Below are 144,179 nucleotides of genomic sequence, written 5' to 3' on the forward strand. Positions count from 1 at the left end.
AATTCTGTAACATAAGAAAGACTCACTAAAAAATTCTACAGTTGCTTCACTTTTGATGAGATTATTATAAATACAGCATTTGTTTTCCTGAAGTGTTCCCTTTTCATGAATTGCCATTCTTCCTAAAGATTTCAAGGTATGCTAAAACTGTGTTTTATTCATTAAGATACTTTTACCAAGCCTCTGAAGTTTACATTATATGTAGGTTTTCGCTTTTGTGAAGGATTCAATTTAGCTTTTTAAAATAAATGTTCATTATTTGAACACCTTTATAAAAACTTAGGCCCGATAAGCCACTACTCTTCTTAAAACAACAGCCACATATACTCTGTGGTCTTTGAGTCTTCACCTATAACAGAAATAATTTTTCTACAGTTATTAAAATAATAATAAAAAATTTAAATTCTACTTTACAGTTTAGAATTGACTTCATATCAATTATTTATTTTGACCCTTATAAATAAGTCTCTGATATTGTACTATTTTTTTTCACTTACCCTAGGTCTTGAATTTTTTTTTATATAGTTCTAAAATCTTCCTGTGTGTCACTTTGATATTCACACAATATTCCATCAAACGTATTCCAAAATTTACTTAACTATTTACCCAACTTAACTATGTCTCCAGAATCCTAACTAAAATGATTGAATGATGGACAGTTAACTTTTAGGTTTATTGTACTTCTATAAAGTCTTATTTTACAATACCTGGCTGTTTTCCAGTTTGATAGGTGGACCAAAATCCTAATTTCCTTCTAGAATACTCCCTTCTCATATTCCTTTTTGGACACTAATTTATTTGAAGACCCTTCTCACATTTATACCATTTTAAGTCACTCTAGGGCTTTAGATTTTTTTAGTGCCAATAGTGTAATACTGCTGAGCGGGACAGGGAAAGCCACAGCCTTCTGTCTGGGTGTCGTCTCCCTTCAGCAGCCCTCCAAAGAATCCACAGGGTGTCGCAGGCATCTAAATCTCTCTCTTTGCAGGACTGTCTTCTTTCTGCACTTTCTGTTTTCCTTTGTATTTCTCATGTTCTATTTATGACACAAATGGCATCTCATAAATACTAATCCAGAAATCCAAGATTAAATTTCCATCCCAATAACCTGAATTTAGCCTCCAGTTCTTTTCTTTGGCCTTTGAACTACCGCAGTTATTGATTCCCCCCACCACTTTCATCCTGTATTTTCTGCGTGCAGAGCAAACCTCCGCCAGTTCTCACTGTCAGCGCAGAATACATCAAGTGTTAAAAACGTTTCCCACTGCCACTGCCTACCTCCATTCACCCGGGGTTACCCTTCCTCAGAGACATTTCTGGGGCAGATGCACTTGGATTTTCTTCTCCTGTAGGCCTGGGACTGGAGGTTCAGATTCTAGTCCCCAGCTCTATCACTATCTAAGAGAAAGACTTTGGTCATGTCACATTCCTTCTCCGAACCTTTTTTTCCTCATTTGTAGAAGGGGGATTGAACTCTGTACTCTTTAAGAACCATCTCAGTTCTTGTGTTTTATAATTTTTAAAGTTTGATCCATACCATTTCCAAGACTGATCTATTGAAAATAGGCCCACAGCCTCATCTACAGAGACTCTGACTTTGTCCCAGCTTTTCCAGCTCAGCTATCTTTGCTCTACGAGAACAAGTTACTGTCTCAGGTCCCAGGGCCCCGTGTTGTGGGTGCACATGGTGGAATCAGAATCCAGAAGTAGATAACAGATATTACAGAAATAATTCCTGAATTTTACTGGCTTACGTTCATGCTGACTAAAGGACATTTGTGCTTTAACCCTAGCAATTTTCTTTCTAATGAGTTTTTTAAATGAGTGGTAATCAGACAGCACAGTTGTCTATTTGGACAAAAGACCCTTTGCTCCCTTTTGGAAAATCCCTGTATCAGGCTAAGAAAGACCGGTGCTTTCTGCAGGTTGTCAACAGAGGATTATATGTAACCCCAGGACTTCCATAACATCTAACAAACATCAATGTTCTTAGTTAACGAACGGAATAACTAGACAGCAAGCAAATTAGTGTTGATTGTTGTTTCTTTCTTCTTCCAAATTCTCTTTCTGGTCTTTTTTTTAGGAAATTCATGTAAGTTAACTAATGACAGAGTAATACATATAAATGAAATATTAACCTCACCAAATACTCATTAGACCATGTGGCCAGTAGCATCATCCTTTTTAAGTATTAGAATGACAGCAGGAAGAGTTGGAATAGACATTTAGAAGTAATATGAGTCGGGGGTTTCTGAACATCATGCATATGTGAAGATACAGATTCCTGTGCCACAGCCCAAAGGAGTCCAAGTAACTTTGAAGCTCCAGGTGATGGATATAGAACTTTTGTTTTTAGTGATCTCCCAGGTGATCATTTTGATGTAGGCAGCTTGGAACCAATATTTGAACAACTTTCGAAGGTCACTGAAGGCCTTCTAACTTCTGCAAGTCTCTCCATGTTAGAATGATCCCCAAATGGCTTTACTAGGTCCCTTCTGGTTAGAAATGTGCTAAGACATTCTCTCCTTACTTGTTTTGGCATTGAGACAAAATTTCCCTACCTGCTCTTTTCATCCACTGGCCTCACTGAGTCCTGCCATTTGAGAACGACCCAGAATAAATCCAGTGCTGCTTCACATATTGGATACCAGCTGTGTCTTTCTCTTCTGAAGGCCAGTTATTTTACTTCTTTCATCAGTTATACTGGATTTAAGTCTTCGTACCATTGTATTTATTCAATGTTTGATAAAACCCAGGTTGCTTATGCTTCTTCTAAAATACGTGGGGCAAAGCTGACCTCAACATCGTGCAGTGTGATCAGCGGAGAAGGAATGAGACCATCCTGTTCCTTTCCCTGAATACTATACTTCTGCTAACGTGTTTCAAGATAACAAGAAATGATTTAGACTATTCTGTCACCTGACTGGCTAATATTGAGTTAATTAAATCCTGAAGTTGTTTTCACATGTGTTGCTCTTAAGCCATTCGTAGTTCCCATATGAACTTATGCATTTGAATATTTGAAGATTCAAAAAAAATTAACTACCAGTGTTTACAGTTTTATATTTGCAATATTTCTTCATGTTAGATTTAACTTGACATTTTTCTAGGTCGATATTATTTTGGATGCTCATATTTCAACCAGCTCTAGCTATTGATTCCTACTTCATATCAATCACAAATTTTGTACACATGCCATCAGTAATTCTTCCAAGGCACCGAGACTTGGCTTCTAATAGAAGTCAGGCTTCTATTTAGGGCAAACTGTCAGTTGCAAGGAACAGCAATTTTGTGAGGAATAAAGTAAAACATGAGTTTTACTTAAGCACAAACTCATAGATCATGCTCATACTTCACAGTAGTGTTTCATAGTTGTTGAACTATATTCTAAACATGTGAACTTTAGGTTTCATTTCCTCTACCTGGAGTTAGTGAGTCTTATTATTTTATTCTAGCTATCATTCTCTGGTTGATGTGCCTTACATAATTAAATTCACTTCCTTCCTTCCCCGGGGGTTTTATCTTAAACTCTTGTAAGAGTTCCCATAGGAAATAGGAAGCAAGGTACACTGCACTTGTTTTTCAATTCTTCTTTTTTCTGGTTCTTCTTAGGTTAAAGAGTCTTTGTGACAATAGCACCTTTGAAAGTTGGTTTTAAGTCTCTGATGTTTTTGGTTATAGAATAATGTAATATGAGGAATGACAACATAATTTGAAATCAGCCTAAATATACAGTCTTTAAGCCAAAATAAAAAAGCTTTCTCTTTGGGACACTTCAAGATATAACTCTTACAAAGTGAGCTGCAGAACTTCGAAATTTGATGACGCCATCCCTAGTCCCAAGTTGTTGCTATCCTATCACATAAACCACTTTCGATATTTCCTCTCCTTTGGAATCCTTGTGAAATACTTCTAGTTTCCACCGTCATCATCTCTGACATATCTTCTATAATGACTTCCCAAGTTACCTCTCTTTCTTCAGTCTCCAAAAATCAGACATGGAGAAGAATATAAGAAATAGGAAAACTTTCAAGTCATTATCACAAATAATTATACCATTTTAAAGTAAATCCTATCATGTAATGATTATATAATAATGTTACAATAAAATTACCTCCAGAGTATTACTCTTATAATAGAGAGATTGTGAAATAGCCCCTTCTCCCTTTTTTAAGATGAGAAGGTAAAATAATGGAATATTTTTAAACTATTCAAAATCCACAAAGTAGCTCCCTGAAATATAAACTTTGCCTCCATTTGTTTAGAGTTTGTGGTCCTTTCTTCCAGTACTCCAGCTGGTTCCTTGCAGATGTCTGGTTCCAGAAATTTGTATGGAGTTGTTGAAAAGTCGGAGGTGGAGTACTTCCGTCTTGTAAGGCAGTGGTTGCCATCCCCGGCCAACTGTCAAAATTCCTTGCGAAGCTTGTTTTCGATACAGATTCCCATGCCCCACCTGAGAAATGCTGAATCTGGTTAACTGTGGGCAACCTGGGAATTTATGAATTTAAAAAGCTCCCCAGCTGATTCTGATGGTCAGCCAAGGTTATGAAACCACAGCCTTAGGAAACTCTGGTAAATGGGTAAGAGAAATTTGAATGCCATCGAGAGGAAGTATGCACCCTAAATATAAAATTTTACGGTTGCTACAGGTTGAAGACATGTAAATGAATTTTATGAGAATGGATTCAGAGGTTGAGCATGCCAGCCTATTCTTAGTGGATTTATTTTCTTAAAAAAGTGTATAAGTCTCAATATCAGGGTTGAAAATGATAAATGTCATTATACCGACTTTGAAGAGTGAGGTTATAATGTAGCAGGCTTTCAAGTAGATAATTCCAACAAACGACATTCTTGGTTGCAACCTAGACCTTATTATGCTCCAAAATCACGAATTAAACATCCTGATTTCTGTCTGTAACCTCCTTTATTTTCAGCCTACTTACTCAAACACTCAGTCTCGACTTGTGCTTCACCACATAAGAACCGTCTGTTGCCCTTCCCCGCCCTTCCTAATTCACCTGCCCACCCTTTCTTCAGTTCCTTAATCAGTCCAGAGACTATAAACCACAAAGTAAATAGCACTACCGCCTCTCCGTTTACTTATTAGGGGTTTAGCCAGACCCAAACCTGGCTTGGCCTTATTTTCTGCTTTTTCTGCACCTTCGTCTTCTTCAGCTGAAGGTTACACTGGTGGATAAATTCAGGATAATCAGTTTCAAGTGAGTCTTCCACCTGGCCTGGCAACCTTACAATTTTTTCTTCCTATTAATTCACTTTCTCAGTGGTCACTTGGTACCTTCTTTATACTCGGCAGGCTTCCAACCAGACCTCCATCTGCACTCATCTGCTCTTGACCTTCTTGCCCACTGTCTCTTCTCCTATTTAAGGTCAATCTTTTCCCTGCGGTCTTGACTCCTCCTCTTTCCTGATTTTTCATAAACATTATGCTACCAAGTAATTCCTCTCTCTTCCCTGCATTCAGCTGCTTCCTAACTTTGGGTCGTTCTCAGTGGCATTTAAACATCATAAAAAATGTTTTAAAGGCTTTTGCTCAACCCATTATATTCAGACCCTATCTAGCCAACACCCCACTTCCTACCTTTCTCCTCACTTTCATAGCCAAATGTTTTAACCTCTTAAAAGAGTTTTTGATTCCCTGTTCTTCCCAATGCCTTTTACTGAGGTTCAGGCCGTTTGAATTCGGCCTCTACATCTTTCACTTACATTAACCATCACCTTCTATTGCCAAACCCAGTGGACTTTTTCAGTTCTTGGTAGAATTTGACATTGTTAACCACACTTTCCTCCTTGAGGCAGTTTGTTCTGCTGGCTTCTATGAATACTATTATCTACTGGTTTTCTACCTAGCTCTCTGGGCACTTCCTTTTTATAATAAAAAAAAAAAATTTGCATGCAGATTTACCTTCCTTTACTTGTTAATTAAATGTTGGAGTTTCCTCAAGACTCAAAGCGGGCCTCTCTTCACATTTTATTATATCTCCACAGGAAAATACATCTACAAGTATATGTACATGACTTCAAAGATTCTAAAACTAGCTCATACCTCTCTTCTAAGCGTAAGACCTTATATAGCTTGTATTACCTACACATGGGGGCTTCAGTCCTGAATGTCAAATACAAAACTCCCTCTAATATTTGTTCTTGCTAATGTTTTTAATCTTATTGGATAATAACACCATACATCTAGTAGCAGAACTTAAAAACTGAGATTCACCCATGATGCCACACTCTTCCCGCAGTCCAGTATTCAATCCATCTTCAAGATCCATCTATTCTTTATTCTAACTATCTCTTCTTTCACTTTCATAGTATAACTGCTATATGAGTTCTATATGAGAACTATTCTCACACTTTCATATCTTCTGCCATCATAATCAAACCAGCATCACCTCTAACCTGAAATAATGTATAGTCTTTTAATGGATTTCCCTTCAATTCCTGTGCCTCACCCATTCTAATCCATTTTTAGCCACATACTGAATGATCTCCTAAAAATGCAATTCTTATTTTGTTCTTTCCGGCTGGAGTAGTTTCCTTCACTGTTACTGAAATAATAAGAACAATTTAAAAAGAATGTTTCCATCCCTGTCACTTTTACCAATCCCTTAAACTTTAAAATCTTTAAAGACTTCCCATTGTTTTTAAACTAAAGACCAAAATTGTTAACATCCTTGAAATCCCTAGTATACAAGAAGCTGAACTGTCTGGCACTTGCCGATCTTTCTCACCTCACCTTCACTGCTATCCTGTAGATTTCTCTCTGTCCCGAAGTCATGCCACCAGATGTGATAATTCTTGGAATGGAAGGGTGATCAAGGTCACTAGAGACAAAATTAAGACAGAAGGAAAGAGCACTAATGTAATAATAAGTAGAACAGAAAAGGTGTGTTGGTGGCTCTGCCAGATGAAAACAATCTACTTTTGGTGGTTTTTACCAACAGGAAAAGAGAAAAATATTTTCTGGATCAACAGTTACATAGCAGGTAGGAGGGGCTGTGTTGATAAGCCCAATTTCATGACCATTTCTCTTTCTGCAGAGGCCAAACAGCTGAGTTGAATATTATTCAACAGAGGCTAGATAGTTATTGTAACTAACATCAATGCCAAAGCAATAATAAGAATGCGCAGCCTACAGATGTTCTTGGCATTGGCTAATTCATTCATGTCCCTTTGACTGATACAGCTTAATGATGAGTGGAGTCTGAAGATACAGACATCGTGAGCTCTGAATCCTTTGGGTCTTTGATGGTTGCACTAATTTCTGCAATTTCTCCAGGAAAGTGACATTGCTTTTGGTTTACTTTTTTAATAAGTAGTGGCAGTTCTAGGGTTCTCTACCAGCCAGTTTCTCTGGCTTTCCTACCAAAATAGCTTGCAATACATCAATTAGGGAAAAAGTATTTGGATTCTGTTTGTCGTTGAGTATGCGTATTCCAACTATGCCATTCAAGAATTAGAAAATACCTATGCAGTATGTTCAGGGACCACAAGGGCCCATTTTGATGCAGACCTGAGTAAAAACTCCACTCATCATTAAGCTGTATTAGTAAAAGGGACATGAATCAATTAGCCAATGCCAAGGACATCTGTAGGCCATGCATTCTTATTATTGCTTTGGCATTGATGTTAGTTACAATAACTATCTAGCTTCTGTTGAATAAGTGCTACCACTTGGCCCTTGACACTTCAGGATTTAATCATCCCCCATGAATTCAAGGAGACCTTTCCAATGGCAAAGTTTTTCACTGTCATTTTGGCCTGCAAAGAAAATATAGTACAAATGACTTAAGGCATTCTGGAATTCCTCTGGATTCTCCCATGAGACATGATTGTATGGCACGTGAATAGCTTGTACACAATCCTTTTCAAAATTCCAATACCCCTTACTATTTGAATAATAAGAAAAAATGTATGTATTTACCCATGTACTTACTATTTTGGTGCTCTTTATTTTGTATATTGTATTGCCACTTGGTATTTTCCTTCTGCCTGAAAAATTTCCTTGAATGTTTCTTACAGTGTAAGTCTGCTGATAATGAATTCTTTCAGCATTTATATCTCTGAAAAAGTCTTTGTTTTGCCTTTGTTTTCCCAGTGATATTTTCACTGGGTAAAGAATTCCAGAGAGTGTCTTTCAGTACTTTAAAGATGCGGCTGCACTGCCTTCTTGCTTGCATTGTCTCTGACAATCAATCTGCCGTCATCCTTACCATGGCTTCTGTGCATATGGTGGTTGTTTCTGACTACTTTTAAGATTTTTCTCTTCATAACCTGTTTTGAGCAATTTGATTATGATGCGCCTTGGTGTAGGTTTTTTTTCTTCACTTTTCTCATGCTGGGATTCATTTAGCTTCTCGTATCTGTGCATTATGGTTTTCATCGAATTAGTAAAATTTTTAGCCATTATTTCTTCAAATATTTTTCCTGTCCTTTCTTTCCTCTTTGAGGATAAAATTACATGTATGTTAGGTCACTTGAAGTTATCTCACAGCTCAGAGATTCTCTGCCCTTTTTTCCCCCTCTTTCTGTGTTTCATTTGGATAGCTTTCATTGCCGTCTTCATGTTTCCTAATCTTTTCTTCTGAAATATCTAACCTGCTGTTAATCTTATCCACTGTAGTTTTCATTTCAGATGTTGCAATTATTACCTCCAGAAGTTCAACTTGGCATCTTTTTTTATACCTTCTATCTGTTAATTATCTTTTCGAACATATGAAATATGGCTATAATAATTGTTTCACTGTTCTTGTCTCCTCATTTGAACCTCTCAGTACTGGGTAGGTTTCAACTGATTGATTTCCTCATTATAGAATGTATTATTATAGTCTATTTTTAAAATTATCTTTTTGCATAGCTGGTATTTTTTATTAGATGCTAGACATCATGAATTCTACTTTGTTGGGTGCTGGATATTTTTGTACTTTTATAAATATTCTTAAGCCTTTTCCTTGAGTGTAGTTAACCTCTTGAAAACTGTTTAGTGTCTTATTTGTTAAGGATTTTTTAGATGGAACCAGAGCAGTGCTCAATCTAGAGCTAATTATTCTCACTATAGAGTCACAAATGTCTGCTACTCAAGATAATGCCCAAGAATCTTGTTCGAGCTGAGTACAAGCACTGTTCTGCCTTTTGGTGAGCAGCAGCCACTGCTATATAAGCTAATCCCTTTGTGTGGCTTTTTCCTTGGCCATAAGTATTTTTCTCACATGGACGTATTAATTGATACTCAGCTGAATACTAAAGGGGACCCTCTACAGATCTCCAGAGTTCTATTTTTGTGCATTTCTTTATTCTTTGTATCTCTGTCCTGTGAACTCTAACTTTCTAGGTCCTTTGGGCTCCCCAGACTCAATATTATCTCCTCATGATGTTTACTACACTCTTCTCACAGGGGTCACTGTCCTTTGTCCTCTGATATCCAGTATCTTTTAAATCATTATTTTATATATATTTACCTCCCTCCCCATTTTTATTCTTACAGATGGGAAGGTAAATCCAGTTCTTGTTGTTCTATCTTTGCTGGAAGTAGAAATGTCCTTAATGTTTAGATACCTACCTCTACAGTAGACCAAGGAGTTCTCATATCTCAATTTTTTTTCAGCATAGGCACCTTTGAGTATAGCTTTAAGTCAGCCAATGGAGCAAATTGTTACAGCCACTCTCAGCTGCCTAAGTGAACACACCAAATTCGGAATCTCTTGCTAGTACACCCATGCTAAATCTGGAAAAATATTACATTATATTTATTCACCCTGTTCCACACTGTTAGGATCCACTTGTATTAATATTTCCCAGGTTTCTGTGAATATAAGTTGGAAAAAACGTGAAATTCTTGAAATTCACGCATATAATATCTCCTCCAGCTCACACATATACCCTGGAAACTGACAAAATATGAAAATGTTCATAATTCTAGAAGAAGTGAGAACTGGTGAAAGTGGGTTTTGATGAGGAAAAGCATTCATAGTTTCTTTGGGATTTTCATTAAAACTTCTTCAAAATAAATGTTTTCTCATTGAAGTATAACTTGGCTACCCTTAAAATTTGATGTTAGGTTTGTTTTTAAGAAATTCTGACTCTGGCTGTAGGAGACAGTTTTATCTTGGCATTTGCAACTTTTTTCTTGTTCCTTACACTAACCGTGAAATAAGAATTTGAAGCCTTAAGCTTATATATTTTTTTCTTCCAAATATTCTGTGCATTTAGAATCAATCGATGGACCATGAAATCCTTAGAATCTCATCATTCCCATTAAAATCAGCTCCATAGGCTGATGCAAAAGTGAGAAATACATTATTTATACCACAGTTGCCTAAGGCACATGTTGTTTGTTCACAGATCTCCAAAGCTGGAAGTTGTTCAGCTTTGTCCACTGTATGCTAAGTGCCTAGAGTCGTGGCATAATTACCCAGGTTTGCTCTTATGGACAGTTACTATTATGCTCGAATGGTAAAACCATTTAAGAATTTACATTGGAAAATCATCACAGTGACTCTTGCCTGGGACTGAAAGGCTAAGTTCCACAAGATTCTGACACTACAAAGTTAATCCCTTCAATTGTAATATTTTCATCCAGTTTAGTTTAGGTAAGGTAGTTTAGCTTTTGGTCTCCTTTGTGTAATTAAAAGTTCTTTGGTCATGGTAAAGGTTTTGTCTTTTGAGTTTTCTAGAAACAGAATCCTAAGTTCCAGCTAGAATGCCAGACTCAAGAGCATTTTGAAAACCTTGACACTGAACATGAAACTCATTAGGAAAGCTGCATTACTTGGTAACACTATGATGATGCTGTGTAACTACCTATTCTAAAAGTCACTGCCGTATTAGCCAGTGTTTTTTCTCATGCTTCCGCTTCTGCAGGTTGGCTGGTCTAGGATGGGCTCAGCAGGGCACCTCTGCTTTAGGAGGCAGCTGGGCTCCAGTCTATGGGTTGGATTCAAGCCTCCTCCTCATGTTTTTATTCCTGGTCCCTGTCTGAAGGTCAGTGGCTACACAGGGTGTGGTCTTTCTGTGACAGATCGTCAGAGTGCAAGAGGGCAAATTCAACTGCAGAAGCGCACTTAAGGCTTTTGCTTTGTGTCAAATGTGCTAGAGTTTCATTGGCCAAAGCAAGCCATTCAGCCAGGCTCACCGTTAATGGGGAGTGTAGGGAGGTAAGCTCATCTACAGTGGGAGGGTAGTGAATATCTGCCATATTATTCTGGATCAAATAATTCCACATCTATGAATACATCCTGGAGGTAATCAGAAGTATGTGCAAAAGTTACTAATCCCTGCACGGGTCGTAAATTAAAACAAACCAATAAAACACCTAAATATCCAACAATACGGAATAGTTAAGTAAAGTAGGATATATCCAGGAAATATTACAGGCATCCACAAAAATAATTATGAAAATACTTATGAAATATTGAGAGGTGAAAAATGCAGCATGAAGCAGAGAGAAACAATTGTCGGTTATAAAACCAAATTTCCCAGTGGCTGTTTCAGCATTTTAAAAGAATGACAAAATTCTTCTCAGGGAAAAACTGCTCTTTTGTTCAGGGAAGGTTGATGAAAGGGCTCTCTGTCTCTGAAAAACGATGGCCATTCCAGACAGGGAAAAGTTTAGAAAAATCAGGAGCCCATTTGCTTAGCATAAAAATGAAACATGAGTATTCAGTTGTGAAACTGGCAACTTAAAAGATAGAATGTTAGACCACTTGGTCAAGAAAGAGAAGAAGGAAAAAGAAGGTAACACTAAAGAAGCACTTTCAGGGACTAAGGAAAACTGCTTTTGTAATCAAAATGAACATCTAATTCCATAAAAATACTTCATCATAATTTTTAACTTTATATTGTATATATTCTCATTGCATATTGTTTCTCATTAGAAGAGAAGAGCATGATAAATATCCAAAATCAACATTTAGATAAAAAAAAGAATGATCATCATTTGCAGAAGCCCACACCTGCAGAACGGAGGCTGAATTGGTTAACTTGATGGTGGAATTTAGGCGCTGGGCCTGCAAGTTAGAGAACTTGAGCAAGGGTGACACCTGCTATTTGTTTTTAAGTCATTTTCCTGTTCTTGTAATAATATCCCTCTGCTATTAGTAAAACTTTATAGAATGCTTTTTTTCTCTCTAGTAGCAATGTGGTTTTGGTATTTTGGAAAATACAGGCGTGGGAGTTAGGAGTAAGAGGAAATGACAGCAGGTGCAAGGGAGGCGTCAGATGAATTTAGGTGGTCCAGAGATGAGCCACTCAAGAGAACTTTCTGCAGTGATGAAATGCTCTACACCTGTGCTGTCCAGTATGACAGCCACTAGCCACACGTGCCTGTTGAATATTTACCGCGTGACTGGTGTGGCTGGGCAACTGAATTTTCAAAATGTCATTTACATTTATTTAATTAAATTAATCAAATTAATTGTCAATTAAACTTGAATAACAGCATGTAGATTAGTGGCTATCACATTGAACAGCCCAGAGCATCTAAATAAAACCTGAACTTAGTGGAAAACGATCAGGAGAATGTAAGCAGTTTCTCTGTCATTCAGAAATCTCAGAACTAGTACAGAGGACACTAGATTTCTGGAAATCATATGAAATAGAAGCTTAAAATACCTTAGTTATCTAAGAAAGTGGAAAATGATCAGGAGAATGTAAGCAGGTTCTCTGTCATTCAGAAATCTCAGAACTAGTACAGAGGACACTAGATTTCTGGAAATCATATGAAATAGAAGCTTAAAATACCTTAGTTATCTAAGAAAGGTGACTCTCGAATGCTGAGAGGTTATGTACATATTGTTTGAACTTAGAGTTGTGAAGTACATTTCTGAATTCACAGAAAAGTTTAAGAGAATATGTTTCAAAATGTTAAGTTTAGGTGGTGTGATTATAAATAATATCTATTTTTTTTTACTTTTTGGATTTCTCAAAATGTCTCCATAAGCATGTATAAGGTTTTTTATGGTTGTTTTAAATCTAACTGTTTATTTATCTGGATGATATTTTGAAATATTAATGACACCTCATCTTCTGAATTTCCCCATTTCCTTCCCTCATTCAATTGATCAGGTAACTGACTCTGACTGGTTTTCATTGCTTCTGGGAACGTGCATGGTTAGCAAAAAAGCAGAAGTTATCTGTAAGATTTCCGGTTTTTGTTTGAGGGCATGAAGGTTTGCAACATTTTTAAGAGAAATTGGGGGTTTAGAAGAAACAGGAGAGGGGAATCAAACTTGCCCCAATGAACAAATGATTTCTATGGATTGAGAGAGGGGTCTGTGCATTCCAGGATACAGGGGACAGGGATGGACTTTCTGGTAGTGAGTGGGGTCATGTATGACCTCAGAGGCAAATGGTTGCATGCTCTGTGTAGAGAGAGGAACTTACAGATCCTGGGTTACCCTGCTTTACGAGACTGTCTCATGTCTTAAGGGTGATGTGGAAGCAAGGGAAAGCTGCCAATCCTGAACGTGTCAAACAGCAGGAAAGAACATTTCAGTGATAACTTTTGCAGACCAAAGGGCCCAACCCTCAACAACTTGTCCCTTGTACTTCAATACAGCCCTGGGGTAGGTGTGCAAGGCACAGGAAGGAACAAAGAGAAAATTTCCACCAGCTGGGCAGGAAGGATTTGAAAAGTAAAATTAAATCGACTTTCGTTTTTAAAAAAAACACGAAGAAAATGGAACGCTTGAGACCAAGGACTCCAACAGATGCTTGTATACCTAAGTGTATTGCAGCATTATTCACAATAGCCAAGATGTGGAAACAACCGAAATGTCTATCAACAGAAAACGAGTTAAATGGGTTTTTAAAAGTTGTATACACCGCAGAATATTATTCAGCCCTAAAAAGGAATGGAATTCTGATACATGTTACAACAGGGATGAACCTTGCAGGCATTATGCTGGGTGAAATAAACAAATACTGTGTGATTCCACATATAAGAGGTACCTACAGTGGGCAACTTCCCAGAGACAGAAAGCAGATTAGAGGTTACCCAGGGCTGGGTGGAGGGGAGAATGAAGAGGTATTGTTGAATGGCAAGAGTTTCAATTTGGGATGATGAAAAAGTTATAAAAATACATGGTGGCGATGGTTGCACAATATGGTGAAGGTACTTAACGCCGCTGAATTGTACACTTAAAAGTAGCTAAAACAGTAACATTTATATTATGTATATTTTACCACAAATTAAAAAGTCCTAAAAAGAAGCATTGCATATTTTTTTTCCTGTTCTTAAGTGTTATCAAATGGGTTCAGAACAGTCCTTACTCTGGAGTTAATCTAGCCTCAGTGGTTAGACAATACCGTGTTAGATTGCCCCCTGGATGCCTCTGTGAAGTCTTTCTACTCTTGCCAGTGAGAAGACAAATCTTTCTTAACCTTGTTGAGCTTCAAGAATTCTCTGCCTAGGTTTCCTGGTGCCTGTTTCTCTGGCCTCAAGTAATGTGTACATGTGTAGCTGTACGCAGCTGTAGGGGTATTAAAGAGTACCCCTCTGGAGATTTCCGTGTAAGCATCTTCTCTCTGATACTCAGCCTTGCAAATTCTGACCACCTTGCCCACACCAAACTCCAATCTCTGCCTGTCAACCCAGAGAAACTCCTGGCTTTAGAAGCTGTTCTCCTGGAGCCTAGTCCCTGAACTCCCTCCCGGAAGCAGGCTGTTCCTGCACTAAAGCACACCTTATCTGTTCAGGGGTCACAGTCGTGTGCCACTTCCCGTCCTGTAAAATGTGTGCTGCAGGTGACCCTTAGGAGGATCTCTGGAGCTCTCTCTCTATGTACTTCTTTCCACTCTCGTATGCCCCCAGAACCTCCTGCCACTTCAGACTCCCTGCGCCCCGATCTCTGTCTCATCAAGTCTTTGAGCTCACTGTGCTCTGTTTGGGCTTTTTGTCCCCGTATTGTGATCCCAAGTATGTCTCCCTGTGGAAGCCAGAGCGATCGTAGGGGTCATCTAGCATGTTTCCCTTCTCCCAGGCTGTTGTTTAATGTCTGAAAACAATTTGCTCTCTATATTTTATCCAGTTTACTTATGATTTATGGTATCAGGGCAAGTGTGGTACTAGTTACACTCTCTGGCCAGATATGGAAGTGTGAATTACTCTGTTTTTAGAATCTCTGTGTTGTTCTTTTTAAACTGTCTTGTCCTTTCCATTGTACCTGGTTCTTGCATTACGGTTTCTATTCACGTCTCTTTGAATACCGTACGTATCTTTAATTGAAGGTATGTTCAGATTTTTCTATTTTCTGTATTTCTTTGGATGTGATTTCAACCATTCATTGCTTCCTCTTTCCTAGTTCTTTGTCTTGTGGATTATACGGTTTTACTAGGATATATACATATGTAGAATATATTAGACATTTTTCTTTTTCCATGGGAGTTATTTGCTCAGGAATCAAGTGCACTGGTTTGTGGAGGTTCCCAGTGGGACAGATAAGCACATTTGACTCTGCCAGGGCCCCAAGAGTTTCAATTTTCATAAAGTGTATCAGTTGGGGTTTTCCACATAGACAGGTCAATGCAAATTCATACAACACACTGAGCAAGGTTGAGAGACAGGCTTCCTATTTCTTTTTTTTTTTTTCCCTCCCTTTTGCTTATTTGTTGTCTCAGTGGCTTAATCGGCAGGGTGTTCTAGTTTCCATTTTATGACGGGCTCTCAGATTTACCAAAGGGCCCGTTTCCAGGTGCTGACGTTGCCTGGGGCTTTGGACTCCAGTCCAGAACTCTGGTATGTGTTAAAACCATGGTCCTCGTGGGGATTTGCTTCCGTCTCTCTGCTCCATAGGTCACTGGGTTTAGCTCTTACTCACAACGTTGAGTTTGAATACTCCATTCATTTCTTCTACCTAGGTATTTTCCGTTCTTAATTTCAAGCTTAGCTGTGTATTTAAAACATTGATTTGGTCTTATTGTATCCAGTTCTTCTAATTATCCTGTGTGGATAGGGAGCTTCAGAAGTCCGTCTAGTCCACCATATTGCATTGACTCGATGTACGTGTAGGCAGTAAGAAGTGCTTCCTACTGCCCCTCAAACCATACATCTCCTGAGTCACAGATAATCTTTACCTTTTAATGAATGTATTATTCATGTCATCCTTTGTTCTAAAAAGTTTTTCTATGTTGGTAGGTGACTTTATTGTCTCCTTATTTGACTGCAAAGTACTTAAATGCCATGGAACACGTTATTTTAATTGATACACTCCTGAACCCCTAATTGGACACTAGCCTAATACAGTGCTACGTAAGTGTCTATGGAAAGAATACCAGGGAGATGCGTAAATTTTTATTAAGAACTTGTATTCATTAAACTCCATTTCTTTAAAATGAAATTTAAGACAAAAATTTCACCTTTTTCATTTGACTCAAGATAACTGTTAAATATTTATGTGTATGAATGATCCCTCAACCAGCAGCTATACTTTCTCTGTTAATCCAGTAAGAAAATACGGCCTCAGAAAAAGCTCTGTAAGAAATAGTACCTCCTCAAAGAAGCAATGATTCCATTAGCTGAAGTGGGAAGGGCCAAAGTAAAGCCAAGCATTTTAAAGTTAACTGGTTATCATTAAGTAATTCTGATACGCGTATAGAGTGATATGATAAATGTTGAGCCAACAGTATAAGAAATAAAACGTTACAAATGGGGGTGGGGCATCAGGGAGGAGGGAGTGGCGGTGCTGTCCGGAGTTTGTTCCTGGACACCCAGGCGCACAGCTTGGGGAATTGAAACTGCAGCAATGAGATGCAGGGGCAGCTCCTCTGTGAGGAGGAAGCCAGTAGGAGCTGCAGCAGCTCTGAGGCCTTCTCCCACTCACTGCTTGGGCCTCCAGCAGGGGCGGGGTCTCCCAGTGGGCTGGTGTCATGCCCCGGACAGGGCCTCTGGTTGACCTTCCAGTCACACACTCCGTAGTTGGGGGCAGTTTCTTCGTCACTTTCAGAAAATCTCTAGAGACCCTTAGCTGGACATGCATGCAACTGGATTGCCCCAGACTTCCCTGAAGGAGGAGGAATTTTTTTGTTGCATTCTGGAAAGGAATGAGTCATTTGGAAATCTCGGGACCCTGGATAGTCTTTTAGAAGACTTTTCTAAGGAGGGGGGCACAGAGAGAACAGGGGGATGACACGAGAAATCTGAGGAGCACAGCAGGGGAATAATTTATTAAGTATCTGATTCTTACATCAGGGTGATAGGGAACCACTCTGAAGAAGGATTTTTTTCAGTAATTTTTACAGTAGATTTCTCTGCAAGGATTGCTCATAAAATCAACTCATTCTAGTATCAGGGACTTTTGAAGCAAAGGTCAGGAATTCATTTCTAGAGCTTGATGAAACTGTAGAATCAGCTTACTATTGCTCGCAGAAACAATTGAGATTCTTCAGGTTAATCCTTTCAGTTTGCAGGAGGGGCATCAAGGTCCTGAAAGGTAGATGGTCATTCAAGTTGGCGACAGCGGGAACCTGAATTGGATTTCCTGACACCCAGCCTCATGCCCTTTCCAGATACAACTTGAAAGCTGTTCTCGGCTGGAGAACATGCTCAGAGTTGGCCTATCTGTGAAAGAGAATTAAGGTAATATTGACCTCAGGGTGGGAAGTCAAACGTCCAGACGTAATGGAAACCTTTTCAGGTGCAGAAAAAGATGCGGACTAGCCTCTACTTACTTATCATCTGTGACAGGAAGGAACAAAGTCTAGGCTGCCAAGTTCAATTTTAAGCCCCAATTTATCCTAAAGAAAAATCTGTGGTTAGTTTTGAATGTGCCTAATTGCTTAGAAGGGCCACAGAGAATTCTTGGCCTCTTCTGTTTGGTAATGGCTGAGAAGGAAGACAGTTTAAGATTAGGCCTTTGAACTTTGCATCTCATTATTTTTCAAAGGACTGCAGGGGATGGGGTGGGAGGGCAGGAGGCAGAGCTCAAGAGAAATCGAGGTTACAATTCTGTCAGTTTCCTACACTGAGTGTATGCTCAGAATCTGCTTTCTACAAATGCATACAGCCAGTTCCTAAGGCGCCATGCAGGCATTGATCTCCAAGGGGCTTGCAGGCCACTCTTTCAGCTCTTACAGAACTTTAGCAAGAACAGAAAAGGTGCTACTCAACGTTGTTTCTCTCCTCTGTTCCTGCTGCCTCACAGTTTTATACAAGTCACAATCCCTTTGATAGGAATAGAGTGAAATGGGAGAGCAAAGTGCAGGAAGAGGGAGAACAAGCACTTAAGAGAAGGAACCCAATCTTACTCTTCTTACAAACTAGCCTTTAGCCGCCACATGCACACCTCTTACACACAGTGGCTTGTATATACCAGCAGCAAATACGGACACTTAGCTTGTGTCTTCTTTTTTTTTTTTTTTTACTTTTATAAACAAATGTTTGTTCAACTACATAGCATCTTGTTCTAGTCACTCTTGTAGTTTATGGCAGAAATCTGAACTTAGCAATAATTCACCCAATAGTGTTTTAAGAAGATGGTCATAGAAAAAGTGGGGAAAAGTGGAAAAATATATCTTGGTATAGATTGTATGTAAAGCCTCTCAAATTCCTGAGGATCTTTTTTTTGATGGTCTGCTTAATTTAGCTTAATGCATATACATTTATGAAGTATTTTTCTATCTTATCTCACCATAAAAATCTCACAATCAGGGACCTCATTGTTCTCTTTATTATGTAATCACAAAATAACTGAGTATTCTTATGGGAATTAAGCATTTATACAAATATTAGCTCACTTAATCATCATAATTGCAAGAAGGGAGAGATCTTAGGAAAAGTACTGAATTTGGAATCAGGAAATCTATTGTAAATTTTCATTTCCCTTACCTCTTTATTGAAATTGGATAGGTTATAAGATCTCTTTGTATCACATTTCTTTTATCATAGACACATAAAGACCTTTCTTATCCTACTTGCAAAGTTGCGGGAAGGGTTGTGAGACCATGTGTGTAGATACAGGAAGTATTTTAGGTTTCTCAAGTGTTTACTGACAGATGTTGCAGATAAAGAAATGAAGGCTCAGAAAGATTCAATTAATAAATAAAGGAGAATTATCACAAAGGTGGTTATACCTGGGATCTTTTAAAGAAAGTTTGAGAGCTATATGTAAGTGCGAAAACAAATCTCAGCTCTAAAATTTAGGTCAAGGCAGACCCCCAAAAATGGCCATATAGCTAATTGACTCCATCACATAAATAAAAACCACCAGCATCTTTTTCTTAATTGAAGTATAGTTGACACACTATTATATTGGTTTCAGGTATAAAACATAGTGAGTCAACATTTTTATACACTACAAAATGCTCACCATGCTAAGTGTTGGTAGCATCTGTAACCCTACCAAGTTACTATAATATTATTGACTATATTCCCTATGCTGTACTTTTTATCCCATGACTTATTTGAAGTTAGTACTTATTGCCCATTTTCACCTATTTTGCCTATTCCCCAACCTTCTTTGGTCTGGCAAACCACCAGTTTGTTTTCTATATTTATGAGTCTGTTTCTGGGTTTTTGTTTATTTATTTGTTAGTTCATTTGTTTTGTTGTTTAGATTCCACAAATAAGCAAAATCATATGGCATTTGTCTTTCTGTGAATTATTTCGCTTAGCATAACAACCCTCTAGGTCCATACTGCAAATGGCAACATTTTCATTCTTTTTTATGGCTGACAAATACTCCATTGTAGGCATATACCACATCTTCTTTAGCCATTCATCTATTGATGGACATTTAGGTTGGCTATTGTCAATAATGACCTGCATCTTTAATATTTGTTTATAAATTAGAATTTTAGATTTTGTAGAAGAAGATATTGTTACTATTTTAAAAATTGATGCTATTAATTTGAGTAGAGTAAAATTTAATAAAATTACCATGCAGCAGAAAATATTTCCTTCATGTATAATTACAAGATAAATCACGGAGACCCTGATGACATGTACCCAGTAACAACCACAATAATTCCTGTCAATTCAGCACTTAGATGTTTCACACTGTGGCGGAGACTTTACTTACACAAACACTTGAAATATGTTTCTACCACTAGATGGAGACATAATCATAACTGATCAAAGTTTACTCACCTGTCTAAAAGAAGGGGGATTTCTACAAAATCTAAATAAATTTACATAGAAAGGGACATACACATTAGCAATACAATATGAAAAGTTTCTTTGATATTTTAACATACTTATTTAAATTTTTAGTATTTCGTTAATATGAAAGATTGACATGTGTGAAGGTTCCAGGTACTTTCTTGATGCCATATTACTATCTCAAATCCCTGAGACTGGACAACAGAAGATGGTCAATAATATAAACAAAATAAAGTAAAGCTGTATACATAACGTTACTAGAACAGTGTCTGGAATCTAGTTTTCTCTCTATTTAAGGATGATTAAAGATCTGAGCACAAAGATCTAAAAACTTTTATGTAGTACTTTTTTCTGTCTTGGAATTTAAAGATTTTCTTTCAGAACAAGCCTGGATAAGCACGTATACTCCATTAATTCTGTCTCAAATTCTGTGACTCTTTTCATCCTATAGTTTTGAGATCTGTAAACAAGGGACACTTTCCTTTATTATTTTTATAGTTTTAATCTACAATGGAGGTGTTTTAATATACATTATGTTCTTATAATATATGTAATGTTTTTATAGATTAACATACATATATCTTTTTATAGGCTATCTATCATAACAGTGATATATCTGGGTCAAAGATATTATGGGTTTAAATGTTATCATATATTGCAGATTACTTTCTAATTATTAAAACTGACACTCCACTGATGTATAAGTTTGCTTTGCCAAAATCTTTTCAACACTTAATGCTTAAAATTTTACCAATCTGATGAATGAAAATTAAATTATATTTTTTATATTGCATGTCTTTGAATATCTATGATATTGAACTTTTTAGATTGGTCATTTGCAATTTTCCTCTGTAATTGCCTATTTGTGTGGTTTAGCCAATTTCTTATTTATCTTTTTCTTTTCCATATGTAGAATTAGCTTTATATATTAACTTGTCTGCTATATTGGTTGCAAATTTTCTCTCCGGCTCACATTTACAATGACTTTTTCATATATAATTTTAATGTAATCAAATATATATATATTTTATGGTTCTCTGGTGTTGTTCAAGTCAATTCAATTGTTAGTCCCAATTTTTATTATATATATACTTGCATAAAATAGATAATAATATATGTATATTTAAATTTCAGATACTTTATCTACCTGGATTTTATTTACATAAATGCGTGATGCAGTGATCTTTTTTTGTTCCAGAACAATATGCATCTATGCTGGTCTTCTTTTTAAAATACACCATTCTTATTCCACTGAATTGGGATGTCAAGTTCATCCTAAATTAAGTCTCCATATAGTGTTGAATCTGTTTCTATACTTACGCATTTGACTCCATTGATTTATCTATTATGAAAGACATTTTAGTATCCTTTATGATTAATTTAGTTTTACAATTTGACAAATCTTGTCTTAATTAGGTAAAGATATAAAGCAATGACTCTTGTGAAAATTACAGTAACACAGATTCAATGTCACTCCTGCACTCCTGATAAGAAAAATAAACAATTTCACTTGTTCCTCTTTCTTAGGTATCAAGACATTAAGAATCTAGACGATTTCTAATTTTCCTGAAAGTAATTATAACACAGTGTTTTCTTTTTGTTTTAATAATCTTTCTGCAATGAATAGCTCTATTGTCTTGATTTGAATTTTTTCCCTACAGTAAATAATTCTGTTTTTTTGGGAGCAGTGTGACATATCATTCAATTATAAATTACCTAAACTTAGTGAAAATGTTTTCTCTGAGTGGGACTTAGGGGAAAGCCTTGTGTGGCTGCTTTATTGTATGCTAGCCTGGTTAAACTCTTCTCCAAATCTCTCCTGCAGAGATTCTCAGAGCCATGTGCAAAATTCATCCTATGGTTTGTAACACATCCCCTGAAGAGTATGGGCTTCTGACTGGTTGTTTTAGTGACATTAGCCCATTATAATATTTAAATTCATATATCTGTTTTATTGAAGATATACTTGTGAATATTATTTTTAAGGAAGACCTTTGAAATTTTCTCCCCCCATTATTCAAAAAATAAAGTAAAATCCATAGTTTTGTTGGATTCCTTATTCAAACAGAATTAAGAGCCTCCTGTCTCTTTTAAATTAACTGGGGATTGAATGATGAAACTGAAGAGGGGTGGACACTGACATACAGATAAGGTTACCCTCCATCTGGGGCTTAGGGGTGAGGCTGTCCGCTGCCATCTGTCCCTGTTGTTGGTTGTTACTGAGGTTGATTTGAATCCATAGGATCCAGGTTTCTTTTTTTAAATGGCATAAGGAAGTCTGCAAGCTTTTGAACTTAAGGAAGATTAAACTCCTAAACTCCTAAATTTGATAGTCTATCAAACTAGTTGGAAACCTAGTTTGATTCCAAGCAAGCGTGGGTTTCTTTCTTTGGGTGAATTGAAGGTCCAGCAGGGGCAGGTTTCGTTTTTGTAGTGTGAGGGGAGCAGCTGCGGAGCTCTGGAGTACCCCAGACAAACCTGCGACCCCCTGCGTTTTCTCAGTAACAGTGCACTGCTACCCCCTAGTGGACAAACGCACAATGGGACGTTCTGGTTCCCGGAAGCTCACTCAGCGCCCTTGGGTAAAAACCTCTGCAACGCCAGGCTCGCCTTCAACTGGTTCAGAGTCAGCTACTTCCTTTCTTTTGTTTACTTTGGACAAAAAGGGTGGCCGCAACCTCTACTTGACCCAAGCATTTGATAAAATTCTACCCCTGAAGACGATCGTTTTTTTTCTTCCCTGAATGAAAGCCATGAAGTAAAAGACAGGGAATGGATAACAGGGGCTCCAGCCTGTTAAAAACAGTTTGGTTTAAGGATCTGCATATTTCCTGAAACATACTGAAGATAATCCTGATACATTCTGAATATAACTGAGTTTCCATGGAGGGAAAGTTAATCGAGATCAGTCTCTGCACCTCAATCTTTAATGGAAGGGCAATACTGTTTGTCAAATGCAATGGAATTACCATAGTGTTATTATAAAAAGGCCACTCAATGCATACATGTCTCAAAGAATCCAAAAGAATTAAGAAATCAAGATAAGATTCCAAATTTTTAAATGTGCTATTTCTGAAACGAAGACAAAAACAGTAACAGCAAAAACCTCAAGGTTAGGAAAAAATGGAAGTACATGTCTTGGAGTCATGGCACTGGCGAACACAATCATTACTTATATAGGGTAAGGAAATCATATTCAGAGGACCAAGTCTTAAAATGTTTTGACCACTTGAAAATACTACCCTCCAAATAAAAATACTGACTTGTTAAATTGTGTTATAACAGTATACTGATGAGAGGAAAAATAAAATACATATATATTAGCTGTGTAGAAAAATCTAAATTATCAATGAATATGGTTTTCTGTCCTGGTATAAATGCTTTCTATTCCTTAAGTTTTGAGTAAGGAAAAGGGAAATTAATGGTCTAAGGGCCTCCATGTCCCTGCTGAATTACAAGATAGAGAAAAATAATACATTAATTAGCCACAGTCTAATAATTAAAGGAGAAAAACACACATGGGAGATACTAGGCCAAAACTGTATGTGTAATGAAAAGTAACACTAAACATATAATATACATATAAGTAACTTTAGAAATGTGCTTTATTTTTATTTATATATTTAATTTGATAAACACATAGTATGCTTTGTCCTGGGCACTATTCAAAGCACGCTACACATATTAACAGATTTAATTCTCATAAATATTTGAGGTTCTACTTTAAGATGAGGGAACAGAATGGGCATCTATAGGAAATCAGCTTTAAAGCTGGAGGATGATTTACCAATAAAAGATGAGAGTGTTTGAGATAAAACCTCCACAGAAGCTACAAATGGGTTTTGGACATTCCTATGATGTTGTGTTCCTTTAAATATAATTTATAATGGTTAAACACATCTTAGTGATATTTTTAATGAGACCTATCACATCTTTTAAAGTGAAGTATTTCTGGAAGTTGGGAAGAAAAATTTCTTCCTTAATAGCTCTTATGAGAACCTTATTTGAATCTTGATCAGTAGTTCCATGGATTTTTATCTTTGAGATTAACGCTTCACACCAGCAGGGGAAGAGAGAACGTCTGAGGGATGTAGAATGCAGAATGTCGAAGAGGCATGAATACACAAAAAATAAAGTAAGAAACCAACGGTAGAATTCAGAATCTCATACAAAAATAGAGTAACAACTAAAAACCTACTCATAACTCATGAAACTAGCTTATAAAACAATGAGTTATTCTTACCACTATAAGAATTTAACAGACCATCTAACAATTTCAGCCATAAAATTTTTGTGAACAAACAGGATAAGTATAAAATTTATATTTATGACATATTTTATATTTTTATATTGATTTTTATATATTTTAAAAATATATATATTCATTTTGTGTTTATTTGCTTATTTTTTTCAATGAATATATAGTAAGCACCCATAATGAGACAGTACACTGAAAGAGGTAGAAATACATTGCTGAGTAGGATGAATATGATTCCTGCTTTTATGGAGTTTACAGTTGAGTGATAAGGCATTAAACTATGCCAAACATACAATTATAACAAGGAGCGATATGTGATGAGTTGTATAAAAGGTGGTGCATATGTGGTGTGAAAGTGTGCTTTTGATGCAGCATAAATTAGGGGAGGAGAGAAGTGAAAGGTGTAGGCCGAATGAGGGTCAGAGGGTCAGATTAAAGGTCTTTAAGACTGAAACCTACAAAATGAAATTCATATTTTGTGTAAAGGTTCTTAGAAGGGAAAGAACTGAGAGAAAATGTCACTCAGAAGTTCTACCTTTAAAAGTTGATATTCTCATATATTTCATCAAAATAGGGCTAAAATGTTCTGTTAAACTCATGCTCAGAGAGAAAAGTTCTAATTGTCTAGGAGAAAAAAGTACACATTAAGTAAACTCCACATTAAAATACTTGAAGGAAAATTTTTGAAAAATATTTTATCAATGTGCTAATAAATGAAAGAAATTAGAATAAACTTTCATAACTTTAACATTATGATTAAATAAGTAAAATTGTTGAGGCATTTTCAGGTAAAATAATTAATGTAGCTTCAAAAGCATACTACTGAAATGAGTTATCATTGGTACCCAGGCTATGGACCACTTATCACAGCACATATTGTACTATAATGAAAAAATAACTTTCATGAAAAATTACAAAGCAAAATACTGTTTCAATCAATTGACAATTACTACAGCACAATTAAATAAACCACATTTCCCATGCCATGATATATACCTTAATCATATTTTAAGATCCCTCGTAGAACTGAGTCTATTCCTAAATTTTATTTGACATAAATGTATTTCATATTTTACTTACTTGTTTTAAATGTACAATTCCTTATAATTTGGTGCTTTTGGTAGACTAGAATTTACATCTGCATTAACATCAAATTTCATATTTATTTCTGATAAAAATGGCTTCCATTAGAAACACTTACTTGAACACTTCACTGTATTCTGTACAGATAGTACCAGTGTAATGCTAGTAGTGAAACTTTGGCCAAAATGTCCAGATGTTTTAATTTGGCACTAAGAGTCAATAGATCTAATCATCTCAGAATAATTCAATACAAGCTTTACATCAAGCAAGTCCCTTCCAATCATTTCTCAATAAACTTGTCTTCAATTCCACACATCAAATAGACATTAGATAAAAGTAAATACAATAAAGAGGTGGGCATCTAAATAAAGAAAATTAAAAGTTTATTGGATATTAGTGAGCAAGCTGTAGTGTTAGAGCTGTGAAAGCAGTTTGGAAGTCATTGAAGATTCACTTCAGTACAAATTTACAATGAGGATAAACATCTGGAAATTAATTCGTAAGACACATTTCTTTAATACATGAGGCATTCAAAGCAATGCCAAGAATTTCTGTCTCTTTATGAGAAAAATATAGTTATTAAAATGAAAGATTCTATAAAAGTACACATGAAACAAAATAAAATTATGAGAAATTAAAGCTATTGTTGAAATAGTCATGATATACTCTACAACAGAACAAAAAGTAATCACTTTTAAGAGAAAAACTGTTAAAAAGTCAAATTTTATTAAAATACATTTGTTCATGACTGAAATAAAAAACAGAATTCTTTTAAATTATTGAATCATGGAACATGGTCAAATGAAACTCAGGGATTAAAGATGAGCAACACTTAAGTAAAAGTTAAGTCAACTAATAAGGGGCTAACATCTAAAATATATAAAGAACTCATATGACTCAACATCAAAAAAAAAACAAGTAACCTAATTAAAAATATATAAAGAACATCCAAATATATAAAATATATAAAGAACTCATATGACTCAACTTCAAAAAAAAAACAAGTAACCTAATTAAAAATATATAAAGAATATATAAAGAACATCCAAATATGTAAAATATATAAAGAACTCATATGACTCAACATCAAAAAAAAAACAAGTAACCTAATTAAAAATGGGCAGAGGACCTGAACAGACACTTCTCCAAAGAAGAACTACAGATGGCCAACATGCACATGAAAAGTTACTCCTCATCTCTAATCATCAGGGAAATGCAAATCAAAACCACAGTGAGATATCACCTCACATGTTAGATGGCCACCATCCAGAAGACAAGAAATAGCAAGTGTTGGTGAGGATGTGGAGAAAAGGCAACCCTCCTGCACTGTTGGCGGGAATGTCATTTGGTAAAAGCATTGTGGAAAGCAGTATGGAGGTTCCTCAAAAACAAAGTAGAAATACCATATGACCCAGTAACTCCACTTCTAGGAACTGACCTGAAGAAAACAAAATCCCTGATTTGAAAAGATATATGCACCCCTATGTTTATTGCTGCATTATTTACTAGGCAAGATATGGAAGACACCAAAGTGTCCATCAATAGATGAATGGATAAAGATGAGGTGGTACATATATACAATGAAATACTATTCAGCTGTAAAAAAGAAAGACATTCTGCCATTTGTGGCAACATGGATGAATCTGGAGGATATTATGCTAAGTGAAATAAACCAGGCAGGGAAAGGCAAACACTAGGTGATTTCATTTATTCATGGAATCTAAAACCAAAATGAACAAAACAGTAGTAGACTGATAGACACTGAGAAATGAGTGATGGTAACCATGGAGGAGGGGTTAAGATGGGTGGGTGGGGTGGGGGAGGGGGATAAAGAGGCACAAAATCACAATCATAATTGGTCACAGGGATGGAAGGACAGCATGGAGAATATAGTCAACGATTCTGTAATATCTTCCTACGTTGATAGATAGCAACTACACTAGTTGGGGTGAGGATTTAATAATGTGTATACCAGTTGAATCATTGTGTCATATACTTGAAACAAACAATATTGTATATCAACTAGACTGCAATAAACAAAAAATTACATAAAACTTAAAAAAATAAGCCAGATAACTAAATATGACATCTCAAAATATGTATGTAACTAGTTGATAATAGAGATAATGAATATATAAATTTTACATGCAGTGTTATGAGGGCTAAAATAACTTTCAATGTAATGATTCTTTAAAAGACTCTGAAAGAAGATTTAGTATCATGACAAGATGAGTATCTTAATTTTGTTGTACACACCAGAGTAAAAAAGAAAATACTGAGAACTAAAATAAAAATTTCAGTGATATCATACAAACAGTACTCCAAAGGTTGTGGTGAAGTCAGGGGAAGGGGTTATTACTTAATGATTCTTCTCTCTCTTTTTATCTCTGTTCCTTCTCCTGTTCCAGTGAGAACTAACAAGATTGTAGGGGTATAAGCCACAGATATGATCTAATGTTATATTTCTGCTTTATTGTATCAGATAATCTTGTTTGCTTCTTAAAATAAATTCATCTATTTTAGGGGAGCAGGCAGATGGTATAGGAGGCAAAGAAATATAATTTCAAAACTTCCATTAGAAAATAAATACATGTTTAGAACTTGGTAGAGTAAATGTTTAAAATGTGTGCATAATAACTTATAGACTGTAAGGTCTGTCGTTTTAAAAACAGTACATAATTCTCAAGTGTACTAAACTATAAAGATCTGGAATGAAGCAAAATGATACATAAGTGGATTGTAGTTTTGCTAATTTATTTCAGTCCTAATTAATAAGATGACATTATTGGACTAGAACTAATAAAACAAGGCAATGACTACCCATGCCAATATTTGAAGAATAATTATTGTTTTCTTTCTCCTTTTTTAAATCAATATAAAATCTTGGTAGTGGCCACAAATTCTGTAGAAATAAAAGGGTAGACATCAGATGTTACTTTTAGAGGTGGCAGAGCATGCTGGTGAATAGCACCCCTACAGAGTATTTTCCCTCTCATCTGTGGAACCACAGGTAAGCTCTCGCGTATTCTGTGCTTTGGTTTAATCATCTGGAAAAAGGAAATAATGGTGGCAAGATGGAAGAGGGCTGCACACTTTATGTTAAAATTCCTTTCTCCCCTTTTCCTTTTCTACTCTGACATTTTTAAACTTCAAAGGCCTTCTTTTATTTACCAGTTCTAAAAAATGAAATTCTAGTCCTTACTTCTGGAAATAGGCTTGTGAAACAAATCCCAGGAAAATAAGGCAATAAGAAATCAATTCTGATAGACCGGTGAGTTGAGATCAAACCGCAATATCAATTTAACGCTCCTGTTCACTATGGAGGGTTGTGTGAAATGGGATAATCTTGTTGCTTTTTGTTTGGCAAACATTCCTTTAAAAACATCCATGCTTCAAACAGTATTGCTTTCCCTTTTGAGCTTTTACTTAAATAATCTCAGATTAGCTGTTTTAATGATTTGTTGACTTGATGTTTAAACTGACACATCTGTTTTTTAAAGGTATAAATAATTTGTGAGAGGAGGAATTTAGCAAGTTCATTTTTTTCCCTTCATGCATAAATGTGTAATAGAACCATTACTCTCTTGGATTTCTTATTCAAACACAGATTAAAAATCGTTCTTTTTTAAATTAACAACAAACCATTAGTATTATGAAAAACAGGACAAAATGTAGTGACTGTGCCAATAAATGAGCCCACCAACCTCTGCCTTCTCTCCCAGCCTCTGAACCACCTCAAATGAGGCGTCTGTTGAGAGAACTGCAATGCTGTGGAAAAGCAAAAGCATTCATGCCTTGTCTGAGGGTTTCAGCCCTGGGCAAGTCCACTGTGACTTTGGTAAGACTGAGAAATGACAGTGGAATGTTCTTGGTGTCAAAGGGTTTATGCCCAGCTTTGTTCTCATGCCACTAGGTTGAACACTAGAATCCCATCTGCACCCAGTAGTCTGCAGGTCCCTAAATCCACCTCCCTCTCTGCCTCCACCCAGAGCCCTGGGCAGAGCTCTGACACAGTGACTGAGTCAATAATAGCTCATTGCTAAGGGGTGTGCGAGCAGTAGCCCAGCAGACCAATTACAGCATCAGGCAGCTTAGGGTCAGGTGAGGATCCCAGCCATAGGAGCTTCCATTTTCCTCACAACTGAGTTACTTGCATTGTTGTACTCTCTGCCCATGTTACTTGCAGGGAGTCACAACATAGAGTCAGCATGTAATTTTTAACTAATTTATTAATTTATTTAAGGAAGTGAAGTAGATCTGCTAGCAGCAGGGTAGGAGAAAGAGTGTTTAGTTTCTGCCTGTTAGGAAATGATGTCTGTGTTTGCGAGCTGATTAGGTTAGAATTATAATGTATTTTGAGGCAAGATGTTTGTTCCTTTGTGAGAACTATAGCTTCAGAAGAGGAAGCTTTCTAGCACCTTAGGTAGCTGAGGAGTGGGGAGGCTGTGGCCATCTCCTCACCTAGTAGAAGGCTGTCCCTCATAATGAGAAAACGCCACTCTCTAGAGGATGAGAATGAAACATAATAACTAAGCATCAGTCTCAAGAGTAAAAGCGATACAATCTTTGCAACAAAGTTAATCTCCTGCTTACCTTGGGACTATGCAACTTCATGAAAACAGGGTTGTCTTGCCAATGAGTTTCAGCCCCGGACAAGTTCACTACGGGATTCAATGAGATTGAAAAAGGACAATGGAATGTTCTTGGGGTGAAAGGGTTTACACCCAACTTTATTCCCACAGTGGCAGGTCAGTCACTAGAATCAGTCCGCTCAGAGCGAGTCTGCGTGCAGCAAGCCCGTCTCTGCCCCTGGGCCTCTTTGTCCCCACAGCCGTCTCAGTTTCTGTCCTGGGCGGTACCACCACTCCAACCTCTGCTCTCCTGCAGCCGAGCAGCCCAGAGCACTGGGCAGAGCTCTTCATGCAGAGTCAATAACAATGTATTGCCCACATGTGTGTAGTGAGCAAGCCGACCAGGGCCAGGTGAGAATCCTGGCCACAGGAACCTTCACTTTCTCCACAAGAAGACAAAGTAATTATAAATCCTACCAGAATATCTTGTTTTCTCAAACATGCCTACTGTCTTGCCAATGGGTTTCAGCCCCCAGCAGGTTCACTCTGGATTCTGCGACCAAGGAAAATGACAGTAAAATGTTCTTGGGGTGAAAGGGTTATACCCAACTTTATTTTCACGGTGTCAGGTCCATTATTAAAATCCTGTTCACTCAGAGCGAGTCTGCATGCAGCAAGCCGGTCTCTGCCTCTGGGCCCCTCTGCCCGCACAGCCGTCCTCTGGGCCTCCGTCCTTGGCACTGCCACCATTCCAGCCTCTGCTCTGCTACAGCCTTGCAGCCGTGCCACCATGTCTCCCAGAGCACTGGGTAGAGCTCCTTATATAGAGTCAATAGCAATGTATTGCCCACAGATGTGCAGTGAGCTAGTCAACCAGGGCCAGGTGAGAATCCTGGCCACAGGAACTCTCATTTTATCCACACCTACTATTTATATTATTTTCTTCATAACTGATTTTTTAATTTTTTTTAGCTTTTACCCTTATCTAAATAATGATATCAAGTCTAACTCAAGGAATTATATTGTCAAAGTATTTCCCAATATCTAAAATTCAAGCTATTAAAAACCTGTTTCCATTGATTCCAACTTTTAATTAAATCAAGACAGACTAAAACACTAGGCATTTATAATTTTTACTTCTATGCTAAACGCATGACACACCATAGTCCTCTTGTTGGGCAGAAAGGGAAACATAAGTGGGTGGAGGGAGAATAAAGCCAGTAAAGCTCACAAAAAGGGACTCACAAAATTAACCAGATGAAGCCAGGAAAGACTCACTGTGTTCACTAGTTGAAGTTTCAAGGACTAGGAGCTACTTGGAATGTCTACACTCTCCCCAGACAAAAACACAACACATCCCAATGAGAAGTTTCCAAGCACTGACTCTCCCCAGAGAAGAGAAAATAAAACATCCAGACAGGCACAGAAGTCATCAGAGCAGCCCCCGTCTTCTTTTTGCCAATTAGACCAGGCCTCCAAGGCCAAAGACCTTCAGTCAAGGACTTCTCTGCCCTGCTAAGACCCCATCAGCGAAGCTTTAGAGTAAGCTGCTTGTGCCTGTCTAACCCTCGGCCAGCCTGCCCTGCTGTCCAGGGCTAAATTAAATTTACTCTGCCTTCCTAACTTTGGTTTCTTGTCTCACTCTATTTGACTTCCCTGCATCTCCAAACCGACTTTCTCCCCCGCACTCTCTCCAAGCTTTCCTCGTTTCGAGCTCACTGCCCCATTTGCAGTTTCCAGTCCTGCCCTGTGACTCTTACCTATCTGTCCTTTCTCAATTCACTTCCTGGTTTGAAGGCCTTCCTGCCCACCACTCATCCACCCAGCAAAGGCACCCCGTGTTCTGACCGGGTGATGACTCTCTTACAACTCTATGTTCTTTCTTCAACAAGTGTATAGTTGTGGTCTTCCTGTGGCAGAACATAAAAACCTGGAGCGCAGGCACTGAGGTGCCCATCTGGTGTTGTAGGGTCTCAGCACCCAGCACAGGGTGACGGGCAGGTAGGAGGCTCTCAGCACAGGGTGACGGGCAGGTAGGAGGCTCTCAGGTGTTTTCTGAGGACCTGAGTCAGTGTTTTCCTTGTGGCTACGCCAGGAAGCATCAGGCTGTCAGAGAGCAGGCAGGGCAGGCTCTTATTTAACCAGCAAGTGAATTAGTAGGTAGATATGTCCTTATTCACAGAATTTTTAGGGGAATTAAAAGAATTTCCTAATATTAGAAACTATTAGGCAATTATCGTTAATCTTGTTAGTTGTGATGATTATGTGGTTAGGTAGGAAAAAAAAAAGTCCTTGTTGTTAGAAACACATATTTAAGTATTTACAGGGGAATGCCATGATGCACATGGAATTCACTCTAAAATATTTCAACAAACTAGATGAAGCAAATGACAAAACAATGATTGTTAAATTTAGTTATGTGTATATTCTAGTCTATTCCAACAATGAAAATGTAACTGGCAGGATGACAAGAACATATTACGAATCTAGAAATTGATGTGATTGCCTTTAGGTGAATCAGTAACAAGTTATACAACACTTATTAATGACAGGATGGGACATGCTGGAGAAAGTCAAATAGAGTACAATTGAAAAGCAACTTAAAATGTTTCACACTAAGATAACCAAAGGACAGCATTCTAAACTACTTATGGGCAACAGAAAGGGAACCTCTTATTTAGAAATAAACTGTTTACATTTAAGAAAATAAGTTTCAAATACTGCATGAGACAAAAATGTGATCATTTATTTCTATTAGGGAAAATAAGATTTTCTTTACATCTCTTCTTGAACGTTTCTTACTATACATGTGAAATCAATGTGTTCACTGACATAAATAAATACAAATAAATTAATCTTAATATTACAAAAGAAAAGATTTACAATTTGGCTATGAACATCTCAGAAATATAGTATCCTTCCTTATGTTAATATTGTATTATCTCTGGATACTTCCAAAGACAGTAAGTCAATGAAGACACTTTTCACTGGGTTTTCTTTTCTGTTTTTTTTAAGGCTGTCCTAAGAACAAAATCGCAGCTGATCCATCTTACAAGTAAGGGGCTTTGTTCATTATTTGTGCTGTGTGACAAAGAAAAAAAATAATCCTATATACTCTACTCCTTCTTTGCCACCAACTAAACCCAAGAAACTCAACACTCTTGAGTCATTAGCATGTTTTTCCTTTAAAATATTTTGCCAACCCATTTGGACTCATTTTAATGGAGTAAGGAAAGATGAAAATGCCTTACAGTCAGGAGGGATTATTTTATAATGAGGTTCATCTCTCTTTGGCAGCTTTGCTCGGAAGAGACTGGTTTTAGTTTTAGCTTAGTTTTCAATATCCAAGTAACGTTTTGAATTTTTTATTTTCTTCGTAAGTAAAAATAGCATTACACATCTAGTGAAAAAATGTCACTCATTCCCTTTTCTTCATGCTCATATTCTAAGCATGAACAAATGTCTACACTCCGTTACACTTTTAGGAAAGGGATCGCTCTCAGTCTCGTGAGCTGTTCTATTTTCAAGAGGCTGAGAAACATTGAGAATGTGTTTCCAGGACAAATCCTTTCTCCTTGTTTGGCTGGCATTCCTATGCACCACACACCTTAAAGAAGACAATGATCACAGCAAAACCAAGAGCACTATTGGATATATTGTGTCCACTTCTCCAGAAAGTTCTAAGAAACTAGAAATATTCTGTGTACTTGTGTGCACTTTCTTCTTAACTCTTCTTTGGCTAAGTCAGCTAGCCAAGGTTTACTAGCATCACAAGCAAAACTGTCAATATTGTACATGTGTGCCCTGAAAGTTAAAAAAAAGTTACAATTAAAATTATTTTATTTACTGGTGATACACATTAGTTGTTTAGTTACTATGTGATAAACCATGAAAAAGAATTAATTGGTTAATTGGTGGTGTAAAACAAATGCAAAATCAGTAAGCTACAGAATATGGACAACCTCAGCCAGTGTAGCGTGTAGTTAGTAGCTATAGCAACTCCACCTAAAATATGGCACTAGAATGTTTAGTTTCTTGAAATTAAGTGACCAAGTTAGAATCAGTTAAGATACTTTTGGATTAAAAGTCAGTGAAAACCCCTGACTACTATGTGTGGAATTAGAGGAAAGTTTCATCAAAGGAAGAAGGCACCTAGAAAGTTTCACAGGCACATTTACATAAGATTCACAAACATGACATATGAAAGATACCGCAGAGCAAATTTTAATATTCCCCAAACACTGGAAAATCTAAAACCCATCCAGCAAAAAAGGAGAAACACACACAATATAAGGCAATCATCTCACGATGCAAATCGTTACAATGAAGACACTCCTATTTGTAAACTGTAATGTCTCGACCTTTTGTTTTTTCCAAATACCTGTGGACTTGTTTAGCATCCAATCATTATAAGACACTGAGTGCAAAACACAGAATGAGATGGTGGCCATATTGCTGGAGATGGGCACTGATGACATGTCATACTAATGAGAGATTCACCCTGGCAAGTCATTCACCCAACAAAGAAAAACAGTAACAGAGGTTTATGCCTCTGTTAGTCTTTAATGGTCACAGGTAAATCCTGAGCCAACTGTACCGATGGACACTTTGCAAGACACAGAAATGTGATTTTATAAAACCATATACCTTTTATAATTTATTAGGTGGTCTTACTTCTGAGGCATCACCAGTCACAGTTAAATTATGAACAGAACATTGAGAGCTTTGTTGTTCTCATGTGTGTAGTAAGAGCTGAGCAGTGGAGAAGGAAAACACTCATTGAGTTGCACATCGGTCAAAAGAGCAATACCAGCATTTGCTTAAAATTAAACCTTTTACAGACTAAAATTTTATCATACAAACTCAACACTTCTAAAAATAAATAAACCCTTTGATAGGCAAACACAAAGGATCACCAAGTGAAGGTCCATTATCACCTTCACACTCAAATTTTTTCCCTGTCCTCATTAAGAAGAAAGTTTTCATTGAGTCAGTATAAAATCACGAGAATAACCAGGAATGTATAAAGTTAGCTCTTAACCTCAACAGCTCATACTTCCAAAAGAAGGCAAGTGGAGTTTTTAAAGGGCACATGAAAAAGGCGAATTTTTTCACAGGGGTTTGCAGGAATCTCCTCTCATTCAGAAATAGAGGAATTAGGTTTACTGCCAAACCCCGATAAAATTTAAAATAGATATTCCCTCCTCCTATGTTTCAGCATTTTTTTATTCTGTTAAAATTATCACTACCAGTTATTTTACCAAAGTACGTAAAGGAACTGACAAAAGAAAAGACAGGGCACCAAGTGAACCCATCTCATTCCACTCCCCTCGTGTACGGAGCCCGGAGCACCCGCTTTGGAAGGTAAATTAATGAAGCTCTAGTTCAAAAGAAGAGCTGGAACGAATGCAAGAAGTATGCAAGGTCAGTGGTTTACTTTTCTTTCAGAGGAATTTTGCTGAGGCGTTTGTACCAACTTAACTCCCTTTATATGACTTAAACTCTGTTTTTGCTGGGCTGTAAACCACATTCTTAAAAAGTTTCTGAAAAATCTGAAGAGAAAGTTATTTTACTATTTACTATGATAGCATCTAGAATACTTTACTGGCAGCAAAAAAAAAACATCCGTAAAAACTACTTTAAAAAAATCCCAAGGACCTAATGGTCAAATAATTTTACTAAAAGACTGTACCATATGGTGATTTAAAGAACATTCGCATACATTAGCTTATACCAGGCTTAACTAAAAGTGCTAATTTAAGGAGAAAGCAAAAGTCAAACACGGTAAAAAAGTAGATAGCTCACATCATCCAGAGAACTAAAATTGGCAATTTAGTGACAGCATTAAAAGATAATTCTTAATTAATTAGTAAAAAACATAGATAGGCGTTAGGGAAGTTTAGAAATAACTCAAATTTATATGCATTCCACAATTAGTTTTCTGAACTGTAAAATCTACACAGCAGAAGAGTGTTAATTTAAATAATTCTGTCTGTGTACTGGATATGGCAGAGCCATCCATGACTTTACAGTGAACGTATGTATGTTCAAAGCAGGTCAGATGTTTCAAATATTGATCTTTTTTTTCTGTGTTGCTGTATTCCCATTTGAGGGCTTAGCATGTGCCAAGCAATGTTCTACCTCTGCACAGCTGGCAATGCGTTTGGATCTTACTACAACCCCGGATCTTACTACAACCCCATGAGGTAGGTACTCTATTTCCCCCCACTTTACAAATAAGAAAACCAAGTCATAGAGAGGTTAAGTCATTCACAGTCACATGGCACATGCGTAGTAGACCCAGCATTTGAACCAAGCTGTCAGGTTCTGGAGCCTGCCCTCTTCACCACGTGGCTGTTTGGGGCTAGACTAGTGTGTATTAATAAATACAACTCAGAAAAATGCCTCATCACAGGCCATTTAACTATATGTTGCAGGTTGATTTTTCCTAGATTTATTGCTTCTCTACCACACACAGATACGACTATAAAATATACTGAGTAGGGAAAAAGGTGAGTTCATTAATAGATTATAAAGCGAGACTGTGGCTTTCAAATCACTTTCTTTGGAAATGTTAATGTCCTTGAGAACAATGAGAAAATTTTTAAAAAGACACAAAGTCTGTTGATCTGGGGCAGTGATTACACAAGAATAAAAATATAACATGCCAAAAGATACAATTAAGCTAAGAGAGTTATCTCTGAATTAGAGTCAGTTTTACTGAACAGAAGCTATGAATAAATTTTTAAAAATCATCAGAATTTCTGCTCACCCTGATTTTCCATAGTCCCAGATAATTTTGATTAGGATTAGGCTACCAATTATTAAAGTACCAGCAACAAATCCTTGAGGGGGACAAAATTTGATGACACAGTTAATAGACACATGAGCAATGACATATACAGTACAATTTCACAATAATAGATATACTAGTTCTGAGGCAAGTTAAACGAAATAGGAGACATGAATGACATTCTATATGTGGCATCTTATGTCACAAGTTTGACAGTAAAGATCGCATGTTATTTACCTTTTCTTTCACAGAAAAATGACGTAACACATTTAAAATAAAGGAACAATGCTCAAATAAAATCTGTTTGACAGGCTTGAGAGAATTCGAAAGTGTGGATTACATCCCCACCACGCTCAATCTTGGATGCTTTGATCATTGAGCCTTCAAATACGATGACTGAATTAGGTAGTTTTAGCACTAGGAGTTATCTGAGGTTCACTTTAATTCTGTAGACAAGGAAATTAAAACTCAAAAAGGTGAAAGTTACATATGTGGTTAAAGGAAAGGCCATTTACCTAGTCCACAGTAAGGGTAACAGAGATGTGGGCATTGCCCCATCACAAGGAAGGTATCATCATCTGAGCACGGAGGGTAAACTTACTTTGCCTATAGAATATGCCTTCCAGTGTTTAGTCTACTGTAGAAAATATTTCATTTAGGAAAGTTAATATTTACTTTTAAGATTAGATACACTATTTGGAGCTAACCAATACAGAAGAATTGGTCAAATAAGTTGGTCAACAGCAAGTAATTTTTATAGCTTGACTTTTACACATTAATCTTTCTTCTCAAAACCACCATTTCCCCTTTCTCCTCATCACCCTGTTCTTCCTTTACGTCCCCACTCCATCCTCCACCAATGTCCTTGAACTCTACTTTCTTGATCTCAGCTACAAAGGAAATTACAGATGACACTAGAAAAGCCACTGAAGCTAGTGTGCATATTAAGTGTATTTGGTTTAAAATCAACAAAACACAGATGTTGCAAAATTGCACTGCGATATGGATACATGATTTAAAAAACAGCTCTTTCCACCATAGGTAAGGTTTTGCAATATTTCACCCAATTTATTTAACTGATCATCTAGGACTGTATCATTAGCTTGGAAAGACCATATTCATAACATAAATTGTGTCGCTTCAAAATTTTTGAGTTTCTCTTCCCTTCACCACTTGCCATTAATCCTACCATTTTGAAATGATGCAAAAACATCCATTTTCAATTTGAATGATAAATGAAGAGAGAACCCTTTAAAGTGACCCAGAATATCTGGGTGATAGAAATAAAACCCTATTCTTTTACTGAAACACTAACCAGCACATGGACATAATTATAGAAGAAAGTGTGGGGAGGTTGATGTTTTATCAAAAAACCAGAGCAAAATACAGAAATGTGAGACATAGAATTCTACAGAAATGATTCCTCAGGAGATTAGTAAGACAGTATTACATCCCATATTAAAAACAAAGAAAATGTTAAGGTTTAAAGGCAACAGTTTATGATCTCCAAATTCACTCGGTATCTACAGAAAACCAAGGCAAATGAGAATCAGTGTCAATTTAAGACAACACAATTTGGGATAAATGAATCAATGAAATTATGATTATGATTGCAATGTTCCATATCACTCATTGAGGAGCTCCTAGGTAGGAAAATCATATAATTTTAGACAATGGTTTTCTTCTTCAAAAAAAAAAGTATTTAGTAATGTTCCCCATTATATAAAACTATATTTACACAGTGTTTAAAACATTGCAAAGCATTTTGCCTTCTACTATTTACCTCCAGGAACTAGCACAGTACTTGGTAAAGAGTAGGGAAGTGTCTCGAAAGTATTTATTAAATTGCATTGAATGAGACTCTTTTTTGCAGGTGAGAAAAATGAGACCAAAAATGTCCAGCAATTTGTTACCAAAAGAAACCTTATTTCTAACCCCAAGTTCAGATCATGATTTTAACTGTTCCTAGCATTCTCAATAAAAATACCTGAGGTTACTTAAACAAAATTTATAGTAGATGGGTATTACATTAATCCATAAAAGTATTATCCCCTGGTCCAAAGAATCCAAGTCAGAATTCTATATGCAAGATCTAGTATGAATTAAGTGCTGTTGCTCTCCTTTTCTGAAGACATGTGGGTTCATTCAGCCACTTAAAAAGTCTCATTTATGTATCTCATGAAGTGGAAATGCAGTTGATGTGATATGAAAAACCAAGCAAGTTCTGAATAAGTTTTGTTCTTCCTTATAATCCTATTTGACATAACAGAATAAAGGCACTGAGGTCTGTGGACAAGAGAAGTCACCTAGAAAAAGACTTTTGTAGGAAAAAGAATGTGCTTGAATAAATCTTAAATTTTCAGATTTACAAATCAGGATTCAACATCACCTCATCAGCAACATCCGTAGGACCCTGTAAGCATCTTGCTATTATCACTGGATTTGCTCTGCTCTATATATTTCTGCCGATTTTTAAAGTAAGAGATATACACACACTTCCCTTTCCAGATTAAACAAACCACTGAAAATTAAATGAGTATCTGAATTCGTAATTCTGAATAACATGTAGATAATTGAAGTCATTACACATTGAGATTTAAGTTTGTCATATGTACCAACAGGTAATAAGACAGTGAAAATCCTTGTATCAGTATCTTACACATTTCAAATAACAACTGATGATTCAAGACTCTAGAAAGCATACTTCAATCTATAATACATGCCATATTTAGGTAGGTATATGAAGCCTAAGTAAATAAGCACGTGATATTTAAAGGATATAGAAGAAGTATTTTAAGTGTTTCCCTCAGTATTCTCTAATGTTTTCTTTAATATTTCTTCATTTGACCTGTAAGTCCCTACAAAGGATGTATGAATGCCAGTATATAGGATTTCATCAATGGAAGGGACAAAAGCAATACTTGTAAAGAATCGGGACCATCTTGTCATATTTGAATCTTGCAGTTTTTTGTCCTGCCACTAGTACAAGAATGTTTCTATCCTTTCAAATATCTGGTGCTGGAGAAACTAGTCATTTGCCTCTAGCTTAGTGCCTAACATCTGTGTGATCTTAGGCAAGTTACCAGTTTTGCCAAACCACAATTCTCTCAGCTAAAAACGGGGACAGAGCTACTATAGGGCTGTTGTGAGAAGTAAATGAAATAATACATATAGAGATCTCAGTACAATACTTGCCACATAGCAAACATATAAATATTACCCTAATAAGAGTGTTATTCTTTGGTACGGCCAGAGGGAATGATAAAATTGTCAGAAACCCATCTTAAGAAAACAATAGTGACTATATTCTATGACTTCTTAATTCTTTAATTTTTATTCATTTTTAGCACTGTGCTAGGAGTGTTCATATCCATTCTCACATTATGCTTCAAAGACTTTAAATAAGAACTGTGATCTCCATCTCATAAATGAGAAAATGGAACTCAGAGAGATTAAGTTAATCACTTGGGTTGAATATTTACCAAGCGGAAAAAGAAAACCAATTGTCAGACTGACTCCAATGCACAAGGCTTCCTTCTATTTGATATTGTCATAAAAGCACAGAAACATAACTGTGTCGGGCATGGGTTCTCAATGGGGGTGGTATCATTTCCAAGAGGGTGGAAAAAAGAGTCTGAATTTTTAATGTGTAAACTACAGATACACATGCAGTACACAGGTTTACAGTATGCCCGTGGCATTAAAATGCCATACGGGATGACTGGAAAAAGAATGTCTAAAAAGCTCATCGAATGGAAAGGGAAATAATGAGAAACGGTTTTTGAGCAACACGGATATAGAGCCAGCAGAGGAACAGCTTTAAAGGTCACAATAAGGGCCTCTCTTATATGGCAAATAAGGGAGTTCCGAGATTAGTCAGCCTCTCTTTCTTAGCAGAATTAAATAGAAAAAAAAAATCAAATATTTCCAAAGTTCTAATACTACCTGCACCATTCACATACATTGCAGTGTACTCAGTAAAGGCAATTCCCTTGCAGTGGAGTTTATCTATCTTTATACTGATAGGAAGCGACCTGATTCACAGAATCAATTTAAGAAATAAGGATGATTTTTAGGTTTATATTTTACAAGTATAGCATCCCAAAGAAAAATACTGTATTGTCATATGTCTGATTTAAGAGGGAAGGAGGTCCTCTTTTTTTTTTTTTTTTTGAGCATGATTTGGACTTACAACTAACCCTCAGGGAAGGCTTCTGGGAAATCATGTACTATGTACATCAAGAATTTCAGAGAAAATAGTTGAGCACTTCAAACCTTCATTGAACGCCACTAAGCAAGTGAGAAAAAGCTCATGTATTAAATTCATCACTACTGTCAACATTAAACCATTAAATCATGAGATTTTCATTAAAAATGCTTTTATTGCTATTTAAAATATAGAATGAATAAAATATGATTCCAACTGTTGGAATCTTTCAAAGTAAATCTTTTAGCTTATGAGAGGTTCATTCAACATATAAATAATAGCAATAATAATAAAATAAAAAATATCTGCTTTCAGCTTTATAGATCCTTGGCTAATTCATGCATGCATAAGATACTTGAGCTTATAAGGACATTTTAAAATGTACACTTTTTAAAATAAGAATATTCTCTATTGAATATTACTTCTCAATGTGCCAACTTAGCTGTATTGCCTCTTAACAAACATTTCTCTTGCCATCTTCTTTAGGAGTTTATTAGTCTTCTTTTTAATACATAACATCAAATAAGACATTTATGGACAAAAAGAAGGTATGGCGTGAATGCTAGAAAAACTTGCAACACAGATGTACGATTTTGGCCTTATGTCTACAACAGAATATATTTTTAAAGATTACTTTAAATCACTGACAGAGAAGGGAAAAGGAAGAGGATGTAATCAAAGACAGCACTCTTTCTTTTATTCAGGGTAGACAGATATCTAGAAATGATCAAGGAGTAGTTTATGATTAACTATAAAATGCTTGAGGATAGGAACCATACTGTAACATCTCCACTGTGTGGCTTTTCAGCCCCTAGAATGATGCATTGACACAATAGGCACTCAATAATACTTGATTGATAGGCCAAATGATCTGAAGTTGTCCTAAAATTACCTTGGAACAAGAACATGGTTGGGAATACTTAGAAACATACCGAGTACCTAATGGTGTCCATAAAACACGTCGATAGAATGCATTTACCTGTTTTCTCTTTGGCCCCCATAAACACCGCACTTTAATAGCATTTCTAAGACAGTTAAAAGATAATATTCTCTTCCAGGAATATGGATTATACATCCCACAGTGATGACAATTTCTTTTAACTGCTGGAGGGCCAAACTTACCAAATGTAATGATGGTAGCACCTAAAGAAGGAGAAGAAAAAAAAGAGAGTTATAGAAATAAAAACTTTAAAAGGTCATTGATTTGCTAGTATATATATATATACATATATAAACTGCACTCGAAAGTTCAAAAGTAACTCAGATTGTGTAACTAAAAGAATTATGAATAAATTTATGAGAAATCACACATTATTAAATTAATATTCACACCAGTGCTTTTATCTATTTAACAGAGACAACACTATAAACATAAACCACGATCAAACACCATCTAAATTTGGTTATATGACTTAATGGCAAGAAAAAGGTTTGAAAGCTTAAACAGTAAATACCTGCTGATCCAGTTCTATGATCAAGGAACTTTCAGAAACTGAAGTCTCTTTCAGCAGACTCCAAACTTAAATTACCATCTTCCTTATTATTTATACCTTTCAATGACTATAAATTTAGGTACTGCAAAAATAACTACTTTCAAATAAATGTATTTATAATAATAAATATGCTGCTCTCTTGCTCTCTTAAGTGAGGTGAACAAACTTGTTCAAAGTATCATTGAGAAGAGACACTATTACACAGCAGAAAAAGCACGGGATTTGGAGCCAGCATATATGTGTTTAAACCACAATACTCTTCCTGTTAACTATGCATTGTATTTGAATCATTCAAGTTAAAATCTCTAAGCCTTCAATTCATCATCTATATAAACTGAAGCCAAAAATACTTATTTTGCAAGGTTCTGATACTGACTCGTGTCAACAGATGGAAGGTGCATGGTACATGCCAACACAGTATATAGTCAGTAAGTGGTAGTTACTACTATTTTTTCAGTATGAGCTAAGAATGGTATATGATATTTAAAGAACAAATTAATTGTCCATAAAAGAGAAATCTGATTCCAAATACTGGTTACATTTTCACCAGAACTGACTCAGGTTTAGTGTAAATTTATTAAGACTTGTATTTTTGAAGAAACAGTTCAACAAAGTTAGCTCTATAGCAAATTTACATAAAGTGAAATACATTTCTCTTTGCCTTGACCTACTAAAAATTGGGTGTATTCAACCTAAAACTTTAAGGCCCAGAGATGTCATGAAAATGTAAGAAATCAGTAATTGCACACAAGTATTAATGAACTAAAGCTAATGTGTCAACATAAGCCACAAAACCAATGTTGAGTGCAAAAAGTCAACTTAGGTAAATATATGACATTCTGTTTACATAAATTATTTAAACAATGAAACAATATTATGTACTATCTATAGGTACATACATACAGTCTAAGAATAAAAACATAGACTGGAAGTTTGCACACCAACCTAAGGGAAGTAATTACCTTAGAGCAGGAGAAATGGGAGTTGGAAAGTGGGCAAGAAAACTAACACTATATCTGTAATGTTTATACTTAAAATATCCAGGTAATGACAAAACAGACTTCAAGATAACAACTGTGAAATGTATGAAAATACAGTCATAATGTATAAAACTATTTAAAAAACACAACTGATATCACTGAAGATTGACCAAAAGCAGGCAGGAATTGAAGTTCCTCTTTTCAACAGGACAACTAAATGGCATGAGATTTTGTGTATTTGTGTGTACTTGGCTTTTTACCTAAGGGAATATAGAAATACATAAAGGGAATGTCAACAATATTTATAATTTTTTAAGTTCTTAAAAATTGTCTGGGTTATGGTGAAATAGAATTCAACATAGCAATTATGAAATCTGGACAAAGTAATGAAAGACGACAATAACGGTGATTTGAAGGCACTGGAAAACAAAGTAACACAGGGAGAAACTGATCAAAGCCAAGAGAGAGAATTTCGGGGAATGAGTTTTATATATATGCTGCTAAGGCAAATTGCTAGGCCACATGGTTAGGGAGCAGAAAGCCAGCCTTACTGGCTTGAGAAGTCAGAATGGAGTTCAGGATCAACAGAGCATCTGGAAAGTGAGGGGACAAATCTAAGGGGATGCTATGGTTCTATTTCTTGACATTTGTGGTGGTTATGCAAGTATTTGCTTCAGACAAGTTACTGAGTTATGTATGTCCGCTCTGTGCAGTTTTCAGTATGTGTGTTGACTTCAGTGAAAATGTGAAAATAATTTCTTAAAAAGTTATCTCCTGATGTGGACAAGGGGCGGGAGCCAAGATGGCGGCGTGAGTAGAGCAGTGGAAATCTCCTCCCAAAAACACATAGAGCTATGAAAATATAACAAAGAAAAATCTTCCTAAAATAGAGACCACAGGACACAGGACAACATCCAGACCACATCCACACCTGCAAGAACCCAGCGCCTTGTGAAGGGGGTAAGATACAAGCCCCAGCCCGGCGGGACCCGAGCGCCCCTCCCCCCGGCTCCCGGCGGGTGGAGAGAAACCGGAGCAGTTTTTTTTTTTGGCGAGCGCTTTTTGGAAGCCTTAGAGGGACGGGTCCCCGTTGCTGGGGAGGCAGGGTGGCGGGACCGGTGAGGAGGTGCCTGGGAACGGCGCCGGAGGACAAAGAATATCCCCCGTTTTTCCCTGCGGGACCGGTGGGCGGGTGCCTGAGACCGGCACTTGAGGACAGAGGAAATCGCGCGTTTTTCCCCTTTTTTTTTTCTCTTTTCTGCGAGTGCTTTTTGGAAGCCTAAAAGGGACAGGGACCCCGGTGCTAGGGAGGCAGGGCGGCGGGACTGGTGAGCGGGTGCCTGGGACCGGCACCTGAGGACAAAGAATATCCCGCATTTTTCCCTGTGGGACCGGTGGGTGGGTGCCTGAGACCAGCACCTGAGGACGGAAGAAATCGCGCGTTTTTCCCCTTTTTTTTCTCTCTTTTTGCCAAGTGCTTTTTGGAAGCCTTGAAGGGACAGGGACCCCGGTGCTAGGGAGGCAGGGCGGCGGGACTGGTGAGCGGGTGCGTGGGACCAGTGCCTGAGGACAAAGAATATTGAGCGTTCCTTCCCTGCGGGACCGGTGGGTGGGTGCTTTTTGGAAGCCTTGAAAGGACAGGGACCCTGGTGCTAGGGAGACAGGGCAGCAGGACCAGTGCGCGGGTGCCTGGGACCGGCACCTGAGGAAAAAAAAAAAAAATCGCGTGTTTTTTCTTTTTTTTTTCCTTTCTGTTCCCTCTCTCATTGTTGCTGTTGTTGTTTTGGTTTGGAGAGTGCTTTTTGGAAATCTTAAAGGGGCAGGACAGGTCACTTAGACCAGAAGCAGGGAATCTGGGGATCTCTGGGCACTCTAACCCCCTGGGCAGCAGGGAGCACAGAGGCCCCTTACGGAGATAAATAGTCTCCTGGCTGCTCCCCCTCTAACGGGGCTCCACCATTTTGGAGGAACAGCCCCAGCCAGGCCAAGCCCACAGCAACAGTGGAGATAAACCCCAAAGCAACTGGGCAGGAAGCAGAAGCCCTGTCTGCGCACAGCTGCCCAGCACAAGCCACTAGAGGTCGCTATTCTCCCAGGAAAAGGCTACAAACCAACAAGAAGGGAAGCTCTTCCAGCGGTCACTTGTACCAGCTCTGCAGACTATCTCTATCACCATGAAAAGGCAAAACTACAGGCAGACAAAGATCACAGAGACAACACCTGAGAAGGAGACAGACCTAACTAGTCCTCCTGAAAAAGAATTCAAAATAAAAATCATGAACATGCTGACAGAGATGCAGAAAAAAATGCAAGAGCAATGGGATGAGATGCAGAGAAAAATGCAAGAGCAGTGGGATGAGATGCAGAGAAAAATGCAAGAGCAGTGGGATGAAGTCCGGAAGGAGATCACAGATGTCAGGAAAGAGATCACAGAAGTGAAACAATCCCTGGAAGGATTTATAAGCAGAATGGATAAGATGCAAGAGGCCATTGAAGGAATAGAAGCCAGAGAACAGGAACGTATAGAAGCTGACATAGAGAGAGATAAAAGGATCTCCAGGAATGAAACAACACTAAGAGAAATATGTGACCAATACAGAAGGAAAAACATTCGTATTATAGGGATACCAGAAGAGGAAGAAAGAGGAAAAGGGATAGAAAGTGTCTTTGAAGAAATAATTGCTGAAAACTTCCCCAAACTGGGGGAGGAAATAATCGAACAGACCATGGAATTATACAGAACCCCCAACAGAAAGGATCCAAGGAGGACAACACCAAGACACATAATAATTAAAATGGCAAGGATCAAGGACAAGGAAAGAGTTTTAAAGGCAGCTAGAGAGAAAAAGGTCACCTATAAAGGAAAACCAATCAGGCTAACATCAGACTTCTCAACAGAAACCCTACAGGCCAGAAGAGAATGGCATGATATACTTAATGCAATGAAACAGAAGGGCCTTGAACCAAGGATACTGTATCCAGCACGACTATCATTTAAATATGATGGTGGGATCAAACAATTCCCAGACAAGCAAAAGCTGAGGGAATTTGCTTCCCACAAACCACCTCTACAGGGCATCCTACAGGGACTGCTCTAGATGGGAGCACCCCTAAAAAGAGCACAGAACAAAACACACAACATATGAAGAAGGGAGGAGGAGGAATAAGAAGGGAGAGAAGAAAAGACTCTCCAGACAGTGTATATAACAGCTCAATAAGCGAGCTAAGTTAGGCAGTAAGATACTAAAGAAGCTAACCTTGAACCTTTGGTAACCACGAATCTAAAGCCTGCAATGGCAATAAGTACATATCTTTCAATAGTCACCCTAAATGTAAATGGACTTAATGCACCAATCAAAAGACATAGAGTAATAGAATGGATAAAAAAGCAAGACCCATCTATATGCTGCTTACAAGAAACTCACCTTAAACCCAAAGATAAGCATAGACTAAAAGTCAAGGGATGGAAAAACATATTTCAGGCAAACAACAGTGAGAAGAAAGCAGGGGTTGCAGTACTAATATCAGACAAAATAGACTTCAAAACAAAGAAAGTAACAAGAGATAAAGAAGGCCACTACATAATGATAAAGGGCTTAGTCCAACAAGAGGATATAACCATTCTAAATATATATGCACCCAATACAGGAGCACCAGCATATGTGAAGCAAATACTAACAGAACTAAAGAGGGAAATAGACTGCAATGCATTCATTGTAGGAGACTTCAACACACCACTCACCCCAAAGGATAGATCCACCGGGCAGAAAATAAGTAAAGACACACAGGCACTGAACAACACACTAGAACAGATGGACCTAATAGACATCTATAGAACTTTACATCCAAAAGCAACAGGATATACATTCTTCTCAAGTGCACATGGAACATTCTCCAGAATAGACCACATACTAGCTCACAAAAAGAGCCTCAGTAAATTCCACAATATTGAAATTCTACCAACCAATTTTTCAGACCACAAAGGTATGAAAGTAGAAATAAATTCTACAAAGAAAACAAAAAGGCTCACAAACACATGGAGGCTTAACAACATGCTACTAAATAATCAATGGATCAATGAACAAATCAAAATAGAGATCAAGGAATATATAGAAACAAATGACAACAACAACACTAAGCCCCAACTTCTGTGGGATGCAGCGAAAGCAGTCTTAAGAGGAAAGTATATAGCAATCCAGGCACACTTGAAGAAGGAAGAACAATCCCAAATGAATAGTCTAACATCACAATTATTAAAACTGGAAAAAGAAGAACAAATGAGGCCTAAAGTCAGCAGAAGGAGGGACATAATAAAGATCAGAGAAGAAATAAACAAAATTGAGAAGAATAAAACAATAGCAAAAATCAACGAAACCAAGAGCTGGTTCTTTGAGAAAATAAACAAAATAGATAAGCCTCTAGCCCAACTTATTAAGAGAAAAAGAGAGTCAACACAAATCAACATAATCAGAAATGAGAATGGAAAAATCACGACAGACTCCACAGAAATACAAAGAATTATTAAAGACTACTATGAAAACCTATATGCCAACAAGCTGGAAAACCTAGAAGAAATGGACAACTTCCTAGAAAAATACAACCTCCCAACACTGACCAAGGAAGAAACACAAAAGTTAAACAAACCAATTACAAGCAAAGAAATTGAAACAGTAATCAAAAAACTACCCAAGAACAAAACCCCGGGGCCGGACGGATTTACCTCGGAATTTTATCAGACACACAGAGAAGACATAATACCCATTCTCCTTAAAGTGTTCCACAAAATAGAAGAAGAGGGAATACTCCCAAACTCATTCTATGAAGCCAACATCACCCTAATACCAAAACCAGGAAAAGACCCCACCAAAAAAGAAAATTACAGACCAATATCCCTGATGAACGTAGATGCAAAAATACTCAATAAAATATTAGCAAACAGAATTCAACAGTATATCAAAAGGATCATACACCATGACCAAGTGGGGTTCATCCCAGGGATGCAAGGATGGTACAACATTCGAAAATCCATCAACATCATCCACCACATCAACAAAAAGAAAGACAAAAACCACATGATCATCTCCATAGATGCTGAAAAAGCATTTGACAAAATTCAACATCCATTCATGATAAAAACTCTCAGCAAAATGGGAATAGAGGGCAAGTACCTCAACATAATAAAGGCCATATATGATAAACCCACAGCCAGCATTATACTGAACAGCGAGAAGCTGAAAGCATTTCCACTGAGATCGGGAACCAGACAGGGATGCCCACTCTCCCCACTGTTATTTAACATAGTACTGGAGGTCCTAGCCACGGCAATCAGACAAAACAAAGAAATACAAGGAATCCAGATTGGTAAAGAAGAAGTTAAACTGTCACTATTTGCAGATGATATGATACTGTACATAAAAAACCCTAAAGACTCCACTCCAAAACTACTAGAACTGATATCGGAATACAGCAAAGTTGCAGGATACAAAATCAACACACAGAAATCTGTAGCTTTCCTATACACTAACAACGAATCAATAGAAAGAGAAATCAGGAAAACAATTCCATTCACCATTGCATCAAAAAGAATAAAATACCTAGGAATAAACCTAACCAAGGAAGTGAAAGACTTATACTCTGAAAACTACAAGTCACTCTTAAGAGAAATTAAAGGGGACACTAATAAATGGAAACTCATCCCATGCTCATGGCTAGGAAGAATTAATATCGTCAAAATGGCCATCCTGCCGAAAGCAATATACAAATTTGATGCAATCCCTCTCAAATTACCAGCAACATTCTTCAATGAATTGGAACAAATAATTCAAAAATTCATATGGAAACACCAAAGACCCCGAATAGCCAAAGCAATCCTGAAAAAGAAGAATAAAGTAGGGGGGATCTCACTCCCCAACTTCAAGCTCTACTACAAAGCCATAGTAATCAAGACAATTTGGTACTGGCACAAGAACAGAGCCATAGACCAGTGGAACAGATTAGAGACCCCAGAAATTAACCCAAACATATATGGTCAATTAATATTTGATAAAGGAGCCATGGACATACAATGGCAAAATGACAGTCTCTTCAACAGATGGTGCTGGCAAAACTGGACAGCTACATGTAGGAGACTGAAACTGGACCATTGTCTAACCCCATATACAAAGGTAAACTCAAAATGGATCAAAGACCTGAATGTAAGTCACGAAACCATTAAACTCTTGGAAAAAAACATAGGCAAAAACCTCTTAGACATAAACATGAGTGATCTCTTCTTGAACATATCTCCCCGGGCAAGGAAAACAACAGCAAAAATGAGCAAGTGGGACTACATTAAGCTGAAAAGCTTCTGTACAGCGAAAGACACCATCAATAGAACAAAAAGGAACCCTACAGTATGGGAGAATATATTTGAAAATGACAGATCTGATAAAGGCTTGACGTCCAGAATATATAAAGAGCTCACACGCCTCAACAAACAAAAAACAAATAACCCAATTAAAAAATGGGCAGAGGAACTGAACAGACAGTTCTCCAAAAAAGAAATACAGATGGCCAAGAGACACATGAAAAGATGCTCCACATCGCTAATTATCAGAGAAATGCAAATTAAAACTACAATGAGGTATCACCTCACACCAGTAAGGATAGCTGCCATCCAAAAGACAAACAACAACAAATGTTGGCGAGGCTGTGGAGAAAGGGGAACCCTCCTACACTGCTGGTGGGAATGTAAATTAGTTCAACCATTGTGGAAAGCAGTATGGAGGTGCATCAAAATGCTCAAAACAGACCTACCATTTGACCCAGGAATTCCACTCCTAGGAATTTACCCTAAGAACGCAGCAATCAAGTTTGAGAAAGACAGATGCACTCCTATGTTTATCGCAGCACTATTTACAATAGCCAAGAATTGGAAGCAACCTAAATGTCCATCGGTAGATGAATGGATAAAGAAGATGTGGTACATATACACAATGGAATACTACTCAGCCATAAGAAGTGGAAAAATCCAACCATTTGCAGCAACATGGATGGAGCTGGAGAGTATTATGCTCAGTGAAATAAGCCAAGTGGAGAAAGAGAAATACCAAATGATTTCACTCATCTGAGGAGTATAGGAACAAAGGAAAAACTGAAGGAACAAAACAGCAGCAGAATTACAGAACCCAAAAATGGACTAACAGAAGATCAAGGCCTAGCTTGGATACCCAGAAAATGAACTAAGATACGATATGAGGAGGAGCTTCCGGCATCAGCACTCTCTGGAGGACTCGTGCCGGGGGATGATCATCAAAAAGCCTCCACAGGGATCCGGACGATGCTGCGGTTGTGGCTGCATCCAGCCCACCATCTCCTGGACTTGCCATGAGAAGGAGGAGGGAGATGTCTAGGCTGGCATGTGCATACAGTGAGACAACGAATTTGACTGGATCTGTACTGTTGGAACTCAACCAGGAGTTGGGAGGGGTGCAAGTTGTAGCACCCCAAAATCTCATGACTATAGACTATCTATGGTTAAAAGAACATATGGGATGTGAACAGATCCCAGAAATGGGCTGCTTTAATTTGTCTGATGGTTCAAGTACAGTTGGAAAATATCCATCATATCATAGATAAATTTTCACAAATGCCTAGGGTGCCTAAATGGTTTTCTTGGCTTCACTGGAGATGGCTGGTAATTATAGATTTGCTTTGTTTATGTCACCGTATTCCTATTATGTCAATATGTGTGTGCAAATTAGTTAGTAGTTTAAAACCTATACATACTTAAGGTACTATACAAGAAGATATGTCAAAGAAATAATCAATCCTCCCAAGTTTCCTTCATATGCTACATCTATAGCTTTTCTTCTTCCTTCCTAATTACAAACTTTAAATAGAATTCATGCCTCATATCGAATTTACCGAGTATCATAATTCCTCCAGGTGGTAAAGATACCTCGAGACAAGTGCTGGGCATAGAAGCCACAGGGCATAAATCTGCAAAGAAGTAAAAAGCTAACCTTTGCAAACAATATGGCTTCTCTCTCACTTACCAACTTTACATTTCCCTGTATGGCCCCGGAAGATGACTGGTTAGCCAGAGACGGGTAAGATTCCTCAAGGGAGGAACAACCTAAGACAGGCACAGTCGCAGGGGGGCCATCAGGTGAGAATTTGGGGATCAACAGAGGTGAGGCTCAGAACCTCACCCCCCCTGCTTTGAGAGAAATCTTCTGCATCCGTGGATGTCTTGCTGCCCTTGTCTAGCCTGGATTAATACTTAGTCCATAGGCACACACCTGATCATCTGATCATCTACATTTGCCTTCTTACAGCACTAAACTATGTTTTCTACCTTTATCTTGCATCTACCTACCACTTCAGCATTTTATTAAAAATAAAAATAATAATAATAATAGGAGAAATGTGGGATCAACATATAAATCAAGTACAAAAATCAAATGAATATTCATATTTGACCTGATGGTTTATAGGTCATATTGCATGATCAAAACCGAAAGTTTCTGTGATGACTGCCCTTGTACTGTTCACCATGTAAGAATTTATTCACTCTGTAAGAATTCGTTCACCATGTAAGAACTTGTTCGTTATGCTTCAGAAGATTGGAGACTGACGAGAATTAGGCTTGAGATGGATTAATGATTGTACATTGAGCATTGACCCCCCTATACTGAATTTTATTGTTGTTAACAACCATTTGATCAATAAATATGAGAGATGCCCTCTAAAAAAAAAAAAAAAAAAAAAAAAAAAAAAAAAAAAAAAAAAAAAAAGTTATCTCCTGGCTCAGTTCTGTCAAGATTTTTCAAGGAATTTAAAAAATGGGGATCTCTAATAGAGAACATGAATAGCTATAAAAATGGCTATACATTAGGCAACTTGTAAGATAAGAAGAAATTCAGTGGCCTGAAGTAACAGCAGCTAGTAAAAGGGGTTTCATTCATTTACTCCACAGGTATTTCTGAAGTCTATAGCATACGGTACTCCACTTGCATAAAAACTGTCATTTAAAGAGTCTTATATTAATATGAACTATTTCAAAGAACTCTGTGTTTTCAACTACTTGGGACACACTGTTGAGATGCTTTACCAAGTTCAAAGCTCTAAGGAATCTGGAGAGATCCTTTCGCATGCTTGAGTCTCTATCAGTGAACCAGACCCAGAAATCAACCTTGTGGATGTCACCTATTTGGTTCTTTGAAGGGTCTTAAGGAATTCAAGACTCCCTAAAGCTACTATAGAAAACAGAATTTTTTCACCAACCTTATTTCAGGATGGTTTTCATGAGGCCACAACTTTTTTAATACCACTGCAAAATGTTTCTTTTCTAAAGATTTGCCCTATCACAGTCTAAGTCTGCCTCCGAAGATTTTGGTTAGAATAGATCAAGAGACTATTGAGTTTTGTGATCCTGGTCAAGTTGAAGTTTCTACTAGAGTGCATTACATCCATACTTGGAAACCTGAACACTGTCAACTGACCTGAAGGAGTGGTTCCTCTTCCTTTAGAAGTGCTTGTTGCATGGAAACGTGTGGTTGTCCTGGAAACAGCTGGTCTCTGTGTCGCTGCAATATGAGCAGAGGTCAATCTTTGTGTTGTGTGGAGACGCTTAGTCACAGGGACATGTACAGCAGTGGACTTTTGTGTTCCTGGAAGACTCTGTGTAAATGAAGCTTTTGCTGTGGTGACTCTCTGGGTTGTTCGTGTGGCCTGTGTAGCAGAAGAATTTGCCTTGATGGGGTTCTGGGATGCTTGTGGGGTCTCTGTAGATACAGTGTTTGAGATGGGGGATTTTTTGGCTGTTGTGGATGAACCATTTGCTGTAGTGGGTTTCTGAGGAGCTGAAGGGGTTTCTGCAGCTGGAACATTCACAGCGGTGGGTTTCTGAGCAATTAGTGGCAGCTTTGTAGCTGAAGAATTTATTGAGGTGGGTTTGTGAGGAGCTGATGGGGTTTCTGTAGCCAGAACATTCACAGTGATGGGTTTCTGAGGAGTTAGTGGGACCTTTGTAGCTGAAGAATTTATTGAGGTGGGTTTGTGAGGAGCTGATGGGGTTTCTGTAGCCAGAACATTCACAGTGGTAGGTTTCTGAGTAATTAGTGGCAACTTTGTAGCTGAAGAATTTATTGAGGTGGGTTTGTGAGGAGCTGATGGGGTTTCTGTAGCCAGAACATTCACAGTGGTAGGTTTCTGAGGAATTAGTGGCAACTTTGTAGCTGAAGAATTTATTGAGGTGGGTTTGTGAGGAGTTGATGGGGTTTCTGTAGCCAGAACATTCACAGTGATGGGTTTCTGAGGAGTTAGTGGGACCTTTGTGGCTGAAGAATATATTGAGGTGGGTTTGTGAGGAGCTGATGGGGTTTCTGTAGCTGGAACATTTATAGTGGTGGGTTCCTGAGGAATTAGTGGCAACTTTGTAGCTGAAGAATTTATTGTAGTGGGTTTGTGAGGAGTTGATGGGGTTTCTGTAGCTGGAACATTTACAGTGGTGAGTTTCTGAGGAGTTAGTGGGACCTTTGTAGCTGAAGAATTTATAGAGGTGGGTTTGTGAGGAGCTGATGGGGTTTCTGCAGCTGAAACATTTACAGTGGTGGGTTTCTGAGGAGTTAGCGGGGTGTTTGTAGCTGAAGAATTTATTGCAGTGGGTTTCTGAAGAGTTGATGGGGCTTCAGTACCTGGAACATTCACTGTGGTGAGCTTCTGAGGAGTTGGTGGGGATTTTGTAGCTGTAGCACTTACTATAGTGGTTTTCTGAACTGCTGGTGTGACCTTGGAAATGAAAGAACTTCCTATGGAGGAAAAAAAAATTGTTTTTTAATTAGCTATATAATGCTTGAGGAACCAATTGCTTGTTCTGTGACTCTTCTCTTTCTTTCCCCACAAATACCTAAATAGTACTTTTTAGGAAACCAGGTTTTATCGTGTATTTCCTTAAGAAGTGAATTACGACATGTTTTTGCTTTGATATAAATTATATCTTCAGTCAACTAAAGTGGATTTACATCAAAGTAGTATTGAAATTCTTAAATTGTCTTCTGTGTGAAGAAAGGAAACCAAAGTTGGAGTTGGCAATGATCTCATTCTGTGATGCACCCCAAATAAAGATATTTTCCCTCCTAAATTACCTTCCCATGTTCATGCCAAGACCAAAGAGCAGATGAAACCATTTGACCAACAGAAATAATCACAACATAGTTACTTTTTCCAAAGTAATATGAGGACATGTTCGTGGCCTTGGCAACTTGTTCTGTTTCACTTCTTTTTTAAGTAGTAAAGTCCATTGGAATAACATCAATCCCTTGTCTCTTTTTGTGCTGGTTACCAACTTCAAATACATTAGTTTAGTTCCTCTGAATCATAGACCAGATAACAAACATCTGAAATCTAACTTCAGTGAAAATCCTGTTCTGAGAATCAGAAATCTAACAGCAGAGTAACAGGTCAGGCTTTTAATGCCTGTTTGACTTCGGGTTGTTCAGACACACTGCCTCTCAAGGCAGAATTAAATAGTGCTGAAGCCTGTTGTGCTACACACTGCAGACTCCTGTCAAGTTCTCTAATCCCTCTAAGCTTAGGTTGGCTCATCTGTTAAATGAGCATGGAAACAAAGCAGATTTTATAACATTACAGTAAGGAATAAGGGAAATAATTTAGGTAAATTATTTCATGGAGTGTCTGTCCCTGAAGGAACATGTCAGATTATCCAGCAGGACCACTGCCTGCACGTCAGCTCACGGGCTGCTCTGGGCACTCAGGTGTCCCGTGTTCTTTATTTCTGCTCTCTTCACCTCTCTCACAGGGTGCTAGGTGGGATAACGCAAGTAAAATACCTAGCAGGTAATATAGCAGTAGACACTCAAAAAAAAAATAGGTATTATTATTAAGGTAAGTCAAGTTTTTATATGGACTTTTCATTTGAGGCCCTCATATATAAAATTTATTCTTTGTTTTAACAGTTAGTTCTCACTTTTGATGCAGAGGGCTTCTATACAACAATAGCTTAAATTTCCTGAGAAGTTACTTTTCTAGTTATCTTTTTAATTGGTTGTTTTGAGTCCGGCAACGGTCAAATGAAACGTGTTTGCCATCCGTCTTGATATGGTTCAAGCTTCAAGTGTCAGTTTTTTTTAAAGTTTGTTGCTCTGAGCTATATTCTTATTGATTTTTGATTGTTGAGATACATAAGTAGAATTCTTGAACTATAGTTATGGATTTGTCTATTTTTCTTTCTGTCTGCTTTTACTACAGATTGAAGCTATTTGGATAGTGCACATAGATTTCACATGGTGATCTATTCCTTTGAACTGACCCTTTTATCATTATGAAATGTCTTATATGAAGTATACTTTTCTGATATTAATAGTTGCTTTTATTTCTTCATTTTAGTAATCGTTTGCACAGTATATTTTTCCATCCTTTACTTTTAACTTTTCAGTGTTCTTACCATTAAACTCTGTCTCTTGTAAACAGAAAATAATTAAGTTTATTTTTTAACCTAGTCTGACAATCTTAGTCAAATTACACTTAATGTCATTACTGATATAGCTGGTTTTATATCAAATGCCCTCTATTAGTTTTCTATTCTACCCATCTATTTTATATTTCTCTGTCTCTCCACCTCTTCTCTTTTTTTTTTTTAACACATTAGAACAGTTTAACACGTCTCAAATGTCTTTTAAACTTTCATTTCTATTTTATGCCTTTTCTCTCTTTGTGCTTTAGTTTGGGCATTTTTAACTAACCTCTCTTCCAGGTTGTAATACTGTCTCCTGCTGAGCCCAAATCACTGTTAAACCTATGTATTGGGTTCTTAACTTCAGACATTATATTTCCCAGGTGTAGAATGCCTATTTTACTCCATTTTTATAGATTCCAATTCTGTGTTGAAATTCCCTATTTAGCTTTTCCTTTAATATCTTAAAGATACTAATCACTTTAAAATCTCTGGTAACTCAAATATCTTGTCTTTCTGTGGTTTTATTTTCTTCTGATTTGGTTATAATTTCTTGCTTCTTCGCACATTGGTATCATATGCCAAACATTGTATATAAAACACCCACATATGATCTTCCCGGGAGAGGGTCCCCTTTTCTAACAGGCAGACTGGTTTAAGGTCATCCTTCCTCAGCCTCCGAGGCACTGAGCTGGTTAGTTCTAGACCCAGCCTACCTGTGCTTGCTCTCTGTTCCTTGGGAGAGGCACTTCTGGGCTTTTCACTGACAGCCTGGTAGATCTCTGTTTCCTCAGCCCCAAGAGACTGTGGGGGAGCCAGGTCTCCCATTCAGCAGCCACCCAGGGCAGCAATCTAGCCTCCTTCCCCCACAGCTTCAGAATGGGCACACATGCCTTAAGTCGGGGAGACTGCTGTGTGCCTGACACAGGCCTGTTCCTCTGATGGGTATTCGTTACCTGGATACCATAAGGCTCAGAGAGATTTCCTCTGCACTTTGGATATTTTGGGTTTGTCTTCCCAGTCCCACATGCCCGGAGACCAGCAAATGGCCCTGGAGAAGAACCGGCTCTGCATTTGAGGACCTCAATTTCCAGTGTACTATCCTAGCCCACCACAACAGTGAAAGGCTTTGCTAGTTTCTCTTTCCTGGCAGCGGTCTTTTATCTGGGTCAGGGTGGATTCTCGACCCAGGTACCCTGCAGAATGGTTCACCCTCAGTCCCCACCCCAGAACTTTGAGTTCATTCAGTCCTAGTTGTAGCCACAGTTGTATCTTATGCTTTTATAAATGTGATTTTTAAAAAACCCTCGCAGCTTTTGTAGTTACTATAATGGGAGCACTGGCCTGCCATGACCTACTTGGACACTGCCATAAAGAATGGTCAGTGAGAGAGAGGAATTCTGGAGGTGGGAAATAAATGAATGGAACACGATGTTAACAGCTAGCCAGGTGTTCCTCTCAGCTGTCACAACATAGATAGTCACTGTCCAAATCCCTCAGTCCATCCAACATTCCTTCCCAACTGAGATTCCCAACTGAATAAAAGACACCATTTCATATGTTTTCTGTATAAACACAGACCTATGTTAACTTATTAAAAGTAACATAGTAAGAAATAGCAAATTTCAGTAAATTCACTAAACACACAAGACATATTATATGTATGTGTGCATATATGTACATCTATATAGGTGTGTGTGTGTATTTGTATATTTAATATTACCACATGGTCCCCACATCAGTGACTCTTTCTTTTTTAAAAATCATTGACTTCTCTGAGACTCTGATGAAAAATTGTGCCCCTCCAAGAAAAAAGGGAAATATGCATATGTACAACATTTTACGTTCATTTCTCAGGGGAATCATAGAACCTCTGTAGTTGACCTAAGAATAAGCATAAAATAAAAAAGTTATGGAAATGAGTTACCTTTGCATTCAGGGGGTGGACCACTCCATACTACTTGGTCATCTTTCACAGTACAAGAAATAGACTTATCTCCGATCAAGGTGAAGCCCTTTGCACATTTATACGTTATAGACTGTCTATATACATAAATGTTCTGTGGCTCTTGAATTACTCCATTGTCAATTTCTGGTGGTTCTGGACAAGATATTTCTTAAAAAAAATTTCAATACATATTAATAAAACTGGCTATGTATTTTTACATGTTAAGATATTATTTTAAAAACATGTTAAAGATTTTATTTTTAAAAAAATAAAAATCTACCAGTTTTCTAAATGCAGCATTATCAACACGGGATGCTTATAAATACCTATTAAGTAATGGGGAGTATATTTGGAGCTCTGCATACAAATATTATAAAATATGAATGCTAACTTTGAGACCAGTGTATATGAATAAAAAGATTTAGAACATTACGTAAAACAAAAACTACAATCAAGTCTGCACATATTACCTATCACACTGGTCCTAGAGAAAGTAAATGCTGCAGGAGTTCAGAGATGACAGCATGGCACAGACTTTAGGGAGCAAATGGGACTTGAGCTTGAACCTAAGGTGTACCCTTCTTCTAAGGCAGGGCACACAAGAGGGCATTACTTTTCACTCCAGGGTGAAATGATGCCAGATGAAAGCAGTTGGGAACTCAAGTGACACACTTGGAAATAGGAATACATCATCTGGATAGAGCAAAAAGATCTTAAATGTGGGATTACATTTTGACAGTAGACAAAATTTTTTAAACATGTGTTGACTCACAGCCTTTTATTTAAAGTAAATCTTACTGAACAGCCGAATTTGTAAAACAAATAAGCAGAGTCACTGTGGTTATATTATAAAAAGAGGCCTCTTCTGGCAGTCTCCCTGATAAAAAATTCAATAGCTCCACATTCTCTAGAGCCAGGAAGTTGTTTTTCTTTTTTTAGGCACAAAAGCAATGTGATCATGCATACGTCAAATTATATCACACTGAATGGCCTTAAGTATCCAGAGAATACTGGCAAATTCATAAATTACTTTTAGCCCATTGATCAAAGCAAAGAGTAAGGACAAGCTAATCTGATTTACAGTGGATTTGGTGTGCACTGACTACACACATTACTATCAGTTCAATTTAAATATATTCTGAGCAGACATTGTTCTATAAACAGAAGTGCAAAACTGAGTAAGATAGTTACAATGTCTTAAAATAGAGTGAGGAGAGATCCAAAGAGATCATTTCAATACAAAATAGTGGGGCTCATCATTGAAGAGTGTACCATGGTGTGGAAAGACAGAAGGACAGTTAAGCAGCTTGGGAGGTCAGGGAAGGACTACAAGAACAGACTCTCAATAAGAAGAAAAAAAAAACAGCCAAGCAAAGAAAAGCTGAAGGACAGGACAGGGAGGGGCAGCAGCATCAAGAAAGATGTTAGGGGCATAAAGAAGCGTGAGGTGCATGGTAAGCTACAGCAGTTTGCATGGGTAGAACATAAAGTATGGGAGCAAGACATAGACGGAGAAGCAGGTAGACCGTGGCTAGCCTTGTATGCTACACTAAGAGTTTGGGCTTCGTAAGCAATGAGGAGACACTCATAAGCTTCAGGAAGGAAAGAGGCAAGTCACATTCATTTTTCGGATGGATCACTCTGGGTAGAGTATGGCTGAAACGCTAAAGGAATGTGAGAATGGAGGACGGAGGTCACTGCAATCGGTACCAGCTTTGAACTCGGGCAAGTGGGACTCCTGCCTGCTCCCACACTTTACAAGGCCATGCTCTGCCCCCATCCGGCTGTTTCTCTCACTACTAGGCGAGGTGTCTGTAGGGCTGAGAGGAAATGCTCAGTGATAGCTCCGCCTACCCCATTTTAAATCATGCTCCAGGAAGTGGAACCCAGAATTCCCTGTGCCAACACCCCTGTCAGGGCCTGAGAGGTCCCTTCTTCTGCTCTATATTCTCTTTTTTTTTTAAATATGTAATGCTTTATGAATTTGTGTGTCATTCTTGAGCAGGGGCCATGCTATGCTCTGCATTGTGCAAATTTTAGCATACGTGCTGCCAAAGCAGACATATAGTCAATATTCTTTAGGATGGTCTATACTGCACACCTCTAGCCCAAAGTTCAATGGAATGGGAGTAAAGGTCGTAAGGGTCATAACTTGGGTGCTTAGGCCGAGTTGTCCATTACAGACATACATTATCTCTCGCAGTGTAATAAGGGAGCACCTATTAAAGGAAGGCCCAGCTTTACGCCAGAGACTTCCATTTATACTACTGCCCTGGGCTCTGAACATGTTAGCGGTGGCCCTTTCTGCAATAGTCCAAATGAGGGATGATAAGCTATATTAGAAGTAACACAATGGAGGGTATAATACACGCTTGAGAAATATATTAAGGAGGTAAAGCAAAATGACTTAGTGATTAGAAATGAGAGCTTAAGATAAAGACAGGGGCCTGAGATGACACAGTGCATATCAGGGATAGATTCCAGGCTAATCAATTAAAATTACTTCTGGAAAAGAAAACATTGATGGAGATAGGAAAACAGAACCTTCTGACATTGAGGCTTCATTCAGAGGTGAACATCACCTATGTCTGATGTATAAGCAAAGATAATTCTCAAGTATGTCCATTGTTCTTTCCTTCCTCACATCTACAGCCACACATGAACCCCAATGCATTCTTGTACATCTGTAGGCCAAGGGTGCCTACTTGAAGTGAAACGACTCATTGTTTAAGAACACTTTCCACTCAAACTTTTTGGTATTGTCAAAACAGAGAAGTAAGTTATGTGGAAAAACAAAACTAGCTTCTAAAAGAAGTAGGACTTTACAGGAATAGTGGAAGACGCTAGACTGCTCAGGGAAAATTTGGGGCTCTCTTCTGCAGGGTACAGACATCAGTGGTTGTTGAGTTGGGGAGATGGATCAGAGTCAGAGGAAAATAGAGACATCAGGACAGTCACCATGGAGTTCAAGTTAGAAGACAGTGGGACTGTGGCCAGGCTGTGGGCAAGCACAAAGAGGGGGTGGGTTTGCAGCCCAAAAGCTCCTCTGCACTGGAAGGTGTCGACATTTCTGAGAAATTCATTACAGCACTTGCTTATGGAGACACTGGCCTCGGACTGTGAGACTGTCTAGACTTTGTGAGAAGTTTCCTACGTCACTAAGGGACACGGTCCGGCTCCTCCTTCTTTTCCTTATTGATTTAGTATCATGTACATCATTCGTTCCTGGAGGGTGGAATGGGGAAGGTGGTGGTGGGTAGTCACGATGAAAATTTAAAAGTAATAATAATGAGGAAAAAGGAGAAGCAGCAGATATAGGCGGGTGGGGCAGGGGTAAGCTCCCGGTTGGCAAGATTCCATTTAATTTGTCTTTCTATCAGTTGACCCCACACATTCCCTACCATAGAGTGTTAACCAATAAATGCTTGATAAATTACACTAAATCTACCTAGTTTCCTGCTCCTAATAACACCAAAAAGTTCAACCTAGTTTCTGTGATATGACTGCCCTTGTACTGTTCACCATGTAAGAACTTATTCACTATGTAAGACCTTGTTCACCATGTAAGAACTTGTTCGTTATGCTTCAGAAGATTGGAGACTGTTGAGATGTAGGCTTGGGGTTGATTAACGACTGTGCATTGAGTCCCCTATACAGAATTATATTGTTGTTAACAACCATTTGATCAATAAATATGAGAGATGCCCTCTCAAAAAAAAAAAAAAGTTCAACCTAGTGATAATTTTACCAAGGATGGGCAAAATACAGCCTACATTTTAAAATGTTGCATATATTTTGCTCCTCTCAACTTTCAGGAGACATATATCTCTAATGGACATAAATTTGACTTGACATATCCATTATGGTATTATTTCTGTGCCCTGTCTCCTCCTGAGAAGATAAGATTCTCAAGTACAGAAATCCTATTTCTTCCTTATTGTAATAACCTTATTTCTCTAATGATAAAAATACATCACACTTTAACACATTTCTGGATAATGAGCTCAGTTAATAATCCTTAAAAAGGCATACAGGCAACACAGGGTGTTAGAAAAATGATGGATTTGAATTCAAGACATCTGGGTTCAGTGCGTTCTCTCTTGCCACTTACTTTGTTTTTAATTCTTCATCCCCACCATCAATAAATTAAGGAACATTACTAATAAAGGTTTGTAAATTAGCTAAGACACTCACACATTGGGACTGAGGGTACTACGAATACACATGCTGGATGATTCTTAATAGGGAAAAGTAGCTTACCATTATTATTCAGCTCCACAACCAAAGTGCCTGGATTTTTGCAGCCTTACCTGTGCATTCTGGCAATGGGTCAGTCCACCCAACAGTGTTTCCCACTAGAGAACAGAAACTAGAACTTGCACCAACTAATTTGTACCTGAAGTAATGAGGGGAGAAAAAAAGTTAAGTTCTATTCATACATATTTGCCTTCCTTTAAATTCTCCAGAATATCATCTTAAAATATTTACTATACCACCACAGGGAGACAAAACAATAGATGATAAAAATTCGTATGGCCACTTAAAGAAAAAGCAAAACAATTAATAAAAGCTACTACCTAAAGAATAAAGAAGTATAAGACATGTTTTATTGGGGTGGGGCACATGTTAGGAAATACTGAAGTGTTCTAAAACATTTAAAAAGGATACAGATGCTCGAATGCTTTATATTTCTGAGTTCTAAAAGATCAATACAGTCTTTATAGAATAATAGGAAATACTTATATATATATATTTAAAGGGTTCAAAGTACTCCCAGATTTTATGTGATATTAATGATCCAAACATCTGTGTTTAGTGCAGGGGATATAGTGATATTGATATTTTTATTGTATAAAGACCAGGCATACACACACATTAAAATATCATAATTCAATTTGCATATTTTAAAGGAGAAAATGAATATAAAGTAACACTGATGATACTTAATGAGTTGTTTCCCCTACATAATGAACTCAGAAAACACATTAGGTCACAATGATATTTTCACAGTAGGAATAAACATTTTTAACCCATGATATTTTATAATAGGTCGTTAGCATATAGAAAAAGCCATATGCAAATTCATTATTTAGTTAAAGATTGGTTTCATATTTAACACTTGGAGAAGTTAATTTCCATAAGTATCAACATATCAGAAGTTTCTTCCTTTACTAACCACATGTAAAATTTTATCATGAATCCCTTATGTACTGAAATTTAAGTACTGAGAGATTTTGGGGTCACAAGGAATCTTTCCTTCTTGCCCGATTTTACTACATTTAACTGTGGTGGGCTAATGATGAAAGATCCTTGAGCAGAGGGGGTGTTTTATAGCTACTAACTTGTAAACACCAGCCACAAATCTAAAATTGCCCATCTTATATCCTAATTTGTTTTTACATTTGTTAAATACAGAGTGTACAATATGCCAAAACTTACCCTGTGTTACATGAGAAGAAGATGGATGCACCAAATAATATGTCGGTTGTTATCTTGACATGACCATCTTTTATTTCTCCAGGATTAGGACATGATTTTTCTAGAAGAGAACACAAATTGAGTTTTTTTCATTAAAATATCAGGCACATCTATGAAAATTCATCATCTGAACCATTGGAATTTCTTACCCTTAAATTTTTGTAACCCTTCCTTCATTTTGTAAGTGTCAAAAAAGCCACATATTCTGAATATATTCTTATTTGTTTTAGGTGACCATAAACTAGTTAAATGTGAAATCTGTGAGTAAATTAACATCCCCATCTCACAAGTAGTTAGTGTGCCTAATTTAAAATAAAATGATTCTAATGGCTCTTTTAAGAATCATTCTAAATAATAATAGCTACACAGAGACTTCCAGCATGAGGAAATACTATTTCCTCAAACACCATATGAATAAAAATACTTTAAAATCATACTCACTTTTACAAAATTCATCTGCTTTGGACCATGTAAAATTTGCAAGGCAAGTTAGTTTTCCTGACAGAGAAGGGTCCCTTTTGTAGCCCATACGACACTCATATTCCACCGTGGAACCTTCTGGAAAATAATTCTGTTCGCTATAAGGCTTTTTGAGAGACGCAAAAAGTAGCCTTGTTGGAACATCACAGCTACCTGAAAAGTATTAACAAAAGGAACAACAAAAAAAGCAATATTGCTTTATTTTATAATCTATGTTTAATTATCTGGAACTATCTGCTCCTCACTTCATCCCTTTGTCTGTACTTCTGTGCACATATTTGGCATTTAGCTATATTAATATCACTATGGCATTTACAGTGTATCAAGCATATGCACATATATACTTTCATTTCCTAATTACTGGAGGCCTGTGAAGTAGATTTGGTCCAGACATGTCACTACGCCCACAGCTCAGAAAATATAACCCACTGAACTTGCCCAGCACAGCTCTGGCACTGACTCAGTAAGTGCCAATTCCCTTCCCCTGCCCCATGTGATACAGAGGTAGATGAGAACCAGTACTCCAGGTGCTAATGGCCTGAACAACAATAATAATAGTAATATTAATTGCTAACATATATCGAAAACTTCTAAATGTTTTACACATGTAAAGTCATTTAATCCCCAAAACACCATGGAGACAAGGATCAGATGAGACAATAGTTTACATAAAAGGATTTACAAGCTGTCATATCTGGGCAAATGTGACATCACAGAGGCATAGTATAGTGGAAGGGTCATCAGACCTAAGAGTCACAGGACTCAAGTCTGAACCCTGCTTCACCTGCCTAAGAGCTGAAGATCTCAAGGAAGTGATTTAACTTCTGGGGACCCCTTCCCTCAACTGTAAAATGGGGATAAGAGTTCCTACTCATTCCATGAAGTTGTCCGGAGCATTAGATGAAGGCATCTATGTAGAAGACTTATAAACTCTGAAATATGATACATGTGCAAAGGCTTATGTACTTCAACCTACTGCCTTCTACCATAGAAAAAAGATAGATAAAAACAAAAAATTTAAGCTAATTTCACACTTGGTTTCAAAAAATCCTTGTGGCCATTTCTATAGTTACTGTAGCTTCCTTTGCTCCAAGTGGTCAAAGACAGGAATTGAGTCTTATCTTTATCTTTCTTTATATGTCAAGGATAATAAAGGACTGTGCCTGGAGTGATAGGTTCTGACCTAAATATAGAGAACTTTTTAAAATATCACTACAGAGTTGTATTTAGTAAGTCTTACTTTACAAAATGAAATTTAAGAAAACAAAGCATCTATGTTATGTGTCTCAAGGTAATTGCCAAACATATGCATATATAATTTGCTCCCTAAACAATACCTACTGTTTATTTTCTCGATTAGTTGAGGAGGTACAGTGTTAGGGGGAAAAAAAACAAAACAACTGTTAATGAAGCAGCAGGACCTATTCCGGAAAGTAATGCCATCAATTAGCTGGAGTGTGAAGTGCCAACAGGTACACCCTGGGGCTTAATAAAGCTAGAAAACTATCAATTACCAGTCACGCTGAAGATGGATAAAATTAACAAGATGCATTCCATTGCCATACCTTTTCTAAAAAGAAATGAAGAACTTACGATTACAAAATTCTGCAACCGGTGACCACTTATTGTCGCTAAGACAGACCGCGGAATCTGCCTTGCCAGGAATTTTTACAAAGCCTTTATTACATTTGTATGTTACCGTGCTTTGCTCAGGAAAACTTGTGTGACCTCCCAAAGTCGGTTGGGCATTAGGTACATCTGGGGGAAGGCTGCAGTCACCTACGGGGGAAAACAGAGCTGAAGGAAATACCACTTTTCAGTTCATAGCAACGTGCCTTTCCCAAGGGGAGTAAAGGAAACAGCAATGGTTTCTGCTGCACATGGAACCATTTCCATCCAGGGCTGAACTGACATGCTGAGAACTTGCCATGTCTTACCAATTAATTCAAGACTAAAGCAAGTTGAGAATCAACCCCTCCCCTTCACTATTTTAAAAAAAAAGTGGTTTAGAATTTATCTCCATACAGATGCTGTTGCTGGGCACACAGTAAAGACGGGTGCCCCCTAGGATCGTTGCAGCTGGAGGAGGTGGCGTGCAAATCTGTCGTGCTGAGCGCTGCACACGACTGGACTCTGCTCAGAAGCGAGAGCAGCCCTGTGGCCTGCCACCCTTAGAGACTGCAGGGGCTTGAAAATCCTCGCTATCCGAGCCCTGCCCTTCGGCTTCCCGCGGTTGGCTGCCCCGCGCCCTCAGCCGGTGCTTCCTCCGCCCTGCACGCCTCACCCCTAAAGCCTCGCCAGCTGGCGGCTCGCGCAGCAAGATCCCCAATTGCTAGCGAGCCGCGGGGATCCTCTTCCTGTCCCAAGGGATCGTGCCAGTCGGGGCTTTGCGCCTTCAAGGTGGGGAGTTACGGGAACAATTACCGAAGCCCACATTCCTCACTTCCCCGGGGCCCCAGACTCCTCGGTGGTCATGGAAGCGGACCCAGCCCCTCCCGCCCAGCCTCGGGGTTTGCCCAGCGCGGCGGGGTCCCCCCGCCCCGACTCACCCCTTGCAGCCGGGGGGCACAGCAGCAGCAGGGTCAGGCCGCCGAGGAGGCGCGACACTGCGGGGGCGCTCGGCCGCGCAAGTCGCATGGCCGCGGGGACGGGGACCGGCGCAGGGGCTGCGCGGCCTCGGCAGCGAGACGAAGCTGGTCCCAGGCAGGAGCGAGCCGTACGTAGCAGCGGTGCCTGGAAGTGCTGCACGTCGAGTTAAATTAGCGCCTTGGGCGGGGCTCGGGCACTAAATCACCAAAGGGTGGGGCGAACAGACGGGCGGTAAAGGGGTTTGCTCGCCCCAGGTGCTGGGCGGGGAAGGGCAGAGGCTCCGGCGTCCCTGGACTCGGGGGACCCTGGGCCAGGAAAGAGGGGCCCGGGCGGGAAGAGGAGCTCTCTGGAGCCAGGCTCAGCGTCTCTTTTCTTTTTCTTTGCTAGGGTGGGGCCTGCGACGAGCCCATCTGGAAAAGTAAATATCTGCTTTCTAAGTAAAAAAAAAAACTAGGGGGAACGGAGGAGAGGACGGTGGTTCAAGTGCAACAGGCCTCGGCTTCCCGGGAGTCTGAATCGGTTTAACGGAGAGGGAGCGCGCGAGGGCGGCGGGTGCGGGGCGCTCCCGGGGGAAACGGTGCCTCTGCGGGCCGGGGTCCTAACGCCTGGTGGTCCGCCCGTGCCCACGGGACGGGGACAGCTGCGCGGTGTTGTCTCCGAGCACAACTGCAAGTGGGAAACGGCTCCAGAAAACAGATGCCGCAAGACAGCAGGGAGTTACCATTTTCATGCCTTGTTTGGGTGGGAATCACTTCCTGCGCCAGGATTCTCCTGTTCCACCAAGGACACTTCATGAATTCCACTTGGGGACTATTCTAGTCACCCTCCCACTAAGTAGGCCGTGTGTGTTGGGCGCGGGGGAGAAAAAAATCAAACCAAAACCCCAATGCCAGAAAGCTAAATTTTACGAGGAAGATTTGTTTGTTGGAAGACCTTAGGCATTCGCCAGTGGTTTGCGAGGCTGGCCACACATTAGAATCACGTGGGAGCTTTTTTAAAAATCTAGATGTTCAAGCTACATCTCAGACAAGTTGAATTAGAAGTCTCTGGGGATGGGACTGGGGCACCAGGATTATTTAAAGCACTCCAGGTAATTCCACTGTTGAGCCAGGTTGAGAAGCACAGATCTTTGTGGTGCCCGTCAGAGTAAGCGGGTCACAGAGCCCGGCCGGCACAGTGCTTATCTATTGAAAGGCCAGCGACTCATCCTCATGGGGAGTAACTACAAGACCGTGTGTTTTCCTTTAGTAATTTACCTGGGTCTGGTTAGCAGGTCCTAGCCTAGGTTTCCTATCTGCTCCAGCCCCTTACCTGGGTAAGTGAAATCCCTGACTTTAATTAAGCCTTAGTCCATGGACCAGTTGTGGGGGGATTTGTGGCATCCTGTCATGAAATTCTTCTCTAAATGTTTTCTGTTCACTCTTTGTTGGTTAGTATGAGTGTTTTAAGGAGGAAAACAAGTTTGGGACAATAGTGTTTTCTCTGACTCACGCTTACTGTTCTGAACTGAATGAACTCCTTTGTGACCCAGCACTGGAGCGTATCATGGGGATTCCAGGAAAAGGACTCCTATAGGCTTTCATTGCAACCTATCAGTATTAAAACATTCTAGAGTTTGGAGGTTGGGAGGGGGACTTTTAAAATCATCTAGTGTGACTTACGTATTTGATATTAAAACACTTTACTTTTACTCCCATATTTGATATAAAAACACAATATACATCAGGGCTCAGTAGTGCTTTAGAAGTGACACCAGATTTTCATTTATTTTCCCTAAGAACCTCCCAAGACCTGAAGCGCCACTTCCTTCTTCCATTACTGGCAGATAGTGTGCTTTCCCCCTGAGCTCACAGAACCAGTGTGAAAGGCAAGGTGACATCAAAAAAACACTGCAATCAAGGCCAGTTCTGGAACAGAAGACTTAAGTTTGAGGTCTGTTAAGACCTCCTTTAGTGTTTATTAAATAAATGTCATTGCATTTTATCCAGAGTAAACAATGAGCTCTGTGGAGTGTCAAAAAAAATTATCTCTATCACCCAGCTTAGCTACACTAAATGCTGTAACCCTTCACCTTCCAAAGTACTTCGTTCTTGATAATACGTTTTTTTTAAGAAAAGGAACTTTTACGAGAAATAACTGGGTGGACTCTTTAGTAATACTTATACTACCCAAAAGAATTTCAACATTCTAAGGGCAAAAGAAAAAAAAAATCCACTCTTCATTTACTCAATTTAGAAAAAGGATCTATGATGTTTTAAAAACCTATGCATTATTAAGAAGAATAAAATATGCAAATTTGTAACTTAATAAGGACTATTTAAAATAATGTCCTCAATTTGTTGTGTTCTAGTCACTTAATAAACATTACACTATTTCACCAACACCATTCAGGAAGTGCAAGTAATTGTCCACATTTTATAGGTGAGGAAACAAGCTGAGAAGCTAAATAATTTACCCAAGTCCATGCAGCCAGTTAAGTGACCAGGTCAGAATCTAAATCTTGTTTGTCTGATCCCAAAACCTGTACTTATCTCTCCTATTCTGTCAGATTATATTCTTTTTATTGGAATCAACCAGCAAAGATTTCTTCTGTGTAGGAGACGCTGAATTAGGTATTTGGGGTGATGATTTGGGAACCTGGCTGCTTCTGGGGTCAACAGGAGACCCAAGTCTTCATAATTGATCTACTGACAATGAGCTATGGGTCAGCTGAGTCAATCTACCCTCAGGGCCTCATTTCCACATTGATTAAGAAAGTCTGAGATTGAAATAGTCTCTGTAGAGCTTTCCAACATCATAATGGCATTGAGCTTTTGTATTTTTCTTGTGCTTATTTTGGTTATTCCAGTTATCTTCTTTCATAAAATATCTTCAGGTATTGGAAGCAATAGACGGGGAGGCATCTAGGTCCAAGTGGATAATGGTATCATTCTTTGCAGTAAAGCAGGTTGAAATAGATAAAAAGGTGATGAATATGAAAATGAGCTCACTTCCATATATTCTCCAGATAAACTCAAAATCATCTTACATAGATCTTTTATTCTGGAAAATTCTCTCATTTCTACCTATCAAATTTCTAATCTTGGTATAGAGGTCAGGGCAGGCTTACCTAGACTATGAATTAAGAGAGAGAAATGGCCAAATTTTGAATGATGCTTTCAGTACTCAGTACTCATCTTACTTAATATATCTGCAATATTTATTTAATGTTATTAAATTCCAGGGTCATAAAAAAGGTAGACTGATAAATACAGTTTAACAAACATTTATGCAGTGCTTACAGTGTGCATGGTATTGTCCTAGAGTGTAAAAGATTCAAAGATAAGTTAGGTATTATACTTGCCTTCAGTAAATTCAAATCCCCCTGAGATTTTGACTTGTGCTTCAATCAGCCCGTATGTGGCAGAAGAGACAAAGAACATACCTATAAGGAGAGGCCACATGCTTTGAAACACAAGGATTGATGTATAGGAGGGGGAAAGAAAGAATATCTCAGAAGCCTTAGAGGAGGTAGAAAGAGATGGAGACCTTGAGGAAAGAGTAGTATTTTTCAACAGTAATTGCACTTATTGTTGGAGATAAATTGCCTTTTTTATAGCAGACTATTTGGCTTTATATGAGGAAGTGCAATTTATCCTAAGTAAATGCTCATCATTTGGGTAAATAGCTTTTATTTGAAAACTGAAAAATAAGTGGTAGGAAAATATTTACCCACTAATGAATACTTCTGAGAAATATCAAGGGAATGTTTAGCTTCAATTATCCACCAACAAATATAAGGTAACACGTGTTGTGGAAGGAATTTTGAAACCACTCTGACCTGGGTTGGAGTCTTGGCTTTGTCATCTGTGTTCTTAGGTCCAATCATTTCCCCCTCTGAACGTCTGTTTTATCATAAGCAAATGGATGTATCAATAGTTCCCTCGGGGCATTGCTAAGATGGTTAAGCAGCAAGGTTAGGTCTCAAACTATGAGTAATGCGTGGTCCTTAAATGAAAATTTCTGTCTTCCCTTCTCATCATTGTGCAATTCTAATGAGCAGAGATTGTAATTCTTCTTCTTAATTTGCAAGATCATAAACCAAGACAAACATAATGCAGATGGGATACAGAGGAGGTTGGAAAGGAGGACAATATTTAAACAAATCTCTGTAAATGACCTAATCTTTGCCAAAGAACAAATTCTGTTGGGTGGGGAAAGAAAAAGAGAACAGCTGAATGATCTCGACACATGCAGCATTTCTTTTGGAAGTTTTATATTTCTCTCAAGGATTTTTCAGTTTCTATATCATAGATTACCCTTTTTTTATAGGTTACCTGAAACATGGGAAAACCCAGGTATATAAAGTATTCATTCCTGTGAGTCTCCGCCATCAATTATTATTAATATTTATTGAGTATTTACTGTGGGCCGAGCAACATATCAAATGCTTTTGTATACAGTATCTCATTTTTTCCTTCACAAAAACCCTACAAGGGAGGTACTATTATCACACCTGTTTCATAAGTGAGGAATTTGTGGCACAGAGCAGTTGAATACTAGGCCACACAGAAAGCCAGGGAGCAATGGAATCAGTATTTGAGACAAGGCAGGTTGACTCACAAACTTGCCCACTTAGTTGCTGTGCTGTTATCTCCCATCACACTCACACACACACAGCCCCCCACACATACCACACACATATATACTCAAAACCATGCACATACATACACTACCCCCCATCCCCCACCCCCTGCCACATGCACATAAATTACCTGGCACATCTGCCACCACCTCCACTTGACAAAAATTCACTGCTACCTCAGGAAATTCAGGCTTGGCAGAGAAATATTTGCTCAAGTAAGTCAAGCATTATACTTCCGTTTGGCAGCTGAGCCCTTCTTCACACACACAGGGAAGTCAGAGGCGGGGCAGGATGCCATCATGTCAGGTGCAAAGGCCACATGGTATTAGGCCACTTTTTCTAGGAGCTGCTAAATCTGTACCTAGAGAAAAAAACTACTGTCTCATGCAGTACAGACACCTTGGTCCAGTGGGTACCTGGAGAATCAACTTCCCTTATAAGAAATAGGAGTCTGCCCATTTGTTTCCATTCACTTTGTCCAAAACCCACTTCACTTATTCTGCAAAGCACAGTGGCCCTCATTTGCAGTTTCCTGACAAAAGTACCTCAGTAAAAATATTTCGTTTTCCTTTGGCCTTTTAAAATTAGCTGGGAATAATTCTAGGCTGAGGTAATATGAAATAGCCCGATTCCTTGGATGTGAAGAACTGACAGACACATGGAGTACTTTGGGGGCCTGGAGGTTCTGGGTCTGATGCTGTGAGCAGGGAGCTTTCCTAGAGGAGGTGACGCCTGAGCTGGGTAACTGCGGGGTTAAGATCCTAGGCCAGCTCCACCCTCACAAGCCCTGTGGTTTGGGACTGGTTACTTAACTTCCCTAAACATCAGTTGCCCCACCTACAGCAAGGGTGGTAATATTTGGCTCACAGTTGGTATCCTTGGGCTTTCCGGAAATTGCACTGTCCTTTTCTCTTTCCACTATCCTCTCCTTCCCATTTATTGTCTGTATGCTGATGTGGGGGACCCTAAGCTCACTCTGTGGGATTCTGAATTTCTGTGTACTCTCTCCCTCAGTTACCTCAAGGTCAGCCTCCTCTCACCCATCCTCTGCCTCGTTCTTGCCTATGCGTCATCTCATGCTGTACGTCTCCACGCAGACACCCTGCCTAGGCAGTTTATGTTCCACATGCCTCCAGCCAATTTGCTATTTCTTCCCTCAAGTACCTCTTGACTTTGACATAGATAGTTCTTTTACACAGGGCCCCTCATCTCACAGACACCAAACCTCTGAGTCATCTTTCGCACTTGTTTTCTTGTTTCTTTATCTAATCAGTCCCCATATTCTGTGGGTTCTTTCTGAGGCTCCTTTGGTCAGAATAGACCTGGACATTCAAAGGGCTATAATAATTGTATGAGAGGTTTTTTATTTTTTGGAGTCACAAGACTATTTCCCAAGTATCAATTTGTTAACTTTAAAATTTAAGTTCTGTCCCTCCCACCTTCAATGCCTGGACTATTGCACAGTTAGCTAAATTGGGTCTTTGCTTATAGTCACTCCCATTGCAACATTTTGCCCACAACTTCCAAATTCGCTCCGTGCTTGTCTGCTTAAAATCTGCATGGCTTCTAAAGAGCGTCAAAGGCGGGAGCCTTGCGGTTAGGGTTCTCTCAAATCTCTTGCCAGCCTCCCAGCCTCTCCTCCTAGGTCAGTGCCCCGTGTGCTCTCCTCACTGACTCCTTACTGTTCCTGCCTGCACTCACCTTCTCCTGACCCAAAACCTTTGTTCATACGGTTCTTATCTCTTTTCATATTTACATGCATTCATCTTATTTAGCTGAATCACTAGGCTGTTAGCCTCCTACACCCAATTGCCAAACTCCTCTCTCTTTTTTTGGAAGTCCCACACCACATGGACTGTGGCATTCTCATAGCATTTATCACATACACTCTCCCTGCTAGATGATGGATTCTTCAGCGCAAGTATTGGCACTTTGTTGCTGTGCTTCTGAATACTAAGGGCTCCCCAGCTCATTAAAAGCCTTGATTTAGTTGTCGGTTCCAGGGACAGGGATGAGAGCTATGCTCCTTAACTTCTGCCAAAATCACAGACCTATTTTCTATTTTTTAAATAATAGAACATAAATAAACTTATCATGTTTGATATGCAAAATCAAAAACACAAAGAGTTACTACTAAATACTCATTAGGATGACAACAATTTTAAAAGACTGAAAAATAACCCAGGTATTGGTGAGGGTATAAAACCACTGGAACGCTCATATACATCGCCAGTGAGAACACAAAATGGTAAAACCACTTTGGAGAACACATTGGTGACATCTTCTCAAGTTAAACAAATACCTTATGATCCAATAATTCCATTTCTACGTATTGATCCAGGGAAAATAAAAACATGTCTACAAATGACTTGCACATAAATGTTCATAACAACTGTATCCATAATATTCACAACTGGAAGCAATTCAAATGTCCATCAACAGACGAGTGGATAAACACATTGTGCTGCAGTCATACAAGTACTTAGCATTACAAAGGAACAAATTAGTGAAACAAAAATATGGACAAATCTCAAAAACATGCTGATCAAGAGAGGCTAGACACATAAGAGTACATACTGTCAGATTCCACTTATGTGGTGTTCTAGAACATAGAAAACCAATTTATAGCAATAGAAATCGAAGTAGTGGCTGTCTAGAGTGAGAAGTGCAGAGGGTTAGGAGGACTAACTGTAAAGGGCAGGAGAAAACTTTTCCGGGCAACAAAAATGTTCTATCTATTGATTGGGGTGGTGGTTCCATGTATGTCTACTTGTAAAAACTCATTAAACTGAGTACTTTAAATGTTGCTATTTATTTTATTTAAAGTACACCTCCTAGACTTCATTAAAAAACACAAAATGAGACCTAAATGTTCAGTTCTAGAGTTGGTGGGTGGGCTTTAGCAACAAAGAAGCAAATAAGGCATTAGGTCAAGGACAGCACAGTTATATATATGCCTTTTTTCCTTTTTGCCCCTAATTTTATAGATCAGTTTTAAGTAATGCTAACCTTGCTTGTGCAATGATCTTAGCCTTTGTGGAACAACATAGTGGGCTCTGCTGACTTCCAAAACAACTGAGTTGTTTTATATATATTTGTAAGTTTTACATAAATGTAAATTATATATATGTATATGTGTGTATGTGTATATATATAAGAAAACTGACATAACAAAACAAAACATGTTGGTCATTCTTTTGACTTGGATAGTATAACCCTGGCTGCTCACTATATTCTGGAAGCACAGGGTCAAAGCAACGTGTTTTGACATCTGTGGGAAGTTTCAGTGCAACTTTCCACCAAACGAAAATCAAGGAGATGCCCATTTCCATACCATTTCTACCCCAGCCTGCTCCTACTGCGCCATCTGAAGAGCTGGTGATAAGTTCTCGGAGCTACCGAGGAGAGTTTCTGGCTCCCGTCCAAACGACCTCTCCCTCACTCAGTGAATCCCCACGAGATCTGGTGCCAGGATAGCGTGGAGGACAGAGTGATGACAGCAACAATGTAGATGTGTGTGGGACTTTATTGCCTCAGGGGTGTTTATCGCTGATATTAAATTGTCAGGTCCACTCTGCAAGGAAGATGTTATGACATCTCCCAAGTGAATTTCCCCACTGGCCACAAGTCATATGTCTGGTAATAACAGGGGTGAAACTTGAACCCAAATCATCTGATTGCATATTTTGTTCTTAGTCCCTCGCGCCACTCATCTTTCACAATTTGCTGCAAAATGGAAAGCCGACTCCCGCGGGCACCATGCTTTAAAGGGTGCTGTGTATTTGGTCTGCTCCCCACAAGCACCAGATGTTTCATAATATGTGTCAGGGAGGACTGACTGGCTCAGATCTCTCTTTCAAATAATGTCTACTGTTTCCACTAATTCAGAATTCTAAAACAATATGACGAATGAAGGGAACAATTATACCTATAATTCAGAATGTACTAGGTACATTTTCCCAGTTAAATGTAAATACATATAAATAAATGCAGTAAAAACACACCAATACAGGTAGAGCTGTAGTGTGCTTCTGATGTTAATTATCACACCCCAGTTGTGCCTCCTAAGATGTTGTCTATGCTGTTTCTCATGTGTCATTATTATCAGTTGTCCTTCAAGGGCAGCAGTGTGGTTAAAAACAGCCATTTGGTCACCTCACTAAGGTTTTTCAGTTTAACTGTTTCATCTTTACTTAAAGAGAAGCTATGTATAAACTGGCTACTTATTTCCATACTCCATTGTTTTTCTTGAAGATTTTTATCTGGAACACTAGCCTATGGAGGTAATCTACAATATAGGAAAAGGTTTTAAGGGAAAAGATATTACACTTATGTAAAAATAAAATTCAGCATGTACCTAAATATCCATTATAGTTAGTTAAATACCCTTTTAGTACATATGCTCACATTACTGAATGTTATGATTATTGAGTTATGTATACAAAGAAATTTATAACAAAATGAAATGTTTATTAAAATGGCAATTATTCAAGCAAGATGAAAATTATGAATTCTATACATAATATGATCAATCTGACTATGTATTAACATGGAAACAAAGTTATACATAAAACAGATTGAAAAAATTAACAAAAATATTAGCTCAGATATATCTGGAGGGTAAGATCACTACTTTTTTTCTTCTTTCTATTTTTACTTATTTCCCATGTTGAGCATGTCTTACCATTAATTTAGAAATGTTTACTTTCATTTTAAAGGAAATCCTATTAGCTATTCAAGATCATAATTGCTAGATAAGTATTTGATTATTCTGGGTTGTAACTTGTTTGAATCTAGTGATTTGAACTTGTTTCTTAAAAAGCAGATACTCAACTTGAACTTCCTGCAATTAAATTCCATTCCACATCTGTGCATCCTTGCTAGTCTGAAAAATCTTTCACCTAGGTAGAGAAACAAAATCCAACATTTTTTTGGTAAGTCTTGGTGGTTCTTGTCCCCCAGAATCCAGCACTTTCTCTCCAGCAGCACTAAGCCCAACCCAGACCTTTGTATAGGGACTATCGCAGTGAGTCCTTACCTGTTCTGCCCACCTCTTCTGTCGATTATGTATGTGCACAATGTCCGGCTTAAGCTCCCACAGGCTCGGGAATCACTTTCTATTTCTGTAGGATTAATGGGACTTCCGAGCCTGGGGTCAGGGTCCTTTCTCATTTGACAGTAGGTCTTCCCTGCCTTACAACTCACTGAATTTATTCGTGGATGAACAAAACTTGCCATGCCATGCCCAAATTACTTTCCTCGCTGACCTCTGGCACCCAGTTTACCACCACACATCTTGCCTCACTCACAAGGAATGCCCTCCCCACCCAGATCTGTCCAAATAAATTCTTCCCTGCCCCTCAGGATGAAGGGTTCTCACTTTCTTTTGAGCTCCTACAGTAATACACTTATTTTCTCTACAATATGCTTGCATTCATTTGTGACTTCTTTTCTGGCATTCTGTTGAACTCGTTCTTAAAATCTTAGAAGGTTGTTTACCTCTGCTTGTACCTCCCCTCAACCAGATTATGAAGCGGTATGTCACCATGGAGAACACCACTCACACACAAACCTTCTGTTTGGGTTTGAATCCTGGCTCCATCTCTCCTGAGTTCCGGGACCTGACCAAATGACTTCATTTTATCAGGCCTCTGTTTCCTCATCTATAAAACAGAGATAATAATAGTATCTACTTCACAGAATTAAGTGAACTAATATAACTAAAGTCCTTGGGAAAATGCATGGTGTGCATTTAACACCAATTAAACATTAGCTGTCATGGCTGTTATTCAGATTATTTTAGTAGGATTATATTTCATATTTGTTTATATCTTTCACAACACTTAGCAAAGAACGTCTTACTAGGGCAAAGATTTCAATATTTGTTGATTGCTTTCTTAATGAAACTACCTTTATATCACAAACTGGCAAATCTTGGGAATTTATTAATACTCTACAATGTATCAACACTACATCCTGTGCTGTACACACATTATTTTACTAAATATTCATAATAAATCATTTTTTCCTACGTGGCCTTACATGTGGTTTTTAAATTTGAATTTGAGGGTGTGTATGTGTGTATAATTTTGAAAAACCAAATAGTACTTTAAGGACATGAAGCAGACACTCTGTGACCCAGCATCCCCCTAAAAGGTAGCAATTTTTAACGTTTTTAATTGCATCTTCAGGTGTATACTCCATGTATCTACTCTGCGTGTCTTACTGTTCCTTTAACAGTTGAAGACTGTATCTGTTGATTTCCTATTACAGACGATTAGAATTAACTCTCTTACTTACCCGCCTCCCAGACCTACTTCCCATCTCGCTCCCTCATGCTCTCAGTATAGTTATAGCACGATTTTTACTTAAATTAACATTCATTGTTTATATTATTAGTACCATGTGAATATTATAGACAGATTAACATACAGTGCACTTTTCTTAAATTTCCTTTTCTGTACTACATTTTTTAATATTTATTTCTGTCGATAATGGTCTCGTTCTATTGTTTGCTCATTGTTTCTGTGTACCTTTTACTAACTTTGCAAAGAACCACACATTCCTTGAAATATGATCAGGTATTAGATAAACCATGAGTTCCTCTTTTCTTCTTTTTCCCCTTGGAGTACAAACCTTCCGGACTCCTTTGTTACCTTCCACCAGTCTGTACTTCTGTCCTTCTGGGACTTTCTTTCACTATGCTTCTGAGAATCACCTCTGCCTCTTCTGTTATTGTCACTGGATTTCCTGTTTCCTGCTTTCTTGTCTCCCTTTTCTTGTGTTTCTCATTTTGATGATCTACGTCCTCCAATATCTTCCTTCAGAAAAAAGGGATGGGGGATGAGAGACAGTATTCTTTTTCTCAGTTTTTTATTTTTTGAGTGTTTGGAAATCTTTGTTCTACCCACAAACCTGATTGAAAGTTTGTCTAGGTTTTTAAATCTAAGTGGAAATCACTTTCCTTCAAATTTTGAAGGCATTTCTCTATTGTCATCAGTTTCAGGATCACTAATTTCCAGAATTTGAATGTCATTCTGATTCTAAACTCTTTATGTTTGACTCTATAGAAGACCATACTTTCTTCTCTTTAACCTTGGAACTCTGAAATTTTATCACAATGTGTCTTGCATTTGTCTTTTGTCATTCACCATGCTGGACAAGTCAATCTAGAAATTCATGTCCTCTGTTTGGATAACTTTTTACTGTAATCTTTTGATAATTTTTCTGTATTCTTTTTCTTGAACTTCTATTAGTTACACTATTAGACCTGAAATTCTTCTTAATTCTCCAAATTGTGTGTCTTTCCTTTATTATTTTTCATCTCTGTCTTTTTGTTATATTTCCTTAAAGATTTCCTCAACTTTATCACTCTATCCTTCTGAACTTTTATTATTGCTATGAGTATTTAAATCACTATCAGCTCTTACTTTTCCTTTGAGTATTCTTTTTATACCAGTCTCCTTTTCTCATACCATAGATATCGTATCTTCTTTTATACCTGATGATATCAATCACACAGAAGTGCTTTTACGTACTTCTGGTGGCAGGTATTTCCTTCTGTTGTTTGCATTGTCTCTGTTTGCTACTTCTGAAATCTGTTTTTCATGTTGGAGGCTTTCCTTGACTCTCTTACAAATCTATGACTTTCCTTTAATATTTAAGAGTAAGACTCCAAAAGGTTTGTGACAAGGCTCCGTATATGGATGGTCCCAGTTGGTTTCCTGGTTGGCTTGACTGTAGGGCTATCGGGGTAGGAACTTGACTGTGTAGGAAGTAGCCCTGTGTGTCATCACTCGAAAATATGTTCTCTTAGATCTATTTGTTTTTCCAGGAAAAAATGCTCCGAAGTCTTGCCTCGTATGGGACGAAGAGGTATAAGCCTGGCTACCAACACCTGGGATCTTAGCGGGGAACGGGGACCGTGAGTCCCACCATTCGGTATCTGTCTTTGCCAGTCCCCCCTCTCACTTACTAGTATCCTAGAGTCAAGGATCACTCTGCTTTGATTTTTCCACTTAATACTCCCTGCCTGCTGGGGTAGCTATCTAGATGCTCTCGGTATGAGAAGGCTTTTTGCAGTCTGTTTATATAGATTTTCAACCTGTCCTCCTAATTCCAGTGCAAACCCTCATGCCTCCATCTTCAGAGGTCCTTGATGCCTCCAGTTTCTCAGCTTCTCTGAGGTTCTTCAGCACAGACTGGCTTCTCCTCTGCAGGCAGTTAGGTTTTAATGTTCTGCTCCTTGCTAAATCATTAGCCATTCAAACACCTGTCTGCATCTCCTCACCCATTAGCATTCTCTAGTGTCTTTATGCCTTTAAAAAATTCCTTTACTGTCACTTTAGTGGCGTTTGGGGAAAGAATAGAAATAAACATGGATATTCATTTTTGATCATATTTAACCAGAAGTCACACACACACCCCCCCCACATATATATACTGCTTAGCCATTTCATGTGATCACTTTAAGAAAAAGACTTCTTTATCAGCCAATATCAATTAGCGTATTGCTCAGAACTTTGAAAGAACTGATGCCATTGAAAAGTAAAGAACAGAGGCATAAGTTGAACAATCTTCTTTGTTTCTAGGAAAGAAACACCCAGGAAGTAAGGTAAACTGTGACTCAGCTCTTTCCATTTAAATGGCCTAAAGAATGGGCTTTTCTTCGACCTAAGATGTAGCAGCGTGCATCGACACATGGCACCCGAAAAGCCCATTCACTTGTGAGTTATGAAGGGAAAGCTTTGGGCTTTTTACTCGTTCCTGAATAAAAATCACTTGACAAAATGCTAATTCACAGCTCAGGGTCTGAAGGATATAGCAATGCTTCAGAGAATAGACAGAACTTATTTTTATTCATTAATTTAGCAACTGCCTATCATGCCCCCACTTCGTGCCAGGAATGAGGATTGCTGGCCCTTTGACACCAGTTCTTGCTGTGGACAAAGTAGTGGGGAATGTTGACCCACACAGAGCCTTCTAAAGTAGCCAAACCAGAAAGGCTGCCAAGGATCACAGGTACTCAATCTGTGTACAAAGCACCAAGGTATTTCCTTCTAGTTGAAGTACTGTTTGATGAAGGAAGTTTTCACCATTTCAAATACGTGACGAGTCTTAAGTTTCCAAAGGGACTCCCAAATTAAGAATTTTCTGGGATGATATCAGCATGTACTTCACAGACCAATCAGATTCTTTGAGAGATGTTAGTATTTTTAATCTGGTAGCCAAAATGATGTAGCTATCTATTCCTCATCACCTAAGACCAAAATGTTTAAAAGAAATGTAAGCAGTACTAGTGTGGATGATGCAATTTGAAGCCAATTTAAGCTGTTTATTTCTTTATTCCAAACCAAAATTCAGCTGACCATTTTCAGAGCGCATGAGCCCCTCAAAGTCCCCCCAGTTCGGGGTAAGTAGCAGGTTTATTTTGACAATGTTTACATTGAAGAACATCTGAATATTGGTGGTGTTTCCTAAGGAACCTTTCCTGCTGTGAAGGGCCCAAACATCCAGTGTATTTTCAGAATGAGCAGATGTAACGTGCAGCTGTTGCAAACTGGCTGCCTGCATGCTGGACCCTGCTCGGTATGCATTGTCTAGCTAGGCTCCTCGCCTCCACCTGGGCCCTGGGTCCCTTCCTACCTTTCTGCTCTGGGACATCCTTCCACCAATCCTCTCTCCTCTCACCTGCATCGTCAATTTCTTCTCTCCACTGGATCTTTCCTGTGAACGTACATACATCTGTTACTTCTCTGACCTTCATAAAAGAAACCCTCTTGAACCATTTCTCCCTTCAGCCATTGCCGCACTTTTTACTTCCCTTAGAACTCTTCAGAAGGTTTGTATATGCTTACTGGGTTTCGTTTTTCTCCTTCTCGAACTTATTCCAATCAGGTTTTCGCCCCTCCCCCGCCATCACTCTCCCAAACTGCTCTTACTGAGACCACTAACGATCCTCACATTGCTCAGTGTTCATTTCTTGGGACTGCCAACGGCATCCGCCCCAGCTGACCACCTCCTTTTTGAAGCACTCTCTTCTCCTGGACAACATTCTCCTGGTTTTTCTCCTGTTTCACTGCCTGTGTCTTCTCTGCTGCCTTTGCTGGCTTCTCTGCATTTCCCCAAATTCTAAATGCAGCATGTCAGTGCTCAGACCTCTGACTTGTTCCCTTTTCTATCAACATTTTCTTCCCTGATGACATCTAGTCCAAATTCTATGATTCCCCAAATTAGACCCATCTGGGTCACGCCCCTGAATTCTAAGAATATACACCCAACTGCCTAATTGACAACTCCACTTGGAGATCTACTAGGCATTTCAGCCTAACAGGTAAAAAAACTGAGTTCCTGTTTTTCACCCCACCCCCAAGACCCCATCTTGGTTAATGACAACCCACCCTCGCAGATCAGGCCAAAAATCCTGGGAGGCTTTTTTGGTGTCTTGCTTTCTCTCTCACCCTGCATGTAGATTATCAGGAAATCAATTCTGTTGTGTCTGCCTCCAAACACATTCTAAATCTGACTCTGTCTGCCCACCTCGACCTGTACCAGCCTGTCTAAGCAGCCATCTTTTCTCGCCTGGGTTTCTGGGGTCATTTGTTCTCAGGTCTCTTCATTCCCACCCTCATTCTCTGTAGAATTTAGGTGCCCTTCTTAGCAAGAGCAGTCACTCCTCAGCTAAGCAGACCAGGGTTCCTGGCTCCCCCAGGATAATAGCCCTATCGTTCACCATGTCCAAAACGATTCTATAGAGACTGCCTCCCCACTTCTCTGACGTCCTGTCCCCACACTCCAGGCCTCACCGCTCCACCTGTGCTGGCCTCTTTGAAGTCACCAGGCAGAGCCCCACCTCGGAGACGTGCTGTTGTCTCTCTGTGTGAATATGAAAATAGGTATCTGGTGGCTCACTGCTTCACTTCCTTGAGGCCTCCTGAAATCTCCCTTTCTCGGTAAGGCTGGTCTCTGCTACCCTGTTTCTAGTGGCTTCCACTCCGGCACTCCCATCCCACCCTCCCGCTTCACACTTCAGGGCTCGCCCTCCGGCTGCCGTACTCCCTAGCTCACCCATTTCTTTTGTTTGTCGTGGGTGTCCCCACACTTGAATGTAAACCTCATCCAGGAGAGGGGTTTTGTCTCCTTTATTCACTGCCAAGTCTCCAGATCCTGGAAGAACGCCTGGAACAGAGTAAGTGCTTGCTACCTATTTGGTGAATAAATGAATTCACGCACAGGGATTTTTAAATCTGAAAATTCCCTCTAAAACACCATGTTTATAGTTCTTGAAATGTCAGATTAGGCAACTGGGACAGTGTCTCCCCCTCCCTCCCCCACTACCAACAGCCGTGCGCGGGCAGGGGCGGCCTCCTCCGGGGGGCGCAGGCTCTCCGTGCCCCCCACTGCCTCTCACCCGGCGATGATCACGTGTTATCTGACTCTCCGTGTAGCTCCAACGTCTATCCTACTTGGGTTGGGAGGGGAACAAGACTTCTCTTTTTCTTTCTGTCTTTTCAACAAAGACAGTTTTCAAAGTAGCAGGAAGGAAGTTAAAGGAAAAAAACTATTATTTTGTTTAGAGCGTGGTTTGGGTGCTCTCAAGTTCATCTCGGGCCTCTTGGGCTGGGCATCCGGTGCTCTGGCCGTCTGTCTGGGATCTGCTTTCACGGCCTTGGTGGAAGCCTAGACACCGACTTCTAAGTGGTCCTTTCAGTCTGAACTGCCTCCTGAGCTCCAGTCTCACCTAAGCAGCCCCTTAACAGAGACGGCGAGGAGAGTTCTCAGAGTCGGCTCGCCTCAGACCCATCCTGCAGAAGGGGGAGTTTACCGTCCCCTCCCTAACCAGCAGCCCTAACCTTTCCTTCCCCCTCCAACCAGCACTGCATCTTCTCCAGCCTTCTTATTCATAATTAATGCACCACAGGCCACCGGCTTCTGCAGTCATCTACAATTCCTCTATTTGTCTTCCATTTCCAACATGTATTTCATTCACCAAGCTCTCTGAATTCTACCCACCAAACGTTTATTTCCTTTCTCTCTTTACTCCTTTATCACACCAATTTTTTTTTTGTAATTCTCTCGTAAGTGATCTTTTGGCCTTCAGTTCCCTTCAACCCCCATCCTTTCCCTAGTCTCAATCCATGCTGCCTGCTGCCAGCATTGCCATCTAAAAAAAATTTATTTCAAATCCTACATAGCCTGACTTTTCTAGAGATTACACTCCAAACTCCTTAGCACAGCACTGGGGCGCTACAGGATCTGCGGTCTCTGTCCCTTCCCGTTGATATAATTTGCTTCTTCCCTTTACATCCACCTGTGCTAAAGCCTGGCTCAGCTGTTTGTTCTTTCCTATATGCTGTGTTCTTTTTCACCCAACTACAAGGCCCTTACCTAAGATTTTCTTACTTCACAATGCACATTAGCAACTGCCAGCTTCATGACGTTCTTTGTAGCCTTCCCACACATTCATAACGCTTTAGGGGTATTCTATTATAGTCCCTATTAAAAATATGTAATTATCTGTTTATGCCATTAGACTATGGCCTCTCAAGAGCAAAGACTGGATTTAATCACCTTCATGTTTCTATCAACTAACTTTGTCTCTCCAGCAGTATATAACATAAGACATACCCGACAAACACATGAACAAATGGATAAACGAGTGAAGCTCCCAAGGCAGAGGTGTGGTTCAGCTCTCTTTGTTTCCATTAAGCACTTTCTGTTTCAGGGGTTGTGTACATAGCAGCCATCATCTCATGGGCTTATAATAATAAAATATCAGCTCACTTAGCTATGAATAAGTAGTTAAATGTTTCTCAATCCTTTGTAAGAACTGTGAGTCACAAGGGTCTAGGTGTGGTATGTTATAAATGCAATCATAATATATTACAGAGCTGTGTAAATAAGTAAATTTACCAGGCACAGAACAGAACAATGGAGAACCGAAAACTAGGATAAACTCAAGGGGCAGAAAATATGACTTGAAGAAAATATATGAGCAAGATAACAAACTACCTGCCGTTTATTTACAAGATGCTAATTCATTTGCTGCTTAAAATTATTTAAAAGAAAAAGGTAAAAATACCAACCAGCCACTCACCAAGACTGTGGTTTCCATTAGTAAATAACATGTTTGTTCTACACTGTCAATTTTGGATCATTTTTTCTTCCACCCTCTCATAAAAAAAAACATCCCTGCCCCTCTGGGAACAGTTCCACTAAGCGATCCTATTCCACGCCTTCTGCTTGCTGTCAGCTACCGACCTCTCTTGATTCGTTGATGGCTTTGGCACCCTCAAAGTTTTCTTTTCCGTCCAACATCCACCCATTTTCCAGATAACATCATGTCCATGTTCGCCACTTTGGACATTTATTCCCCTGACACATTCATTTCCAATAATTTCCTCTTCCCAGCCACCCATTCCCATAGACACACCCTGGAACTTGTCACCTGGAATTGCTCCAGCTCTGAAAATATTTTTCCTGATGTCAGACTCTGAACATAACCTTTAATCATTTAGTCTCCATCTACCATTTTTTTTTTGGCCTCACTGAGATGTCCAGTTCATGAATTCCTCCACTTTCTATCCCTCTCTCGGGTCCTGCCTTTCTTCATTCCTTCCTTGCCTGATTGAGATTCTCTGCTCCATCCCTTCTCCCTTCCTCTTTCCAATGCCTTTAACTTCCTTCCCCCATTATTCTCCCACTGTGTGGTATTGGCCAGCTTGGCAATGGCCAAACACCAATCCTGCACAAACCCCCTTGTCACCCATTTATACATCTTCAGATGATCTGCTAGACAAAATAAAACAGTTCAATGGACACTAAACCAGCTGAACTGAACTGTCAACACGGCTTCTTCACCAGCTCTGTCTGCCACGCTCAGCCTTACCTATTTCATTTCCCACTTTTCTAGAATATCTACCCTTCCCCCAACACATCTTTCCCTAACTCTCTGCAGGCGATTTTCCCTTCTAATTAGCACATATAAGGCGAGCATCAACCTCCCTCAACAAACACACTCTTCAGGGTTCACTTTGCTGTTACAGTTTTAGGAGAAGGAAACCTTTGTGTCTGGAGCCCTGGAAGCTGCTTCACTGGGTTACACTTCCTGTGTACTTCTCCCAACTCTGCCAGGGAAAGCATCTGATTGCCGCTGGCCACAGCTTGGAACCCATGGGCATGAACATGGCCTCCTCAAAGTCATGCCAGGTTTCAGCAGAGGGAGGAATGTAGGGCAGGCCACACTTTTCTTTCTTTTTTATTCTCCGTCCATTTACTTCTTGCAATGCTATCAAATACAGCTATCCTGATACATTAAATTTTTCTGAAGAGTTGGTGGTAAATAAAGAGATCCTATTGTATAAGGGACATGAAAAGACCAACAACAATAAAGCAATAACACAAAAACACTTGGCTAAACATACCTGTGATCATAGTCCAAGAGAAAACAGGAAAAGGCCCCAAATGCTCATAAGAAGTGCCTCACAGACAGACCCCATTGCATAGTGCTGGCCCCTTGTCCTGTAAGGCTGCAGATCTGTCCTACCTCAGGGCTCCTGCATCTTTAAATCTCTATATTGTGAATATCCACCCCAGTTTAGGGAAACTTCACCGCTACTTTCAGGGTTTGGTCTGGCCGTGGGATCCAGCTCCCAGCCTCTAGGAAATGCATGGGTGGAAATGACTTGAAGGAGCACTTGTCTGGTCCAGGTAGGAAGAGGTTATCTTGCTTGCTTTTGAAATACAAGACCTACCGCAGAATTTGAGAGATCGTTAAGATTTCAATAAATATCTGTTTTCAATAAATATCTGAGGCAACAGAGGAGAAAGAAGAGGAAGAAGGTGTAAATGGGGACCATCTTGATGTTGAGCTTGCCTAAGCCATGTGTTGGGAATTCTTGCATTTTCTGAGAAACGCAGGCAACCTTTGACTTCATCTCCTTTTCCTTAGCCTTTCATTTAGTCCCTTTGGAGTTCAAGTGGGCCTCTTATACTGTCCATTTATTCTTGGTCCTGAAGTTCTCAGTTCACCTACAACTAGCAGAATAAGTGTGGATTGTCGTGTCTGCATCATCCCTGCCGAGTGCTGTGTTTCTGAGTTTTACCCAGAGACTATATTTAATAGCAAATTAATGTATATTTTAGCAACAGGAACCAAATTAAGGTTAACATCCTTCATAACTTAAGTGGGCCACCCATTCTGTATTATCATGGACAAGCACATCCTCATTAAAGAAACTTAAAATTTTGAGATGCAGTAATTCTTATCCATCTCTTAGCAATAGGTAAGCTGGTAGGAAAGGGAAAGAAGGAGTAGGTACCAGACAAAAATAGAACACAGAGCATTTGACTCCTGACTGCCTGCTTAACAGCTAGACCAGAAACTCCCACTGTGGCCAACTAGGGCCTGTGCAGAAATAAACAAACAGCTTTTTAGCTCAGAGTTCACTGAGCCCAGCTCTGTAAAACCAGAAACACAGAGAATCATTTCTAAGAGGGATTTCCAGCTTTTCGACATCTCTATGATCTAGTTATTTCACTCTCTCAGACCACAGGTTGTCTGAAGTTTCAGGAAACTGTCCTCCATCTTAAAGACCACTTTTGGCCTTAATTCCACATGTGGTCCTGTGTGTGGTTGCTGTACACTGTAATAATTAAGTTGACACTGTTTTCATAGCATCAGCAGGAAGGAATTTAAAAATTTCATATAAAAATAATCAAAGTTAACTATTTGTCCATGCTATTATGCAAGTGTGCTATTAGATTTATTAGAAAACTCCACAGACTGTCATAATTTGAGAAGTTTCTTGGGCCAACATGTCAGGTCATGTACTAGGTTTTATAGTCCCTCAGTCACCATTAATCTGAACACATGGTTTCTGAGCCATGACTACATCCCTGTTGGAATGTCAGAACCTGGATCCTTGTATAGATAGTTTTACTTTTTAGTGTCTTTTGATTAAAAATACCTAGTCATAAAAAAGCTACCATGAACTCAGAAATACTTTAAAATGCATTTTAGTTTATTAACAACATCTAAATACTTTTTTATTGATTTTTTATTGAAGCACAGTTGGCATGATAATAGAATAGTTTCAGGCATACTACACAATGATTTGACATTTATATACATTATAAAATGCTCACCGTGATAACTACAGTTGCTGTCTATCATCATACCAAGTTATTACAGTACTTATAAATACCAGTTTATTAATTTGTTCTGCAGAATATGGTTTCACTGAACACAGAGATCATTGACATTCTTCAAGTGCTTGTAGCCCCTCATCTGGACAACTTTCTGTTCATTATTCTCTTCTCTTCTTCGTTCTGGCCTTGTTTACCTTTGAGATGTTGCCAGCCTCCTTAACTCCAATCACAAAACTCATTCTCCCTCATTTGTTTAAAACACGTGAACTTAAAAGTTCTTCAACACTTTTATCCTCCAAGAAACTTCTAATGTCTATTGTTTGGTATGGTCTTTGAAATTCACTAAGCTCAGATTTAACAAACTTTATTGAGCATCTATTTGTGCCAAGTACTGTGGTAGGCACCTCCAGGCATTAATTACATGACTTCGTCATAAGTCTTCACAGTCACACTTTTGAAGATGTCATTTCCATCACCATTTTACACAGGAGGAAACTGATCACACAGTCAAGTTGCAAAATATTTAATGAAAAGAACCTAGATCCCAAACACATGCTCAAGATCTCTAGTTTTCCCACTGTATATATATATATAGCACCTGTCATGACATGTCATATTGGTGTGAACATTTATGTCGATCACACATCATGTAGCACCCCTTCTGTACCGATTTCTATTCTAGGTGTTGGATGAGGGCAGTAAGAACAAATTCCACATATCAAGGTGCTTATCACCTAAAAAGTAATGGATTATTAAAAAGACAACTCAGCATGCCCCAAAACAATTTATTACCTTTAATGCAAATGTAATTTATCCATTTAAGAAAGTTAGTCAAGTGTAGTTCCCCTTATCCACATAATAAGGATTTACTACAGACATTCTTGACAGTCATTCAATAAAAGCAGCCAGAACTATATTATAGAGATGCTGTATTTATTTCTAATTCAGTGCCTGCTAAACCTTGCTGGAATATGTTGGCCTCTGTGGAAGTCTTTGTAACCAGGCAAACATGACATTGCTATGGCATTGTCTCTTGGAACAAAAGGCCCCAAGGTCTTTGGGGAGCTGAGGCCACTTTGGACTTCACATCAAATTAGCGTCTTAAGAAGCGAACCATCAAGGACAGAAGAGGCACAGTGTATGTTCATAGATACACTGATGGACCCACAAGTATAAATACTCGGTTTTGGCTGGAGTGCCTATTTTATCTTTTGACGGAAGAGTAGAACTTCAACTTTATGTATTTATTTTGGAAAGCAAGATTGATTTATGTTAACAGAATAAACAACATAAAAGAAAGGAAGTAAGACCAGGAGGCAGAAACATTTCTTTTTTTTGGCAGGGGGGGAAAGCTTGAGTGTGGAGGAGTCAGAGGGAGAACAAATAACAACAAGCTTGCAGGCACTGGGTGTAATCACAACAGAGTGGAAGCACTTTGATATCTGAAGACGGAAATTGTGACTCAGGCATGAACACACTTGAATGCACATCGCCAGAGCCACTGTATTGAGATTTTTAAGCCTATATGAAAATGATACCAGTACAGAAGGAAGAAGGGCATTTCTGCAAGGCTGAATTTTTCATTTTCCTCTGAAGCCAGATTCCCCTACTTCCCAAGCCCTTCTGGCCTAGGCAAAAAAAAAAACCCCTGAGACTCAAGAAATGTGAGTTCTAGTATCAAATCTCCTGGTAACTAGTAGGCTTACTTTAGGAATGTAAAGAATAATAGAATTACAGCCTTGAGAGAGACTTCAGAATTTTCTTAATACTTCACTTCATTTTGCAGTGGCTGAAATAGGGACCTGTCTGCACTTCGATTTTTCCATTCTGTCAAATGCATTCAGTGCTGCCCCTCACTTCAGAATGGAATTGGTAGGGTCAAGTGAAATAGAGGCCTTGGGAGTGGCTTCTCCCTAAGATCTCTGTATTCCCAGGATTCCTATGCGCTTTGTTGTTATTCCTTTTCTTCCTACCCTCCCCTCGCCCTCCCTTACACTCCTTCCTTCTATCCTTCTTTCCTTCCTTTTTCTACCTGACTCATCTTGTTCATTACATGCATGTGTCTTCCCTTGGTTTCACTTTGATTTTGCAGGCAAGGACTTATATATTAAATGGTAAATAAAGAGCATGAAACATACTAACAAATGAAATTCACGACATGATTACTATGTACCAGGCACTGGGCTCCTGTATACAGCAATCCTTAGAAGTGGGTAGTATTGATCCTCCTTTTCCACGTAAGGACATCAGAACCAGAGAGGTTAAAGGGTGCCCCAGATCATGCAATTAAGACATAGTGGAGGGGGACCAGTCTCAAATTTCTCTGGCTCTGAAGCCCTTATTCCTTCCATGCAAACAGTCTTGACTAAGTTAAAAGTGCTTTTGAAGTGTCAGACATAATTATGACAAGCCTTGCTTCTCCCCCAGGGACCCGGGGGACAAGTGCAGGAAAAATAGGAAGCAGCAAAGGGAGGGAGAGCCTTTTGATATTATTGTAAGCATGATGAGAGAACTGGAAAACTATTCCTACATCGCATACCTCCAAGGATTCTGCTCCGGAAGTTTCATTCAGCCTTATGCATCATCTGCTCCTTTCCTCAGCCTTACTATGGGCCTGTAATATATTCTCTGGCTCTCTCTTCTTATCCAAATGAGGCATGAATTTAAAAATGTTTAGACCTTTTATATTTAATCACTGTCCAAGTGTCTTCCATTTTATACTCTTCAGATCGTCTTACCTTTTCTTTCTCTCTGGCGTGGCAGGGCAGTGGGCTCAGGCAGGGGACTGGCTCTCAAGGCTTGATGCCATAATGAGTGGAAAGCTACAAGCCATGCCCTCAGGGAGCACTTGAACCCTGTTCTCTGCAGCTTCTAGGCTTTCACAAGGCACTGGCCACCAAGGATACCTGGCATTAAAAACAGTTGCAGTTTTAAATGGCAAATCCTCCAGGAAAACACTGTGTTTATACCTTTCTCAGATTTTTTTCTACAGCTCCTAATCCTTTTTCACTGCTACCTGTTAAATTATACCTTGTTAGAAAAAGGCAAATTTCATCTGAAGAAAACTCTAAAGAACAAATAGTCTTGAGCAGGTGACATGTGAAACCCCTTAGCTTTTAATTCATTCAATTCTTATTGTTTACTATGTGCAAAACTTCATGCAGTGAACTTGGCATTGATGGGAATTCAGATTCCCAAACAGATTTCCAGTGGCTACTATATTGGATAGTGCACCTCTAGAACATTCCATCCCTGTAGGAAGTCCTATTGGACAGTGCTGATGAGAGTGTTCTTAGTTCTGTAGGCTCACTGTCTGGGAAAAATTCACTGTTTTCTTCTACTCATCCTCACAACACTTCTGACACTAGATGAGTGGGTTTTCCACATCAAACAATTCCGACACTAAATGCCTGCAGTTAGTGCACATTCCACAGGTTAAGGACTCAGTCACACACACACACACACTTCAGATGCCCCAATTCCAAGTAGCAGTTCCCAGGTTACCCAGAACTTCTATCTGACTTAGCTGCAAATCTGAGGTTCCCACAGCCTTCTTCTTAGGTTTACTGATTTGCTTGAGCAGCTCACAGAACCCAGAAAAACAGTGTACTTAACTATTGCTGATTTGTTACAAAGAATACTTTATATGTATTCATATACATATATGATACAAATGAATAGATACAAAAGGCAGGGTCTGTAATTGTCCCAAATGCAGGAGCTTCTGTCCCTGCAGAGTCCATATGCCACTCTCCCCGCACGTGGATGTGTTCACCAATTTGGAAGCTTCCTGAACCCCATACTTCATGGGTTTTTTGTGGAGATTTCATCACGGAGATCATCAGCAATGATCAATTATTAACTCCATTTCCAGCACCCTCCCCTGTCTGGAGGACCGGAGCAGGGTGGAGCGAAAGGTTGCCAGTGTCTAATTATAGCTTGGTCTTTCTGATGGGCAGTCCCTATCCAAGGGCCTACCAAGAGTCACTTCATTAGAACAGAAGACACACCTATCACCCAGGAAACGACAAGGGTTTCAGGAGCTCTACGGCAGGAACCAGAGTCAAGACCAAATAGTAGCAGTAACGAGGGACTGAGACCAGTATATCCAATTGCTTATTATTTCATACTCATGAATCTTGACTATGCAGCTGACCGACATGTAGCGATTTTGTACTTAGAAATAAAGATCCAACTTACCAGGGGTGAGGAAAGGCACATGGCTCCCTATTTCCTCAGACATAGTTAGCAACATGCTTTGAACATCAAGTATTTTCAAGGCATTTTCTGTGAAATGTGATCTAGAATAAAGGCAAAGAAAAGAGAAAGCCTGGAACATGAAGACTGCTAAATCTGTGACATTTTTTGGTTATACATAGAATGATTGCATGACCCAGTTTACCCGGGTACTCCCAGTTTGCCCTGTTTTCTTGGAGCATGGTCATTATGAGTTCTCCATTCCATCTCAAAGTGTCCCAGTTGGGATGATAAATTATATGGTTGCCCTTAGAGTCCCATTTCCTCCTTTCCTGTTAAAGCTATGGGATCAGCAAAGCAAAACTCCTCCAGATGCTGGTTTCCTGAAACCAGCTTTGCCCAGCTCACATTCAGATCTACGTGCTCACAGACTGCAAAACGGCTCCCCACATATTTACTTACTTTTAAGTATTTACTTAACTCACTCGTGGCAAAGTTCCACATGTGGTTTTTAGACTTAAGTTGTTCTCTTTCTTAAGGGTGCGCCATCAGAGAGAACACTAGAACAGAAATATATGAATGACCTGAGACATAAATGTCATCAAATGCTTATAAATATTTATTTTCAGCATCAACAGATTTCCATGAGTGTGATGAGGAAAAAAAGAGTCTTGACACTGAAAGAAATGCAAAAATAAACAAGTATTTAGTGGAAAGAGAACTGATTGGGGAGTTCCTTGCTTGTTCAGCCATAATGAGCTTAGGTTTCCCTTTTTGAGTCTTGCCCCTCTAGACTGACCTTTTCTAGAGAGAAAGTGTGATACAAATTTAAAGCATGCTTCATTTGAGCCAGTTTGAACTTCTGAACTTCAGTATGCCGGTCTCTCTCTCACTTCTGGCTTTGACATTCCGGGTTCCTTCATTCCAGCAGTCTCAGCAAGAGTGTCACTTCTCATGGGGGTCTCCTCTGATCCCCTCAACCAGGTCGAGTGAGCTCATGGTCTCTATATCGCATCAGAGCGCTGATCTTTAATTTCCTATTTATGTTTCTAAATCCCCCCTGAGACTATAAGCCCTACGAGAATAAATCCATGGCTATTTTATTTGCTGTAATAACTGCGGCCCTAGAGCAGAAACCACACAGCTGATGTTTAGTTATATGTGTGGAATGAATGAAAAAATGAATAAGCAAGTCCGAGAGGCAAGGAAGGCCTGGCTTCTGCCCTGAAGGAGCGCACAGCTAAGGGCGAACTAGGACTCTAATACAAGGCAAACCAAGTTTCATGGAAGAGGGTACAAGACATTCCACAGGAATTCAGAGAGAAATGGCAACACACCAGATGTGAGAAAAAGCTTCTTGAAAGAGGGAGCATTTGAGAAAGTCTTCTAGAAGGCTAGACATCAACAGGCAAAGATAATTAATATGTAGTTAACATTCAATTTGTTGTAAACCTGTTAGGTATAGAAAGATACTGTTTTAGATACTAAGTTAATAAGAAGACAAATAAGATGAGTCCTGCCTTGAAGGGGCCAGTGAAACTAACAGGAAAACAGAGAGACACACTAAAAACTATGAGAAGGCAAAATGGATTCTGTGCTAAACTTAACAGTGTGTACGGAGTCTGGGGGCTCAGAGGAGAGGGAGAGGGTGGGGGCGAGACAGAGAGAGAAGAGGACTGATGTCTGACGGGATGTCTCCTCCGCTAGGGTGGAGAACAGCAGAGCAAAGCCCTGCAGCTGTGAGTTTTAATGAACTTCTTGGAACTTGCCTTTGTTTCTCCTGTTGCTTGGCAACGCTCATTCTGGCTCTGGAGATGGTCACCGCTGGGAACAATTTTTTTAAAGGCTAAATGTTAAATCCCCCATCTGCACATAGACCACATTTGTAAAACTTTCCTCCAGGTAGTTGTCTGCTTGGGCAATGACGTTGGCCATGTTAAGAGCATTTCACCCAAATTTTACCCTCCTTTTATGTTTGCCTGCTCTCTTGGGGTGATCGCCGGACTCTCTTAACTTCAGTGACTCCTGGGGACGCTTTGAGCTGTTCCTTTCAAAGGGAGCTGGGACTGCTTTGAATGCGCTTCAGGAGAGAGCTATTTATTTCCCCTTTCCCTCTTGGACGCTCACTTGGGGAATTATAGGCTGCGCTGCTCTACAGAGTCCCGGTGGTGTTTGTGCCAAATGGAGTGTCTAACCTAGCTGGCCAACCTCTGCCCTTGGGATGCTCTAAGGTTGCTCAGCAGCAGCCTGCAAGGCAGAGAACCAGGGTTTTTTGTCTTCAATTAACCTGAAGCTGATACATGGATTCTAACTCCTGCCATAGGCTCAAATGTACCTTATCTGTGTGGGTGTTCGGGGGGATTGGAGCATCAATGTCACACGCAGGTACATCTGAAGATCTCCTGAGTGGGTCATCAGCATCGTAGCATTTAGTTAATGATTTCTGCTATAGACCACTGAAAGATTTAATGCCAGTAGTAACCAAACAGCTTCTAAAAAGTATTTGGGTCCGTCAAGGTCTATACACTGCCCTGTGGTTTATGGAATTCCCCCAACCCCAATTATTCCTGGAAATAAGGGCAAGTTGGCAGGGAATTCATTTTTTTTTCTTGGGAGGGAGGTGTCTTCTAGGGAGAAGGAACACTCTTAAATTACCAGGTGATCCAGTCTTGTGGGCTGGTATAACGTGATGACAAGATCATCTCTAAATGCCCAAATCCATCTAGTCTATATCAAGGAGAAAAATGCAATTTCCACAAACACCAGGTGACCGCCATTTACCCATGCTATAGGCACCAAATTACTTTGGAACTCCTCCCCATTCCACAACAAAGCATCTGCTTTGCAAATGAATTTTGTTGCAAAATCTGGAAGCATTATTAGTTTAGAGCAGGAAGGAAACTATAGATGCTAAAGACACTAAAACACTCATTTTCTTGTTAGTTTAAGCATAGCCAATGCAGACTCAGAGTACAAAACATTTCAGGACAAAAATAGCATCTTCTTCCTGTCTCTGGCATCCCTCAACGCGACCAGCCCACCGACCAGCCCACCCAAAGACAATTAGGCTGAGCAAGTCCTTTGTCATTTGTAAACCAGATGAAAATCTACAGGAAAAACATCTTTCCTATTACAAAAGAGAGAGAGAGAAAAATCTGTGGCTAATCCATGGAGAGGGTTTGGTTTTTTATTTATAGTTCTTTAGAACACATACACCCATATCCAAAAGAGGATGAGTAAAGATAAATAAGCACTCTGCAGTAGGGAATTTTAAGAAAGAGACACACACCCATATTGTGTCTGCATAAATGCTTTACGAGACTGTATTTTGGAATCAGCAATCTTATGACCAGAAAGAGAAAGCTGATCATCTGGTCACTGTTGACTCTGAGTCACAAAGAAACGTCTGACCAAGTGCCACATCCTTCTATTTCATTGATTCAGTTCACATTTTCTGTCCACTGGAAACATCATACTGTGTTTCTGAGAAATCCCTTCCCGCAATATGTAAAGTGCAAAGCTCTGGGGAGAACAGATTCTGGCAAGAAATAGCTGTGCCCCTTTTAACTAGGTTCACAGTGGCTCGGTTGATGCTAAACCTGGTGAGTTCTGGGCACCCACATGCCTCTGGGGCCTGCTGGGAATATTAGAGAAGAAACATGAGTTGCTGGGGAAGGTGGAGAGGCAGCGCAGAGTGACCGGCTACTCATGGGAAACTACCTACAAAGTGCCCATGGACACATGTCACACCCATCTGGTAACTCAGACCTCTACGTGGTTCCTTTATTGGAGCTAAGGGAAAGGTAAAAGGAAGATAAGCCATGGGCACAGATAAGAACTAAGATACCACTGTGACCATTACCTGCAGTCACTGTTCTAGGAGTCAAAGGTCATTCACAGGGATTTAACTATCAGTCAAGTCACCACTCTGGTTTTTCTAATTCCTTCCATCCTCTCCATCCTTAGAATTTCCATTCGCTGTGCTGGCCACTCATGTAGCAGTGTTAATAAAATATGCCTTTTCTGCATATTTCTTTCCAACACGTGAAGAGCACGGCTTTCGGCAGACTCGTTCCTGCCAAACTTCCCCCAGGGACAGGTTCCTGTGAAGAACAGAAATGTTTGATCTTAATTCCCAACTATGGGGCAGACACGTCTGGGAATCGAAATACCTTCGGCCGTGTTCCAGACAAAACTGGATGAAGCGGAAATGGAAAAGCTCCAGCTGTATGTAATTATATTCCTGGAGTCACAAAGACAGGTTTTTGTTTCGCTCTGAACCCCTTTCACAAGAAAATCTGTTTTTCTCCTGAGGCCTGAGCCCCAACACAACTCAGTAGATGGAAAGGAATCACATCCGTTAGGGGTTATCCTCTTCCTCCGATCCTACTGACATATAGGAAGGAGACTTCTGTGCCATCCTTAATTGGACTGTTACAATTGTAAAAAATTACAATATTGAAATTTCTTAGACATGCTCAATGGAAAGAGGCAATTAATAAGTATAAAGTCCAAGGCTAAACTCTCCCCTCCTCCACAAAGCCTTCCAGCTAAAATGGCCTTTTTTGGCCCTGAATTCCTGTGTGTGGCACTGACATTTAACTGCAACACCTGTGGCCTTCCCTACACTTATTCTGCTACCAATGTCTTGTCTCCTTGTGGATTTTGGACTGAGAGAGGCCTTCGCTTAGTTTTCCCTTTATTTCCTAGCAACACCAGCTTTAATAAAGCCCATTTTAAGCACTGATCAAATAATGAATGAACAATGCTTCCTCCCTTCTTTTCTTCCATCAGTTTTCTATCTGAATTAACTGATTCCCCCAACATTTTACATTCTAGAGTCCAACTAGTAAGTTGTTTTTGTGGTTCTTTTGATTCAGCTTCACCAGAGAAATCAAACAGGCACCATCTGGGAAGAGCTGGCCAGTAATATTCTTAACATTCTTAATTTGCTCTTGTCCCCCCAGCCCCCCGCATTCTTCAACCTGGCAACAACCTTCAGAGGAGTGGAAGAGACAGAACTGATTTTCCAACTACAGTGTCATTGAAAACAAAGTAAAACGGATAATAGGCAGTTACATGAATAATGATTAAAGTTGGGATTGACACGTTTTGTTACATTACACTCTTCCTATGTCATTTTGATTGCAATCTTAAAGGTCCTTCCCATTTGTAAACTGAAATTCACAAGAAATCTGGTCAAAAAACAGCAACTGTGATCAGTTTTGAGCAGACTGGACATAGGGAAATTGTGTCCTAAGTGTGCCTTGTGTATTCATTGATCAGTATCCCCTAATTCCATCACTTTCTCCATCACAAATTGGTCAATTCTTTACTATTATCCCTGAATAGAAATCACTTCAAAAAAATCTACTATAAACAAACGGAGCTTGGTAGAAAAAATGCTTTGAAGAAGATGCAGAAAAGCAGTAATAATTTACACCAGCACTTCGTTAATGACAGAAATTCAAGTGCTAGCCTAGGCCAGATGAAAAAAAAATCTGTTTTTTAAATTTAAGGGTAAGCAACTACTGACAGTATTAATGAGACTGGCTTTAACTGTAATAGACGCCTTTTGCAGAAATAAGTTATCAAATATGGTTGCCTTAGTATTGAAGTTTCATTTTAAAAGGGTCAGATTATCTCACCCAGCTGTTCCGTGACCCAGTATCCTGGAATAAAAACAGCTAAAGGTCAGCAATGAATCTTTCCTGAGGCTGAGATGGTACCTCCATTGTAGAAGTCTGGGCTAGCCTGGGAAGGAACAGCTGAATCCATTAGGACAAGGAAACACACCACTTTTAAACTTTTATTTTGTAAGAGAATTTTCAAATGGTCCCAACAGCTAGCCATGTGTCCCTGCTCCTCCCAGTCTACCTTCTGCTTTCACATTTTGGTTGTTTCTGCCACCCTGTACTGACCCGTTGTTGAACTCTGGACTGTTTAATTTTGGCCAAAGTATAGGACACAGGCTCATGTCTTTGTTTCCCCCTTAGCAAGGCTAAAACAGATCTGAACTTTCACAAAAGCTTTTCTAAATACCAATTAAAACAAAAAAAGAAAGGAACATTAAATATATAAAGAGATGGAAAGTCTCTAATCTTCTATGTGCTGGTGTGCGCCCCAGGCTTATAGACCTTGTCCTATTTTGCACCTTATCTGAGAATCTGAGTTGGTTTGACTTCATCCTAGATGGCCAGAACACATTTATAGCCTTCTACAGTAAGGGGGGAAAAAGCTTTCCTAGACCCTCTTCAGGTCCCTGGCTGGGTTTGAAAATTAAGCTAACAAACAAACAAACAAAAACAAAACCCCTCAAAGGCAATGAACAAGAGGAAAGCATGAAAGTTTTATTAAGTTGTTACCCATGCAGGAGAGCCTTCGCAAGAGAATTAAGACTGGAAGAAGTGACCCAAGCAGGAAGGTATTTTGCCTTTTAGACAAATAAATAGTAAGGTTGTGAAGAATTGACAATAGGTTTGGCCTCGGATTTGTAAATTGGTAAAGAAGTAACACGGCTTCTCAGCCCCAAATTCCATCTCTGGTGATAAGGACGCATCCCTTTCTCCTGTGTACTTTTCACATGGGAGATTTATCTCTGTTGCCAGGGGGAAAAAGGTAGAGCAAACTTCCTGTGTCTGCGTTTTCTCAAACTCCTGCAACTTAAGCTGGTCAGTGTGCTCAGGTGCCACATTTTAGGGTAGTGTGTCCTGAACCCCCTTCTACCTGTGTTCTGACTTTGAAAGTTCTGGCTCCGCTTTCTATTGAATACATGTACTAGCCGAACTTTCCCCCTGCCTTGACTCTGCTTATCTTTAAGAAATGGGGTGCCGATAGTCAGGAGGACCCCACTGGGACCAGATCAGCTCAACTGGGGGGATCCAAGATGGCGGCCCACTGGCCCTCAAAAGAGCCTCTAATTTCATTACAATGTACTTTCCATACTAAATGACTCTTCCACCAGCTCCAGGACAGTTGACAATCACCATGACAACTCCCAGAAGAAACCACAGAAGACAAAAGAAAGGCAGGGTTCCAGTTTCAAGAAGTGCCCTGCCCATCCCCCTAAGAAAACATGAAAGTTCCTCCCCTGACTTGGAATGCCAAATCCCTTCATTAAATTTGCCCTCTTGCTACAACTTCCAACTCCCACAAGCGGAGAGGCTGATATGGGAGCTGCACTCCCACCACTTCTCCATTCCCTGGCCATTGAAGGAAGCCTGCACCGCTTTGTATTCACTTTCAGTTTTGTACATAGTCTTTGAGACGCTGAACAGGGAAAGACCCCATTTTGGGGGGAACAAACTCCCATCAGTAACACTATGCAGGAAAGTATCTTAACATCCTGAACCTCCTTCTAGACATCTCGGCTACATTGTGGATAAGATCAAGAGAGAGATCTCCACTCACCCAGCAGGGATCCCCCATCGCTTCCCCACCAATACCACAAGGGCGTCCTCCTCCTATATTCTGACTGGAGGAAACACATATTTTAGTCAAGTGACTGACGCCATGAATGACCCCACTGTTCAGATGAGGTTCACCAACCTGTACACACCACAAGATGGATCCTTTAGAGGTTCAACAATATAAAATACCAGAAACAATTAGTTAATATAACATTCCCATGTCCATACGAGAAGGGCTAAGGGATGAGCTGTATCTCAAGAGCTGTTACCTTTCCCCAGAAAAATCAGGGTCAGCTATGCCGCACCTCTGATGAGCATTGGAAACCACCAAGGTTGTCCTTCCCCACAGCTCCTCAGTGGGCGTCTGTATTAGGGTGCTCACTAAAGCTAAGAGGCTTGATGAATTCCACACCACTATACTTTTTATAGAAAAGGACTACTACTGATTTATTTCTGTAAGATCTCCATCACTAAAATCTTTCCTTTGCTCTGTTCTTGTGACATCAGCTTCCCAAACCTATACAGGACCTTAAAGTTATTTGATAAGGTTGGATGAACCTTAGGATGGAGAAGACACGGGGATTCAGGCAGGAGAAATGGGGCTTGCAAGTGTAGGGGAGCAAAATTTGCCAGCCCAAGATGTGTCTCTTTGGCATGAGGATTATTTTAGGCTGATTATTTTTAAGAAACAAAAACTCAGGAAATCTTTCTTTTTACTTCCCCCTTAACTTCCCCCTTAAAATTTAGACAAGGGGCTTGCACCAGGAATAGTGTCATCACCAAAGACAGCTTTGTTTTACATAAAAAAATACTTCTCCAAATGGCACGGCAAACATTTGTTTATCAAACATTTGCTTTTCCCCTCTGCTTGCGAATTGTCTTCCTCTCCTTTGAAGTCCCAGACCTGTGCCCCCTTTTCCTTAGCTCAGGGTAGCATATAAGCCTTAATTGCCTGTCTGTGCGTCTCATATTTTTTTGGGCTCCCGCTTGTGTACATACATAAATCAAATTTGTTTCTCTCCTGTTAACTTGTCTCATGTCAATTTGCTTATTAGATAACCCAGATCTAAGAACCTAGAGGGGTAGAGGAAATTTTTACTTCCCTGATATAATGGACAAACTCAAATTCCCAAAAAAAGAGGATTAGAAATTTGATCATTATAGAGAGTATGTCATTGTCATTCTCAGTTCAGTCATTCTCACTGAATGGAAAATGTCAGGAAGCTAAAGAACAGGAAAAGGAACCTGCTGAATTTTGGCACTAATTTATTCCTATTTAAAAACAATGATGAATGAGCTGAAACAGAAGGCACCACTTCTCATGTCTGGCCTCTCAAGCCTGAGAAAAGCAGGATATGGACTTCTCACCTAATGATCTTACTGAGTTCATAAACATGAATTCAGACAAAAACAATGTTTTCCATTCATTGGAAAAGGAAACAGCTCTGCAAAACACTTGTTGCTCAACTCTTGAATATCAAATCAAATTCAGGAGTGTTTTATTTGGAATAACCATTATATACGCCTACATGAATAAATCTATCAACTTGGAACCTCCTTCCACCTCCTCAAAGCCCCTTAACCAGCAGGACTTTCTCTAGCTTTTCTTCCCTTCCTTGATGCTCATTTTCTTCCCAGCCTACTACTTATGTTGTCAATTTCCTTCATCTCTGCTATTTACTCCTACAACCTAAAAAAAACAAAACAAACACAAACCTACCAAAACCATCAACCTGCTTTCCCTGCAAAATAATCCAAGTGTGACCCCAGCGCTGCTCTTCCCCATCGGCTTTCCTCGGAAGCCCACACCCACAGCTGGCCTTCTTGAACAGGTTCACCTTTGTTTCTGTGTAGCTTAACAGAAATCTCGCTATCTAGATGATACTTCATGCCAAACGTCCTTTTCTTGTGAAATCCCCACTTTCTACTCCCACGTACTTTATGACGGAAGAGAAATTGTATTTGCCTCTTGGATGCCTTTATGACCCAGTTCCTGTTTGTCCAACTCAACTGATCTTCATGGACTTTGCACTTCCCACTAGTGAGTCCACACTCTGACTCTAATCTAATCTCGAAGCCCCTGAATTCCATTCTCCATATTCTCTCAGTGAACCATTTCTTTGCTTCTATCTTTACTCACACACGTTCCACTTTCCCATAACCACTGAACCAACTTCTGACTGTCACCAGAATATCTGGTGTCTCAATTTCTTCAATCTACTGTAATTACGCAAGTCCCAATTTTACTCTGATCCAAGTATTTCAATCATACTCTCCTCCACTCATTCTCCTAACAGATACAGTCTGAACATTCACTATGTACTAAGAGCTGGGAATATGATGGAGGAAGAAAATAGACATGGCTTTGCCTTCATGGAGTTTGCAGCCTAACAGAAGAGACGTACTAAATAAGCACATGGCCAAATAAATATATGAATACAGAGTAGCAAAATACAAATTAAGATGTATTAAAGGTACTAAGAGAAAATAATGGGGGACCCACTTTAGATTGGGAGGGTCACAAACGTGCTGTCTGAGGTTGCAGCATTTAAGCTAAGGGTCATTAGGGGTCTTAAGCAGCAGATTAATATAATGAAATTTGCATTTGAAAAAGATCTTTTGGTCTTTTCAGTGGAAAATGAATTAAGAGGGCAAGTGTAGAAGTTGGAGAACAATGAGCAGGTTCTCATTATTATGAATCAGAAATAAGAGTGGCTTATACTAGACAAATGGCAAAAGAGACAGAAAGAAGGAATGTTTGAAATACATTTTGGGAGTAGATTTGACATAATATGAGACTAGATTAAACTGAGGACCCAAAAAAGGCAAGAATCCAGTGTGATCCCTAGGATTACCACCTGGGCCCTGAGTGGCTGATGGTGTTAGATACTAATACGGTCAGGATGGGGAGGAGAAAGAGTTAGTAGCTATGGTCTGGGAAGAGCAGACAGAGAAGGTCAAGAGCATCTTTTGGGACACATTAAAATCGAGATGACTATGAGATTTCCAAGTTGAGATGTCCAGTAAACAGTTCTGCCTACCCTCTGCCATATCTGTCCTGCCATTACCCAACTCTGAGTCATTCCTACCATTATTTAGATACCCTGCCCTTGAGCCCAGGCTATAGTACTCCCGAGGAAATATCCAGAACCATGAAAATCTGATTCACTTGATGTGCGGTGTAGATGGCTAGCTGCCCACTAAAGATCTGTAATCCCCGTCCTTAGAACACAGTTTTGGCGGTTAAGCAGTTGCTCAGACAGCTTTAAAGACAAAGGAATGTGAGCTGTGCCACTTCCAGGGAGAGATAATTAAGAAATGGGTTGACTTTCTTTATATTCTCTTTTCCATATGACAGTTTGATAGTTTGATGCAGATAAATGTGGTGACTTTGGAAGCCGCATGATGAAATTGATGGAGACACCGAACAGGAGCCTGAGTCCCTGAATCACTGCCTGGAGGTCTGCTCCATGGATGACCTGTGACATCCATTTTGGTCTCTACAAAAGGAAAAAAGTTTCTATTATATTAAACCACTGAAATTTAAGGGCTTATTTGTCACAACAGCTAGCAATATCTAATCAATATTCATTTCCCATTAGACTTTAGTTGGTACTTAATTATCTTTTATATCAAAAGCTGTAGTGAGAGCTGATTTATATATTTTTGTGGGAACTCAGGGACATCAACACAGACCATTTAGCCTCTTAAGGTAGATACCAGTAGGGACTGGTGGAAACTGAGAGTAAGGTTCTCAGATGCCTAGGTTTAACGACTACACAAAAACAATGAAGGCTGCCCTTAGCATTGCTCACAGGCATGAGGACACTCAAGTTGTATCCCAGGGTGGTGTAGCAAATATCCCTCACTCAGACTCATTCTCTAGGGCAATATAGTCATAGGCAGAAGGGGCTAGATCTTTTTAAAAAGCAAGACTACCTTTTACATGTCAAAAGACATGGGATTGCTTAGAGATAGGATCATCTATGTGGAACTAAAAGATGTGACACCTCACAGGGAAGTGTCTCCCCCACTGGGTGAACGGAGAGCTTTGCAAATCTCAGTAAAGGGGTTACTGATAAGCAGTGACATAGAACAGGAACTCTAGCAGGATGGGAACTGTGGTTGCTGTGATCAAAGCAACATTGTAGTAGACTCAGAAAAGTCAGTAGTAACCACATAGGAGGAAAATCAGAGCTGGTAGTGGTCAGTGTCTAGCAACGGGGAAAACCACAGAACCCCTGGGTGTATTCCGTCTTCTCTCCTGACTGCTGCCCTAGGGCCCCCTATAAGAAACGGTTGGAACCAGTGTAAGAGGGACAGGGAAAAGGTAGGAGGAAAACAACCTTTATTGGGCAACAAAAATAAAAATATTTGGCCAACATTTTTTTCTGGGATTCTAATAGAAATGCCCTGTTTTTTTCTTTATCACTGTTTCCCTGTAGCTTATCTATTCTTCAATATAAAGTTTATGCATGTTTCCTGAATCATCTGTTTACTCCCTAAGGTACTTTACACAGCAAACCGAGCCTTGGGAGCCTCGGGTCATCACACATCACATGCGGTGGGTTGGAAGGCGCCGGATTCAGATTATTCCTTTGTCAACCACCGGACTCACATATGTCACTCTTAACTCCTGTGAAGATTCCTCATATTTCCTTCTCTCCGGCTTCTTCTTTGCACCTTAATCCCTCCATTAAAACCTTTCACTAACTGCCAGTTCTTGACTTTAAACTACCTGAAATCGCTGGATGTCAAGAGAAATGTTGCTTCATGTCCACTCATGTGTCATCCTATTTTTCTTCTTCCTTTCACTATAAAACTCTTTAAGTGCTGCTTTTATTTTTCTTTATGGATCTAGGATGGAGCTGTTGATTTACTCCCAAACAGGGTGTCTATGCTCTTGGTAACAATGCCAGCTTCAGGCAGTCTTGGAGTCCCATTTCCTTTTTTTCTCCTTACCTTTCAATTTCTCCTTCCTACCCCTCTGCCCATGAATCACAATATAGAGTCTTTACCTATAAACCAGTTACTGAATTAGTGACTAATTTGAGTTTATTTCTATCTAATTCTAGTTATTAGTCTCATCGGCTCTTTCATGAACTTTGGGAATAGCTTTGTATGTAGTTTATCCTCCCATTTTGTCTCAAGGAATCCACCTTCTAGGTAGGAGCTAGAATAATGTTTCTAAATTGCATATCTGACCATCTTATATCCCCTTTCTTAGAAGTCCCTTGTTATGGCATCCTTCCACTCTTGTTTTCCCACAATGCCTCATCTCTCAGATTCACATCTCTCTTTCCAGGCCTGCCCAACTGCCTGTACATCCGCACGCATATCACGCGCCCTCTCCTGCCTTCATCCGTCTGTGCTTGCTGCCCTCTCTTGGTGAGAGGCTTGCTTTGGCCCACCAGCTCCGGGGAAAGTGACAAGCCCCTACATATCCAAAGACACATCTGGGAAGCCTGTTTTTCACTTTTTAGGATGCTTGTGTATTTTGTCCTCTGTATGTCTTGCCACAACAAATATCCAGTATAAATATGGGAGGATCAGAGTGCATGTGGGGACCACTTTTCAACTGTACTGGGTATCACATCTAACCAGAGGCGTGGCTAGACCTTTCCTAGAGCCGTGAGTTCCCTGAGCACCCTGGACCAGAGTAAGACAGCTGGGTGCTGTCTTACTCTGGCACCGTCTTAAGTTGTGATTTAAATTGTGGTTCAGTGCTTATTTAGTAAAATGGGAAGATGACCTTTGGTCATAAAAACATAATTAAAATTTATATACAGGATTCATGATATCATAATCGACATTCTCATCATCACTGTAGCTAAAATCGCTTACAATACATCATGTACTCTGGTAAGTGCATTATATTCATGATTTCACTTATTCCTCAAACTATTTAATTCTGCTCTTATCATCTTCTTTAAAGCTTCACCCCCACCTACTCCTGCCGTTTCCAGTCACCCTAACCTGCTACACTTACTCTTATTTTCCATAATAACTTTCACCTTCTAAATGTTTACTTGTTTATTTTTGCTTACTGTTCATTTTCCTGTCTTTTCTTTCCAGAATATAAATTCCACAAGGCAGAAATTTCTGTCTGCTGCTTTTCACCTCATTATAGAAGCACATAATAGATGGTCTATGAATATTTGTTTCTTCAATAGCCACAACACTGCAGTAAATAATATTTTTAAAATCTTCATTTTATTAATAAGGAAACAGAGACATGAAGAGGTTAAGACACACAGCAGATACATGGAGGACCCAGAACATGAAATGACAGTGGGTTCCAGGGTTGGTATTCTCAATGCTATGCTGATATAACAGAAATATACTTGGAATTACCTGTCTTTTAAAAATTATCATCGGTCATGCTCACAAAGGCTAGTGGTCTCTTTACAGATATAGTCATCAAATAATGTTTGAAATATTTTGGGGGAAGGCTTTTTATTTCTGTCTTTCATGTTCCAAACAGTGTTTCCTTCTGTAACACTGTTCTTGTTCTCTCTTTAGGTTTTATTTGTTTTCCTTGTTTTATTTTCCAAACCAGGAAACTTCGGTGAGAGTATATTTAGGGTGTTTAAGTTTAGATAATGAATTAAATGACTTGTTCCAGGCAACAGGGTTACATCATGCTTTCTACAGTTTCAGAATTCTAATTGCCAAATATCAGAGACTGCCAACCCGCTGGTTCTCTCGGATGGCTAGTGTCACTGCTTTTAGTAGCATGCATTCATTCACGGCTCACAAAAAAATCTCTGCAAAGACATGACACAACCATCAAGTGCTGGTGGGTTTATTTTTCCTAGATGTCAGCATATAGATGAGCAGGAAGGAGACTAATTTGCAGTTTTTCCACTAAAGAAAAACACACTCCTGTGTATCCTCTATTCTCAAAACTTCACTACGACACTGTTTCCTTTCTGACGTCAGATTGTGTGGATTTTCTACACATCAGGCAATTCTCTTAACACCAACCGCATGTCTTCAATTCAGCTCAATTCTGAACACTGTCTATCTGGAGATGGCATCAGATCTCACAGGTTAAGGGCTCAGTTCTACAAGACTGTCCCCTGCCCCTACTTAGATCCCAATCACAAGTACAGATTGTCACCTGTGATTCTGACCAATTGACTGTAATCAGAGGTTCCCACAGTCCCTTCCTTGGGTTCTGTTAATTTTCCAGAGGAACTCACAGAACTCAGGAAAACATTATTACTTACTAGAAGACCAGTCTCTTATGAAAAGGACTGATGCATAGGGGAAGGTATGTGGGAAAGGGCACGGAGCTTCTGTGCCCTTTTCTCCCCATTTCTCCATGTGTTCACCGACGTGAAAGCTCTCTGAACCTGGTCCTTTTTTTTTTCAATGGAGGTTTCATTCCAAAGCCATGATTGATTAAGTCATTAGCCATTGGCAATTAAACTCTCTCTACAACCCCTATCCCCTTCCCTGAGTTCAGGTCGGGCTGAAAGTTCTAACCCTCCAATCACATGATTGGTTCCCCTGACGACCAGCCCACACCCCTTGAGACTTCCCGAAAGCCACCTCTGAAGCCATTTCAGGAACTAAGAGAGACTGACCAAGTATTATAACAGAAGATGCTCCCATTGCTCTCATCACTTAGGAAATTACAAGGGTTTTGGGAACTGTGATAACAGGAACATGGATAAAGACCAAAATATATATTTATTATAAATCACAATATCAAAATGGTGTCATATACTTGAGCAGGAATGAAGCTAACTTGCTTTTATTCTACAGAGCTGTTCATCATGATTGTTTGGCAATAATTTAGATTTTTAAGAGCATTGCACTAAAATATTATCTTGATTCCTGAGTTTTTGGTGCCCTCTTAAACTTTATGTGCAAGATGACCGCCTCTCTTGCCTTACCCTCATCCCAGCCTGTGGCTCAGGGGGCCACAAAGAACAGAAGTAGCCAAGTCAACTATTTGGGGCTCATAGTGGTTGCATTTTGCATATGCGCAAAGAAGACAGTGAGGAGTTCCCTGGCTTGGTTCATTCCTTTCAGGTACTGAATGACTGAATGAGTATGTTTTGTACTTTCTTTTAGCCTTTTGGAGAATGCTCTTAAGGTCTTCCAGAAAGGTCTCTCTGATATTTACAAGAAGCTGAAGTTTTGCTGGTGTTCCCTGGTTTGAAGTGTGAATGGTGAAAATAGCACTTAATATAAAATGGGTGTGTTCTGAATGAGGAGATAACGAGGATATCGAAAAAAATATGGTTCTGGCAAGTAGATGATTATCATTGCCCGCCTTGTGGGTAACTGTAAAGAACTACTCCAGGATCAATGTGATACATTGTGTTGGAGCCTGAGCAGTGATCACAGATTCGAAGAGCACAGAGGAGAGCTTCTAAAAGAGATCCTGATGTAAATTTTGAGCCTTGGGAGGGGAAGCTCTGCAAATGACCAGGTGCCACAAAGAAGGCTTCTGGCTTGACAGTGCTGCCCAGGTAATTCAACATTGGTTCAACAAATCCTTTGGAATGTTCCAGGGACCCTCTGGATAAATCCCAAAGTTTCTTCAGGACAAGAAGACTTCATCTAGAATTTGATTTGGGGAGGTTTGTCAAACATTTTTTTAAAAGGTTTTAAAGCACTTGCCTAAATAGGACCACAGATCATTGTGAGACTTCATACTTAAACATCTGTTAGCAAAATTTAGCTCTTTTAATATTGAGAAGACTCAGTTTTCCTAAGTAAAAGACATGTTCAAGAAAGCAAACACAGGAAAATATTTTGATAAAATATAGAATCTTTGTTTTATAGACAGGTCACTTAAAAGGTAAAGACACTTTAACAATTTATCAAAAGCAGACCAAAAGTCCAAAAATCTTGGTCTTTTTCACAAAACAAGAGAAAGTGAATTTCTAACTTTTCACCAGCTTATTTTTGATACTAAAACTTACTTATTCCAATCTTAGTTAGTCCTGACCAAGCATAACCTGACACGCACAAAATTCCTTTCTAGGGATCCCTTTTTCATAAACTTTCTACAACTGCCTTTCCCTCAAAAAATGCATCTCTATTCCTCATTATCTTCTTCTACCATAAATAAAATGTGTAATTTACTTCCCTTGTATATAAGACATTTGCCTTATTATTTCTAGTCACTTTAATTACATATACTAATTAGAAATCTTAACCCTTAGAAACCTTAATTTCCAGTGAAAACAAACAGGTAAACAATTGTGAACTATTAATAATGCATTCTGTAGCATGACAGATTTATTTACTTTTTTATCACTTCTAGAAGCATATGCTTTCTCCTACTAAATTTCTCAGCATGGAACAAAACAAATTTACTAGTAGACCCAAATTTGTTTAGTTTCTTTGTAATAGGAGGCCAAAAGGGGATTAACCTATGTTCAATAATAATAATGTTTCAGTGTATTATAATAATACTGTTTCAGCATTTTATCTTATTTTGAAATGATCTAAATATTCATTAAATTTCTATCATTTAATGTAACTTAACAATAAAGTTTCAAGTTTGCAAAGAACATTAGGAATCTATTTTTAAGTACACATACCATATAATTCTTTGTTGCCAAAAACTGTATTTGTAAACTCTTTTTCACTTACATCTACCTTAATCATTCCCTCCCAACAATTGTTTAGATTATCCATGGAAACTTCAGGAGACAGACAAAATCAGCTGTCATTCTAAGATATTTTTTACTGACAAATTTTGCAACAGAGATAACTATGAATTTAGCTAGTAAATTCAGGTAGAATAAGTTGTTCCTCTGTATTATATTCAATGTTGATAACCCTAAAGACATGCCTGTTTTCATGAAACCAACAAACTTAAGCTAGCTTTAATTTAGAATATCCCAGGTCACATGGACTTGAAAAACATTTGGGTTAGTTTATATATATATTTCTATACTATATATATATTTACTATATATTTACTATAATTTAGAATGCCCAGTCCTTATAAGTGCTTGCCTTCAAAGCAACTGAATAGAGCTCTTTTACAGATTAATTTTAGTAATATCATCTGGAGGTAGAAAAATATCTCACATTCACAGCACATATAGATACAAACACAAACACAGAGACATATGCAAATGAGATCTTATACTTTTTGTTTTTACTATTATTTGTGGAGAGGACATTGTAGACCCAATTTCCAAATACTACCCTCTCTTTTTTTTAACCTGCTTCTGATGAGAAACTTCTTTCTAAAGTTTGCATTTCAAAGACATGATCTTCAAGAATGGCAGAAATTACATTGCTAGAGAAATTCAACCAGAAAAGTTGGCCTTTCACATGACTAAGCTGAAAAGCACATTGTGATCATGTACTGAGGCTACTTGGTGCATCTCTGGTTTCTACACCGCTGAAATGGTATTGTAGGGCTGGAAGAGAAGTTGCTATATTATGATATCTCATGTGATGATTTTCATTGACACATGGGCATGCGTGCATGCATTCCTGACCCAGGTGAATGTGTCACAGATGGTGGTGAATTGAAGGGTATCAGTTGTAGGCACATCACCAGAGACTCACTAGGACCTGCTCAACATTTTGAAAATACATCCTGATTGCTTGGATTACCCTTAGACAGGTCCTTGGTAAGCAGTCATCATAGATTTATTATTACCATGATCCTAATAACTTTGGTGGAAATAAAAAATAATAGAATTGGCCAAGACCCCTGTTAAACATACCCCCAAATAGCGTTCAGAACAATCTGTAATATTTAGGAGCTGGATGTTAGATTCCATGTGGATCACCACTAATGTCTTCCATCTTCCCTGTCAGATAGGACACTGGAAATACCACCTTTTCCAGTCATCACAAGAACCCATATTATTTACAAAAAACAAAAACTGCTATAAAAGTCTTATTTTGACTTCGGATTACTCTCCCATATAAATTCTAAAATTTGGAGTAGAGGGCATCCCTGGGGGGGTTGGGAGGCAAGTGAGAGGGAAAACGTCTCCATAGAAGCTCCTCCTAATTGGCCCTCAAGGGTTGCTACCCCCTGGAGTGAGTAGGCTTGATGCTCTCTTGATACCACATTTTTGGGGGTTAGTGAATAGTCTGTGGCCACAAACTAGACCTCGTAAATTGCATGATAAAGGAAACAGATATAAAGCAAAATAGCTGAACCCCAAAAAATCAGGTACATCTTTGGAGGACCTGGGGCGCTGATCAATCAGGCTAGTGATGGAATTTCAGGCCCCAGGAGGCAGGAGCTGAGGCAGAGAATCCTGATCCCCAGAGAGCCGGGGATCTTATTACTGGAGCCCACGCAGGGATTTGGATGGTAATAAATAGCATGGTAACGGGATCACCCAGAACCATTCCACCTGAAGAATAAAAAACTCAGATCCACCATTCTGCGAACACAACCTTTTCTTTCCTGTTTGTTTATTCTTACTCATCTTCTGCCATTGAACACTTTTTTTTTTCAGTATCACCATCCATCAGCCCCTCTTTCCGTTTCTTTGATTCTCTTCCCAACTGAGAGTCAAAGGTGCGCCATTTCAACCTTTTATCCTAAACTGCTTTGCACCTTTGTCCCTTCCTCATAGCAATCTAACCAACTGCAAACCTTAAATGAATCAGGGCTCAGCTGTTCCATGTCAACAGAGCTCTGGAAAACACACATAAAATTGAGCAGATTGGTGCCACTATAAATTTATAGTCACCAGCATCTCCTGGGCCATCAACTCTGACTTGGGAAGTTCTCGGTAAGATCGCTCTTACGCTTTCCCCAACACTTTCAACCCTTTCCTCCCCTCCTTGAAATGCAAGCCTCCCTACGTCTTCCCTCTCTGAGGAGGCACTCCTCCTCCTTGCTTCAGTGGGAAGCAGAAGCTCTAATAAAAGACAATTCATAAACCCAAACAGCGTCCACACCTTTTCTTCCCCTTCCCTTCTGTAAATGGCGATGCCCATCCTCCTCTCTGAGGTCCTTTTCTCCAGCTGAGGTCTGATTCTCACCCTCTGTGGCTTTGTCAGGAAACTCACGCTACCCGCCCATCCCAGTCTCCTCTGTGCCACCTCCGTCTGTCGTGGCCAGTTTATCCCTTAACCTGATGTCCTGCTCCAATCACTGCCTTCTCTCCATCCTTACTTTCTTTAGGAGCCACACGTAATTTTTTGTTAGTCTTTAAAATCATACTGGTGTTTTCTGTTATTATATAAATATAAAAATTATTATTATATATTATATATACAAACATACTCACATTACATGAATATGAAACATCAAATAAATACTGTCTCTTCCTAATCATCCCCCAAATGCATACCCCAGAGATAATCACTTTGAGATTGGGTATATATGTGTACGATACATATATAAATGTATAAGAATTTCTTACGTAGGTGGAATCATATGATACATTCGCTTTTGTCATTTTATGAACCTCAGATATCTTCCCACACCAGTGTGTATAAATACACCTCGTTCTTTTTAGTAGCTGCATTTAATTTTAATGGCTTTTTGGTATTCACTCTACTTTACCGCCTAGAATAGTGTCTGGCACATCATAAACACTCTGAATATTTGGTGAATGAGTGAATGAATTCTGGTGTTTATAGTCACATCATATTTGAAACCAGGCTCCTATGGATAAGCAGTTGGGTTATGTTCAGTTTATTGCTATTATAGATAAACTTGGCCTGAACTGCTCTAGGTAAGGCCATGCCTTCTTTGCTGAATCTTCTGGTCCTTATATCTTCCTGACCCCTCTCTGCCTAGCTCCTGTGTCCATATTTATTAAAATAGGCTCTGCTTTCTGTGTGATCACTTGAGAAATTGCCTTTGATTGGCATTCACAAGAACCCAAAGGAATGAGCATATATGATTACATAGGTTTTGCATGACATTTCTGTAGTCCCAGTGTGGTAGTCACTGGTGGGGTTCACCAGTAAAATGAGCAGCCTTAAAGAGCCGGCATGTGATTGACATGTTCCTTTGCCCTGCACTAAGGTTCCTTTTGCATGGTTCCCAGAGCAGAGCTCCCCCTCCCCACCCCTGCCACCCAAGATAGGCTTATAGCGTTAGCAAGAAGAATAAACCTTGTTTTGAAAGCCCCTGAGATTTAGCAATTGTTTGCTATGAAAGCAAACTTAATTCCTCCCACTGAGCACCACAGGGAAGGACTATGAGTGCTACACAGCCCCTGGAAATACCCCGTGGGCTCCCTGGCTCATTTCGTACCCCCAGGGCTGGGCTGGGCACTCTGCACCCCTTCTGGAGGCCCATGCTCCAGAGACATGAACCTTGGAAGTGCAGACTACATCCTCTTCGACTGACTTTTCCTGATAAAAATTTTCTCTGTCCATTGCTACCTCCCTCCAAAAAGTTGTTATCTCTACAAATCTACTACACATTTCTCTCCCCGAAAAAGTGGAAACAGAAAGCCTATAATAGTTATTTGAGACACATCTTCATCTCTCTCTTCGCCCTCACCATGAACCACTGTGCTCCCAGAGAACCGCATATAGTGTCTCTGAAACCCCCTCCGTTTCTGGGTTCCTTGTTGGGCTTGATATGTCAGGACCGTGGGGGAAATCTGCACTGTCGCTCTGGCTCTCCTTCCACACCTGTTCGGGGAGATGCTCCTTGGTATCAGGGGTCTGGAGCAGCGCTGGGAGAACAAGCCTTCTGTCACATGCACTTCCCTTCCATTCCCACTCATGTCCTGAGTCAGGGTTCACCCCAGGCACCTGGAAGGAATGAACTGGGTGTGTACCCCACTTCATCCTCTTCCTCCAAAGTTTTCATCATTTTTGCACGAGTAAGCGACCACACAGGCCACACCAACACCACTTCAACAGAACAACAAAAGGTGAATTATTTCCAGTGTCAAAACCTACATCAGTTTTTGTGTGTGTGTGAGCTGAATCTGTCCCACATATAATGAACCATGAAGGATGCCTGGGGTTGACACTTGACTTAACTGCAATTTGTTCTGTGCCGTAGCTTAACAAACCGCCAGCAAATTAGAAGGGCATTTTGATTGGTTTTTGCAGTAAAACAATCCTAAAATGTAGTCACCTAAGGCAGCTATTTATAAACAAGGATTCTTCAGGGCAGCCTTACTGGTGCCGCTCAGGCTCAGCTGATATTAGACTAGTTCCCTTGTGAGTTGGCTGGGGAGGCTAGTCCCGATGGCCTTGCTTGCATGCGGGCAGTTGGCTGGTCATCAAGTGGGACTAAGGAGGGGTATCTATCTTTCACGGCCTAGCAAGTTAGCCTGGGCTTCTTTAAGTGGTGGTGGACACAGGTTTCCAAGAGCAGCAACAGGGCAAGTTCTAATGCACAACATGAGTTGCAATGCTCTGCTTGTGTCCTGTTTGTTATTTTTGTCCTATTGGCCAAAGAAAATCACACAGCAGCCCAGACTCAAGAGATGAGGACTGACTCCACCTCTAATGGGAGGGATTATTAAGGAAGTGTATACACAGACAGGAAGCATCTGTGGCCATTTTTTGCCATCTGCCTTAAGAAGGCCGTCTCCAACCCAGGTGTTGGGCTTCCTCTGGACAGCTTTTTAATCACAGGTGGGGGGTCCACTCCATATACTCATCCCACTCCCTCCAGGACCCTGCAGATCTACTTCTGAGTCACTCCTGAATCATCTCTAGTTCCCCAAGTCTGTACTGGTGTTTCTAACACTAAACAACTGTTCTGTGTGATTTTGGATAAGTTTGTCACTTATATACACAATTACAGAAATGATTTCCAAATCGGGAACCCCATACTTAAAATTCTGGTAACTCACCATTACTGTGCATTTTCAACAGGTGGAAGAACTTGAATGCTGAGTTATTTAATCTTCATTACTTCTTCACTTCAGGTACTGGCATTCCTGTAATACTTCATATGTTGTCCCGAGATAAATATCCTCCCCTCTTGCACACATTTCATTTTCTGTCTGCACATTTCTCCTTTATGGCTTCCAGATTCTAAATTATACTTTGAAGGGTCAGATACACCTCCAGGATTACAAAAACATAAGCACATATTTCACTTTAATATTTGTTAGCATATGCATTATAGAAATCTAAAATTGCATTATGTGATATTGTAGCCATTAACCATATGTGGTTATTGAACGCTTGAAATGTGGCTAGTTTCAGATTTAGATGTGCTGTAAATTTAAAAATGCACACAAGATTTTATGTCGCCTGGATACATCTGGAAGAAGGAGACTGAACCAGCGGGAACAGTGGCCAAACTGGAGCGCAGCTGCGCAACAGTCAGCAAAACCGTAGGAGAAAGTCCGGGTAAAGCCTGAGTTCTGCGTGAGTAAGGGACTGATTGGAAAAGGGCAGAATTAGGGGTCCCAGAAGCAATTGAGTCAAAGGGTGCTCAGAACCCCATATCCCAGCAACAAGGTCCAAGGTCAAGAGCAAGTAGCCTTGTGGGACTCTAGGCATAAACCTAATCTTGTCTTTTCACTGTAGGAATGAGAAATTGCCATCTAGAAATGTAAATACATTTGACCCTCGAACACTGTGAAGGTTAGGGGAATGGACTCCTTGACAATTGAAATCCATGTAGAACTTTCATTCCCCCCAAATTTAACTACTGATAGCCTACTGTTGACTGGAAGCCTTAATGATCGCATAAATAGTCAATTAACATGTATTTTGTAAGTTACATGTATTATGTAGTAGAGTCTTATAATACAGTAAGCCATAGAAAAATGTTTTTTAAAATTGTTGCAACTTAAAAATTTTCCACAAAATTTGTTGAAAAACTCCATGTATAAGTAGACCCATGTATTTCAAACCAGTATTGTTTAAGAGTCAAATGTAATTGATTCTATAGGGATGGATAAAAAATACCTTGGTTCAGTGTGGGTGGGCTCAGCGATCCTCAAAGCAAAACCGTGAGTACAATAAAGCTCAGCGTGACGTTTGGTGGAGGGTGGAAATTAGTGTGAGGCTATTCTTGAGAAGCACTGTCTTCTGGGAAATACTGTGACTTTGGTTATGAGTTTGGACTGCCAAGAGCAGGAAGAAATTAAGAGACATATGAAACAAAAAATTATGGAGAAAGTCCAATTTCTTTCTTGATGTTCTAAAGCCTAGTAGGGAGATAGAAGTATGGTAAGACACATATTATCTGAAAAAATCGCCCAGACAATATTTGAGGGCAACATTCCTTGTTGTTGTTCCTGATTCACCTAAGATACCTAGTGAATCACTTTGTTGTCATTCTAGTCCGGTAGGACGGGCAACACTGGTGCCTGAAGCACTGGAAAAGCATGTGCCAGACACTAAAGTGGTTTTGAGTGGTGAACTATGAGGAGAGGAAGGTTCCACGAGACCTTAAGCATATTTGGAATGTGCCCAAACAGCCAAAAGATACACCCAGTTCTGTGGTATGTGTCCTAAAAAAACAGCAAAAGACAAGTATGTACATGCATAATTTTTATCTTCATGGGAAGTAACATATGAAGATATGCTGCTTATCTGAAGGTAAGATGTTTATTAAAAGAAGACAAGGAGGTTTGAGAAATGCTGGAAAATGACCTTCCTCCTGAATTCAGTTGCAAAGACTTGTACAGGAATTCAAAACTCTAAAATGCTTAGCTCTCACCAGATATAACTGGGTAAATTATGATGTAATATTGATTGCAGCACAATTCGATTTCAGCTTTCCTGGAGAGAAGGGAAAGCAAATAAATCTACCACCAACTTGCTTTACTTGAGAAAGAAAATTCAAGATGATACTGAATTTTAAAATATTGAAAAACTTGAATGAATGTCAAGTTTTGGAAGACTATTTTGAATTATTCCTTCTATCTAAAAAAATACCTACTGTGTTCTAAGCACTTTTCATAAATGATTTCATTTAATCTTATAGCAATCATATGATTTCTTTTATTCCCTTATCAAAGAATGTTAAATAATGCTTGCCAAAAAATGTATAAACCGTAAGAGACTGAGCCAGGATCTGAACCAGATATGGGCTTTCCATTACAACCTAGTACTTTCTAAATGATATAAATAATGGTAAAAGAAAAAAAAAAGATAGAGACAAGGATCTTAAAGAAATGGGGTTAAAGTCTAGAAAACAGAAGTATTAGCTCCCTCCTTCAAATCATGAAAGGACTTAATCAAGAACTACTGAATGAATGAATATTGACATTCATACAATCCAATGATCTTATTCAAATTTTTACATTTTTGTGTGAGTGTATTTGATTCTATACAGTTTTATCATACATGTAAGCTGTATATCCACTGCAGTCAAGATACAGAACAGCTCTATCACCACAAGGATCCCTTGTATTGCTTTTTGATAGCCACACTCCACTCCCTCCTGACCATTTCCTCACCCCTAACACCTGGCAACCACTAATCTGGTAGAAAATGATGCTAAGTAAAAGAGCAAAGGACTGGAATCCATTTTTGAGTTGAAGAATTGCTGGAATTGGAAATAACAAATAAAATATAGACCCATATTATTAAAATTCTCAAAATCCTAACCCAAATACTTTTCCTATTCTCTCAAAAACATTTCAAAGGAAGAATCAACTGAAATGACATGCCTGGTTAGATGTAGAGGGAAGAGAAAGGGAAGAGGGAGGGAAATCTGCCATTGGAAGGACTGGTAGTATTCAAAAAATATATAATAACTCAGGTTCAGAGAGCAGTTATAGGATAGACCCTAATGGCCTATTGGTTTGATTCTAAGAGATGTTGTCATTGGCTAATTCTTGTTGTGGTTCAGGAATGTATTGGGGGTGGACGGTGTTGGCCAGGCAGGCTGGTCCCTTCATCTGTACTCATTTTGTGTATTGATGATGTACTGATCTGGCCCAGATGCGTGGGCTCAGCATTTGTCAAAAGCAGCCAGAGTCTAGAATTGCTCCAATGTTATAGGCAGGGCACAGAAGGGAGTGTTTGTGTTCTCAGAAGTTCTGATGAGGCTTTTATTCAGACGAAATCATCTTAACAGTGCATCCACCGTGATGGTTTTGAAGTCTGGAAACTTGACCTTTGCCTAACCTAGAAAGTGTGACTAATCTCCATGCCCTATGTCCACACCTAGATTACTTCCTTTTGTGTCTTTTATATAAGCAAATGATTTGATTTACCCAAGCGTCTGATCTTCTCATCAACCTGAACTTCCTCTTGACATTTGTCAATACTGTGAACAGTATCATTTGACTAGGTCAGTGGTAACAGGGAGGTTGATGCAAAGTCCTCACACACCCATCGTGTCTAAATTCCTGTGAGGAAAAAGTTGGGACAATGAAGGGGAGAGAAGTATGATATTGGAAAGCCTAGGTTGTCTTAGCATCCATAGTTCGAGATAGCTAAAGTCTTGAGATGTATAATGGGGGGTAGAAGTTACCGGGGAGCATAAAAACTAAATCCTTAAATCCCAAGGATCTGGTCTAGCGGAATAACCTGGAGAACAACAAAATCTAATATCCTGAGTTTTCTTTGCTGCACTGAGCCAAGAGAGGGAGCCAGAGCTACACAGATGAAACTTCTGGCTCCTGAGACTTAACTGTGTCTCACAAAAACTGGGAGCATAATAATGGGGACATCATGGGTAGGTGTAAAAGGACAAAAAGTGGTGGCCAATAAAAACTCTGAAAACATGAATTCTACTCTGAGGAAAATGACATTTTCTCCTGTATTTGAATGCATTTTTGGTAAGAATATTCTAATAGGAAAACTTGCCATTATCCCCCTAGGTCACTAAGTTATGGAAGATCCACCCTCTTTCCTGTTGTTTATTTAATTTTTATTAATATATATGAACAAAAAAAGGCAATTGCTTGAGTATAGAGCTAGTTGACTTTTTATACCCCGAATCATGCCCTTGTAGCACCATTCAGATAAAGAAACAAAACATCACCAGAACCTTCATAGCCCAACTCATGCCTCCTTCCCAAGTCGGATATCTGTTTTGACTTTGAACACCGTGAATTATTTTTGCACGTCTTATCTCTCACATAAATGAATTAAGGCAGTATGTACTACTCTGTGTCTGGCATCTTTCACTAAACATTTCGTGTTTTGAAATTCATCCATACAGGCATTCATACCATTGCTGTGGTATATTTCATCATGTGATTTATCACAATTAATGTATCCCCTCCATGGTACATGAGCATTTTGGCAGTTTCCAGTTTAGGGCTACTGCAGATAGGGCTGGTATAAACATTCTGTTACATGTCCATTGTTGAACAGATGTATGCATTTCTGAGGGTAATACCCAGGAGTGGAGTTGCTAGTGTGACCCAGTGGAATTTGATTCATTTGCTTGCACACATGGGAAAGCCAAAAACATTGAAGCACGGTCTTTTGCAGACAGTTTTATTGCAAGGCCTCAGAACAAGGAGATAGGAAGCTAGTCACATCTGTCTCCCCACCCCAACCCAAAAGTTACACTTTTAAGAATAAGAGTTCAGGAGGAGGAGTTTGGGGTACATAAAGGATTGGTATGTGGGAAGTGGAGGTTTGGAATGGCCCTTGGGCATGACCAGTTATCACCCCATGCTTCTAAAGAGGACACATGTTCGTTTTCAGAGGGAGTTAGCATGTACATGGGGGAGATTTTTGGCAGGTGATAGCAAAAGGCCATTGACCCAGTTGGCAAGTTTCTTCTGCGCAGTCGCGGGGCATCCATGTTGATATTTAACTGGTTTTGACTCGTCCTGTTATCTTTCCAAGTTCAGGTCCCTTCTTATCTGTTTTCCTGCAACCCTGTGTACAGTGTACAGTTTCACTAGATCATAAAGCAGGTACATGTTCAGCCTTAGTATTAAATGCCCCCTAATTTTCCAAGACAGTTGGATGAATTTCCACTTTCGCCAGCAGTTTTTCAGTTATGATTGCAATACATTCTTGCTAACACTTGGCATTTTATTATTTTAGCAATTCTTCTGGGTATGTAGTGAAAAGTGCACTGTGGTTTTTATTTTATTTCGTTTTATACAGTTGCTCTTATATTGCTGCTAGTAACAAGCCCCATTGATCTTCTCCTTACATAACTGTGTACCTACACTTGAAATTTCTTATGAAAGAGACAATCACGTCCAGTCCCTCGTGTGTTTGTGAGTGGTCTGTGTGTGTGTACGTGCATGTGTGTGTGTGTTTCCTTGACCTACTTTTAACTCTTAGGGAAATCAACAACCACGTAAAACATCTGACCAGTTTTTTCTCTCCAACTTCCCTATGAAACAAAATCCAGCTGTAGAGGCTTTACTTCTACTTTATTACGCTTAAAATTCATAGTTGAATGAGCAAATTAATTTCTAGAAAGACTTAATTGGTCTTCTGGAGACTTTTTGTGCTCTATAGTATGTTGAAATGTCCTTTTGCTGTATGCTTCCATAGATGTAAGGGAGAATATTTCATCAGCTTATGTGTTCATATTAAAGGACTTTAAAATTTTCATTTTATTTTAAAAATTTATTCCATTTATTTAAACTAAAAAACAAAACAAAAAAGTTCACCCATTTCTGCCGCCCCTCACCTTCCACTTCCGGCAGCCACGAATCTGTACCTATGAGCACGTATATATGATTCCACATATAAAAAAGAAATTACAGTATTTGTCTTTCTCTCACTTATTTAGCTTAATAAGCATAATGCCCTTGAGGGCCACCTACTTTGTGGTCCAGCTACGTACTGGTTTTAATTTTAATTTCCCTGATGACTAATGAAGTTGATCATGTTCTCACGTTTATAGGGCAGTTGAATATACTTTTTTGTGAAGGCTTCTCAGGTTGCCCATTCTTTTGGTGCATTGATTATGTTTTTCTGATTGATTTGTAAGAGTTCTTTGTGTATTTTGGACGTAAGTCCTTCGTTGGGCACTGTCATTACAAATATCACTTCCTGGCCTGCGGCTTGACCTTTCACCCCCTTAATGGTGTCTGTATTGCTAGGGCTGCCCTAACAAAATAGCAGGTTGGGTGGCTCGAACAACAGAGCTGGAGACTGGAAGTGAGATCAAAGTGTTATCAGCTTTGCTTTCTTAAGAGGCCTGAAAGGGAGAATTTGTTCGAGGTTCCTCCCTGGCTTGCTGCCGGCTGCCTTCTTGCCATGGCTTGAAACCTGTAGACAAATGTCCCATTTAAAAATATATGCTTGTTCTAAATAGCTAAACACAGCGGTCCATGATGCCTCTGCATGCGCACATGTCTGTCATCTCTCTCTGTGTCCAAATTTCCTCTCTCATAAAGACATCAGTCATACTGCATTAAGTCTTAACCTAAAGACCTCACTTTAACTTATTCATGTTTTTAACGATTCGATCTCCAAAATACAATTACGCTCTGAGGTAGTAGGGTGCCTCAGACTTGAACATATAATTTTAAGGGGGAGGGGGACACAATTCAGCCCCATTCAGTGGCTTTTCTTTTTGAGATGTGATGCAATTAATATACCACAACATTTACCATTTTAAAGTGTACAGTTTGTAAGACTGCAGCCATCGCCACTATTTAATTCCACAACATTTTCATTACCCGCCAGAGAAAACCTGTACCTTTAGCAGTCACTCTTCATTCCTTCTCTCCTCCATCCCCAACTACTCATCTACTTTATGTCTCTAGAGATTTGCATTTTCTGGACATTTCTTATAAGTTGAATCATATAGTATGTGGTCTTTGTGTCTGGCTTCTTTTACTTAACATAATGTTTTCAAGATTCCTGTCTTGTTGCATGTGTCAGTACCTTGTTCTTTTTCATGGCCAAATAATATTCCATTGCATGGATGTACCACTATGTTTATCCATTCTTTCGTTGGGTTGTTTCTACTCTTTGGCCATTTATGAAGAATGCTGCTTTGACCATTCATGTGTGTGTGTTTGTATAAAGGTATACTTTCAGTTATCTTCTGTGTAAGCTAGGAATGAATGGCTGGATCGTATGGTCACTAGCTTTTTGAGGAAGTGCCGAACTTAGCCATAGTAGTTAAACAGCATATTACATCCTTACCAGCAATGCATGAGTATTTCTATTTCTCCATATCCTCCCCAACACTTGCTTTTCTCCATTACAAAAAAAAAATAATCACCCTGGTGGGTAGGAAGTAGTTCGTCATTTGTGGTTTTGACTTATGTTTTCCTAATGGCTAAGTGTTGCTGAGTATCTTTTCATATGTTTTTTGGTCATTGTACATCTTCTTTGGAGAAACTTATCAGTGTCTTTAAATAAATAGAAATTCTTATTTAATAGTAGACAATTTATAACTTCCTTCATAATGCTTTTTATGCTGTATATGAGAAATATATTCCTACTTCAAGATCATGAATATATACATTATTTATTTTTTTACCTTTCATAAATAGATCTATAATCTATTTTGGATTTCTCTTGGGTAGAGGTCAAGATAGAGTTTTTCCATGTAGCTTTCCAATTCACCTAGGAAATATGTATTGAATAAAATATCCTTTCCCACTACACTAAGTTCATTTGTCACAATTAAGGTAAATATAAATTATATATATTTCTGAAATCTCTATTCAGCTGCATTGTCTGCTTGATTCTATTTTACGAACACCATACTGTCTTAATTAGCATACCTTTATAAATGGTCTTCAAATCTACCAGTATTAGTCTTCTAGCTTTGTTCTGTCTCAAAATTATCTATTACTCTTGGCCCTTTTCATAGCCCTGGGCTTTCCTGTTAAACTCAGAAAAGGGGCACATCATGTGTTTTTTTTTTTTTTTTTTGGTTTGTGGCACTATAAAATGAATACATTCAACAGAGAGTTTTAAAAATTAATCTTTTGTACTAAGTTGTAGCTCATGGAACTTCAAACATTCCTTTATGAGATGGTTATTGAAGACTTACTGTGAACTAAGCCCACAAACGAAATGGTAAGTGTGGTATATGGCAGAGGTAGTTCCTGTCTTTAATGGGTAGTGGTCATAGATAACCAATGGAATCAAGTGCTCTAAATAGAATCAAAGTGGTATCAAAATGCAATATAAAAATAATAGTATGTACATATAGGTTGGCAGATGGATAAGGTGGTGAAGTTGAACATAAACTTAAAAGCACTCATTTCTTCATTTTACATAGTACATAACATATTAGAGACTCAAGAGGAAAGACTAAGGTTAACGGAGGGCAGTATAAAAATCTTTTCAGGAAAAATTAAACATTCCCAAAAGAAAGACCTGTAAATATATGTCCCCTTTAAAAATAGAACAAGCAGACAAATAGCTAAACGTAGCAGTTCATGATGCTACAAAGAAGTTCCCCATTAGAGATGCCTCACTTATGCATATAGAGGTATCAGTCAATATTTTAAGGTCCTAATCCTTCATATGAGCAGAGAACAGGGAATGTGCCAGAAAACCCCATCCTATAATTGTTTTCAGAGACAGAAAAAATAATATTGTATCCACAAAGAAAGAATAAGATACTACTTAAAAGGAATACATAGAGTACAAGGACAAGCTATTGGAAATTAAAATAGAAAGATTTTAAACTTCAATAAAAGTCTCAAAATACAAAGCCAAGAAAATCTCCCAAAAAGTAGAACACAAAGAATTAGATATGGGAAGTAGGGCAGAAAAGAAAGATTAAAACAATATTTTACTGAAGGGAGTTTGAGGATGGGGGTGAAAAAAAAACACAAGTCAGACCAAACAAAATAAAAAAAGAAAATCACAGAAAAAAATGTCTAAAAACTTCCCCTGATCTAAAGCACATGCATTTCCAGATAAAAAAAAAAAAGTCCGAGCAAGTACCCAGGCCAATGCATGAAAAGAGAAAATACGAAAATCCCCCAGAGACAGAGACAGAGAGGAAGTCATCAAATTTATATCAAAGGTTGTTCCATGGCAGCACTGGAAGGTACATGATGATGGAGAAATGCCATCAAAATTCTGGGAGAACTTAGACTTCTATAAACAAGCAATCTGGTAATTAATTGTAAGCATGGGGGGAGTGAGCAGGTGGAGACATTTTATTTAAGGACTCAAAGATTTACTTCCTGGGCACCTTTTCTTGGGTACTGTCTGAAGGATACATTCCAGCAAAACCAGGAGGAAATAAAACAGATGAGGACTTGGAGTAAAAAGAGAACAAAAGGAAGACCCAAGACAGAAAACAAATGGTTCATTTTAGAACCGCTGACTAGAGGCCCTAGGAAGGAAGTCTCCAGAAACGGTGGTGGGGAGCTGTGTGGGATCTCAACAGCATCTGGTGCATCTGAGCATTAGGAAATATATTGCTAGACTGTGACAGATCTACTGCAGCAGGTACCAAGAATCAGCAACAGGGACCTAGAAAACTCAACCAGAAAACAAGATAAATTATTAATGCCATAAAAATTAAAGAGTTGTGAGGAAACATATTCAGAGATCTATGTTTGCTTATGGCTTAGCAATGACCAAGATTTGCTTAGTCATAACAATGTAAACACTGAATATCAATTTAACCGAGGAGTGGAATATAACTACACTGTGAGAAAAGATGATGTGTAAGGGGCTTAAACTCTGTTCTTTCTTGATAGTAAGTCAGTACACAATGGTTAAAAATAATAAATAAACATGAGTAGAATAAGAATATTATTTGAAAATACATAGATAAATATCCTAAGAAAGACTTAAAAGAGTTGAAAGTGATTTTGAGGTAATGAGACCAAAGGGTGGGAACGAATGGGTCAGAATACTAGAGTTTTCATTACAAGTCTTTTTGGGTTATTTGATTTTTAATTATTTGCTGGTATTATTTTAATAAATTATTAAAAATAAAGCTACATAAATAATAGAGGTTTAGGTACATTATTTAAAACCATAAAGATAAGTAATCAAGGAAAGAATATAAAATTAAATGACACTGGCCAATGGAGAGAGAGAGAAGAGAGGCGAAGTAGAAGCTAAATTGATCATTTTGTAGCAGAAAATCAAAGTATACAGTTTGGAGATAAAAGCCAAATGATATGGTATGTGCATCCTCTTCAGAACGATTAAACCAATCAGAATATGACTGTGGCAGAAAGAGGGAAGAACTTTATTTTCATTTTTTATAAATGCCTTTGTAAGGTTTCAGTTCTTTTCATATGCATATATTACTTTCATAATTATAATTATTAACTTAGAATTAATAAAACTACTGTGGTGTAATTCACACCAATATGAAAATGTCATCACACCGACCCCCACAGAAACTGCAGGGAAGGAAATACGAATGACTCTTATTTCAGATTCCCCTGAATCTTCTCTATGGCTTGGTGCCCAGACCTGGAATGGATGGCTCTCTGTTTGAGTCCTGCGATAAAATGAGTTACAAGAAACATGTATTTGGTCATTCAGATGACCAAATATATATTTCCCAGGTACACTTGGTCTTCACCCACAGTTCCTGAAAACACTTCGGAGCCTTAAAGGTAAGATGGGTGTCTTGTCATGTGAATGAGAGACTTTTGGACCCCACCCAGGGGCAGGGGCTGGAGGCTGAATCAATCGTGACTATGCAATGATGCCCTCAAAAACCCAGGAGAACATATCTCTTTCTTGCCTGCTGCTTTTCTGTCAGAGAACCATGCAACTCTGGGGACCCAGAAAGCTTCCATGTGCCACTGAGCCAGGCCCCAACCTCCACTAGGATAGAAGCTCCCTCATTTGGGACCTTGTCCTATGTCTCTTTTCATCTGGCTGTTAACTTGTATCCTGTACCGTATCCTTTCTTAAAATGGGAAATGTAAGTATTTTCCTGAGTTCTGTGAGCTGCTCTAGCAAATTAATTGAACCTAAGGGGGAGGTTATTGGAACTTCCAATCTGTACCCAGTTGGTCAGAAGAACAGCTAACTGCCTGGGGCTTTTGACTGGGTCTAGACTTGGGGGGTGGAGGGCAATCTTGTGGGACGGAGCCCTTAACCCGGGAATCTGGTGCTGCCTCCAGGCAGATAGCATCGGAATTGAGTTGAGCTCTCAGACACCCTCCTGGTAAGTGAGAATTGCTTGTGTAGTATGTGGGAAGACCTCCTTACACACACACACACACACACACACGTGCGCGCGACACACACTGGAATTGTGTCCAGGAACCCAAAAGGAGTTGTACTACTGCTGTGTGTATATTACTGTTGTATATGAAGAAGAAAAAAATGCAAGTACATTCATGAATTTGGGGGCATAAAAGCCCTGAGACTAGGGGAAAATAGAAAGCTGAAGTGTTTTCCTTAATTAAGTGAAGGAAAAGGGTTTTTGGGGCAGTGGGAACAAGAATGGATGAAGTGTGACAAGGAGATTGGAGAAGGGGAAATGTCAGACCAGAAGAGACCAGAGGCTCATAGTGTCATGCAGACAGAGTCAGCCAGGAAATATTCCTGGTGGCAGAGGAAAGCAATGCTTGTGTTAATAAGAAAAACCACATAAATAATAGAAGTTTAGGTACATTATTTAAAACCATAAAGTAATCAAGGAAAGAATATAAAATTAAATGACATTGGCCAATGGAGAGAAGAGAGGGAAAGTCATTTAAAGTTGGGGCCCCCCTATCAGTAAACCAAGATTTAACACCTAACCCAATTGCAATTTGAACCCTCTCAGGAATGTAACTGTTAGCCAGCCAAACTGGAATTTCCTGGACACCGTTCATTCTAAGGAGGGGAACCTTGCCTAAATAATGCACTCCTTGCTAATAAATTCCTTTCTTTTTCTTAATGCTCTCTCTGTGCCTTTAAAAACTTTTCCTTGTCTGCAGCTCATTAGAGCACCCCTCTGCTTGCTAGATGGGATGCTGCCTGTTTCATGAATCTTTTAACAGGGCAAACTACATATTCAAATTTACATAGTTGAATTTTGTTGAACAGATTTGGTGGCAGCATCAGGACCAAAATCAAACTTCTCATGGCATTTGGGGACAATGAGGAACACAGGCTTGGCACTGCATAAACCCTGTGAGTTCACTGTCTTTCTCACCCTTTCCAAGGGCTGCTGGGTTCATCTCAGTTGAGCTCCCCATCTAATTGGCTTTCTCATCCAGGGTTAAGGGTCAGTCTACACAGACAGGAGGCTCTAACAGAGAGAGCCAGTCCTTAGCCCTTGGTTCAGTCTACAATTCCCAGGTATTTGGAATGGAATCTCTTTCCCAAATCAGTCCACAGTCCCTGTTGGCTGGAGTCAGCTGGCTCAGCCCATGCTGGGAACTGCTGGGGATGCCTGCATGGGTTTCTTGCTGCCAATCTGCAGTAACTTCTACACTCTGGTCTTTGATTCCAGTCTACTGGTGGCAGCTGCGGTTCTCCGTTTGGGATCCATCCACAGTCCCCATTCTTTGAGGTTTGCTGCTTTGATCCTTTCCCCAGCCACCAGGTCTGTGGTTACTGCTGGTGGCCACAGTTCCTCTTCCTCCACACTACAAGTTTTTATTAATGTATACATGAGGTAAGGGCTTAGAAAAAAGACTAAGTAATAAATAATAATAAAATAGAACCCTTAAAACCCAGAGTTAAATGCTTCAGTTTCTGGCTACCTGCTATGTTATGTCTAAAAGCTATGGTCCTGGAAGTGGTGAACCTTTACAGAATTGGCAAAATTTCACTAAAAGCAACCTAGAATTGCAATGGTTGTTATAAGGAATGTTCCAATTAGAAAAAAATCATTTAAGAAATGCATGTAAAAGCAAAGGTTTCAAAAGTCCAAAAATGCCCTCATTGAGTTTTGATACAAAAAGCTGATAAATTTTTTTTAAATATAAGAGGTACCTAATACTTCTGTAATTCTCACAATTTTCCTGTATTTTCCTTCATTTGAGCACTCAGTCTAGTTATCCTCTATCTAAGCTGCTTTTACATGATCACAAACTGTCTTGCCAGTGGATTTCAGCCCTGGGCAAGTTCACTGTGGATTCAGTGTGACCAAAGAAATGACAGTAGAATGTTCTTGGGGTGAAAAGGTTTATACCCAACTTGTTATCCCGTGGTAGGTCGAGCACTAGATTTACGTCTGTAAACCTCCACTGTCTCTGCCCCCATCCAGAGAACCAGGCAGGACTCTTTATATAGAGTCAATAAGGACACATTGCCCACACATGTGCAGTGAGCTAGCCAACCAGGGCCAGCTGAGAATCCTGCCACAGGAACCTTCACTTTATCCACAACATGATCACAAACAAAAGTCTGCTAAGTTAATGACCTTATAGACACCCCCATATCTACCTTTGAAGGAAGGTTCTTACGCCCCTCCCAGAGTTGGCAAGACTCTAAGGGATTTTGTGATAAACTGTTGTTATTTCCTTGAATAGCCAGGGGAAAACTAAAATCTAAATAAATATTCCAACATAGATGGATGAGTATATCTGTCCTTTAACATCCAGGCTACAACCGGATTCTTTGAGAAATTAAAAGCGACTATGCTCATATTGCAAATCTTTGCAGAATTAGAAATGCAGCCCTAGTGGCCATTTAAAGTTCACCTACCCTTTTCAATCCCCAAGCCTCCCAGGACTACAAAGTGTTCTCCAAATATTGGGAATTATCCTACTTATAATAACCTTAAAAATCTCCCTGGCACTTTGTAGTCTCTCAAAAGCCTTAAATGCATGTTTACAGCCTCTAACCACGACACCAATGGTCTCCCCGAGACTGGAACATCAGAAAAAGAACAAAGAGGAAGACTGATTCAAAAACTGTGAACCTCAAGTCATAACTTGACTATCTCGGAGATGAAACAAAGCATCGTGATTTGTGAATACCGAAAACAAAGGATGAACAGAAGCTGGGGACCTACAGAACAGGAGCTGAGAGCGGCGTTAACGCCTTACATTGTAATCACATATCTCAATTCAGCTGAGAGTCTGATCAAAGGGGGGAACTGTTGAGAAGAAAAACCACAGGGGCATAACCGAGTCACTTAGAATTAAGGCTCCCTTGTCGATGAACCGAGATTTAACACCTAACCGAACTGCAGTTTCAACCCTCTCAGGAATGCAACCTTGAATCAGCCAAGCTGGAATTTTCTGGAAGTAGAGCCCTGGGAGACCCTTCCCTTGCAGGAGGGTGAGCTTACCTAAATAATGCTCCTTGCTACTAAATTCCTTTTTTTTTTTTTTAATGGTCTCCCTCTCTGGGCTTTAAAAAAAAAAACTTTCCTTTTCTGTTGCTCTTTGGAGTTTCCCTCTGCCTGCTAGATGGGATGCTGCCTGGTCAATGGATTGTTTAATAAAGCCAGTTAGATATTCAGATTTCCTTTTTAAATTTTGTGTAACAGCCTTTTAAGATCAGAGTCATGTAATATTCAAAGTGGAAGCCCAGTCTTGTGTCGCCAGCCATGTGTCCTGCTAACTCTCAAGCTTTAGTTGAAGTTTGCTGCATAGCTCTCTTGTGTGAGTGCTGTGTTGAAGAAATCAAGGGGAAGAGACGATGTCCTCTATTATTGATCAAAATGCAGTGGAGAACCAGGGGCCAGCCACAGCAGGTAAGCAAGCATGAGAGCAAATGAGATTTCAGAGGAGGCAAAAATTTTGGAAGAGGTGACTTCCAGAAAGATAAGGTTCCCAAGAATATCCAGAGATGTAAGAGGGACACATGTGGGATAATCACTGAGGAGCCAGCCCACCTGGCCTCCTGAGATCATTTCCCCACTTCTCTGCACCCCTCTGCAGGTTTCTGTGTGCTTGGATTTCTCACGATCAGACCTCCTCTGCTGGACAGACTCCCCTCAGGCTGCCTGATAGTTTTGTTCTCACAGAGGGAAAGCTGGATGGCCCTCCACCAATAATTCACTGGCACGACAGAATGAAAACCCAGTTTCTTTACCTGCAATTGGGACAAAATTTAAACCAATTTGTAGTCCCGAGTTCCCTCTTGGGACAAGGCTAAGCCACCCTCTGTAGACCTGCCCAGCGGCCCTGACCCCTGGCCCGCCTTGTCCACCTGTTTCCTTTTCCCGTTTCTCCTTGGGGCATTTCCTTCATCAGTTACTTGCACATGAATCTTCTTGTCAGGGTCTGTTTTGGGGGAATCCAATCTAAGAGGGATACAAAGGCCATTTTAATTAAAATATTGAATAAAAGAGTTGGGATACTTGGGAATTCCCGAGAGGACTACTTGGGTTACACACAGATCAGCCTTTTGAAGAATTTCAAGTTGGTTGTTATTGGGTGGATGGGCTGTCAAGCAAACCACATGTCCCTAAAGTATAAAGAGAAAGTGAGAGGTTCCAGGGAAGTACTGGATGTCAAATAGGAAGAAAAAAGAGAAGACTAACAGGGAGATGTGATGTTTGACCTGGCACCAGAGGGTGATTAGGAAGTGAAAAAGTAGGGTAAGGGTGCCTCAGACAAGGCACAGGTGTATATTTTCAAAGACCACGTATACCCTGAGATAGATGATAACAGAAAAGGAAGTTAATCAGAGAAACACAGGTAGTGATTTGTATGCGGCACTAACTTTTCATTATCCAGGAATCAAAGTGAACACAAAGAGATTGGATTTTTGACAAGTGATTATTTATTTCTGCTGTTCCACCAAATTCAGGAACACAGACGCTTAAGCTGAGTTAAGATATAAATCAAAAGTTTCACATTCTCTGTGGCACTAAGAATATGAACCGACATGCCCAACACAGACACTGCTTTCAGCAAATAACTACTTAAGGAACAGTACAGTTCTTAATGAGAGAACTGTACCTAATTCTCCATCTTGGGGGGTCAGGGGAATTAGATGTGCTGATTCCTAACTGGCAGTCCTCCTCAAGTCTCTCTCTTGCCCAGTTGTCCAATCTCCAGAGCCAGCTTGTACAACTCCAGGGCCAGTTTCATGGCCTCCGGGCTTGGGAGACGCTGCCTGAGTTTTCTGCCCGCTAGCACCTGCTCACAGCCCTTATGGGTGTCCTAAAGGAGAGAAAGGGATGAATTTTGAGAGGCTTCTTTCCAAACCGTGAAAGTGTCAAGATTCCTTCAGGATACCTCACGGATGACAGCAAAATTCAAGTATCAAGACACCCCTCAGGACTGAGAAAAGAAATGAAAAGATCATTTTGTGACTCAGCAGCGTTCCGCCTCTGGCACTGCGCTCAGGCAGCAACGAGGACCTGCCGGAGCAGGGAAGGATGGTGCTGCAGAACACACCGCGGCGCCCCGGCAGGGACACCCGAGCACTAGATCTGGTGGACACGCAAGAGCATGGCTTTTGCAGTAGGAAATACAGAGCTAGGGGCCGGGTCACCTGCATCTATGGACCCCTCCCCTCCCGGAGCTTGGCTCCTCCCTGCTGTAGAGAGAGTTAGACGTTGTCTAAACAAGCTCGCTGAGTGTTTTGTGGATGAAGGTGCTGATTCCAAAAGTGATTCAAACGACTCAGAAATGAATCCTGACAAAAGCCAGATCTCCATCTTGGCTGGCAGTGCTTTGGGACAGGTTCCCGTTTTTAGAATGTGATAGGACACCCTGAACTGTGTGCCACTTACCCACTCACATGTGGGCACCCCTGGGTACCAGGTTCCATTCTCTGAGCAGATGATACTTGGAGAGCCAACCACACGATATCCAGAGTCACACTGGACAGCGGCATTTTCAGGATCAACATACTTGTCTTTATTCCCAGACAGATTCCCATTTTCTATCTTTGGTTTCAGACACAGAGCTGTAATGGAAACACAGTTTTGATCATTCTGTGATTCTCAGAATTAGGTCTTACAATAGTGAATATTGAGGGGTGAAAAATACTGATTGTGAATTATGATTGTACACTGAGAGTTTTTCTTTACCTCCACTTACAGCATGATTATAACAATAAAATTAGTAATAATTATCATGGCATTGTAAATACTACTATCAACATGAAATGCTATTATTATCTCTATTTTGCTAGAAAGAAAAAATAGAAGCAGGTAGTTTATGTGATTTGTCTAAGGTTACACAGCTTTTAGGTGGCATGGCTATGATACAAACCCTGGTATTGTGGTCCTAAAATCTGAGTTTTCAAAACTACTACATCTCAAAACCTCACTCATCTCATGACCAAAGGTATGGAGTTTTTATTCTCAATTCCTTGATATCTTCCTGGTTGAATGGAGACAATGATGGGTCATTTGCCCCTTGAGTTGCTGTTAGCAATGTGATTGAAAAAGGCACCCCTAATCTAAGTGGTCAACCAGAAATCTCCTATCAGGTCAATTTCATTAAGAGAAGGTGATGGCATGCATGAGATACTTTAAGGATTTTGGAAGTTATCCATAAGAGTCATCATTCAAATTTAAGCAGGTGCTCATTAAAATTTTGCTAAATCCTCACCAATATTCTCAACTTAAAAATTGCTATCCCTAAATGAAGACAAAGAACTATATGTACATTGATATTTGAGTTATGATAACAGTGTAGAAACTGCAGTCCATTTAATAACTAGTGCATGGTGCATTGATCACCCATTGGGGAAAAACAAACCCTGATGTCTACTTTCCACCATAAATACATAGGAATTCCAAGTGGGTTGCAGATGTCAATGTGAAGGCAAAACAATCAAGCTCTGGAAGATGATATAAAATATTTGTGTTGTCTTATTGCAGGCAAATATTTTTTAAACAGGACACAAAAGTCTCTAACATCAAGGAAAAGATTGACAAAATGAACTAAGGTGGAATTTAGAACATTAGTTTATCAAAACTGGAACATTCACACACTACTGGTGGAAGTGTAAATTGTTATAACCACTTTTGAACAAAATTCAGCATCCCCTACTGAAGGTGAACATGTGCACACTCCATGAAGGAGTAATTGTGCTCCTGAGTTTATCCTTAACAGAAACACTTATACCAAGAGATATGCATAAGAACTATAGTCCTGAGTTTATTCTTAATAGAAACATTTGTACCAAGAGATATGCATAAGAATGTTCATAAAAGCATTATTCATAGCATCCTAAAACATGAAAAACTCAAACTTTGTAAGATACATCAAATGTGGTATATGCATCTGAAGAACTATTATAAAGCAATGAAAATAAACTACCACTACCTGTAAGACATGATCTTCCAAAATGTAATGTTGAAGAAAGAAGCTAAGCACTAAAGAATACCTGTATAATTTCCTTTATACAGAGTTAAGGGGTTGGCGACAGTAACCGATGGTGTCAGAATAGTGACCTCTTTTGGGGTGGAGTTGGGAGTAACTGAGAGGACATGTGAAGCACTTCTGGGGTGCTGGTAATCATAATGCTTCTCACCATAGGAGAGAGTTTCCTGGTAGGTTCACATTGTGATATTTGTTCACCTGTACACCTAAGATTTGTACATAGTTCTGTAGTATGTTACATTTAAATTAAAACTTTTATTAAAAGGAGCAGAAAGTGGCCTTCTAGATGACCTCTGACAATATACACATTGGTAACACATGATCTCAAGAGTGATAAACTGGGTGAAACTAGATAAAACTGGAGTGATGGAAGTTTAAAGTTTTTTAAACTTTTCAGATATAATACCATAGGCAAATATTAACTCCACAAAATGAATATATAAATCAACTACAAAATTCTAAGCACCACCTCTGGCTGGGAGGACTCTACTATCAGAACTTTCATGGAGCTCCTACTTTCTTACCAAGGGCCGTCAGTAAAGTTGGAGTTGCCTTTACATTTAGGAGCTGGAGACAGTGTGAATTTCTGCAGGTGATTTTAGCCTCTCCAACCAGAACAAATCCTCGTCACATTCACACTTCACCACAGTAGTAAAGGATAAAAATGAACCCACATCTTCACAGGATCCATAAGCAATGCTGGGAAATATTCTGCAATCTTGAGTGGTGAAAAAGAAGGGTGGAAAAGAATGAGCTAGAGTTTAATTATCCACCAATTCAGAGTGAGGGACTCTTCCCATTTTATAGGACTTGTTATTAACTCACACTGCTGAGGTATATATCATTTCCTTGACCAAATCACTGGGAGTGATTTATTGAGCTCTTAACCACTTGTTAAACACTGTGTTAATCATTTTATATATGTTATACCATTTATTCTCACATTAATTCTCTAAGGTAGTATGGCCATCATACCCATTCTAGAGAAAAGGAAACACAACTTAGAGGGGCCACATTCTACAGAAGTTCACAGCTGCAGAGTGCCAGTAACATACATCAAAGTTAGGGATTAAATTCAGTTGATTAAGTCAGTTGGTTGTGTCAGTTCAAAATCCATTGGTACTTCCCGGAATGTTGCTGTTTTCTGCTCTCTGTGGTGATCATTGCATATGTGTTTTATATGGCATCATTGGATGTTTAAAGGCCTTTAAATGGAAGTTTGGCTGAAGAACAGCCAAAGTAACCCTTCTTCTTACTTACAAAGTCAATAATAGCTCCATATAACTGATGAAGTAGGTGGTTCAGAACCAGTTAGAAAACTCTTTAACTCCCTCCCCCAAACCAAAGACATTGAAATGTCAGTAGGCAGAACCGGAAAGGGCGATCCAGGTCAGACCTGGCAGGCATTAAACACCATTTCAGAGGGTTAGGGCCATGGGTCATTGGAAGATGTGAGGACTAGAAAAGAAAGGGGAAGAAAAGCAAACAGGAAGAAACAATGGAAAGTTTATTGACAAGCTTGCTAAGGGCTTCCTCTACCACTTTAGACTCCAAGAGGGGCAACCGGAGATGAAATGGGGGCACTGAAATTCCCCTGAGCATGAAGTTCTTTAACCTGCACTGACTCTATACCCTAAGTTAATACTGTCCCTCAATAATTTTCATGCATCTGAAGTGAAAAATCATCTTCCAAATATAGACACTTCCTTAATAAATCCATGCTCCTCCCCTCACCATTCTCAGTGATGAAGAAAGCATGGCTTCCAGATCTTTAAATTAATAGGCTAGCTCACACAAGATCTTTCAGCTGTTATTTTAGTGCCAGGATTTTCCCTCTAAGCCATCCCAAATCCTCCATTTGATGCCAAGATAGCTCATTGCAGGCAATATGTTTAAAAATATTTTAAATTTATTATGAAAATTAATTCTTTCAGATAAAAAAATAATGTGAATTAACAAAAGAGGGAAAAACATCACTTAGCTTAAAGGATGTTTCCATTAAAAGAATATAATGACTAATTAATTTCCACAACAACCCGTCTTCAAACAGTTCTGCTAAGTTCTCTCAAACCTTTCCTTTCTCATTTATTGGCAAAACACGTTGGTACATTTCAATAACAGTGCTTTCTATTTATATAAAAGTTTACAATCCACAAACTGCCCTGTATTTTAACTCTAGAAAATTTACTCCGTATTTGTAATGATGGAAAATATTTTTGCTGTATGGCTGGAAATTCTTTTTCTGATCCATCAGTAACAAAGATTGTCAATGGCATAATTAACCTATATGAAAGTAAATTTGTTGTAAGCATTTTCGAGTCTTTAAATATAAGAAATTGATTTGAAAATTAAAGATCATTCCTCACAGGGATTTTTGCATGGCAACACTTTGTCATCCTAGATATAATAACAGCTGCTCTCTGAATTAGAATATCTTTTATATTTTTTAATTGTTCAGTTTTATTAATACATCATTTATTGTACTCTCTCCAAAAAGTTATGACTTACCACCATTTAACTCTATCTGATCATTTTTAACTGGGTATTTTTCTCCTTATCTTAGAGAAATGACCTTCTTTTCCCCTTAACCACTGTACTCGCCACACAGGCCAGCAGGGCACTGCTGTAGGGTCAAGACCGCAAAGACATACAGTGTTGGGGAAGTGCTGTGTACTTTGGGGGGCAAGGTAGAGTTCCAGACGTGCTGCACTGGGCTCAGCGTCCCCTGACACCTTGAACCAAGATGAAGAAAAGTCCTCTAAGCACTGAATTGGTGCCTAAGCCAAGGAAATCAGCCTCTGCAAAGCCTCGACTGTGGGTCACTAAAGGGGAAGGTCAGGGGGAGTGATTAGAAAGCCAGGTGCTGAGCGCAACTCTGACGGGGGTGAGCTGATGAGGCCCCCTTTCCGGGGCGCAGAGTCTGGAGCTCAATGCAAGAGCCCACTGGCATTCTGTCTGTATTTACTGCTGCAACCCCAAGACCGCCTTGCTGTTTGGATGGTGTTTGTACGGTGAGTTCCCTTCTGAATATATACATGGTTCCTCTCTAAGTAAATAAGAGCACAAGGCACAGAGGAATGTAACTCATGATGCACAGTGTATGTGCCAGGCTCTACAGGAATTAGAAGTCATGGCATGAGAGAAAATAAAATGTCTGAGAAGTGGTGTCTGTTCAGGGAAGTAGTTTTTTCAATCAGGGGTATTTAGAAGAACAGGTTTTTAAAAAAATCTAAAAAATTAAATTTCTTTCTAGATAGCACAGTCTAGCCAGAACAGAGAAATACAAGTCTCTAGGTGTGCAAGTAGTCGGGAATCTAGTCCAAACAATACTTATTCTTACAATACTTCGGTGGGAAATTATTTTCCCTGATTTCTGGGTTTTCTGATGTGCATACAACACCAGATGATTTGATCTATGAAACTATTCTGGTGTGGAAGTTCTTCTACTCTGTGTTTATAGCACAGAAAAAGCAGGCACTGAAAACTCATTGGTTGAGGATGATGGATTAAGAAGCAAGGCAGGTCTAGTATGATTTTCAGAATATCTGAATGTTGCTGGCGAAGTCCAGCATTTTGTCTCTAAGCACTAAAAGACGACTGGCTGGGAAACACATGTATTATTCTTTGTAGATTGTTAACCCCAAGACTGTTTCCCTTACCCGTTTGGGACTGCCTGACTATTCATCCCAATCATATCCTAAAATTAATTTCCTGAAGCGGGACAGATGAAACTACTGACCTAGATTCTGTATCTCGCCCACCAACTGCAGATATCTGTTCCTGGAAGAGACTAAGTTGTCTGAACAAAAGAGTAAGGTCTGGTAATTGTCCTAAGGTGATCTTCACTACTCAGCTGAACTGGAATTGTGACACTCCAACAGCCAAAATGCTTATCTCTCAAAAATAAATGAGAAGAATTACAAAATACAACTGAGTGAACTTCTTTGGAAGATTGAGGAAAGCACAATTAAATTTCAGCTCCTAGTGAGAAAGGAAAGCAAGTGAGTCCACTAAATGGTTGCTTCCTTTAGAAAGAGGAACCACAGTAAAGAGAAGCAATTTAAATGATTAACCAGAAACTTTTATTCATCTGCTTTTAATCTTGAAGCATGCAGTGTACCAGAACTTTACAAAAGTTATCATAATTGACCTCAGAAAACCTTGTGACAGGGCTGTCATCTTCCCCATCGCCTGGATGAGGAAACAGGTTCAGAGAGATTCAGTAAACTGCCCCCAAACCTCCCAGATAAATAGTGGCTAAGCTGAATTAATAGTGGCTAAATACTGAACCCGAGACTGATTCCAAAATCCAAGCATTTTAAAGTGTGAAAAGAGTTTTCACTTTTTTTGGCCAGTATGGTTTCCTGTCAGGACCCTGAACCAACTGTCTGGGAACAGATCAACATTGTTAGCATTTACCCAGTGGTATGCCCACCTTCCAGATGCTTACAGCGCTGCACTTCGTGGTTTAGACCTGTGACCTTCTGCAAAGAAAGTGCTGGGATGACAGGAGCCACCTCATTCTGATGTACGTAGGTAGTTATACCCTGACCCCCAGGAGCAGCCCAGCCCAAATGATATTAGGATACAAAAGTTCCAACTCCTTGCCTCAAGTCTGGACAATTCTGTGGTGCCATTGACACTCCAGAGCCCACCATGGATCAGTGAAGGCTGCCGTTCACCCCAGAACACATCCTTGCTCACAACCTTCTCTCCTTAGCCTGCTGTTTCATTCCTTATAGTGTTGCTTATTTTTTCCCTGAAGAGCAGACCATCAGAAATTCGCATGCATGTGAATCTTGTGTAGAGAAACTGACCGACAACAGTTTGTAACACAAATAGACCCAGGAAGCGAACTCTAAGAATGAGACTCTAGAATTGGGTCACTTACCAGCCAACTGGCAGTCAAGACCCCCTCACTGGAGGTAAGTGGAGTGCTGGTGCTCTGGCTCGTGGTCGCATCTCAACTATGAACATTTTCACCTAGTAAACTGTCCTGGGGCACAGATGGGAGGAAACGCCTTAGCTTATGCAGTATCTCTGACCTTTGAGAGGTGCAGTGGAAATGGCAATAATAAGGGTTGTGAAACTGGGTGGCTAGGTATTGCTGATGCGGGTTCAGTGTCCCTTAGCTGAAAATGAAAGTTCGAGGCAATCAATCACAATGCGAATCCAAGTATGAAAGCCAGAAGCCCTCCTTCTTAGTATTTAAAGAAACCCCTATCTCAGGTAGCTGGAAGGCTGATCATGCTAAGAACCAGGTTCAGGATATAATCATGAAATAATAGTAGAACGTCAATAAAGGATGAATTCTTAGCCCTAGCAAGTCTCCTACTAAAAGTCAGTAGTGGAAGTCCTTATGGAAGGAGTGATGCCTTGAGACTTGGCAGGAGAATATCTGGATAGATGCACTGCAGAACCTTGAACCCATATCCCTCCTAAATCACAAAAACCTGTATCATTGGCCCGCTTCCCCTTGCCATAAGATAGTGCCCCCATTGCTTGAAGACCATGAAGAGGAGAGACATGTGGCAATTTACTTATAAAGCCACATTGCCTTCCTCAAGATGAGCCCCCAGGTACCCTCTAGGCATTAAACTAATAGCTGGAGTCAGTTTTCAGCATGAACTGTGGTTGTGCTGGGCCTGCTGAGAGAGAGGAAAGGAGTCATGTGAAGGATCTGTAGGGCCCGGCCAGTATCTGAGGAGTCCAGAGAGTATGCCTCGGAAAAGATTTCCTACAGCTGGATGAGGGAGAGTTTGTCAGGATGGGGACATTCTCCCCTAACACAGGATTTAACACCCTGGCGGGAACCCTGGGAATCCTTTCTTATATGCTTCTGGGATGCTTTTGTAAGCTGAGGAAAAATGATGGTCAACATGAAATGGTGTGGCGGTGGCATAACTGCCTCAGCAGACTAAGTAGGACGTGATCAAAGGCCCAGGAAAGTAGATATATTAGAATGATTTATCTTCTAAAACCAGAAGATCCACCAGCTATTTTCTTCACAAGAACTCTGGGCATGTACCATTAACAGAGCAATAAGAATACACCAGTGACAGGAACCAATATTATAAAGAAATTCAATAGTGGCTGGCCCTCCGTAGGCTGCATCTTATGGAAGGAGATGCTGTTATTGAACATGGCTACCTAGTAGCAGTAGGAATTACAGAACCCTGGGATAGCAGGGCTAAGTGACAGCACTTAATCTTCAGAAGCTGGTTGGATGAAAAATACAGGAGGGGCCAGGACTAGGATGATGCAAGAGATGTGCCTAGGATGCAAAATTAAAGAAGGCACTCATTCTCAGGGTTGTACAAGCACTGACCTTGACAGTGAGTGCCTCTTTAGAGTAAGGCATGTAGGCGAGCAAGATTGGGATGCAGCCAGAGAAGAGAACACCCTGACCTGTAGGAATCTATGAAGAGGGTTAATAAAATATGGTGTTCCTTAGGGTAACAGTCAGCCAACATGGGTATTGCTTGATATATAATCAACAGAGAACAAGAATGAATTATCCAAAGACTGAGGTCAACCACTCCAATAAAAAGTCATGATATCTTGCCCAATTATCTTGTCCTTCTTGGTAATTTTGTCACCAATCCACTGAAAGTGGAGACAGAACCCTATAAGGAAGTACCAAATAACTCTATAGCGAGTGTATATGGTAATTCTCCAGTCCTTCCCCAAAGGAACCATCAGTAAACCACTTAAGTAATTGTGCACTAGACCTATTAGAGACTTGTTGGATCTGAATGATCTCTGATACCTGGGAACAGAATATGTCACCATGAACCCAGGTAAAATAGGAATTACAGGGGCCAGAAAATAAAAGGATTTCTAGTTCAGGTTTACCTCACAGTGACCCACTGGGTTTACGGACCCACCTGGCTCTCAAGTGTTTAGCAGTTTGTAGAACCTTGACATTAGTTCTCTGACCTTTGGAATGAGAATTATCAAAGTAAGAAAACCCTTGTAAAAAAAAAAATCTATAAATAATATCATTTAATGCTGAAACACTGAGTGCTTTTCTCTTAAGGTTAGTAACCAAATCAAAGGTATCTACTCTCATCATTCCTATTCAGCAATATATTGGAGGTCCTAGTTAGTGTAACAAGGCAAGAAAAATAAATAAAAGGCATATGGTTTCGAAAGGTAGAAACAACCTGTGTTTATTTGCAGATGACATAATTGTTTATTCCACAAATTCCAAAGAATTTATAGAAAACCTACAAGAACTTAATAAGGTCACAATACACATAGTCAATATATAAAAATGAATTATATTTCTATATACTAGCAATGGAAAATTGGAAATTGAAATTTAAAAAGTATTACTATCCCAAGGGCAATATGCTGAGTGACAAAAACTATTTTGAAAAGATCACACACCATGTGATTCTACTTTGTAAAGCATTGCCAAAGTGACAAAATGGTAGAAATAGAGAACAGATTCATAGTTGCCAGTGTTAGGGATGGTGGGCCAGGGAAGAGGATTAAGTGTGAATATAAAATGGGTGTTTCAGGGAGTCTTTGTAGTGAAGGAGTAATCTGTATTTTGACTGCTGTGGTTGTTGCATGAGTCTACACTGTGATAAAATAGCAAAAAATTACACACAGAGATGAAACCAACATAAATTTCCCGATATTACTGATATTATTATAGTTCTCAAATATGTAACATTTGGGAGAAACTAGGTAAAGAGTACATAGGAATTCTCTGTACTACATTTGCAACTTTCTATGAATCTATAATTATTTCAACATAAAAAGTTTTTTAAATGACAGAAGCTCTATATGGGGCATGGCAGTTGAAAACTCCAAAACATTCATCAAAGGAAACCTAATAGAGTAATATACCATGTTCATGGATTGGAAGGTTCAACATTATTAAGATACCAATTCTCCTCAAATTGATCCAGAAATTCAAAGCATTTCAATCCAAATTCCAACAGTTATTTTGCAGAAATTGATGAGCTATTTCTAAAACGTATGTGGATAAGCCAAGGACCTACAATAGCCAAAACAACTTTTCAAAAGAATGAAATGTTGAAAGGCTCACATTTGTTGATTTCAAGACTTACTACAGCTACATGATCAATGCATTGTGTATTGGCATAGGAATGGACTTAAACCCCAATGGAAAAAATAAAGCTTAGAAATACACTAACACATATAGGGTTCATTAATTGTAGATGAAGATGCCAAAGTAATTGAGTGAAGAAAGTATTGCCTTTTCAACAAATTGTATCAGAACAACTGGACATCCACATGCAAAAAAAATGAACCTTGACTCTTACCTTTCATGAAGTGCAAAATAGCTCAAAATGGATCATAGATGTAAATGTAAATCTAGCTAATCTGGAGACGACTAGTTTAAGAGAGATAGTATTTATTCATTCTTCTTTGTATTCTAGGGTCTAATCTTTGTTACAAAATTAGATCGTTAGCACATATGTGCCTGGACCTCAGTAACTTAACTCCTTACAGAGCTATCAATGCTGACTCATGTTTTACTATATTATCTGTTTTCTAAAGAGATGGTATATTTGGCTTTTTGAAGAACACATGAACTGAAATTGAAGGCATTATCTATTATGTTGTTCACTGTTCCTTGTAAAATAAGCCCTACAATAAATTTCTTTTCTATTTTCATGACAGCAAAAAAAGCTTCCCCTAATGTTTCTTTTTCAGATTAAAAAACTGATTCATTATATTTCCCACTTCAGTTTTACTGAAAATAAATGCCCTCAAAATTACTAACATAAATTGAATTTTAGTAAATTTACTTCTATCTCTTACATGATTTTGATTTTTTGTTTTTATGTGAACAAGTTCAAATTATGTATATCTACTATAAACTGTTATATCCTAAAAAAATTTTTGAAATTGTTCAGTTTGTACTGGGTACTGAGATAAACATAAAAGAATGAAAAACTGCTTAAGAAACCTCTTCAGCACGAAAAGTTTTCGGTTACATAAATATGCATCATTTGTTAGGAACTTGTGCTTCCCTCACTACAAAATGGCAGCTCAATCTATATTCCCCATTCAAATATATTTTTCATTTGAAAGTCTCTGACTCACCAGTTCCTTCCCTCCGGGCTCTCTCAGTAAACCTGGAGAGAGAATAAATCATACACTTATATTTGTTTCCCTGTAGTCAGAGAACAATATTTAGCAACAGAAATTTTTAACTCATCTTTTGTTGGGCTATATTATTGCCAAATTAGCATCTCGTGTAACTTCATACACTCTTTATTTATGATATAATTATTCAACATATACTGTGGGCAAATCTCCAAGGGAACTAAAAGGATGAATTTGTCATGGAGGACGAAAAAACATTGTATTTCAAAGAAGGAGACTAATGCAGCTGCTCTACTCCTAGGGATGGGAGTAATCATTTCAAGAAAGAAAGTTAAACTCTCCCAGTGCTGACAGGGCGGAAGTGATGTTGCAGTGTAAATAGGCTGGGGGCTTTATTCGGGTTGGTCAGCAGCTCTGTCCAAAGAGGTCATCCAGAGATGAGACCCCTTCCTCTTTGGTGCTCCAACATCCTCTAGGGCGTTGTCTTCATCAGCGTGGTGGAAACTGGGCCAACAGCACAAATGTCAGCATTTCAGCCCTCATAGGGCAAAAGAGGAAGTAGAAGGTAAGCAGCTTCCTTTTTCAGAAAGTGAAAAGGAAGTCACACCCATTGAGAGGTTGCTCTGAGGCCCTCGCGGAGGAGCTGTGTGACCTGCTGATATTTAAAAGGGTGACAGTAGTTCTATTACTTAAAGCAGGTCGGGGACAGTGGACCCTGGGACATGATTAGCAGCCTCTGCTATAGCTCCCAAGAAGGCAAAAAACAGCTCCCTATCTAATCTCCCCATATACCTAGAACTTAAATCAGCTTACGTGGGTCTCACCCTTAAATGTGAACATATAACCTAGAATCATCAACAGCAGAAGTTTGCAGAGAATAGAACTTCCAAGGAAACTATTACTAAGAGTCTGTGAGATTATGAATAGTCATTATATCCGTAAAGAACAGAATGCCTGTTTGCAGTCATGGGAACATTTTGTAAAATTAATGAAATAGTTGAAATACAAAGTCAAGAAAATATCCCTGAAGAACTTGGGGCAGGGGTGAGATAAAGATGATGCTGTGGGAAACAGAAAGAAAATATAAGACAATTACAGGATTGACAAAGAGGTTCAACATCAGATCAGTAGTACATCCATAAAGACAAAAGAGAAACAAAGAGAAGAGAAAATTACTGAAGAAACTATACCAAGATCATTCCTCAGAAAAACGATGAGTTTCCTTGGAGAAGAAAAGAGATCAAAAAATCATATATGATCACTAATAAAAATAGTTCCTGACTTCTCTATGGCAATAGTGGAAATTAGTATATAAATAAGATATTCTTTTAAAGTTCCAGAAGAAACTTACTTTTAACCCAGTTTTCTACATTCAGCTGAATTATCAATTAAGAATTTGGATACAGACAGCTTCAAATATGCAGGGGCTCAAAATATTACCTTCTATGTATCATTTCATCTTCTATGTATCATTTCCTAGGCAGCCCCTTGAGAAAGTATCCCAGTAACTGGAGGAAATAAAGAGAGAAGAGAACATGAATCCAAGAAGCCAAGACAGAGTAGGAAGGCAAGGACACAGACATGAGAGCATCCACTCTGTGGAAGTGTGTAGCAAACACTCTCAAATTCCTGTTAATATCAGTAGGCATGCTCTGGACAACTTCCAAAAGCCACTATCTACTGGTTTACCCAGGCCTTTTCCAGAGCCATTGAAGGCCACTCTGCTACTCCCACAGCAGACAAAAAATACCAGGGAATTAACACCTCCCAAAAGAAAACCTTAATATTCATGAGCGATAAAAGTGATTGTATCAGTGCCCCAGCTCCCTTGCCCACCCTTACTACCCCCTTTAACCTTAGCTACCCCAATGCAGCCTCCCTGGGAGTTGGGCTTCAACATATGAATTTTGGGAGGATGCATACATTCAAAGTATAAAAACAGTATATTTTATATTAATATATTCCCTAATTTTGAAGGTTCTTTTCACTCTTGCAAGAAGCATATTTGCTCATGGTATCTTCTTCTTTTAAATTCTGTGTGATATTTTATTCAGGAACTTTTCACTGATATTCAGGGTAAATTGGTACACAATTTTTTTTTAATGTAAGAAGTCCTGGAAGAAAGACTGAAACTTGTCAGAATCAAGACTAATGAGATGATAACCAGGAATTAATGGTTTATGAGAATAAGCCAAACTCTAGCACCAGAAAGAAGATTCAAATTAGAGGCCAAAGTAGTTTTCTTATTCGTGATTTGTCTGGATCATTAATTCAAATGAAAGCATATAACAAATTCAAGTATGTGTTTACTGTTTGATTTGTGGCTTGCTAAGGAAAGAGCATTTGATCTAAGTGGAGTCCTAAGATTTGGGGTGCAGAACCTGTCATTTACTTTATTGGTTATGGATGTGTATCTGGTGCTGAAGAAAAGCTTAATCATGTGGTTGAAGTGAATGAGTGAAAAAAAAATAAAATGAACCAAACGAACAAAATATGAACAAGTAAGATTTCTCGTTGATACGATGAAATTTGACACCAGGCTGGCCCACATAGTAAGCATAATCGAGACAGCACTATATTTTCATTTTAAAATATTGAATTGCATTTGTCCAAACCTCATTGACAATTTATGTTTAGAGTAGGACAAACTCCACTCAAATTTCTGACCTACCTTATTCAGATATAGCCTATTGGTCCAAGCAGTAGTGTCTGTGAGATCCAAGATAAAGGAGTTGACTGGAGCCACATTTCCCACAATAAGTAAGTAGATTTTTAAAATTCTGAGTTGTCCTTCCGGGATGAGGACTTGAGGTCTTTATCCACCACCATTGCTTCTGTTAAAAGTAATGGCAGTTACTTTTCTGTATGTTCTAAAATGTGTTTTGAATATTTGGTGTAAGATTATCCAGGCTGTTCCTTCCTCTTCTTCCAACCCTTGATGAGCACCAGGTTGAACAAGTTTATCTTCTAAATTTTCTGATAAGGCTCTGGAGGCTTCTTATTCTCACCTATATTCTTAGAGGTCTCTTTTACTTATATAGATCATATTTTCAGTGAATAAAATGGGAGCATGAAATTCATAATGCGCAAGACATGTAAACTACACGAGCAGATGATGATGCACTTTCATTGAGAAAATGTCTGGGGCATCCTGGGACCTCATGCCACATCCCATGCCCTGGACCAAAAAGGGGAAACTCGAATATTTAATGGATTATGTATTTTTTACTTCTTTGTAATTTTAAT

The 144,179-nt window shown here is 39.2% G+C and overlaps 1 protein-coding gene, 2 long non-coding RNA genes and 1 other non-coding gene across 12 annotated transcripts; 1 reads left to right on the forward strand and 3 right to left on the reverse strand.

Moving 5' to 3' along the window:
• Window positions 1-17,414: 17,414 nt before the first annotated feature.
• On the reverse strand, window positions 17,415-66,646 carry CD55 (CD55 molecule (Cromer blood group)). Of its 8 annotated transcripts, XR_005060531.2 has the most exons (12): window positions 66,408-66,646; window positions 65,452-65,637; window positions 63,820-64,011; window positions 63,340-63,439; window positions 62,211-62,296; window positions 57,880-58,068; window positions 54,175-54,288; window positions 52,981-53,064; window positions 42,145-42,165; window positions 36,795-36,867; window positions 34,670-34,774; window positions 32,748-33,826 (listed from the first exon to the last, which is right to left on the reverse strand). XR_005060531.2 is itself a non-coding variant. In XM_037015237.2 (11 exons), the coding sequence occupies exons 1-11, from the start codon at window positions 66,493-66,495 to the stop codon at window positions 24,165-24,167; spliced, it is 1,155 nt and encodes a 384-aa protein (XP_036871132.2). In that variant the 5' UTR covers window positions 66,496-66,646; the 3' UTR covers window positions 23,753-24,164. The 8 variants fall into 8 exon arrangements, 6 of the variants coding, with proteins under 6 accessions (XP_073073111.1, XP_036871132.2, XP_036871134.2 ...); XM_037015237.2 differs by lacking the exons at window positions 32,748-33,826; window positions 34,670-34,774; window positions 36,795-36,867 and adding exons at window positions 23,753-24,191; window positions 30,045-30,112; XR_012122888.1 differs by lacking the exon at window positions 36,795-36,867.
• On the reverse strand, window positions 59,861-59,962 carry LOC118971866 (U6 spliceosomal RNA). The gene has a single exon (XR_005060577.1). It is a non-coding gene; the product is annotated as a U6 spliceosomal RNA (small nuclear RNA).
• Window positions 66,647-82,171: 15,525 nt separating the features above from the next.
• On the forward strand, window positions 82,172-96,519 carry LOC140844490 (uncharacterized). 2 transcript variants are annotated; one of them, XR_012122895.1, is made up of 3 exons: window positions 82,172-82,259; window positions 95,468-95,644; window positions 96,385-96,519. It is a non-coding gene; the product is annotated as an uncharacterized lncRNA (long non-coding RNA). The 2 variants fall into 2 exon arrangements; XR_012122894.1 differs by having other exon boundaries at window positions 82,174-82,259; window positions 95,384-95,644.
• Window positions 96,520-129,264: 32,745 nt separating this feature from the next.
• LOC108408265 (uncharacterized) lies at window positions 129,265-136,889 on the reverse strand. The gene is made up of 4 exons (XR_005060551.2): window positions 136,735-136,889; window positions 132,368-132,561; window positions 130,241-130,416; window positions 129,265-129,665 (listed from the first exon to the last, which is right to left on the reverse strand). It is a non-coding gene; the product is annotated as an uncharacterized lncRNA (long non-coding RNA).
• Between the last annotated feature and the right edge of the window lie 7,290 nt (window positions 136,890-144,179).

This window comes from Manis javanica, chromosome 11 (assembly GCF_040802235.1).
Source record: "Manis javanica isolate MJ-LG chromosome 11, MJ_LKY, whole genome shotgun sequence".
Lineage (NCBI taxonomy): Eukaryota > Metazoa > Chordata > Mammalia > Pholidota > Manidae > Manis > Manis javanica.

What these genes read in the sequence shown, in the direction of transcription:
- CD55 (XM_037015236.2), bottom strand. Translation starts at nt 66,495, where the DNA reads ATGCGACTTGCGCGGCCGAGCGCCCCCGCAGTGTCGCGCCTCCTCGGC. An exon ending in GGTTGCAGAATTTTGTAATC is followed by an intron (nt 64,012 to 65,451) that starts GTAAGTTCTTCA and finishes AATACTTTTCAG; the next exon opens with GTAGCTGTGATGTTCCAACA. An exon ending in AAGAGGAACCACTCCTTCAG is followed by an intron (nt 42,166 to 52,980) that starts GTCAGTTGACAG and finishes CTCCTTCTTTAG; the next exon opens with GTGCTACCATCATTACATTT.